Source organism: Sorghum bicolor, chromosome 1 (genome assembly GCF_000003195.3).
Source record: "Sorghum bicolor cultivar BTx623 chromosome 1, Sorghum_bicolor_NCBIv3, whole genome shotgun sequence".
Classification (NCBI taxonomy): domain Eukaryota; kingdom Viridiplantae; phylum Streptophyta; class Magnoliopsida; order Poales; family Poaceae; genus Sorghum; species Sorghum bicolor.
The window spans coordinates 10548595-10653326 of NC_012870.2; the positions used below are offsets into that span (position 1 = coordinate 10548595).

Below are 104732 nucleotides of genomic sequence, written 5' to 3' on the forward strand. Positions count from 1 at the left end.
ACCGTACCGGCTGCAATTGCAACTCAACTGCAGGATGCAGCCATGATCACACAAGTACACTGCTCCTAATTGCTACTAGCAGCAGGAGTACTCGACAGGCCAGGTTGCCGTTTGCACAAGTCATAGAGGTAGCTAGAGAGAGGACTGCATCGAAAATTTGGATTGATCGCAGCGGCCAGCTAGCCTAGCTGAAAGAAGGCCAGCACAGTAGCACAGTATAGTCAGAACGAGTCGGAAACGTGTCTGCATGCACCGGAACGACGACGCTAACGGTGCAGTCAGATTCGCAGAATAATCGATCGGCACGTAGCGCCGGCGTTTCAGCCTTTAGCTAACGTCGTTGCACATCTCGTATGTTAGGCGACGGCATCCTGCACAGGTGAGCCCAAGATTGTTTTAATTAAACTTTAAAGAGATCAGGGGCCATTGGATGCCTACGATGATCTGGAACAGATTATTCCTCACAGAAAAATGAAAACTTAAGATGGCATCTATGTTGGGAAAATGCTCTCCGCACTCCCCAGCAATACAGTGAAACGAGGACCTTCTCACTCGGCGCCGTGAGAGGGTGAACAGTAACGAACAGTGGGCTCAACAGTAGGTGAATACAATGAATGCTCTGTCTATTAATGACGGTATCACACCCCTTATATAGGGCTCGAAAACCGACCTAAGACAATTACAGATATGCCCCGTGACGGTGGGAGAATATTCCAGCATATTCTTACATCACAGTCTACTGACCCTAAGTTACTTGCGTAATTTCACACCACAGGCTCTCCACGCGCTCCTCGTCTGGGGCTTCAGACTGTCGAACGCTCGTATCCTCCGCCCGGCAGTCGATCCTTCGACACTTCCGCGTCGGAGGTTCCTTGAGCCGGCCACGTCGGAGGTTCCTCGGGTTGGCCACTTCGGAGGCTGCTCGGCTCAGATGCGCCGGAGGTTTATCTCCTCCGCCGCGTCTCCTGAACATCCTTCGTCATAGGAAGGCTCGAAGGTTCCCTCCTTCTTCGCCCGCAGATCTCCGCCGGTGTTCCAGTCCCTGCATATGCTCAACATAGCAAGAGTCATGTCAACGTTAGCCTTTCTCAGGGTCCTCCGCATGCATCTGCACGGAGGTTCCCTGGGTGGAGGATAGCCTTAGACGCTACCAAGTCGGAGGTTCCTTGGGTGAAGGACATCCTTAGACGCTACCAGGGGGAAGGATGCGGCCATTCCCCAACAGTTCCCCCTTTTTGGGCTAATGGCACTCCTGCGGTCCATGCGCTCAAAAACATGTCACGCTGCGGAGGCTGCGAGCATGGTTGCTGCCTTCCCCCCTGGTGCGCAGGATGTGGTTGTTAGCGGTGTTGGAAAATTGTTTATTGTATTTGGTGAAAATTTTCTTTCTCAGCATCTTCCGTTCACTGTTGTTCTGATATCCTTCGCGTGTTAGATTGCGGAGGATATAAGAGCCGTTTGAGTTGGGGAATTGCAACGGTTAGGCCGATTCCTCCGCTTATAGCCGTTGGTCGTGGGGAATCGCAACGGTCATGTTGCCGCAGGCCCCCCTCTATAAAAGGGGGTGGGGGAGGGGCTCTTGGCTCTCACCTCTGGTGCCTGCTGTTTGCATACATTCCTTCGCCACATCTCACTCTCTCAGCTGTTCGCGTGCGTTTTTGCTGATTTTAGTTCCTAAGTGTGGTCGGAGGATCTAAGGTGGCTCATCTTCCTCCGCCGCATCCTTCGAGGTCAGATTTTTCTGGTCCTTTGCGCAATTTACTTAGTGTGAGGTCCGGAGGTTGGCTGCGGAGGTTTGAGGAGTGGATGCTTGAGGCGGCTGCGGCTCAGGATTTGGAGGAGACGCTATCTGACGTCGAAGCTTCTGTTGGGGATTTAATCAGTGTGAAGGAGTTTGAGGAAATGGCGGCGATTACCTTTGAGTTTGGGGAGTCAACTGTGAGGACGGAGGATATTGCTGATATGGTTGAGGCTAGGTTTTTTAAGGATGGTCGTGCGAAGGCTCCACCTGCGGGTCAGACAGTGCCTGCGCCTGAAGAGGGATATGCAGTGGTTTTTAGGGATTTTTTTACCTGCGGGCTTCGGATGCCTCCGTATCACTTCCTCCGCGAGGTGATGGAGTCTTTCAATGTGGAGCTACAGCACTTTAGCCCCAATGGGATTCTGACCCTGAGCAAGTTCGCGTGGGCGTGCGAGTCCTACGGAGCGATGCCCCACATCGATACGTTCTGCTCCTATTTCGAGCTCCAGCGCCAGCCTAAAAAGGTAAAGGATGGCGAAGGAGTTGAACGCATTGCGCAGTTTGGAAGTTGCGCGTTCATGCCGCGCCGCACAATGCCTGGGCCAAGGTGCGAGATATCCTACTGCCAAAAGGGGAAGTGGGAGAAGGATTGGATGAGGGCCTGGTTCTACGTGAGGACCCCCGCTGCGTCAAGGACTCTGGAGGACGGTAGCGTTGATAAGGTGTATCCTTACGCGTCGCTGATGAAGGAGTTGAAGCCTATCTCCAAGGTTGATCCTTCGAAGCCAATGTCGGAGGAACGTCTGGCTTGCGACAAGGCCTTTGCGCTGGCTTGCTGACATTTCGGAGGTCGGGATTTGGTTGAGGAGATGGTCGCTGCCGACTATTGGCCCCTTGGCCGCAGGACCGATGAGTTCACCATTGAAATGGTGCAAGTGCCAGTCTTTGGACCTCCGGAGGGGCTGCCATTTCCCTGATTTCGCGCGGGTTTACCTGAGGATGAGACAGAGGAGTCTTTCCTCGACCGAGTGGAGGTTTCTGCCCGGAGGATAGTCGGAAAGATCTCGGAGAAGGAATATCTCCAGCGGAAGTCTGCACTTGGGACTATGCCGCGTTTCAATCGCGTTTTCGAGGAGCTGGGCGTTAAGTATGATGATTACGTCGTTCCTCCGGATGTTCTGCTTAGCTTGGAGAAGAAGGATTCCTCCAAGGCCGTTTCTGCGGCGGAGGCTAAGAAGAGGAAGGGTGGTGGTCCTGTCAAGTAGCTGGCGAAGAAGCGCAAGGCGGAGGTTGTGTTGGAGACTCCTGTGGAGTCTTCCTCCGCTCGCTCTTCTGCTGCCGAGTCTAACTCTGTGGCTTCTGCTCCTGCGGAGGCTGTTCCTGCTGGTGGAGGTCCTGAGGTTCAAGCCTCCCGCGCGGTCTCGTCTGTGCGGGCTCCTTTCGCGTCGCTTCTTGGGGAGGATTCTTCCGACGCGGAGGCCCCTGGGGCGAATCCTGCACGGGATGTGAGTCCTGCGCGGGTGACTAGTCCTGCGCGGGAGGCTTCTGCTGGTGGAGAATCTCCGCCAAAGGATGTGCAGGAGGAGTCCAGTGATGATGCAGAGTCTGTCTCTGCTCGGAGGATAAAGAGGGCGGAAGATCCTCCGTGGCCTGCTGTGGGTGGTATCAACTCGTTGTATATAGGTTCGTTTTTTTTTTGTTTTTGTTTTTGATCTTTCTGCATTCTTCGATTATCGCGGTCTTATATTATTTTTATGTTTCTTAGAGGATGTGATCGCAGGGTTGGCCAGTGCGGAGGAACTGGCTAAGGGTCCTAGCATAGCACAGGAAGGTCTTGCAGTTCCTCCGCCGCGGGATCCTGCGCCTTCTGCGCTGGCTAGTAGGCCTTCGCCTGCTAATGTTATAGGTCCTGGTAAGTTGTTGACGCTTTTTGGTTTTTTGTTGTTTTAATGACTTGGTTTCTTTTGTTTTGTGTTGATTTTACTTTTGTTTTGTGCAGGTGCTTCTGATCCTTCGATCACAGGTTGGACCGACGCACTGCGCGAGGTTCATTCTTTGGTCGGAGGTTCGTTTCTGGCCTCCGTTGTTGATAATTTTTTTAATTTTCTTATGTTTTTTCTTACCTCTTTTGCTCTCCAGATCGTCTCCGTCAGAGGCTTCGTCATATGGACTTCGATACTTTTCTTCGCGTGCAGTTTGAGCACCATAGCCTTGTAAGCTTTCAAATTGTTTATTTTTCCTTCGTGTTTTGTTGTCGGAGGTTTGACTATTTTTTTTGCATTTTGTAGAGTCACCACATGGCTGCGGCCTTAGAGGAGCGATGCTCCCGAGAGGTTATCTGTCGTGATGAGGCTATTGGTGCTTTGAAGAAGGAGAACGAGATCTTGGAGGCAGAGAAGGTCCGTCTGTCGGAGGAGGTCCGGGGATTTTCTTTGGTCCGACAAGAGCTTGAGGTGCTAAGGAAGGAGAGGGACGAGCTCAAGGCTGGATCGGAGGTTCTTAAGAAGGGGAAGGAGGAAGCTGAAGCTTCGGCCGCTGCCCTCCGCGAGAGCGTCTCACAGCTTGACAAGGCGAAGGGGTTGGCTGTGGAGCGTGCCGAGAAGGCTGAGGGCATTGCCGACCGCCTCCGCGAGGAGCTTGATGCCGAGCGGACGTCTGTTGCTGTGGTGCAAACGCGCATGCGGAAGGCGGAGGAAGAGGCTGCGGCTGTGATCGGGCTCTACTCCGGCTCGCTGGCGCAGTTCGGCGGTAGCACGTCTGCTCCTCCGCCCGGAGGTGATATCGGGGCTAGCCTTGCATGGCTCAAGTCCCATATCGGCATGCTCTCTGACTTTGTCGGTGGAGCTATTGATTTTGGTGCTTTGGCTGCGGTTAGCTCCTTCGCCAGGCTTTTGCGTCGCGGAGGTTGCTCTCACGCGGAGGGAGTTGCCAAGGAGGAATTTGCGGCGGCGGAGGACGTTGGCGAAGGCACCTCCGGCCTGCGCAAATCTGTCTGGAACTTTATCAGTTCGTTCTGGATTAGGTTTGGGCGGGCTGAGGCGAAGAAGATGGCGGAGGCTCGTCGCGCTGAGGTACGTGTGACTTAGTTATTCTTTTGAATTCTGTTTTGCTAGTTTTCAATGTTTCTTAAGATAGTTGTTTTGCAGGAGATTGCTAAGAAGAAGGCTAAGGTTGACAAAGCCGGTCCCTCGCGTCTCCCTGGCGAAGTGCGTCCTTCGACTCAGGCTGAGGCGAAGGTTCGCGATGAAGGTGCTAAAGCCCCAGAGGAATCTGGCGCAAAGGCTTCGGAGCAGCCCGAGACTTCTGCTCCACCTTCGCCTCAGGTGTGAGGTTTTTTAGTTTGTAGGTTTTCTTAGTTTTTTGCGTCTGCTGCGCATGCGACGCTTTTTTGTAAGGGCCGGAGGTTATGACTTGATTTGTAAATACTTTGTTGGAAATGTAATATATATGGGGTTGTCTTTGGTTGAGCCTTTGCTTTACTCTTTTATCCTGCGCAGGTCTCTGGCCGAGGACCTACGCAGGATCTTTGCGAGACTCCGCTTTCAATTTTCTATAAAGGAATTTATGTTTCTGGCGAGTTGTGAGAATACTGGCGAATTGCCTTCCCTAACATGAGAGTAGTGGACATGTTTGAGTTTGTTGGATATGACCTTGATGACGAACGATCTGAATTCGTCCGATCGCTTGCGCACCGAGGTTCATGGCCTCCGGCTTAGGTGGTTGTTTTTGTTTTGTTTTTCCTTTGTCGTAGGCTATTTGTAAATTTCCTTTTGTATGACTTGGTTTGATGTGTTTATGCAGTTGTCGTATCCTATCCTTCGCATCTTTGGCGAGGAGGTGGAAGAATCTTTTTGGCTGGAGGATTCTGATGACATGTATGAGCGTTTTTTGCCTGAGCGCGCGGAGGTTCGGGATTTTAGCTTTTCAGCCTGTTTGGATCCTTCGTTCGATTCATTGGTTTTTTGAGCTGGTTTATCTGCGCAGGTTGTTCGATCCTCTCCTACTCGCGACGTTATTCCTTCGGGTTTTGTCGAAGGAAGCTATGTGACTCCAGTGACGTTCAAGCGGGGTGACTTGTACGCGAGTGGTTGGTTAATAGATTGGTGGAGAGGTGCGCGACCTTCGCTCGATGTGGCTGATTTGGTCGATTATCTTGCGCGAGACTATTGTAGCGACCTTAGGATTTTTGGTGACTCGTGTGTGAGATTTGTACGTGACTCTTAGATCCTTCGGTAGTTAAGTTGTCGGAGGATTCATATGTAAAGATTGTAAGAGGCTCTTAGAACCTTCAACATTTTAGTGGTCGAAGGATGTTTTTGTAAGCTGTTGATTTGTAATGATTTTTTCATCGTTAATAAAGATTTGAAGCTTGTGAAGATTATTGTTACAACCTTCGTACTCGTTCTTATTACAACCTTCGTGCTATTCTTGTTACAACACATTGCGCCGTCACGGCGGTGTTCATCTCGAGGAACTTTGTGTTGCTGTGGCGTGCTTGCGCTTGATAATCGATGTTGCGAAGGCGTTGGTGAGTGTGTAGATTGCGTAGGCTGGCTGCTCCTTGACCTTAGGGCCTTCGCTTGCCCTTGTGCGAAGGAGCCTCTACTGAATTGCGCTCTTCTTTGTCTTTGTTCAACTCCCGTGGAGTGTTGTCGAAGGTAACCTTCGGGTAGGTAAGTCGGAGGTTCTGAAGGGATGTTACGAGACTTCGTGCGATACCCTTCAGAGACCTCTGATACTGGCTTGCGGTGCTTTTATTGTGGCTGTACACGACTCTGTGGTCGATGTTCATCACAACGCCGCGGTTCTAGCATTACGAAGCTTCGTGCAGTACCAACTTTTGTTGCTGCTATGAGGCTAACTCCTGCCTCCATGGTGGCCAAGGATTTTTCCTTTGTGATTGCTAGGCTTGCACTTGCTGGTTGAGTCTGTGTATACTGATCCTGACTGAGGGAGGAAGGGTCTGGTGTGCCTTGTTTTATAGGGTTTCATGCATTTATCGCGTGTACTTTGTTAGGTTAGAAGTTATTGCCGAGTTATTGATGGTTGTTGTGATTGTTGTAGTAGTTGGTTCTACTTTACCTGACTGGGGATTATCATAGGGTTTGTTTTATTTTCACATTTTGTGCGCTAGAGGTCTGCTTGGAGTAGCAGGATACCTTCGATCTTATCTTGGTGAAGGTTATGTAACTTTTGTTGAGGTCTTTCTTCTGAATGTGAAACCTTCACTGCCTTTTGGCAGAAGTAGTATAGTCCCTGATGCCTAATTGTCTTCAGGTCTTTGTCAGGTTTGAGGGTTTTGTCCCTTCTGGCCAAGTTGTGATGCCTGAGGAGGACAGGTCTTTTTCACTTTTGGCCAAGTTGTCCTTGCTGCCCGGCTCTTGGCTAGGTCTTTTGCTAAGGATTTGGTGTTTTTTCACCTTTGAGGACGTTCCGAGCTTTCTTAGCTTTTGGCTGAAAGCTGCGGAGGGTCCTTGTGATCACGTGATGTTTTATCGAATGCTACAGCCTCGCTGCTGGCTGTTTTTTGACTTTTGAGTTTTGGTTCTAGGGTGGATTCCTCTTTATATCTCAGAGGTTTTTACATAGGTTCTGCCTCGTTAAAAACCTCACCTCATAGTAGGAGTACCCCTGTGAGGAAAAGAGTGCAGACCTTGGATTGCAAAAAGGTAGAGAGAAAGAGAAAACAAGTGTGACTAAAGACATGGATGCCGCCGCTTATTTCGCGGGGGTCATTCTTACACTCAAATGTAAAATCTTCGTAGATTGTTGATGTTCCACGTGTGGGTGGAGGTTCTACCTTCGAAGTCTTTCAGGTAGAAGGATCTCGACCTTTCCGCTTGTATTGCTGTGTAAGGTCCTTCCCACTTGGGTTGCAATTTACCAGCGTTTGGGTGATCTCCTTTTTTCCTGAGTACTAGGTCCCCGTCTTGTATGTCTTTCCGTACTACCTTACGGTCTCTCCATTTTTTGGTTTCTTGTTGATATCTGGTAATGTTCTCCGCTGCTTCAAGTCTTATTGATTCTAAGGTTTCCTTGCAGTACTCTTCATCTTCAGCCAACTGCTGCTTCATGGAACGCAGGCTTTGGTGTTTGATTTCTTCGGGCAACATTGCCTCTTCCCCATACAAGAGCTTGAATGGAGTGAACCCAGTTGTTCTTGAGACTGTAGTGTTATGAGACCACACAACTCTGGGTAGCTCGTCGACCCATTTCCCTTTCGTAGGTTGAGTAGAGTTTTGGAGATTGCGGAGAATATTATTCTATTTGCTCTCTCTACTGCCCTGTTTGACTCTGGGTGGTAGATGGATGCGAAGGCAATCATGGTTCCTATGTGATGGCAGAATTCCTTGAAACTGTCTGAATCAAACTGCTTCCCGTTGTCAACTGTGAGCAAGCTTGGAACTCCGAATCTGCAGACTATGTTCTGCCAGAAAAATTTCCTGATTGTTTCAGAGGTTATGGTTGCCAGTGGCTTAGCTTCGATCCATCTTGTGAAGTATTCGATGGCCACGACGGCGAACTTGTTTCCCCCCTAGGCAGTTGGCATTGGTCCTACCAGGTCCATTCCCCATCTCTGCAACGGCCATGATGCTGGTATAAGCTGAGTTGGTGCTGAAGGTCCTGACTGAATTGGTGAGAAGGTTTGGCAGGCTTTGCATGTCTTCACTATCTCTTCAGCATCTTTGATGTGAGTTGGCCAGTAGAAGCCTTGTCTTAATGCTTTAGTAGATAATGCGCGAGGTCCAATGTGAGACCCGCATATTCCAGAGTGTATCTCTTGCAGGAGTTCTCTGCCCTCGGTTTGTGATATGCATTTCAGCAAAGGTTGGACTACACCTTTCTTGTACAGGACCCTGTCAATGATGGTGTAATTCCTTGCTCTTGCCTCCATCCTCTTGGTTAATGCTTCATCATCTGCAGCTGTTTTGCCTTTGAGGGAATCAATTACTGCGTGCCTCCAATCCTCGCCTTCTGTCAGCAGGACTGAGCGAAAAGCTTTCGGCAACGATTCAGTTGCGGGTGCCACGACGATTTGGAAGAAGGTTCCTTCTGCCAAGGGGGTGTTGTTGGCTGCTGCTTTTGCTAGCTCGTCTGCCTCGTAGTTCTCGACTCTTAGAATGTATTGCAGAGTGAACCCCTTGAACCTTCTCTCTAGGCCCCTTACGACGGCCAGATATCTTGCCAGCTCCGGGTTGTGTGCTAGGTATTCCTTCTCCACTTGTCCTGCCACTACCTGGGAGTCTGTTTTGATGAGCAGGGTTTTTGCTCCCGAAGCCTTAGCTTTGTTCAGTCCGAGGATGAGACCTTCGTACTCAGCTATGTTGTTTGTTGCTTTGAATTCGAGTCTCGCAGCATATTTTAGCTTGAGCCCGGATGGTGCGATTAGAACGGCTGCTGCTCCTGCTCCTGATTGCCCCCAGGCGCCATCTGTATAAAGTGTCCACGGTTGGTCGACTACCTTTTCCTCTTCTTTGTTCGAAGGTGTCCAATCTGCCATGAAGTCAGCCAGGGCTTGAGATTTGATGGAGGTTCTGGTGACATAGATGATGTCAAACTGTGATAGTTTAGCCGCCCATTTTCCTATACGTCCGGAGGCCTCCTTGTTCCTAAGGATATCACCCAAGGGCTGTGAAGTGGGTACTTTGATCTCATGGCTTTGGAAGTAATGCTTGAACTTCCTTGATGCGCACAAGACTGCGTACGCGATTTTCTCTATCTCCGTGTAGTTCAATTTTGCTCCTGACAGAGCTTCGGACATGCAGTAGACTGGTCTTTGCACTGTTCCCTTACTATCGATTGTCTCGTGCACCAGAACAGCACTAACGGCGTGCTCGGAGGCAGCCACGTACAGCAGTAGTGGGGTGTCCGCCTCGGGCACAGTTACCACCAGATTGGTCGCAACGTAGTTCTTGAGCTGCCTGAAGGCCTCTGATTGTTCCGGACCCCATTCTGTTTTGCCTCCTCCTCTCAGCACTTTGAAGAATGAAAGGCTTCGTTCTGCAGATCTTGAAATGAATCTGTTGAGGGCTGCTATTCGGCCAGTCAACCTTTGCACTGCTTTCTTGTTTGAAGGTTCTGCCATTGACATGATTGCTTTTGTCTTGTCTGGGTTAGCTCTGATTCCTTCGGAGCTGATGATATATCCTAGCATTTTTCCCTTGCTGACCCCGAACACACATTTCTCCGGGTTTAGTTTCAGCCCGACAGATCTAAGGTTGACGAAGGTTTCCTGCAGGTACTTGATATGATCTTCCTTGCGCTTGCTCATGACGACGAAATCGTCGACGTAGGCTATAATGTTTCTCTACAACTGACTTCCCAGAACCTTCCCCATCATTCTGGAGAAGGTTGCCCCAGCGTTTTTGAGACCTTCCGGCATTCTTGTATAGCAATACGTGCCGAACGGGGTTGTGAAGCTTGCCTTTCCCTCGTCTTCCTTTTTGAGCCAAATTTGGTGGTATCCGGAGAAACAATCCAGCAGTGAAAATCTCTGGCAACCAGCGGCTTTGTCAACAGAGGTATCTATCCTTGGCAAGGGGAAGGAGTCTTTGACACAAGCCTTGTTGAGATCTGTGAAATCTATGCACATTCTCATTTTGCCATTCTTCTTGGGGACCAGGACCACATTCGCCAACTATTCTGGGTACACTACTTCTCTGATGACCTTTGCGTCCAGGAGTCTTTGTACCTCTGCCTTCGCGGCTAAGGTTCTTTCTTCAGACATTTTCCTCTGTCTCTGTTTCTTCGGCCTCATTCTCGGATCGATGTCCAGCGAATGCTCTATGATGTCTCTGCTGACTCCCTGCAGGTCAGTGGCACTCCAGGCGAAGATATCTTGGTTCTTTTGCAACACGTCCAGTAACTCGAGTTCCTCCTCTCCGCTGAGGGAGGCGGAGATGGTGACCTTCCTATCTAGAACGGCCTCTTGCAGAGGGACACATTTCGTTTCCTCCTGATCGGCCAGGTCTGTCTTTCCCCTTAGCATGTCTGGTGGCTGGGAAGCTTCTTGTTGCGTGGAGTCCATGAAATTTATGTTCCGGAAAGACTTGTAGATTGCTTTCTCTATGTTTCTTGCCTCCTTTTGACTTCCGTGAACAGTGATCACTCCGTGCAGAGCCGAGATTTTCATACACAGGTATCCCATATGAGTGGCCGCATTAAACATGTTCAAGAACCCCCGCCCGAATATGGCGTTGTATGGGTAGTGCAGGTCTACCACGTCGAAGGTTACATACTCTGTCCTCGCATTTTCAGATGTGCCAAAGGATACGGGCAGGGCGACCTTTCCCAGAGCATGTATCTGCTTCCCTCCGAATCCGATCAAATGTGATTCCGAAGGTTGAAGTTGGCTTCTGCTGAGCTTCATTTGGTCGAAGGTTCCAGCAAATATTATGTCTGCGGAACTCCCTGAATCTATCAAGATCCTGCTCACTTCCCAACCCGCAACATTCGTTGTTATGACCATGGCATCCGTATGTGGGTAGCTTTCTAACCTTAGATCTTCCTCGGTGAAGGTTATTGGGGTTCTGGACCAATCAGTGCATTTGACCGGCCCTTAAACTGCGACGTTGTTGACAAGTCGAAGGTGATCCTTCTTCTGCTTCTTGGTCTGGAACTCCATTGAGGACCCTCCAGCTATCGGTAAGATCATCCCAATCGTGGGCAGGGGTGTATGAGGGCCGATCTGATTATCGGGGTGGGGTTCGGTTTTTGGAGGAGGTGGAGCTTGGATTAACTGCAGCTGGTTTGGGGGAGGGGGTAGTGACTGCTGGTGGGGTTGCGGGGTTTCGATGTATGTAATCTGTGGAGGAACATAGGTTGGTGGAAGGTTGTGGTCTGCGGGCTGCTGGGCTGGGCGCCAAGCTGGCAGAAAGCTGGGATAGTATGCGGAGGCTAGTGCGCTGGGCTGAATTGGAGCTGGGTGCTGCTGGCTTGAACCTCCGACATATGATTGGTAGAAGGTTTGTGGGAATGTGTGATTCACCTCCCGGGGTTGAGCGACTGATGGCGGAGGTTGTGGAGCTGACCTGCCCTTGATCCTCTCCTGAGTTTCCTTTGCATCCGGGAAATCCCTGGTGGAGTGACCCTTCTCCTCTCCATGGAAGAAACAATATTGCTTCCGTGGCCGCTGATTTTGATTTTTTCGCCATCCTGTGTTTCGACCTCCTCCTCCGGCTTGATTGGGCCTGCGATTCGGGTTTCGCATTTCCGCCGGTGGATGGTTATATTCCGGCCTGTCATTCCTTGGTTGTTCAATATTCATCATCTGCCCACCAGCCTCTCGCTGTGGCCGTCGTTCATCCTGACTAAGGTTCTTCTTCTGAGAGTTTCTATCATTGCCCTGCTTTTTCTGAGAGTTCTGGTCTTCCAGCAGCTTGCGATAGTCGTTGTCTGACCTGCAATACTTCTCGAACTCATGGTACAGTTCGTGCATGGATGCTGGCTTCTCTCTGGCCAAGTGAGCCGCAAAGGGCCCTATGCGAAGACCTTTGATAGCTGCCTCAATGGCAACCTCCTCCGGCACGCCGGGTGCTCTCGCCTTAGTCTGCACGAACCTTTGGAAATATTCCCGCAGTGCTTCTCCTTGACTCTGACGACACTGGAACAGGTCCGTGGAGGTTAGTGACTCAACAGCGAATCCTTGGAAATTTGCCAAAATCTTGTCTCGAAGGTTCTCCCATGAATAGATCGACCCGGGCCTGAGCATCGAGTACCATGCCAAGGCGTCCCCTTCGGCCGCGATCACGAAGGATTTAGCCATCACAGTTTCATTCCCCCCAGCTGAAGCCACAGCTGCCTCGAAACTCATCAGGAATTGGCGGGGGTCAGCTTTTCCGTTGAACTTGGGGAGCGTGATCGGTTTGTAGGTTGCCGGCCAAGGTGAGGTTTGCAATCCCTCGGACAAGGGGGAACGAAGGTCCAATGTGCTCCTCAGTGCGCCACCGTAGCTTGTCAGCTGCGCACTTACTGTCGGACCGGCGCTAGGTTGAACAGTGGGTTGGATCATCGGCTGTGGAGGTTGCATGCTAAGGATCTCCGCCTGTAGGATTGAAAGCTGCTGCCTGATCTCAGCGGCCTGCGCTGCAGCCACTGCTGCCTCTTGGCTGGCTGCGTAGGCGGCAGCGATTCGGTCTCGCTCCTGCTGAAGGTTCTGCAGCTGCGTCTGCAGTAGCTGGAGCTCTTGCGTGACCGTGGGTTGTGCCGGTCCTGCGGCGGGAGGAGGTTCCTGGTCGGGCTCCGGCTGCTCGTTCTCCGGCTGCTCGCCCTCAGAGCCTTCCCCCTCTACGGTCGCATACTCACTCCGCACGGCCCTTCTCGGCCTTCCTCTCCTGGAGGGCTCTGCCCGAGGTCTTGTGGTGCTTGTTCTCTTTCCAGCCATCGCAGGTGATCCTTCGTGGCCCCACGGTGGGCGCCAATGTTGGGAAAATGCTCTCCGCACTCCCCAGCAATACAGTGAAACGAGGACCTTCTCACTCGGCGCCGTGAGAGGGTGAACAGTGACGAACAGTGGGCTCAATAGTAGGTGAATACAATGAATGCTCTGTCTATTAATGACGGTATCACACCCCTTATATAGGGCTCGGAAACCGACCTAAGACAATTACAGATATGCCCCGTGACGGTGGGAGAATATTCCAGCATATTCTTACATCACAGTCTACTGACCCTAAGTTACTTGCGTAATTTCACACCACAGGCTCTCCACGCGCTCCTCGTCTGGGGCTTCAGACTGTCGAACGCTCGTATCCTCCGCCCGGCAGTCGATCCTTCGACACTTCCGCGTCGGAGGTTCCTTGAGCCGGCCACGTCGGAGGTTCCTTGGGTTGGCCACTTCGGAGGCTGCTCGGCTCAGATGCGCCGGAGGTTTATCTCCTCCGCCTCGTCTCCTGAACATCCTTCGTCATAGGAAGGCTCGAAGGTTCCCTCCTTCTTCGCCCGCAGATCTCCGCCGATGTTCCAGTCCCTGCATATGCTCAACATAGCAAGAGTCATGTCAACGTTAGCCTTTCTCAGGGTCCTCCGCATGCATCTGCACGGAGGTTCCCTGGGTGGAGGATAGCCTTAGACGCTACCAGATCGGAGGTTTCTTGGGTGAAGGACATCCTTAGACGCTACTAGGGAAAAGGATGCGGCCATTCCCCAACAATCTACGTAGTATGAATCTTTATTTGCATCGCTCCTGATATGTATCAGATCAGATGATCAAGATGGATAAGACTAATTCAAGTACTAGCCAGCTGCCTCTGCCAGTCACAGGCTCACTTGTCGAGACCAAACTAAAATGTGGTTTCCTCATCAGTAAACTCTTGAGTTAATCGATATCCGGTTCTGTACTGTCCTATCCCGTTTCAGTAAACTGCACTGGCTAATTAACCTAGCTAGAACTAGAATCTCTTAATCAACCAGGCTCCTAGCTAGTCCCTAACCCTATATCCAACAAAGTCCATGCCAGCCAGGCGGTTTAAGAAGAAGATAAACAAAAATGTCCTCCCTGTCCGAAACTATTAGCTTCTTAATTCTTCCACTGCACTGTTCCTCATGCACTGCCGTTGAATATAGTACGAGTGCATTCATGTGTCTCTGTAAAACGAATCTTCAAACTCCTCCCCTTAACCCTGCCTGATTGGTCCATATCCAGTTACTACAGTAGGTCCCCATCAAGAGATACTCCTCCTACTCCTATTTACAAAGTCAGGGCTTGTTTAGTTCCGAAAATTTTGGGAAATGGACACCGTAGCACTTTCATTTGTATTTGACAAATATTGTCTAATCATGAACTAACTAGACTCAAAAGATTCGTCTCGTCAATTTCGACCAAACCGTGCAATTAGTTTTTATTTTCGTCTATATTTAATACTCCATGCATGCGTCTAAAGATTCGATGTGACAAGAAATGTGAAAATTTTTGCAAAATTTCCTGGGAAGTAAACAAGGCCTCAGAGCATAGGCATCGCCACTCGCCACAAATCGTCCTGTCAATGCTTCTTCTCTCGTGCACTGTTCTCCAGGCACTGTGCGTGCATGAATGCATGGCATATACTAGTACTGCTACTGCTACTGACGTGATAAGATTTTCCATCTACCGGCAGGTCAACGTGATGTTGCTTCGCTCATCAGGCCCGTCCACACCCTATAGCTAGCTAGATCCAGAAGCGTAGCACACTAGCTATAATACGTCTCCACTAGTCCTACAACTAATTAATCTCCTTCATCATAACATATACTATATACTACTACTAATAATAAGAAAATAAGCCACACGTTGTTGTCAGGTTAGGTCGATCCGTAACGACTAAAGCGTCGATGAATAAACAAACAAAGTCGCGGGCAGCATGGATCAACGACGCCACCCCCACACCTAAAATGAAGGCCCCTGGATGATCCATCATGTGAAGGAGCCTTTGTGAATTATTATAGTCAGTGACCAACCATGTGGCCGATCGATCAATGCAAACTGACAATGAAGTTTGAACAATTTGCTTAATTTTTACTAGCTAACTAGCTCGGAGGAATCATGAAGAACTTTTGGCCACGCGATGGAGCGAGCAAACAAACAGTCGCCCGTGCACCTCTCTCGTTCTCTGTCCATTAGAACACACGCCAGAAGGTGGTAACGTCTCTGTTACCAGGTAATTTGTATTTTAAACTCTCTCCTACTTAATGAAATACATGCTTATTAAGCGTGCTCTTAAAAAAAAGAGAGGTTTGGTGCTTGGTGGTGCTGGTGGTGGATGCAAAAGGATTCAATCGAGCGTCGATCAGCTGAACCGGCATGATTACGGCGAGATGCATGGTGGACAGTGCATGCCACAATGGCGCCAAATCGGCAATAATCGATCGATCTCCGTTCAGCTCGAGTGAATTATGGAAGCAAATTAAACAACCCGTGCGTGGATGATTTGTGTAAGTTAACCCGCTTAATTACTGCCTGCTTCATTCTGCTGCACACCTTTGTTACAGCGAAAAAGCAGAATGTCTGCATGAACTTTGAGAAGGGTGGTCGATCGGAGTTAGGCAAGAGGTATTGTTCGACGCATAACTTTTGGAGAGAGACAGAGACAGTGAAGGAGGGAGGCTAGGGAGAGGGTGCCAAAAGATATGGTGGCATCACTTTGCGTGTCTCCATGTGCCAAGGAACCTACTATTAGCTCGAGCACTCGGCTCAATAATGCCTGGCTCTCTCTCTCTCACGCACGCTCACTGGTCACTGGACAGTGGACACAGCCATGCTAACAACTTCTCGTTTGCTCTGTCTGTCTCCCCGGACAAACAGTCTGCAACAACTCCCAATAGCCCAATAAGCACCCACGATGAACAACGCACACCTAACCTAACACGCTCTGGTCCAATGATCCTCTCCCAAGTCCCAACTAGCTTGTCACGTCCGCTCGGGTGTTTGGCTGGAAAGGTCAATGCCGCTGCTCACTCTCACTGTCTTTTTTTTCTTCTTCTTCCAAATGTACACTCTTTCAGGATTTCAGGACAGTCGGATCAAGAATTTCAGGATTATTTGGTCCCAGCTCTACCCCGAAACCATCCCCTTCCTCGTGCCTGCCAGAGAAGTGCCTTTCACAACATCAAGTAGGCAACGGCAGCTAGCGGTGATTATATTGGAAGAAAGAAAAAAAAACACGGTAGGGATCGGATGCATCGTCGTTTCAGAAGTTGAAACCAGCGAACAGTTCCAAAAAAAACCCCAAGACCTCCTCGCGACCAGCGATGACGACGGCGACTGAGGACCACTTGCCAGTTGCCACTCACTTGCTCACCAGGAAATTCGCCTTGCGTTGGACTCAAAGGCACACCCCCCTCTCCTACCTTGCCAACTTAACAGCGACAGGTGACCACCAGACTCCGTCCATACGCGCAAGTGCAGCACTGCAGGTCTGCAGCAGCTAATATGGTGGATTCAGATCGCCCCAACCTGGCTGACCCGCCCCAGCTAGGTCGCTTTCAAAAGTTGGGGGACGAAATTGAAGACGAAGACACTCAGCAGGGCATGGATGTAATAAAACATAAGTCAGGGTGGTGGTGGAGTAGTGGATGGGGATTGTTTTTTATTTAAAAAAAATCAGCAGCTGCTGGAGCTGGACCCCGTGACTGACTGCAACGCCACTGCTGCTACTGTGGTGTTGTGCTGCTGGGTGCTGGGTGGTGGGATTGGGGAGGCCTTTTTATAAACCGGTAGGCATGATGCTCTTCTCATTACTGACAGGCGCCAGAGAGAGGCCACAAGGGGAAGGGGAAGGGGAGCTCGTTGAGGAGGGGAAAGAATGCGCGTGGGCGGCGGGCGGGACGACGAGGAGGTGTCCCGGAAGCTCAAGAGCATGGACGTCGACAAGCTGGAGAACGGCGGCGGCGGCGGCGAGGAGAGCCCGCACCCGCCGCGGCCCGCCGTCAAGTACCATGGCTGGAAGGCCATGCCCTTCATCATCGGTGCGTGCGCCGCTGGCAATTTCCTCTCTCTCTCTCGCTCGTGTCGTGTGTGGCTGGCAATGGAGGTGGTGGTGGTGGCGAGTGAAACTGAATTGCGCGCGGCTGCTTGCCCACGCATCCATCCTACGCGCAGGGAACGAGACGTTCGAGAAGCTGGGGACGCTGGGCACGTCGGCGAACCTGCTGGTGTACCTGACGCAGGTGTTCCACATGCGGAGCGTGGACGCGGCCACGCTGCTCAACGGGCTCAACGGCACCACCAGCCTCGCCCCCATCATCGGCGCCTTCCTCTCCGACGCCTACCTCGGCCGCTACCTCGCGCTCGCCATCGCCTCCGTCGCCTCCCTCATCGTAAGCACCACCGCAATCTCCTCCACCGGCCCCTCGCTCCTATATATATATATATATATATATTTTTTACCTTATTATTACTTCATTTGCGACGTCCGTCGTCCTTGCCGCCGGCCCGAGCCAGGCAGGCCGGCCGGCGGCGAGTCGGATTTCGGGAGAGGGGTGGGCGGGTGGTTGGAATTCTGCGGGCGCGCGGGTGGTTGACGGGTTCATCAGATTCAGCTTTTGCGATGACACGGTGGGGGTTGGTGGTGGCTGTCTGTCCTCCCAGCTCGCCACGAGTTGGACTCGCTCTCGAGCTGTTCTTCCTTTGTTTCTCCCTCCCTCTCTCTCCATCCGCTGGATTTGGACAAGATGATGGGCGGCACATGGGACGAGCGCGCACGTGCACGCTCGCTCACTGGCTAGTGATCGCTTCTCGAGAGAATTTCTTCCTCTCTCTCTCTCTCTCCACTCCAGCACGAATGCGCCATGTAGTACGTGCTGTACTACGTCGGAGATCTGGAAGCTGAGCTTGGGTGCGGTGGTGGAGATGATGATGGAGTGCCGTAGTTAAGTAAACAGCACGACGTGCGCCACACTAATCAGCTAGTGTCAGCGGCGTCGTCATCGCTCTCAGCTGAGTTTCCGGGCCATTTATTGATCACAAGACTTGGATACCACCACCACCACCAAAGCTGGTTGCGCGCAGAGATGCAGGCGGTTCGAATGTGATTTTGGTTTCCTTTCTGAAGTGCGGTTTGAGCCCAATTTCAGGCGATTCTTTTTAATTAACGGTGCTTTGTTTAGAAGATGGAGGGAGTTCAGTCGTCTTCAGTTTTGATGAAGTTGTGTTTGACGTGTAGAGAGTGTGGACGGAGCACAGCTACCAACCATGCGTCTTATAACGGGGCAAATTGGTGGTTGGATATTGGTGGTGTTGGAGAGACGAGATACCCCGTCCGGTTTTCTCGACCGATTAGTCTTCACGGATTCAGCTCGCATTGTGCACATATTTAGATATGGCGAAAAGACCCTGTGTCTTATCTTCCAAATATGTATGCATATATGGTTGTTAGGAATTAGGATTCCGTATGCACATCCTGCAGAAGCTTCCTTTCCATGCTGCATCTTTGAAAAAAAAAAGAAGTGCGCTTATTGACTTGTCTGTCATTCAACACGGTGGCAGAGCTCATTACAAATGCCATCAGTGTTTGTTGGCCTCGGTAGCTAGCCTCGCGTGCGTGTCCCTGCATTATCACGCACTTTGCACTTTTAATTCCACAAAGTAGCATGGCAAAGTGCCCTTAATTATACTCCAGCTAGCGGCAGCGCTCATGATGAGCGCCGCGCTAAGCCGTATTGTAGTGCCCTAACCCATCTGCTTTTTTATCCTGTCGATCATCAGCTGACATTACGGGTTTATTCAGTAGGTACAAGCTACTCTATAAGTACGTATCCATGCGCATGGCCACTTGCCCAGACCCAATCAGTAGCCTGCTGCAGGGCATCCTAATCCACCCATGCCGCACACTTGGGCCCGTTCTAAACATGCAAGGTCGCAAGGAGCATGCATGCATGCTCAGACGACAGTCAGACCTCAGAGCTAGATGCCCATCGTATTAAAGAAAAAAAAAACAGTCTCAGCTGTGTTTCGAAATTAAGTTTGGGTGGTGGTGGATCAGGATCACCTTTGCCTCGGCGTGCCTGCCGCGAAGTGGACTTGCATTGTGCCCCGTACACACGTCTCACCACCAGCTACCCAGACTTCCACGCTTCAACCCAACGCAACGCTGGTTTCTCTCATCGATCGATCGGCATCACTCACGTACCCATCGAACATACACTGTACAGCTGCACTGCGCCGCACACCGTGACGTGCGGCACAGTTTGGTGTGGGGGCGGCGGTGCCGCGGCACGTTTGGAAGGGTCTGGGCGCCTGCACAGCGGTCAGCGGCACAAGTTCCTTGCGCTTGTCACGCCCGGCACGCGCGGCCAAATGACGATTCCATCCCATTCGTCGCCAGCAGGCAGCAGCAGCAGCAGCCCCTTATCCGGGCAGGCAGGCGGATACGTCTCGACGCGACCGCCAACTAACCGCACCATCTCTCACAGTCACTTGTGCGGAGTACACGGGCCTTGTTTAGCTGTTTCGAGCATTTTTGTTTGTATTTAATAATTATTATATAATTATAAATTAAATAAGTTGAAATTTTTTGTCTTACAAATTAACTTTTATTTTTATATATATTTAATGCTTTATACATTTATCTAAAGTTTCGTGTAATGAGAAATCTCAAAATTTTTTGAAAAACTAAACAATCCCTCACACGCGAGTCATGAGGTGGAGCCATCGGAGATCGTTGACCGGTGAAACTAAGCTAGCTCAGCCAGAATTTTTAGGTTAACTAGTAGTAATATTTTTTCTTATATAATAAATTAGTATTAACATCAGCCCTTTTTACAATCACCCGAAGCTCTTGCTTCCTCCGAAGTGGTTGTCTGCCATGCTGACAGTGCGGGGGGTACGTCGGATAGGCCGAAAACGATGGATCTGGTACCCAGTACGTGTACTCCTACATGGGGCAGATCAATCATGCCGGTTCCGGACCGGAGCCGGTGCAATGCCGGCATCCACGTACTGTAGGTGCTAGTGTCGGTCACGGACACGTTGGTGTCGATCATGGGCTCATCCACCTTCATGGTGGGTGCGCGACGGAATTCCGCCACTTGGGAAGTGCACGGCACGGGTGTGGGTGCGCTCCTGCTTCCTGGCCAGGTCGTGGCCCAGGTGCATGCCCACACGGACGGGAGCCGCGCGTTTAGTTACCTCGCCGGCCGCCGGTGCGGTGGGGGCCGGAGATCCGGTGCCCTGCCCCCACTGCCCACACGGCCGCGCGCGTGGGGGGCGTCCTCAGCTCGCGCCGCCGGTTTTGTTCGCTTGCGAGACAGACGCCCCTTGTGGGGGGGGAACGCGGCACCGGGAAGACACGCACACGCGTGGTGCCGGGCGAGCGGAGCGGTGGCGTCGGAGCCGGGGTGGGTGGGCGCTGGGCTGGGCTGGGCAGGATGTGTCGGTGGGGGCTCGGGCAGCGGCGGCTCCGTGGGAACGCGTGACGGGGGAATGCTTGTGTGGGTCTGGCCTCTGGGTTCTGGAAGTCTGGACCGGGCGGCGGCTAGGAGCAGCGCGGCGCGGCCAGAGCACGTGATGCGGGCCACCAAAATGATAGTGTCCGGATCCCATCTCGTAAAAAAAATACACAGTGTCGAGGTCCAGACTGCGGACTTCGGCTGCGAGGGAAATATACGGATTTCCAACTCCACTGAGGACACCTATGCTATGGCGGCTATGCTACGAGAACGAAGCTGCTGTGCGTGTTCTCATGTGGGTTGTGGCCGCCATGTGCGCCCAAATGATTCGGCCAGGCCACCTTATCCGGAGTCGGGACATATCTCTGTCTAGTCGAAGTGACCGCCAACAACTAGCTGTAGCTGCACAATGACAGCCCGCAGCCACAAGCGGAGAGGCGAGGAGACGGAGCCGGTCCGGTTTGCCCGTTCCATTCGTGGACCGTGACACAGCAGAGAGCAGACCATGGCAAGCGTGCAGGGCTCCCCCTTCACTATGACAACAGCAGCCCTCGACGTCGCGTTCAGATCTCCACCATGACATGACATGAGCGAATTAGATCCCATAATAACGCGAATCTTCTGGTTTGCTTGGCCGGTGACACTTTGTCCTGGTGCCGGCGGCGTTGGGTTGGGTCATTGCAGTGGCCACGGCGGAGCATGAGGTTTTTGTCGTTTCAGCATGTGGTAATGCTACGAGGCCAGAGTTGGGCCCGTTGGGGATTAGCGTGTACGGCAGAAAGGAGGAGAGATCCATAGTGGACATGCCCGGGCCTGGGCTTTACATGTAGGGAGCATGAGTGGGCCATGAGCCCATGACCAAAGACTCGTGACTCTCTCTCTAATAATAACTTTTGCTAAAAAAAATTCGGATATAACGTAATAACTGCTTCTTCGATTCGATGCGTACGGAAATGATTCATCGTGTTCAAACTTGCGCTCCCTCCAACTCCAATGTACGTACATACTACTCTACAATGTAAATGTTGGCATGCATGCTCACTCGTTGGCTCCATGCATCCACCACCAGGGCATGTTCCTGCTGACGCTGACGGCCGGCGCGGACAGCCTGCACCCGCCGGAGTGCAACGTGGGCGAGACCTGCGAGAAGGCGACGTCGTACCAGTTCGCGGTGCTCTTCATCGCCTTCGCGTTCCTGGTGCTGGGGTCGGCGGGGATCCGCCCCTGCAGCATGCCCTTCGGCGCCGACCAGTTCGACCCCACCACGGAGTCCGGCAAGCGCGGCATCAACAGCTTCTTCAACTGGTACTACTTCACCTTCACGGCGGCCATGATGGTCTCCGCCACCGTCATCATCTACGTGCAGAGCAACGTGAGCTGGCCCATCGGGCTGGGCATCCCGACGGCGCTCATGTTCCTGGCCTGCGTGCTCTTCTTCATGGGCACGCGCCTCTACGTGCGTGTGACGCCCGAGGGGAGCCCCTTCACCAGCGTCGTCCAGGTGCTGTCGGCCGCGCTCAAGAAGCGGTCGCTGAAGCAGCCCAAGGACCCGAAGCAGGACCTCTTCGACCCGCCGCACACCAGCGCCATCGTCACCAAGCTCGCGCACACGGACCAGTTCCGATGCCTCGACAAGGCGGCCATCGTGGCGTCCCAGGACGAGGTGCGCCCCGGCGGCGCCGCGCCTGCCGACCCATGGAGGCTCTGCAGCGTACAGCAGGTGGAGGAGGTCAAGTGCCTCATCCGCATCGTGCCCGTCTGGTCCACGGGGATCATCTACTACGTCGCCGTGGTGCAGCAGTCCACGTACGTGGTGCTCTCGGCGCTGCAGTCCGACCGCCACCTCGGCCGCGGCGGCTTCCAGATCCCCGCCGCGTCGTTCACCGTCTTCGCCATGCTCGCGCAGACGCTGTGGATCCCATTCTACGACCGTCTCCTGCTGCCCAAGCTCCGCAAGATAACGGGCAAGGAGGAGGGGTTCACGCTGCTCCAGCGCCAGGGCATCGGCATCGCGCTCTCCACCGTGGCCATGGTCATCTCGGCAATCGTCGAGGACCGGCGCCGTGCCATCGCACTGAGCCAGCCGACGCTGGGAACCACCATCACCGGCGGGGCGATCTCGGCCATGTCCAGCCTGTGGATGGTGCCGCAGCTCATGATCCTGGGGCTGTCGGAGGCATTCAACCTCATCAGCCAGATCGAGTTCTACTACAAGGAGATCCCGGAGCACATGCGCAGCGTGGCAGGGGCGCTCGCCTTCTGCAACCTGGCGCTCGGCAACTACCTCAGCGGCTTCCTGGTGACCATCGTGCACCGGACCACGGGGTCCGGGCAGAACTGGCTGGCGCAAGACCTCAACAAGGGCCGCCTCGACCTCTTCTACTGGACCATCGCCGGCATCGGCGTCTTTAACCTCATCTACTTCGTCATCTGCGCCAGGTGGTACAGGTTCAAGGGGGCCAGCAACTAAATCCGCCGAGGTGACCGTCGTCTCACGATCACGACTTCACGGGTGCAGACATGAATTAGCTCTGAGCTCTATGTGGTCCTGATGGCAATTTGGTTGGTGGCTTGGGTAATTATGCTATGGCCTTGGGAGAGCAGGAGAAAAAGGGACCTTAGAATAAGGTCATGATAATTATTTTGTGTTTACCGTAGTAGTTGTTTGATATCGGCGCCTCTCTTTTTTTTGTTTATTATTACTTTATATTTTTGTTACTGGTCCTTTCATTTGAATCTATAGGATGATCAAGTGGCTGATGAAAGAGGAGAAAGAAACAAAAGAGTTGGTTTCTTGTAACTTGTAAGTTGTTAAACTGAAATACAAATGGATGTAAGATTGAATGAGTTTTAGTTCAGTTACCAGCTTATGATTGCAAGCATTTGCTCCTACGACATGTCTTCACACTTCTGTGACGCTGACCTGGATAAACGAATGCCTTCAAAGTTCACTTCCGGATGGTCTTCATGCCGTACCTGGTCATCGTTCAGCAATTCAGCTACAATATACAGTACTAGCTTCGTACGCAGAGGCAACAAAGATAAAATTGACCCTAGGATGTTTTTACCTTGGCTGGAAGAAATATTATTCCCACCGCAAATAAAACCTCTCCGGCGACTCCTAGCTGGTAGTTGCATCCTATTTGGGGTTAGATGCAGATAAACATCGCACGTCGACAATGTAACTCCTGCAAACAACTTTTGAATATTTTCGATAATAGACCACCTTCACAGCATATGTACATTACAACATTGTTAAAGGAGAACGATGTGAGACAAGAATACACAGCTACTTCTCCTATCTCAACAGGGTGACGCATTTCAATGACACCCCACTGTTTATGTTGTACACACGCACACCTATCTAGAAAAGAAAGAAAAAACTGAAGGGAAAGCTGATTAGTTACATGGAGGGACCGATCTAATCAGTTGGCATCAACCATACCAAGAAGGAGCTAGGCAAATGATCTACAAAAATGCTACTGGGGTGCATACTTCAAGTCAAGTGACAAGCAGAAGGTTGTTTTCATGCCCATTGTTGTGCACAGTGGGTCGCAGCGGATCATTCTTCCAAACACCATCAACGATAAACTTAATCTGGAGCACATTTGAAAACTATCAGAGGATGTAAGCATATAGATGATTCGGTGTAAAAGGGCAGATGATTACCTCATATCTACCAGGGTACAGTCTCAGATTTAAGGAAAACATGCCGTTTTCTGATCTTTCCATCTTTCTCTGCAGTGATGTTTAGAATTAGATTATTATCCTTAGAAATGAGATGGCAATGAGGAATAAGCACATATGAGGATTATCTTTCAAACATATGAATACCATCATGCAGCAGTAAAGTGTAAATATGACTTGCAAATATCGACTTTGTATTTGTTGCTTGGAAACAGAATCAAAGTATGAATTTTGGTTCAAAATCTGCTTTAGTCCCGAGTTACAAGGACAGCAAACATGGATTGGTGAACCTCATTGAACTCAGCACTATACCTACTGACCATTAAGAGGAAGTCTGAAAAATCCAGCACAACAATACAAAGATCTGTGGTCCTACAGATAAGTGTTCTTGCCCACAAGCAATACAGCTGCTAATCAGCAGTAATAAACAACAAAATATATTTCTTATTCTAGAGTGTGACCAAGGCATCATGCTATGCGCTATCATGAAGCTAACAATGTGTGGACAAACACGATTCAAAGCAGAAATATAAATTATGCACCCCATATAGTTAGAATCTTTCTCCCTCCAATTATAAATATAAGTTGTTCTTAGACATTGACAATCTATGAAATGGAACTTTGAGTAGCAGTTTCTATGAAAATATGTTATTGAAAAAACATATTATGAAGTGATTTTCAAGATGAATCTACCAACATAGACCTTATGCTGTCAATCTACCTAACTCATCACGTAATGGTCAATGTTAAAAACGTTTGACCTGTATGAATCATAAAATGATCTGTATATAGGAACAGTAGTAGTAGTAATATGAAAAAACTAAATCGAAGCTGAAACTATGATATGTGTCTAAAGCAAATAGTTCCATGATAATTCGTGGAGCAGGCTGTATCTACCATCATTGTTATTTCTTCATCCAATGTGAGACAGAAATGCGCTTACAAAGGGCATCCAGCTAGTTACTATTGACAGTGTGACAATACAAGGACTGATGATTAGTACATTGGTCAAATATAAATAAAGGTGATAAAGCCTAGACCTAGGGTGAAGCCATGTGCAATATTCTGCCATCCAAACCAAGTGGTCCAAGACTAGGTACTAGAAAGGTGGACACATTATCAGTTTCATTGGCACATAAGAGAAATTGTGGATTCCTTAATGTCACAGTGCATGATGACTAAACTGAACATATCAAGTATTGTTATTTTTCCACAACATGCTGTCCTTGGACAGAAGCACATGGAATAGCCTTTCAATCTCTTACTTCTATAAGTTTTTTCTCCTTTTTGTAGGCTGACCCACTGATGTGGTTTCATGGTGGCTCCTTGGGATTAGAAGGCCATGTTGCTTAGGGTACAAGTGCATCTATGCAACATAAGTGTAGCTGAAACGAGGTTTTTGTATCCAGTTATCCACATCCAAGTCACTGTTACTGCCTTTATGGTATAATGCATTTGAGATGTGTGGACACACCAGCCATAGAAGTTTTCATTTAGCAGTCTTTTACAACGACTGATCTTGTCTGTCCTGTTGGCGCCTGCCATTCTTTGCCGCAAGGAATACCGCGGTATGGTGGTTGAAGAAGGTAACTGTTGGATTGCCATGGGAAATAGTGGCTTGGCTGCCCTGCTCATTCTGTTCAACGCTTGAGAGACCTTCAATGTCGTGGTTCTCACGTTTTCTATGTAATATCATGTAGATGGTTGTGCGTTCTAGAGGTCTAGGATTGCCTCTCGCCATCCTCGACAGTAGCAAGGCGCTTTTGTAACAAACACCATCATTTCCTCTTAATGAAACATGTACGAGACATGTTCACGAAAAAAACTACCAGAGGCTATAAGCATCATCTCTTTAACAGCACCTATATTTGTTAGAATAATAGAATACTAAGGATGACCACAACAACAAAAAGAGTATCTATGAATGGGCACATATCTTGTAATTCCTTGGTAATTTTTCAGTTTTTACGACATAGATTGGAGTAGGCACTTACTTGACTTGTCCAGCCATCAAAGGACCCAACCACTAAAACATCTGAAGCAGGGTTGGCCCACATAATACAAACAGTACGGAGCTCACTCAGTGCCTTCTCAACTTCATCAAGCCTCCTTTGTTTATCTTCAATTATTTTGTTCCTTTCACTGATGATGTGATAGCAGATTTATAATAGAGTAAGTAGGAGAGAATGAGATGAATACGAAGCATAGATGATCAATGTGAGGGCATACATTATCTCAAGTGCTATCTTCCCTTCTAACACAGCTATTTTAGCCCGGATTGATCTTAGCTCCTCCTGAGCTTGCATTACCTTTGTCTCCTCAAATTCCCAATCATCAGAGATGTCATCCAGCACAGTTGCTCCATTACTATTTGACTGAAAAAATAAACAACAAATTAAGAAAGCCTGCTTGTTTAGAGAGACAAATATAACCTCCATTAATAAGATCAAGATGAGAAACATCTCAGAGATATAACTTAGACAGCTGCTCTATCACCATTTGAGTGGAAAAGTAAACAAGATATTTAGAATACAGCTGGCAAGTACGTTGCCTCTAGAAACATTAACAATTTCTTGAGGTTATTACTGACGAGCTGTTGGCATATTGTGCCATATTGCGCTTCTGAAAACCGTGAAAAATCAACTGATTTGCAGCTAACTACAGAGAAAACATTCAACACTGCAAGGGAGCATCCTCTACTGTCAACTGCAATCATTTGTACATTTGCTTGCACTATCTTCTAATGACAGTTAGGTTTTCATGAAGATATCATTAATCACAGTGTACACGATTTGATCAGAAGCTTCCCCTGATGGCACTCTATGTGTGGGTGGACAGTTAGGTTTGTTGGTGTACAGCAAATAGTCAATTAAAGGCCTAGCAACTGTAGAACAAGTAAAGATAAGTGAACGCAATAAAACTTTTTAAACAGGAATTTGATAATTTGAAGAGATACACACCACATCTGATAAAATTTTATCAAATTTTGATCTTAATGTCTTGAGAGCAGCAGAAAGGTCCAATTCCAGAGTTTGAAGACGTGAATGTATCTCATCTCTTTCAGTGCCAACACCATCACTAGGATAATCACTTACAGCCACACCATTCGATGACCTTTGAACGTCATTTTGCACAGACGCAATGTCACCATGTTGGGATAATTTTCTTCTTTCAGTAGGTAGGACCTCAGCAGCTGCATAAATTAAATATGTCAACAATTATGTAACAAATATGATGCACTATAGAATAAAGATGAGAAGCAGACATATATAACCTTCAAAATGAGATAAACCACCCTTGCCAAGGGTCCATGTTTTCCATGCATCATCGCTCGAACTCTGTAAGGTGTTGTTGCCCTCTATTGTTCCATTTTGAGAATGAGATCCATGGACACTTCCATTCTCAGGTACCCTTGGAATATGCCTGCCACCAGCTGCTGTATGACTAGGTGCGCCACTGTTGCCAGCTAAAGTTGTACATACGCAACATAGTTGCGTCATTTTAGTTAAATATGCAAAAATGAAATGCAGTAGCTAAGCTAAATCAGTTGTTTGTAGTTCATAGTCCACTTGAGGGCAGGCTGAAACTAACTGCTGTGAACCTTGTGTTGATGCAAAGAAAAAAGAACAAAACAAAATAACTCAGTGGTGCTTTTGCAATTAGTCAAAATTTCAATAGTAATGTGAACGGTGCAAACTGTGAACATCAACATGAACATCCGTGATACGATGGATCACAGAATAACCATAAATTGCTGTCAATATTCAATTTTCACTTGGCTCATTGGCTGACAAAAAGGTTATGTTTGCTCTGTAGCCTTAAATGGACAACCGACAAATCATCACGACATAGAGTTTGGCAAAGGAAGTACTACTAAAACTGCACAATTAGAAACAAGTTATGTTCCTGCATAGTCTCTGAGAATTTAAACCCACATACCATCATCGTCACTTTGGCCCTGTGTGTCGTGGGTACTACTCCGTGGAGGTGGCCGCGCTCGCTCCCTATCCTTCTGCAGCCTGGTGAGCATCCCCTCGATTCCTGCTTTGAACCTGATCTCGCTGCAACAGCCGTGAATAACATGATTAACCAGCAGAACACCACGTGATTGGATCAGTTTTGAGCCTCAGCAGGCACCCACCTGTTCTCCTCTGTTTCCGCCTCCCGCCCAGATGATGACGCCTCCTCCTCTTCGTCGTCGTCGTCGTCCTCCTCCTCCTCCCTGCAACGCAGACAGCGAAATTCAGCGAGGCATCGCGCGAGGGCATAGAAGAGCACAGCGGAGCAGAGAGCAATCCCAGTCACCCACCACTCGGAGTCCTCCACCGAGCCCGGCACTAGGTCCCCACGGTAATACACGCCCGTCTCGGGCGGGTAATCAGGGTGGGCCCCGCCCGATGAGCGCGGCGCGGCCATCGTGTCGGGTCCCTCCGCGGCGGTGGAGGACGACCAGCCGAGGGAGAGCCATCCCCCGCTGGACGAGACGGCGGCCGCGAGGTCGGAGCGGCCCGCCGCGACGAGCTCCTCGCGGGTGGGGAACGCTCCCGGCTTGGCGGAGCGGCACATGAAGTCGTAGATCGCCGCCTCCAGCTCCTCCTGGCCCCGAGCGCGGGGCGCGGCGGCATTTGCGTCGCGCGGCCGCGGCTGCGGCTGGGAGGACGGGCGTGGCGCAGGCGTCGGTGTCTGGCTCGAGGCGTCGTGGAGACGGCGGCCGCGGCGGCGGTAGTATGGCTGCCTGGAGTGCGGGGACGTAGAGGAGGAGGAGGAGGAGGACGCGGCGAGCGGAGCGGGCGCGAAGCAGCGGCGGCGGGGGTGGCAGCAGCGAGGTGGCGCGGGTAGGATCAGGGCTGGGGCTGGGAGGAGCAGCGAGGGCACGAGTGCGGCCATCGCGGTCGCATCTCTCTCGGCGCTCCCGCTCGCCGAGGATGAGAATTGAAGTGAAGCGCAGGTGCAGGCGGAGGAGGGAGCGCGACGGGAGGGAGAGGAAGATGAGGAGGAGAGGGGCGTAGAGGAGCAGGTGGCGAGCCAATGCCAATCCCCCCCGCGCTCTGCGCCTCGTGCGAATCGAATCGAATGGCGACGCCAACGCGCGCTCGCCCAAGCACAAGCAGGCGCAGCCGTCAGGGTCAGGCGCGCTGTGCCGACTCGCCCGTACCGACCGCGCTGCCTGCGCTGGCTACAGCTCCAGCCTGCAGGCTGCACGCAGCCTCCTGCGGCCCGGAGCCCCACGCCGAACGGTCGAGTGGCTCTCGCCGTCTCGCGCACGGCGCACCCGCAATCGTCGCGTATGCGCAAGTTCCGCGGTTTGCCCTCGTGCGCGCTGCGTGAGGAGCTGGAGTTCCATCAGTTTTCGGCCGCGGAACTTTTGCGCCCCCCCCCCCCCCCCCCCCCGCGGGCTGGAGAGTTTTCGTGGCTACCAGCACAGGAGAGTACAGTGCCAGGGATGGATCACCCGGGGCCCTCGATCCGGAAACGATGTGATCGGTTTTGGCACACCCGCCGCGGCGACGGGGGACGGCGACATCTGTGACAGAGAGCAAATCTCGTGATGCTTTTGGTTTGGGCCTTGTTCAGTTCGGAAAAAATTTCGAATTTCGCTACTGTAGCATTTCGTTTTTATTTGATAGATATTGTTCAATTATAAAATAACTAGGATCAAAAGATTCGTCTTGCGATTTACAGACAAACTGTGTAATTATTTTTTATTTTCGTATATATTTAATGCTTCATGCATGTGCCGTAAGATTCGATGTGACGGAGAATCTTGAAAACTTTTTGGATTTCGGGGCGAATCTCGTCGCCGGACGTGGACTTCTCACGTGTCGGTTCGATCCGGCCCGCAAGGTCAGGCACCTTCGATTTGGCACGCCTGATTTAATAATGCCCTGTAGGGATAGAGTGGTGATATAAGGTGATGATAATGACCCCCCCTGGTCCACATGTTATTTGCAATTTCACTCTGGTTCGCCTCAACTTACTCGTGACCACAATGCAAACACATGTGGTGTAAAGGGTTAAAGCTAACAAGATATGTTTCCATATTACACTCATCTATTTATCTTTAGCAAGTTATCTATCGATAGATTTTATATGGTTAAATCTTTCAGATTTTTTTCCCAATAAACAGTTGTAGCACAAATCCTAAAGCACAATGAAATGCATTAAAATGACAGATTTAATAAACAACATTTATCGACATAAATATAGCATAAGTTTTTTTTATTTCGTTGTTCGTAAGCCGTGGTAGAAAGTATTGTTGGCTGATTTGTTGTAAGAGGAAAAACACTGCTGAATTGCTGATAAGCTCAAGCGAACAAGACAATCACTACGTTCATAGCTTGTCTTTTTGTAGTTCTGTCTTGGAGCTTGTGGAGGCAATACAAGTTTTCATATAGTAGTACAAACGGAAAATTTACGCCGAGAGATAGTTTTATTTTTCTGTATTTTTTTTTACCTATGATGAGATACAACAGAATAACGAAATCTAGTGCCATGTATATCCAAATGCCAGCGCACAGGTCATAGGATAATTGCGAAGCTATTGGCGGTGAAGACTCGAGAGTCGAGAGTGAGACTTCGCTCAGATACACACCACCCCACCCCTGGAGCTCTGTACGGACTCGGTTGGCGTTGGCGGCCGATGGGCCGCCGAGGGAGAGGGAGGACCTCAGTGCAAACCAAGTGGTGCTGGTGTGCTTGAAACCGACAAACACACTCGTGGCAGGGCTACTGGCTCTCATGGAGATGGGGGGTCAACAATGCGCTGCGCCCGCGCTCGCTCCTATTGGAGAGTCGCGAATACAAAAAACCAAGTCCCAAGCTCTTCCAAATGGCACTCGACCTTTTCCATTGGGTGATTGTGTTCGATAGTAAACTGGAAGAGTGATACAGTGATAACGATCACGCATGTTTGTCCTGCATTCCCGTGGCCAAACCGATCACTGTGGTGTGCGAGACGCTGGAAGCCGATGCACTGCTGCCAAAAGCCAAAAAAATAGAAGCCCAAACGATAACTGTCCAGTGCTCCAATGATTTCTGAGACATAAGCCACGCAGAAACATGGACCACCAGCCGGACGATCCATGACTCAGCTGCCTCAGGAAGTCAGGAGTCACCTGGTCATTGGCCTGGCCCTTTGCAAAAACCCAAGGTCCAACAAAAACAAAAACTGAAATCTGCAACCATGGGGCTGGTTTCCAAAATAGTCTAGGCAAATGGGTACTACTACTCAGTAAAGGTCACTGAAGCATTTCATAATACAGACAGCAAACCGGGCACAGAACAACCTCTGGATCCACGACCACGGTCATACGCCAAACTGCTGATGAGAGTGGGGTGGTTTGGTGGAAATAATTGAGATACAAGACAATGTAAATGCAGCCAGTTAGATTATAAACTACGAGTAGCAAGTGATACCAATGCAGCCAGTTAGATTAGAAACTACGAGTACCAAGTGATACCATACCATGATACAGCTCTTTGGCCTGCATGCCCCCGATGCCCGTAACCAAATGACCATTGTGGTGCGAGATGCTTGTAACTGATGACTGACCACTAACAAGTGGTGAATTCAGCGCAGAAAAACCTGGACCACGGTCTGATTGAATCTGGTCTCTACTCTCTAGGCTTGCCTCAATCAATGAAATGCAGGCTTGTAGAATCAATATAGAAAATTATCTGCCCCTGACAAACCATCCAAAATATATAAGATCTGGCGCCTGTAATCACTAGGAGAATTTCCCGAATGGTAAAGGCAAATGAGTGCTCCGAATGATTATTGGAACATTTCATAATACAAAGACAACAACTTGAGAATAAAAGTACACAACTTCTGCTTCCATGCCAAACTGAAACAGAAAGTAGAGTAGTTTGGTGACAACATTTTTCGAACAGAAGAGAATGGAATCACAATCAGTTTGAGAGGGGCGAGTTTCTTATTGGTGCCGAGGTAGACCTGCTGAGAAAAAAATGGAGGAAAATAAAGAAACCATCAGACCATCTGAAAACTCAAAATAAAGAAATTTGAGGAGCACACATGTACGTCAGGTTCTCGATAAAAACATATAGTTTGCATGTTCACGCTGACTTACAAGTTAATAAAAAAGATTGTAAACAGCTTCCAGTCCGCTAGGCATGATAAAGAGATACCATGAATGGCTGAACAGGACACTCCATAAATAGCCTAGAAACAACAAGGAAAAGGTCCATTTTACTACCTCGAACAATTCATTTTGTTTGTTTGACCCCCTATACAAAATATAGGCCCCATTCAACCCCCCCCCCCCCTCCCCAACCCTAAAATAACTTTTCAAACCAGATCAAATATGAAATCTGTCTCTTTTTTCCCTCCTACTACAATTTGAGTTTTAGGTTCACACTTTGTGGGGTGGCAGCTGATGCTGTACCATATGTAACAAAACACATTTCATGATCTTTTTGGAGTTAGTTTCATGACTTTGGACCTAACACTTGGGATATGAAAAAAGAAACAGACATAAAAAATATCAAATTATTTTCTCATAGGACATGATGCAATGTATCATCCCAAAATAAAAATAGAAACACAACTTGTAAGGGAAGGAATTAAGAAAAAGAGACAAAATTCATTAGAAGATGAATAGGACTAATTTGAATAGTTTGAGGAACTAAATCGAGTTGATATTTTGTATAGGGTGTCAAATGGGGAAATAGATTTGTTGAGGGTAGTAAAATGGAGTTTTTTCCAAATAACAGTGACTCGAATTGCTCCGCGGGGGGGGGGGGGGGGGGGGGGGTAATTTCATGAAGTCGCTGCAAGTATTTTTTGGCACACCACACATGTGCTGATGTGCACATGGTGCAACCATATATGGTCATGCCGACATTACACTTCAAAAAGAAAACTACAATCAAAACAACACACATTAGACTCAAAACCTCCATCCAGCATGGGTATAGTGCGACCGACCGACCGACAGTCAACTTTAAGCCATTAACAAATACTCCCTCCATCCCAAATTATAAGTCATTTCAAGAACCTTGGAGAGTCAAACCATCTCAAGTTTGACCAAATTTATATGGTAAAATAATAATATTTATGGTGTCAACTTAGTATCATTACATTCTTCATTAATTATATTTCATAGTAATACCTATTTGATGTTATAAATCTTTGTAATTCTCTCTATAATTTTGGTCAATGTTGACATGCTTTGACTCTCCAACATTTTTGGAATTACTTATAATTTGGGATAGAGGGAGTATATTACAAGAATACTGCATAAGAAACAAGAAAAAAAAATAGTGGACAGAAACTGCCTCCAGCCCTCCATACCAGTACACACAAAGTGCGCAAAATTAACACATGCCCTAGATAACCCATATGCCACATAACTTAAAATTTCCCTGTAACGTCTACTCTTTTGTTTGTTTTTGTCTTTACATCGATCTGTGGTGTAGTCTTCTATTTAGGACAGACATAATCATGCCTTTAAACAAAGAAGTTTATCAGTCACATATTGAGGACTGGTTATGAGAACATGACTAATTCCAGTTTGTTTGGAAGTGTCCCAACTGATACAATGTACACCTGGAGTATACATCACAAAACTGAAGAGATCATTTACTTCCGACATTGATTACAATTTAATGGCCCATTGTCATGTATAAACTCAGCCTCTGAAAATTCAAAAGCAACAATCTGATTTTCCGGACAGCATACCGAAAAAACACCAATTCACCAAAGATCCTTATTTGTCAGGAATTACTAAAGCTAAACTTGTAAACATAATGTTCATCTAGTGATATTTAAGTGTCTATACAGAGCAGTCAAATTCAAAGCAGCCATTTCTATTCTATGTCAACTAAAGGTCCAAGGTATACAAATGATTAGTCCATCGTGTAGTACAGGTCTACGAATGTATTTGGATCTAGAATTTAGTTTGTGAAGTGTATCAACACGAGGAAATACATCACTCAGGCACCTGGGTTAATGGACAAACTTCATCCCAATAATACAAGGTCAGCCTACTGACAAATGCAAACTATCGACAATAAACATAACTTCAGGTTCAAAAGAAAGACACAGAAAAGCAACTGAAAAAATAACAAATGTGCACGGCTTAACACAATGCATATTACTGATGAAACAAACTCGCTCTCTAAGTCTCAACACCAAAGAGACAGTATAAGGGGTAAGATAACTAGGAAGCAACCAGTTCATTATAGTCTCACAAAAATTCACTAACCATAAGTCATAGACTGCTCGCGCTTCAGTGCATTAGAGCAACCACAAATCTATACGCTTAGCTAACCTATATGAAACTCGCCAATCAGTGAAGTAGATTTGATTCGTCCCGAATTTTCATCGGCCGAATCAAAATCAGCAGAGCTCTCGACAACAAGATAAATAAACCCTAGAACCAGCCCACAATTCGTCTAAACACAACTCCCAGCAAAAGGATTCAACCTACAGGAATCCATCCGACCATCCCAACAATAGAGAGACTCTATCCTCATTCCTCAATCAATTCGACCAAATTCCTACGGCAACGGGGCAGCAACGAGATCTATCCAGCAGAAGCAGGAGCGTACCGGCGCGGGTGTTTAGGAAGACGGCGGGGAGCCGGAGTGGCGGGTGATGAGGTCGTCGTAGGGGTCCCGGCGGCCGGCGGCCTGGCTGATCTGCGGGTCCCAGGAGAGCTGCGAGTTGAAGCGCTCGAAGGTCCAGAAGCCGTAGGGGCGCAGCGGGAGGTTCCACGCCGCCTTGGTGCGCTCGCACCGCTCCTTCATCTTGTAGACATGCTCCCGCCGAACCTGGTCGCGCTTGTCCGGGTCCTCCATCAGACGGAGGATCAGGTTCTCCGCGAACTCCATGATGAAACCCATCGCCGCCGCCGCCGGTCGCCCTCTCCCCTCCTCCTCCCCGGTGAGCTTGGGATCTGCTGGTGCGCGTAGGCCTCTCTCGGTCGCTCCTGTGGTTTCGACTCTGGGGGTGCGGTGCGGTCTGCCTTCGGTGGGGGATGGTCTGTTGTTGTGCTGTGCCTGCACCCTGCAGCCTGCGTGGCTGATGCGGTGAGCCGCTGACGATTCGGGACGGAGATAAAGCCCAGCCCGGCCCAACACGGGATCATTACACGTGGGCCAGGCCTTATTCATGTTTTACTCTTTTATTACTAGCTTTTTCTCTGTTTCTAAGAAAACAAAACTAGCTTTTTCTCTGAGTCCTCTAAAAAAGCTTCTTCTGTGAGAGAAAGCGGAAACGTTTTATTTTTCACAGTCGTCTGAATTGTGCCCAAAGTTCAGGCAACGTGTGGTTTGATGTTTAAGATAGAAGGATTAATTCCCCGCACGTTATCGTGGTTACGAAGGAGAAATATAAATATGGTCTCGTTGTAGTTTATTGAGTCATCAATGTAGCTTGATTATTAGTAATTATAGAAAGAAAGGAAGTCACGTGAGAGAATGCTATCAGTATGCGTGTATGGTCATGTGTAGGTAACTGTATCCGATCCACTGCTGAAATCATTTGTGAGTGGTTACATAATAATTGCACGCGGCAGCAGGAGAAGTGGATGATGACATGGCGCAAGGAGGTGTAAAATAATTATCTTAGTAGGGTTTATCTTTATAGGATATATAGATACAGATGTGTGCCAACTAAGGCTATTTGATGGCTATCGGTTGTTGCCTGAATGCAATGTAAATTTCAGACACCTGAAATATAGCAAGTTCCTTTATTTTATTTTATTTTATTTTTGCGACGAAAAAAAAGCAGAAACGTTACTCCATCACAGTAGTACTCTGGTATTTTATACTAGCTACTGAGATTACTGTCAAGCATAACTAGCTATTTGATCTAACATATACAAGTGTTCAATAATCAAATGTACTATATGAACATGTATTTCATGTAAAATGTAATGAAACTAATTTGATAGTGTAAATTGTTCTCTCCCTGGGTCAACGGCGGTTCGGTTTCGTTGAACGTTGGGCACCCTCATCCATAGTGAACTGCTGCAATCTATCATCCATGGCGGCGGTTCCAACATTGGGCTGAGCTCATCCATCGTGGTGAACAACTGGAAGAGTGAATGATCATCCACGGCGGCGGTTTGTTGAACGTTGGGCACCCATTGAGCTCATCCATCATGAGCTGGAATCTATCATCTACGGCGGTGGTTGTTCGTCCAACATTGGGCACCCACTGAAATCTATCATCCACGTCGGTGGTTCATCCAATGTTGACGGCACCCATTGGAAATCTATATCATCCACATCGGCGGTTCGTCCAGCATTGGCGTTGGGCATGCACCCAAGTGGAATCTATCATCCAACAGCCCAAAATCATGATGTATTCATCTTTGAAATGATTTCTAATTTGAAATGGAGGGAGTACATAAATTGGTCCGTACGTGTAAAGAGCATTTTACCAATTATGTACATGCATGGTACGTAAAGGGGCATTGAAGCATCATTGTATTGTGTTCTGAATGTCTAATAATTTATTTTTGCCGTTAATGTTGTCTGTTGGTTTCACTTGGCTGCTTTCTGTTCTTGCTCAAATAGTCATCCTCTAATTTCAGATGAAAAGGGAAGAAGTTTGATGAGCTTGTCGAAGAGGAAGGGGTTAAAGTACTAATTGACCCCCAAAGGCTTTGATGCATGTTATTGGCACCAAGATGGACTCTGTTGATGATCCACTGAAGTATGCATGGCTCCTACTATACGTGATCTTCTGAGTTTTTGTTCATAAACCCAAATTCCAAAGGGGCGTGTGGCGTGAATCATTCATGACTGAAGGCAGCAAAAGGTCGACTGCGATTTTCAGTGTAAATACAAAGCAAATTGTCTGCAAGCTCCCTCCAGCTACTGATTTTCTTGCATCTGTTGCGTCGTAATTTTAGGCCTTGTTTAGTTCCCCCAAAATCCAAAAAGTTTTCAAGATTTCCTGTCATATCAAATCTTGCGGCGCATGCATATAGCATTAAATGTAGATGAAAAAATAATTAATTGCACAGTTTACCTATAAATCCTGAGATAAATCTTTTGAACCTAGTTAGTACATAATTGAACAATATTTGTCAAATACAAACGAAAAATGATACAGTAGCAAAATCCAAAAAGTTTTCACAACTAAACAAGGCCTTATATAACACAACGGTGGGTTTGTACTGGATTCGTAACTAACTCACATGCATGTAGGGTTGACAACTGTCAGAAATTCTCTCAGCCGTTTTCTACTTCTACATCTGAATACAAAAATAAAAATAAAAGCGGTAAAGCCGCACGAACTTAAGAAATATTGAGAATTTTGAAAACGAACTAATTTGAGCAGAATTAGTGCGTGATATTGCATATCAACTAGTGGTACAACTTTCATATAACAAGTATCTCCATTTATAACAAGTATCTCCATTTGACACCATATAAGAAAAGGTATGATTTTTCTAAGGTGACAAGCACTTGTACATGATTAATATATCGCCGAAATTTTATTTAATTTATTGAGCATCTTAACAACCTTAAATGAAAAAACCTCAAAAGTAGAAAGTTGTAGATCTCAGTTGAGAGCATATAAAAACCATCTTCATCCGAGATCGTATGAAAAAGGTACAATTTTTTAAAGGATGGACTTCTAGTGGGATAAAACAGTAATATTTCAAAACTGGTATTCCAAATAAAAAGCAGAAAAGTAGAAAACAGTCCAAAAACACCCTGTTTTTCGCTCTGTTTGTGTAATATGATATTCCATATTTCATACTGAATTTGAATTTGTCCAAAAATACAAATTTGAGTGGCTCTAATGTAGAAAACGATGCATACTTCTAAACTCACCTCAAATAATTATTATGGCATGGTCTGATTATTCACTTTGAGACACGTTGATTGAGATGAATATAACTATAAATAAGCAAACGGATGAAAAAAGAAAAAAAAAGTCTGACAAAGAAATAAAAAATAGAAAAAGGTGACATCCAAGAATTAACAACCAAAATAGGGGAATAAGAAAAAAAATGTCAGTAATATTTCAAAACGGATATTCCAAATAAAAAAAGGAGAAGTAGAAAACAGTCGAAAACATCTAAACTGTTGTCGTTCCGTTTTTTGAATTTGATATTCCGTATTTCAAACCGAATTTGAATTTATCCAAAAATACAAATTTGAGTGGGTCTAATGTAGAAAACGATGGATACTTCTAAACTCACCTCAAATAATTATTATGGCATGATCTGATTATTCACTTTGAGACACGTCGATTGAGATGAATACAGCTAAATAAGCACACGGATGAAAAAAGAAAAAAAGTCTGACAAAGAAAAAAATAGAAAAAGGTGACAGCCAAGAATTAAACAACCAAAATAGGGGAATAAGAAAAAAAATAAAAAATAGAAAAAGGTGACAGCCAAGAATTAAACAACCAAAATAGGGGAATAAGAAAAAAAATGTCCGACCTGCCGGATTCGAACCAGCGACCTAAGGATTTCACCTGCAACACACTACAGTCCTCCGCTCTACCAACTGAGCTAAGGTCGGCTTGTCAAATTCTTTCAATGTTATGATATTTAAAATTAATCTAAAGGATCATGGTTAAAGCTACTTTGAGCACGGTTTCCGGTCAAAAATACAAAGGAATCAAAGCTACGATAACAAACATATCAAATGTCTCCGTGTCCCAGATGAAGTGTGTTAGGGTCATATATTGGCATGAGAGACACACACATATGTGAGCGATCCTATATGATAGTGTTAGACATCCTTAGTGGTTGTAGTTATCACGATTCGATGTACTTGAGGTCTATGTGACCTTCCAGCAAAGGCGGTGGCCTTTAGGCATTGACCCTCTTTATGTGGTAGGGAGCGCCACCGTGTCGGTGTGCAAAAGACAAGGAGACCCTCTTCCTCAGTGGAGAAGCTTCGTAGTGTAGAGGGCGCCATGGTGATCGAATAAGGTAGATGTCGTGAGATTTAGTGACTCACAACTACTCTGATTTGTGATCCAATATCATGACCGATCGTGTGACAACGGTGCCAATGGTGAGACGTTGTGACCCACAACACTGTTTTTGGTTGGGTGTAGTCCAACACCTACTAGATTGGAAGAGTCAGGTGGCTTGGAGACTTTCCATTTGTCTTTGGTCAGTTGGGCAAACATATATTGTGGTTGGAAGATACTTGGTGTCTAGGAGAGCACCTTGTTGCAGCTCCAATATGGACTAGGGTTTGTATTTTGGCAACAGAGATCGCATGATAAATCCGGTTGCCCTTTTGTTGTCCTTATGTCTTTGCTTGCTTACTTGCCCTTACTTAGGGGTAAGTGTGCGTGTGTGTGTAAACTACTAAGCTAGGACTGCATGCTATAATGTGCTTTGCTATAGGGATTAACTTTGCAACTAAGAATAATCCCTTAATATGCCCTTTTCTAAGCACATATTTAGTGTGATGGTCGTGAGGACTTTGATGTTAGTGTAAATCTTTTTAGTCCTTAGGAAAGAATCACAAGTGGGGTGTGATAGATTTACATAGGTTAAAGTTTGTCACTAGTTATTTTTTTACAGCCCCTTCCCTTCTTGGGACCATTTGGACCTTACATTACCTGCAGTGAAGCGCGGAAATCAATGTCTAGTATAGTACAATGGCAGGGACATATAGTCCAGCAATAACGTGCCTTCAATAACTAATCACACAAGTTGAGTAAAGCCACGATGTGCCAGGCAATTAGTGCTAAAAGAAGCAACTTGAGTAACTTCATCACATGGGTTGTATAAAATAATATATAACCAACAGTACAAAAAACAGCCTGCAAGGCAAACACCACCCCCACGGTGTTGTTTGGGAGAAGAAACCTCAGCGTTCAACTGACTGAGAAACCCCTCGAAATTTAACAGTGCAAACTGCAAACCCTATGGTATCAAAATTATAACCAAGTCGGGTAGCCATAGCTACCTGGTTCAATGCCTCATCACTCATCACTACCCTATGTGTCACTATCCCTAGTAGGATCGCGCCGCTCACACAAATCAACTGCCACCATTACAATTTACGAAGAGTTGAACCAGACGTTAGAGATGCTACCCGGGAGTCACAACCACTCAGACTCAGCTACGAATCCTTTCAGAACATATATAGTTAACTATAGTCATACATGAAAAGGTCTTCACGTCTCGAGAATATTTTGGTTACAGATAACTAGTGATTGTACTTAGCCAGTAATTGTCCCTTGTCACATGAACGAAAGTTTGGTGGACTCCAGGTCTAAACACTCTCCTACGCGACTCTAGCACAGCTACAGAACGCGTGGCGAATGAAGAAATCACACGACTGAGGTGATGCGGAAAGGAGCTGATATGCTCTTGGTAGCTTACGATATTCCGAATGGTGATGGTGTTCGTGTGGGCTCCTGCATCACCTTATCGTTCAAACATGCGCCACGCATCCTGCCTGCATCTATGCAGGGTCGCGCTGGACAACAAATTTTCAGGGCTCCCTTGCAGTTTACTTGAGTACATAATATCTGGTGCTTGCTAATCCACGAGCTAAGACTGAATCTGAAACTCTTCCTCTGCTACTGTATTTGTTAGGCCCAAATGAGGGGAAGTTCAGTCTATGTTAGGAAATAGTCCACATATTTTTAGTACAACCACAAAATCAGGATTAGCATTTGCCATTTGTAACACCTTAGGTATCGCTCAACCTTCACAGCTCTATAATCTGCAAATACACTTAGGAAACACTAACTATTAAAAGATGGCCGTGGCAGCTATTTGCACACGGAGTCACGTACGGAGAGCTAAGATCTGAGAATCGTCAGGAGGGATCATATGCATCCATACGATGTAGCATAGCATATACATATGCTGTCAAATCAAGCTCTGCCTCGTTACTTCCTCTCCCCGCCGTCCTTAGCAGTTTCCATTGCCCTTGATGAACCACTGCGAGTGAGCTGAGATGCTGCAGTGGTGGCTTTCTGGGCCTCAATGGCACTTTGCGAGGCGTTAGCACCACCCACTTCTTGTTGTGCAGGAGCACAAGCTGAAGCTAGATCAGAAGGGTTTTGTGCTGCTTCAGCGGGTTCAACTTGGGAGCTCTTTTCTTTAGATACAACTGTAAGGAAACAAAAAACAAAGATATCAAGGTAAACCCTAAGGGTAGCTATGTTAAGCAGACCTAGATGTCAGGGCATTTCTGAAAAACCTTGGGAAGAAACAGTACTGTGTGACACTGGCTGCACAACTTGTGATGAAGCAGACGCAGCTGAGGTTCCTCTTTTACTTCTTAACTGCAACCAGAAAAATCAGGGAAAATCTGACTATATGGAGAAAACTTCACATGGAGCAAACCTCTCATCACAGCAAATGCACATCATACCTTCATCTCGTCACAATACTTTACAACGGAGGATATATTGGAGTAACGACCATGAACCAGGGTATATACCCACAGAAGGAGCTTTCTTGGAATACTTAAGTCAAGAGTCTCAACTACAGTGTCGGTTTGCAGTAGCCCTTCAATAGACGCCTGCGATGGTATTACAATGTAGAGATTGATACCCGAGGGAAATGTTCCACAAGAGCTCTCCCGATAAAAGTTATAAGTGCTCTTCATTAACGTAACAGCAGTCTCTAAGTTATCTTCGGATGTTTGCTTCACCGGGATGTTTTTAATTCTGTTAAGTGTCTCAAACCAGTTCATGTCAAGGCCTTTGAATTGAGCAGGCCCATCAGGGGATGAGATAAGAAGCTCATCAGGTTGCAAGTCAACATAGAGTAGAAGCCCGTTGGATAATGGAGCAGGCTGAATGGTTGCATCTGTGGATTCAGGCAGTGGAGTGATTGAGGCCAGTTTGATGAGAATACACCGGCACCATGCAAGAGAAGCATGCTTGCATATCTTAGCAAAGTTGCTATTTGATAATTTCGGTGTCTTGAACCTCTTTCTTATCTTCTCGTTCAGTCCTTCTAGAACATCTAGTCGTACATCACTCTCGAGCAAATGTATGTACTGGTGGATATAACTGCCACAAAGAAGTGCTATTTGAAAACTATGAAGCTTATGAACGATTTATGGCACTATGGTTGAGTAATTTACCTGTAAAGATTGGTTTCTGATAATTCTGGACTGTTCACCTCTGGTATAGTGCTTATATCAGCCCACATGTTTGCATGATCTATGAATACAGTGAACATTTTCTCAAGTAGTTGCTCAACGGAAGCATCACCAGAAGCTCGACGAATCTCAGGATCATGAATTGCAGCCGTTAGAACTTGAAGGTACTTCCCAAGACCAACAGGAACAATATCACCCAAACACAATGCAAACTACAGAAGAGAAAGGGAAAAAAAAGGTTGTTTAATGTGCAGATAAAATATATAGCCTGGCATAGTTATTCTTAGTTGGGAGGTACCCTCTTATCTGTTCGCAGATAGGTATAAGCCTTCTCAAGAGTCCACAGGTCCCTATTCTTCTCCAGCAGGTTTAAATAGAGTATCATATACTTCCTGATGCATGTGATGAATTTTCGTGAACTTTCTGACAAACTGACCTCCAGATTCTTTCTGGATCCACCCACATTTGGATTTTTCCTCCTAGATGCAACAAAATTTCCAGGTAAGTTATTATTCTTATACTATCTCCAGGCTGAAATGAATAATCTCACAGAATTTATACATATAGTAAAACTGCTTGAACTTTAACCCCACCGTTGGTTATTGTACATCAAAGAATTTCGATTTTTTTTTCTATGAGAACAACAGAAACATCAAATGTGCTTTTATATATCAATAAAAAAAATATTACATAAGACAGAGAAATTGAACTTTACCTTCCTTTTCTAACAGTGCCATCAATCTCCCACATGTTTATTGTAAAGGAAGACCGAGAAGATTTGAAACAGAACGAGAGCTCTTCCTTAGCCCGCTCCAGGTCCCCTGCTTCACCTCTCCTATACAATCCTTGTGCAAGCTTGTATCTTGCCTTGTGGAAATGCTTGAGTTCCCCTTCGACACAAGTACCAAGAGCATACAGACAATCATCATAAAGGATGTGCCACACTTTATCCAGTATATCAGGCTCAACAAACTTAGTTTCCTCTTTAGTATCTAATAAAGCAGATGTTTTATCAGAAGAAGACTGCAAAACATTAGTCGTTGACCCCAACATGCTCAAGACATTTTCTTTTGTTGACTGGTTATATGTGTAGTCAGCAACAACCTATAAAGCAAACACTCAACAAAGTTAACATAAAATTGTCTACTAAAGAACTACTCCCTCCGATTCCAAATTATAAGTCATTTTGACTTTTTGGTACATCCATTTTGTTATGTATCTATATATAATAATAGATCTAGATGCATAGCAAAATGGATGAACCAAAAAAGTCGAAGCGACTTATAATTTGGAACGGAGGGAATATATCATAATGATAAAATCATACAAGACAGAAACAGTATAATTTTTTTTTCTCAAACATGCAGGAGGGCTGGGTATCATTGCTAAAATAATATCAAACAGATGGGTGGATATGATTAGGGAAAACCTCAAAGCAATAGTCATAATCTATAAAGAAGATGAAAAAGAGTAGCACTGGAGTTACCACCAAGGGCAGAACTTCACGTAGGCTGACATGAGCCATGACCCCCATTTACGATTCACAATTACTTTCATTTTTAATGGGTTGAAACAAACAGATATCTCCTTTGCGATCTGATATGTTTTGATGTGGTCATCAGTCATCACCATAATTAAATGATGCACTGTGGCTCTCTGAGTAGGCTAAAAAAAGGTATTGCAACACAAATATCCTAAAAAAGTTTAACCAAAGCTGAGTTATATTTTTACAATGACACAACACATACCCATACTGACAGCTATCGTTAAACTCAAGGCATTTTTTTGAAAAAAAAATCTCACACTGCATCTTTGACTGTCAAGGAAGAAGAGAAGGCAAGTGATTGACATATTTTCCTTCTTCTCTGCCATAATATAACATGCCAAGTTCACAAAAAGCCAGGCCAGGTCAGTTGTGGAGTAGGCCACAGCTACAACCTGATTCCTATGGAATCACAAATCATGGCTAGAACATTGTACATAGTTTGGCCCAGCCTGCCTCAGGCTACCTGTTTCCTTCTTTGTTGCTGTTTTTTATTCTGTTTGTGTTGTACAGTTGGTTCCTTTTGCTTTAATAAAATCCTAACAGTGGGGCCTTCCCCTGCTGTTTTTTCGGGTAAAAAAAAACAAATCATGGCTAGGAGCTAGGATATGGATGTTACTCAGGTCACCTCACCCAATGCTGACTTTTTTAGTGAGAATCAATCACAAGAACCAAATAAAGTTTCTAGATTGGCATAGACAATTTAGCCCATTTGGTTGTAAGTCCTCAAGGCTTTGGTAGTGAAACAATTCATTAAACAAGAGTAGACTGAAAACCACTCAAAGCTCGCTTCAATATTAATTTTTCAAGGAAAAATAACTCTCAAAAAACTGGTCAGATACATCTACACAAACCTGTATAGCTTCAAGATTCTGTTTCCCTTGTGTGTAAAGTAACTTCAAGCGTGATGCATGAATCCTGTAAACAGGGTCGACTGCAGTTGGATTCAGCATCATGGCTTTGTTGTAGTATGAAAATGCCTTAGAAAAGGAATGCCCCAGTTTCTCACACAGTTTCCCAAGGTAAAACGCATGAAGCCACTGCTCCCTGCAAGTAAAGAAATATGATATCATCCCATGTCTGAAAAACAACAAACAACATGAAAACATATTAGGAGTGTATGATTACTTGATTTCAAAAGCCTTCTCAAAGTGCTTCATAGAATTTTTACAAAATGTCTCCCATGATGAATCCTTCACTGGCAAAGTAGCTCTTTGATCATAAAAAGGTACCACATTTTGGAGGCTATCATAGTACACTAGAGCCAACAGTTCATGTGCTTCACTCTGGATGAGAATGAGTTTAGATGCCGTCCAATCCATAAGCAAGTTCAAGAATAATGAAAGGTAACTAATTCATTGGCAGGAAAAGGCAGCATGAATGCATGATACATAGAAGACGTCCAATCCATACATAGAATTCACCTTGTCAGGAGCAGTTTTGGCCAGTAGTGAACTCATCAATAAGCAGCGTCGACTATGTCGACGACCCATCTCAACCCTTCTGATTAAATCTGTGTTTGTTCGCCAATCCAAGATGCTTATATGTTTACTACCATCATTCAGCAACAGATCAACTTCCTGTCAACAAAACACTGGTTATGCCAAAGAATTGATTGATATAAGAAAACAGATCCAATTAATTGGTAGAGGTAAAAAGATAGCACCTCGTCATAAAGATTGGAAAGCTTCTGCCAGCTTTCAAACCGCAACGGATTGTACAACAAATCATACTTGAAAATATTGGCACTCTGTTCAACAAATTCTTCTCCTTCCTTTTTCAAAACAAAACCTGCATGCTTGTCGGTGGCACTAATATCTTCAGCTTGAGCTATGTAATAATATAAGTTTTCATAAACATCTGAGTAAGGCTCAGAGCTGCACCAAACAATGGAACATGTAGTTAGGTATACATACCAATAGTTTTGTGAGAAATCATAGAGAAGGGATTCTAGGTGTAACACACAAGCCAACCTGACAGTGGAGAGCTTTTTGAATGTTTCATAGCCCCTTTCACCTGGGAACAGTACATTCAGGAAAGCTTCCCTAGATCCATTGCTTTCACAAATTTCAGAGAGTATTTTTTCACATGAGTCAGGTCCATCCAAGAAATTATCAATAGGGTTGTTGACAAATAAGTCACAGGGTGGCTGCGGAAAGTGTTTACGTATAGCCCGCAGCACTCTCCGTAATTTAACCAAGCCAGTTTTCTAAAACACAAATGAAGAATGGACAAGGCATTAGACACTACTGAAAGTAGGAAACACAAAGGTAGTTATCAGAAATTACTCACAGATAGAGCTTTCGCATATGGCAGGACATATTGAAACACATCAGCACACTGTTCTTTGGTTTGATAATCACCGCGGCTTGTATTTTTATGTACTGCAAGATCATCTTCACTGCAAGAATCCGGGTTGATCTTCAAACCATACAGGCAGAAAAAAGCCTGGTCCAAGGCACTATCAAGACATGACTGTATCTCATCCAATTCTGCATGAACAGGAAATTTATCAGAGAGTAGATACAAATTAAATGCTATAGAGTTCATTGCTCTACTTTCACTGCAAAACCAAGAATTAACAATATGATAATTCATACGAGATATAGCAAGACAGTATTATCTCAAGTTATACATTATTTTCACCACAAGATAAATACAAAACCGCTGTATATTATTAAAATGGTCTGTGCAAATCCAGTTTTACCCGATTCTTCCTCATCATCAGAGTTCTGCTTACTGTCACTAACTGATGGTTCATCGGCCATACTATCTTCTTCTCTGCCGTCTTTTGGAACTACATCTTCTTCCATCCCATTCGAATCTAAACAAGACAGAAAAAAAAAACCCAACAAATGCTATTAATTGGCAAGGAAACCTAAAACATGTCTATCATGACACATTTTGGTAAGAAAAAATTCTCAAACAAGAGTTTGGTAAGAAAAACATACTAAGTTGAGATTTTAGTTTCACATCTAGAGCCATGAGATGTTTGATTGCGAACTTGAGGAATGTCCCTTCCTCCCCTTCACCGTCCCTTCCAGCACAACAGAGCCCATACTCAGCAAGCAAATCATGGACTGCGACGATTAAGTCAACCTGCATTGGTGAATGGATGATTGAATGTTCAATAGGAAAAGCAATACTCCTTCCATTTCTTTATATGAAATTTTAAGATTCAAACCATGTAATCTTCAACCCGTAATTAGCCTCATGATACAAAATTTGTTGTACGAGAGTGATATCACTGGATTATTATTTGAGAGTGCTATCTTAAGGTTATGGTTTTGTTGCAACAAATATTGCAGTACAAAGTCTAATTTTGCGACTGTTTTACTAAGGTCGGGACGTTATTTACATGTATATTAGGTAATTAATTTTTGTGCTTTGCTGCAACCTTCTCTTATCTCCTAGGTGAGGTAAAGGTTGCTTTGTATGGGATTGTTTTCCCTTTTTTCTCTATAATATAAAGATGCATAGCTCTCCTGCTCCTGCATGTTTGAGAAAAAAAGGAAAAAAAAAAAGAGCTCTGTAACTTTGCCCAATATGAAGGTGGCATGGAACATACCTGAGTTTTGATGGATATTGTAGGATCAAGGTGCTGGAGCTTGCAAAATGCAATTGCTGCATCTATGAGACAGGAACTTTCCAACTGGTCAACCTGATAGGAGGTTCCAGAGCATGAGAGTTTTCTCGATAGGATTATCTTGACAGCAGCACACATGATTGTCAGGAGCAATGATTGAATATCACCAACGATAGAAACTAGTGAGCTCCAGCCATCTTGCCCATCCTGAAGATGTGTAATTGTGTAAATCAATCTATGACTCTGATAACAGTGTTAGAGAAACTGATACAGTGAAGAAAACTGATACAGGTGGCACAGCAATATATGGAATTTCAGGTAATGCCTTTAATTAGAACATGGCAATGTCATGGAGCAATTCTCACAAGATGAAAGTACAAGCAGAGACATGGAGAATAGATATTACTCAAAGAACATAAAAAAAGATTTCCTGGATACTGGTTGTGTTGGTTCGATCTTTTCTACAAGACAATGCAGTTTAACCAATTACATGGAATAAGCAAGTGTATAGATCTTTCTGTTTTTACCCCATCAGCAATCTACTCCATCCAGTAAAAAAACGTAAGACAGTTTCCTTTTGCTTAATTTGCACGGTCTCCAAGATACAGGTTTGTGGAGGATGCTTTTGTGGGGAAGGCATATACAATTATACACACAAGGAGGAGCAGGTGCACATGGCACCAGACATGACAGCAGAAGCCACAGCCTGATCCAATCCAAGTTATCCATTGCCTTACTTAGTTTGTTAGTCATTTGGTTTGCTCTTGATTCTGTATACAGTTTGTTCAGCGCATTATAAAGAGCACGGAGTTTTCAATGAAGGCAAGGAAAGAATTATCGTAAGCCACTTAATCGGCAGTTCAGAGCCTCCTCGAGAAGGCGAATTCGCCTCACCTCTTTGTTATCGTTCAGTTAGCTAGCCAATCCATATCACAGGTCCGTTCGACTACTAGTATTTACCATAATATGTTTACAAATACTAAAGATTATAAAGTAATAACAGATTCTAAAAGAACTCTTTTTTACCAAGGCCAATCTAGATGTTCATAAATATATGAGTGGTCAAAGATACAAAAGTTGCTAAATGTGCCAAAGTTTTAAAGTCTGACTTTGTCACATCCACAGAAAATACTAATCAACCACAAAAAAGAAGTTTCAATCTCATTCTATACTCATATATAATATATTTTTGCATGGGGCACACTGACACTGATATACTTATGAAGTTACGAATTAACACAATAGTGATACTTGATACCTATTGTGCCAAGAATAAAAAGAGTTGAGTTAAGAGGGCGATGAAGGAGGATCTGAGAAAAAAAGGAATATCCAACTCACAGAATTATCACATTGATCAATTATGTCTTTTGCTTTACTGGCATTTCGAGACACATCTTTGACTGCTTCCACAACATTTTCTAGCCGGTTCCTGTTCATTGCTTCCACAAAGTCCACGTCGCTTGAACCTTTCGCTTTCAGGGGTGTACCCGATCCAACCATGCCAGCTGCCACAGTTAGAACTTGAATTTTTCTTCGATGGGAGTCAAGATATACCTTGATGTTCATTGGTTTTGCTTTTTCACATGCAGATATTAAGACATCCAAGGCAGACAACTCAAGTGAAATAACATTCTCGCTTTCTCTTTGTGGACCATATGCATATCCAACATAGGCATCTTTGGTGGAAAGCAAAAGTGGAGGTAGCAATTGCATGAACTCTGTATGAGTTATTTTGTTGATATTCTCGTCATTATTCCAAAGGAGTGATTCAAGCCTGATCAAGTTAATTTCACGAAGAATCCTATCAGTTGTCAGTGATTTTATAAGCTTGGTGTGAGGTAGAAGAATGACCTCTCCATAGCTTTTGGTTTTGTTGCTATTTTTTAGTATTGACAGGGCAATATTGAACTCCTTATAAGCTTTCTCTTTGCAGTCTGATGAAAGGGACAGACAACCACTCAGCCAGAAGAAGCGAATCCAGAATGCACAATTCATGTTTGAAGAAGAATCATGTTTGGACTTTTGATCACTAAGCATATCAACGTGACCAGATTTGTCAGAATTTTCATGACTTCTCCCATTTACATCACTTGAAGATTCACCTGCCCTACTACTTCCCATATCCAAGTTGGCAGAATGCATTTCTCCAACAGATGTGTTGAATGGCAGTTCCAGAGCTACTGATTCAATGATCTTACAAAGATGGTAAGATGACTCAGACAGCTCAGAAGATGTTGATGGGCTTCCAGAACACAAAGCCCGATCATAGTACAGTTCAGCTAGAAATAAATTGCACAGTGCAGATTTGTCTTCAGCCCAGCCTCTAGTAAGTTTGTCCAGTTCAATGAACTTGACAAAATAATCTTGGAATGGCACTTTGAGATAAGACATCTCCTCAAGTAACATACAACCAATGTGTTGAGGGCCAAAATTTTTGGATATCTTGCATAGAAATTGCTTAAAATCATTTGCCTCCTCATCGGATGTATAGTTGAGAGTGTCAGGATTTGAAGCATCAGCATTTCCAGAAAAATCAACCTTTTCTACAGGACTTGGTCCTTTTAGAATAAATGATTCAAGAAACTGGGTCATAGCATGTGATATATCTTTACCATCAGATCCATTTTCATCTTTTCCAGATTTGCGACTTCGCAGTCTCTCAAGGCGCGTGCTCCGTCTTTCATGAGGATGTTCCCTATCAGAATTAGCATCTTTCTCTTTAAGTGGAGTTTTGCAATCATGAAATGGCAGAATCTGACCATCATGGTGTGAATCATTTCCATTTCCACCAGCAGATTCCACATTTTTTATTGTATCTGTAGATATGACAACATCAATCATGTTATAAGCAAGCCCCTTGTCACTACTCTCGCTGACTGAACACCTATCAACAGTATTTGTGCAATTATATTCACCAGCCTTCTCGTTGTTTGCACTTATGAAGCTTAGGATACCATCTAAAAGGGCCAACCATTTTGCTTCATTCAATTGCAATGTAGCACTCTGTTTACTCTTCTTTGTCCCTATTTCTTGACAGATTTCATCATCTACAGATTTTCTTTTATTGGAAAAGATGAGTTTTGCATGCTTGGGTTCAAGTATGTCAATACCCCGAGGTGCAAAAGGTACCGGTTCAGCACATTCAATGGTCTTCTTCACATGTAAAGCACGATGATGTGATGGCCAACTCTTAAGTATTAAATTTGCTACAGAAAGGCATGCGACTTCATCACTTATTGCTATAAGCACCTCCAACAATTTCTCCATGCAGTTCCCTATAGAAGGCATAAATAATAATTGCATAAGAAACCAAAATAGGTATCTCGAGTGCGATAGATGAACTGAATTTCAACTATAAATCTATAATAATGAGTAAAAAAGAGTATCATACAGTTGTTTGGGCTGCATACAAGCCCTTGCTCAAATGCCCATCTTGATACGCTCAGCAAACCCATTGAACAAGAAAGCGTTCCCAGATGATTCCAGACAACTGAATCATTTGAATCAAGCTCTACAGCTTGTAGGTAACAATGAAGAGCATTATCATAGAACTCCAGACCTTGTTGAAGGAAAACAGATGCAAGGTTTTTCAATGTCAAAAACCTGTGCAGTTGAAAAAAGTGTGTCAGCATTTTATCAGTAGAAGTTAATGTTACTTATGCTATATATCTTACTCAATAGCTGACACCAGCCAAGTGAGTAATTATACGTATTTGGACAATAGAATTAAAGCATATTATTACAGGCACAGTAAGCTTATGATGATGTTATCACATATATAGAACCATAGGTCAATAACTACAAGGAAAAGGGATATCTTTTCAAACAAAAAAGAGGAAAAATACCCTAAAAATACCATACCAAAATCATCATAAATTCATGAGGAAATAGGCACAAAATGAGCAGTTTCTTTCTTGTATAATACTACAACATTACCATATTTTGCATTTGTACTAGTGCAGTTTGTGCACCTAGGACATAGATATTCAAATTATGATCACTTACAGGGCAAAATTGATCTTCTGAAGTCACTTATAGCAAGAAGGCTAGAATATCCCGTACCATAAAATTTAGAGGCACCAGAGTTTTATGCAATTAAATTGTTTCATGGATGGTCTTCCATTTTGTATGTTACTTCAGTACTATGCCCAGCATTTAAGCCAACAACCAACTAGATACATCTTTACCATGAATAAAAAAGGTATGAGAGAAGAACACCTTAGCTGCAGCAAATGCTGATCACTGCCAATGTTATCAACCTGTAGAGTAAACTAATCGCTGTTATGGATTTGATAATAAAACGACATATAAAAAAAAGGTGACATTGCCTGAACGTTTGATATTAGTGGGTCCTTCAAAACATCCTCGAGAAGTTCACGAGCTTTTGCATAGTCTTTTTGTTGCAACTTGAGGAGTCCCTCATGGTACTTCTGAGAGAGCGCAAATTCCTGACACATCAAAAGGAAATCTCAGTAACACAATAACATTGAGACAAGTATTTATAGTGTTTGACACTGAATTCACTCTTGCCACAAGAGAAGAAATATCAGAATATACAAGTCAGATGCTACTTGCTATTCAGCATTTTCTTGTATCAACCTATACTTATCAAGAAATAACCATTAATAACTTGCACCCACAGATCAATACATCATCCAACAAATTCATGAAAAAAGAACTGATATGTCAAAAAATTCACTCAACAAAAACAATACATACATGATTCTCTTCTCATGTGATAGGTACTCCCAATAATTGATATAGACAAAAGCTACAGAAAGGTGCTCAGCATTATTGCTGCTGTGGTTAGGTGCTGCTATGGGTATACCCCTACCCAACCCAGCCCACATTCAAAGAAAATTGAAGTGCTCCATTCTTCGAAAGCACTAACAGAATCAAGGGCAGAGTGCATATCATGTTTTGGAAATCAAAGACCACAAGTTCAGATTCCAATCCCCAGAAAGCACCAGAAAAAGTAAAATTTTGTTAATCAGACAACTGCTCACCTAATTAAACTATGATTTCCTATTTTCCACCAATAATCCCCCCTAAAATATCAATAGTCACATGAGATCAATTGATATTAAGATTTATGAACATAGAAATTAGGAGTACATTTGTTCATAAGAGATCTGATGTTCCCAACAAGAGTTTTTTGTTCACTACAAGCACAATTTTAGTCAGATCTGAGCACATTTGTTCCCAAGAGATCTGAGTTTCCCAACAGAACTGTTTTGTCCACTGCAAGCACAATTTTAGTCAGATCGGAAATTCGGAATACATTTGTTCCGAAGAGATCTGAGATTCCCAACAAGAACTGTTTTGTGCACTGTGAACACAATTTTAGTCAGATCGGAATACATGTTCCTAAGATATCTGAGGTTCCCAATCAGAACTGTTTTGTTCAATGCAAGCACATGATATATCCTTCAGATAACCCTCTCATCTGTGATAGTCTGTGCGACACTCAAGAGTTTCACAAAACAGTCTTTCCACCCATGTATCTCCTTCCACATTGATAAAAGTAGCACTTGGTATAAACGTCTAAATCACAAGGCTCCTGCATTCATAGTTGGCTCATTCAAAATCTATATATATTAAAATACCAATTTTAAGGATACACAGCAGGGCAGGGATATAAGCAGGGGGGTCCAGTGTGGGTACTCAAGCCCCCCCTGCCCCACTGGACTCCATGGAATGAAGAGAGAGGGTAGTGAAAAGACTAAGGGAAGAAGAGGGAGAGAAAAAAGAAGAGGGGGCTGGAGGAAGAAGAAGAGAGATGAGCATCCCCCCACCCCCTTTAACTTAGGCCTTGTTTAGTTTCACCCAAAATCCAAAAACTTTTCAAGATTCCTCGTCACATCGAATCTTGCGGCATATGCATGGAGCATTAAATATAGATAAAAAAATAACTAATTGCACAGTTTACCTGTAATTTGCGAGACGAATCGTTTGAGCTTAGTTAGTCTGTGATTGGATAATAATTGCCAAATAAAAACGAAAAGGGCTACAGTACTAAAAAACTTTTCATGTAACGAATAAACAATAGAAATCATCATAAAGAATAGCACTTAAATCTTAAGAGCATCTCCAAGAGATTGGCCAAAAAGACTAGTCAAATTTACTGATTTAGCTACTCTCTAAAATAGATTTGACAAAAAGATATTAGAGTACTCCAACAGACTCTATAAAAGAATGGCTAGTGAGATAGACTATCCAAAAGTAGAGAGCGAATAAGGTGGAATGGAGAGCTGCTAAATATGAAGAGTCATTTACAGAGTTTGTTGGAGACGTTTTTCCTTCAACAATAGCCAAATTTACCTTTAGAAAATGATTTGGCTAATCTCTTGGAGATGCTCTAAAGACCTAACTACCTCTCCGTCCACCAATGTGACTACGTCTACCAGCCGGTAGAGTGGCAAACAATGCACATGGAACTGCCATGCCAGCTTAAATGTGGATCTTAGTGCTGAGATTTTCTGGATTTTACTCTATCCAGCAGTACACCAAATAACAGGACAATTGTACTGCACAGCTCATGATCTCTAAACGGTGGCTTGACAGGGAAATTACGAAACAGTTTCGTTAGATGAAACATGATTGACCCAACACATTTGCTCTCCACAAATCAGAAGCCCTAACTCATCCCCACCCAGAAGCTGAAGAAGCAAACCACTAAAATTTTCGGGCGATGACAGGTTCGGAGCGACAAGAGACCAGGGAGGAGGAGGATACCTACCTGAGCTTCCTTGGTGGGCGCGAGCGGCTCCCATTGGCCGCCGGAGTCGCTCTCGTTGATGGCCGCGATGGAGAACTGCGAGCGAGCGAGCGCGCGAGAGAGAAAGGGGTAAGACGAAAAGCAGCGACAAATTCCAACAGGGAGCAGGAGGTGTGCGGGAACGGAGTGTGAAAGTGTGGCTCACCATGGTCGGCGGCGCAGCGGACAGAGCCGCGGGAGGATCGCCGGCGACGAGGGCTCCAGCGGCGGGGAGTGCTCGCCGCCGAGAAGGTGTTTCTCCCGAATAATTACGGAGTCACCACAATTGCTGGGGGGTTTTGTGTTCGTTTTGTTGTTGTGTGGAGTCTAGTCCGGTTGTCGGGTCGCATGCTCCAACCCGCGGCCAAATTGGGCCCGATTTAGAAGCACCTGCCGGGCCCTAACCCGGTAAGAGACGACTGGATAAGGCTTTGGGCGTCCCAACAGTTCCAAATAGCTAGTTTAAAAAGAATTTTATTGGCTATCACATAAAGGGATTAAATAGTTAGCGATTCCCAAATACTCCCTCTGTTCCAAAAAAATGTCGTTTTGGATTTTCATGCTACAACTTTGACTCAATTTATAGAAAATATGTGCAATATTTATATCTCTAAATAAATTTGTTAAAAAACTAGACTTAAAGATCTTTCTAATGATACTAATTATGTACTATAAATATTAATATTTTTTACTATATATTTAGTTAAAGTTATTTTTCGAGAAGCGCAAACGACATTTATTTTGGGACGGAGAGAGTAACTAGTAGTTTAGGATACTCTTTCATAACCCACATAATTCTCCACTATAGTGTTTTTGTTTATTATTTTTAAGACTCATCTAGTTAGCTATTTGTAATTTACCATTGAGGACACGCTTAGAGCGTGTTTGTCGCGGCCGCACGAACGCGACCGCCTGCTGCCGCGGCTGTTGTGTGTGTCCTGCCACAGTTACTTGCATGAGGCGCTCATTGTTGCCCGCCACCCAGAGCAGACTAGCAGAGACGTCGTTGTTCAAACTCGATTCCTCAATGTCGCGGCTCAGCCTAGATAATGTGAAAAGCAATTTCCCCTCCCTCTAGCCGCCAAAACAACCTTGTGTGTCCCGTTTTTAATAATGCCCCTAAGGCCCTAATTAGATAAGGCCACACTAAGTGTACAACCGGTTCAATGGAGGTTTAATTGCACAAACAATCTCTTAAGTGAATCGAAGTAGTTTAGACTTTGATTTGATCTGTTAGCAGTCCCACACCAATCAGGTCTAATCTTGATAACTCTTTGTTATATATAAACCTTACATCTACATCTTTGAGAATAATTTTTTTCAACCTCGCGAAAGCAATAGATATTTTATATATAACAAAGATCTATTAAGATCAAACCAAATCGTCGGACTGCTAAAGGATCAAATCAGAGTCTAAACTAATCTAGTTCACTTAAAAGATTGTTTGTGCAATTGACCCCCCGTTGGATCGGCTGTGCACTTCAGGGTGGGGAAAGTATGAAGTCAAAGCGAACATTCGAATAACGCAGATTCATGTAGTATATACGTTTGCGTATTCCCTATTTTTTTTGTTTGGCCGTGTCAACAACTTCCTCTTTTTCAAATTTCAATCATAAATTTGACGATGCTTTGAACGTTGCAAAACATATCACCATACAACTCAACTCAACTATATTTTTTTAAAAAAAATTCTTATCTTACGTTTTAAAAATATATCACCATTGGAAGTCTCCACTTTCTTTGATGCCTTGTTTAGTTCCGAAAATATTTCGAATTTCAGTACTGTAGTATTTTCGTTTTTATTTGACAAACATTATCCAATCATAGACTAACTAGGTTTAAAAGATTCATCTCGTAATTTACAGACAAACTGTGTAATTAGTTTTTGTTTTCGTCTATATATAATGTTTTATGCATGTACCATTCGATGTAATAGAAAATCTTGAACCAATTTTGGTTTTTCGGGTGAAGCGTCAGTTCTGCGAGAAAGACGACCCGGTAGTCTGATCTGGCGGTATCGGGATTGTTCGAAGCATGTACTCCCTCCGTCCCTGAAAGCTGCAATTTCTAGAGTTGTCTTAAGTCAATTTTTTAAAACTTTGACCAAATTTATAGAAAAAAACACTAAGATTTATAGTACCAAATTAATACCATTAGATTTATCATTGAATATATTTTCATAAGATACTCATTTTATGTTATACATATTGGTGCTCTTTTCTATAAAGTTGGTCAAAGTTAAACAAGTTTGACTGGCACGGATTCACGGACCCATATTCTGTGTCCCACGTGAATCGCGCGAGCCCACACGTCAGATCTTCTTGTCTCGCAAGACAGCCCCCAGCGCGTCGAGTCGAGACCTCGAGTGCCCTCTCCGCCTATAAAACCGAACCCTAGCCCGGTGTCCGTGTTCAATCTCCTTGCCCGTTCGTGTCTGTCTCTGTTCATTCGTTCCCCACCTCGCCCTCGAGCCGTCTCGCTAGGGTTTCGCCGCCGCCGCCGCCGCCGCCGCCATGCCTCGCCGCAGCTCAGGTAACCGTCCCCTCTGGCGCCTCCTAGGGTTTCATTTCGACATTGGGTTGTTCCTTGCGGTGACGGGTCGGGCTGGCTCCTCCCGGATTTGGGGTTCGGGCGCGTAGGTTTGGGCGTTTCTAGATTTGATTCAGTCGGTATGATTTTGTTGCTCGTTTGTGTTAGTATGTGCAAATTATACTTGGTTTGTGGGTATAGGATTGCGATTTGCGCATGATTGCCATGTTTAGTTGCAGAAATAGCTGGATCTGTTTTTTGCGTTCAATGGTCTGGGTCTCCGCCTGTTTAGATAACCCGGATCTGTTTCTTGCGTTCAATGAGCTGGGTCTCCGCCTGTTTATATAATAATTATATAATTGTAAGGAATAGGCGGGTGTTACTAACCGGTAGAGACCCGATTGCTTCTTGAATAACCGATTGCAGATATCATCTCTTCGCAGGCGGTTCAGACAGGGGCATAGAGCAAATCTGAATCCCTACGAGGGAAGGGTTATTTACATTGATCCTTTCTCGTTCGGATTCGTATAGATTTACAAATGTAATACTATGTGTTTTCTTCTGAGGTGTTCTTGAAAACTATTCACTCAGGTTCTAGAAAGTGGATTGAATCTTGTGAATGTTGTATGTATGTAGCTGTATCCTCAGTTGAGAAGTGCCTCTTTGAGTAGCCATTACAGTCCCACGGTACTGTCTTGGTTTAGTTAGGGGGCGCAAAGCAATGGGCATCTGATGTCCACTCAGGCCTTTTGAGGGGGCACCTCATCTGTCTTACCAAGAAGTGCCCCCCAAGCAGCCCTAGACATTTATCTACATAATCACTGTTTGACCCATCCTTCTCGATGCAATGTTGTTTCTGTTGTTTGTTGGGACTAACTACCCTATGCCTTTTTGAGTAGCCATCATGGTTGTATGTACTATCTTGGTTTAGTTATGAGGCACATAGAGATACGTGGCAAAGTCACCTTGGCTAATCAGAGCAACACATCAAGCATTTGTTGGATGTGTTATTTGAAAAACCTTACATTGTAGTGTCATCATCTTACCTTTCTTATTGGTCGTTCTCTGCTTATGAGGTTTATTGAATGGTAGACATGTAATGCAAATCACTCGCAAGATTGTTTGTGTAGTTGATTAGTATCAAGGTTTCATGGAGCAAAGGCTTTCTGAATGTATTTGTTGGACTGTGATGATCTCATTTATCTAACTGGACTACTTTGGTAACATATGATGTGCCTCTCGAATAACCAGTTGCTTTGATTAGTATGTTTGCATTTGGTTCAGACAGGGGCACATAACAAATGGGATCATTTGAGGGAAGGGATCTTGTCTTTGTTCATCCCTTCTTAGATTGATTCCTACAATTACTGCTATTTTTTCATGATCATTATTATTTTGCTAGTGGAAGTGGAGGTTGTGGTTGTGCGAGCTTTATAGTATCATGGTTTTGTTGGTTTATTTTGTACTCCGTATCTATCTGTCTGCCATTATTATGTGCCAACTTTTCAGATAAATTGTGTTTACATGCAGCTTTGTTTTTGTATTCTTTATATGCTTATTTTTTTCCCATTGTGTTGGTAGGAAGGTCTGCCCCACGCCCGGCTCCACGTGCTGCTCCAGTGAGGAACCCACCACAGCCAGGTACTCAATTAATTATCATAGACGATAAATATCTTTAGAACGGACATTCCCATGGTCTGTATGTGTCTTTTGACTCAATTGATTATCATAGACGATAAATATCTTTAGAACGGACATTCCCATGGTCTGTATGTGTCTTTTGACTCTGCAGTGTTATGTTGTGAATTTGTGGTACAAGTATGTAGCTTCAGTTATGTTTTTGTATAGCTGTTTTTGTTCAATTGTTGAAAGTTCAGTTTGTTACTATAACAATGGTTATGACATAAGTCTGCCATAAGTTTATATTAAAAATTGTTGATTGCATTTGAAGCAGAGTTGATTGCTTTTCAGTTTATATAGGAATTACAGTTTGTTGTGTTTTATTGGAACTAGGATTTGTTTCATTTCTGTTCCTAATGCTGACACATCAACTTTTGTGGTACAAGCATAATTGTTGATTTCTTTGGAATTAGAATTAATTATGTTTCAGTTTATATTAGGATTACTGTTCACTGTGTTCGTGTTGGAATTGTAATTTGTTTTATATCTGTCCATAATGTGTTGATTTTTTTTCTTTTTGGCAGCACGCCAGGCTCCTCCTCCAGCTCCTGTTCGGGATGGTGGTGGCTCCATTCTTGGAGGAATTGGGTCCACCATTGCTCAAGGTAGGTATTCAAAGCTTGTTCTTTTCAGAATAGCATCAGATATAAACATTATTGTAGTCCTTGAATTAATTTGAACAAGCACTTTGTTTTAGGTATGGCATTTGGTACTGGTAGTGCCATGGCGCACAGGGCTGTTGATGCTGTAATGGGTCCCCGGACCATTCAGCATGAGACTGTTGTCTCAGAGGCGGCTGCTGCTGCCCCCGCTGCTCCAGCGATGAACACTGATGCTTGTGGCATCCATTCTAAGGCCTTCCAAGATGTATGTTTGCTTGCCACCTTATGCTGCCTAGTTTTTTCTTAGTTTGGTGCATCAAACATTTGGTTACTCACTTTTCTGATGTAGTATAGGTTATGGTGAGTTCTTTATTAGTTGTTCAAGAACTGCATGTTGTTGTTAACATTTTGTTTGATATTCCTTCTACCATCGTGAAAACCTCCACTTTAAATAAAGGGTCTAAATTGGGTAAAGTGTGGTCCTTGTATTAGTGACTGTCAATTTCCTCCTAGACACTGAAGCTTTCAGTATCGAGTTGTGCCTCCTAGACATTTTGTTTGATAAGCTTTCAGTATCAAGATTAAATAGCAAGCGTATCATTGTTCTATACTGTTGGCTCTGTTGAAATCTTGTTATGCATTTTATATACTGATTTAATGATGTGTCCTCACTGGATCTTTTTGGTTGATGCAGTGTCTCAACAACTATGGCAGCGACATCAGCAAGTGCCAGTTCTACCTTGACATGCTGAACGAGTGCCGCCGTGGTGGTGTGTCTGCCTAAGCACCTCTATTGGGACTACTCATGGGTTTTCTTTTAACTCTCATGGTATCTCATTAATAAGACACCGTGAAACTTGAACCATCTGCTTGAAACGTATGTACCGTGACATCACTGGTCCATCTTGTTGAAGCTATGGTTATACCGTCTTTCCTGGGAGTGGTACATTCTGTTATCCCGTATTGTTGGAACAGACATCTGTATCTGTGTCTCTGGTGATCATAAATATTTGAATGAACCAGTTATGTTGGAATATGTTGTCTCAAGCGAACAAGGCGTTAGTCTATATAGGCGCGACGCTGCCCTTGCTATTCGAGGGGGCTGTTGACCGACGCACACGCGGCATTTCCAATGGCAACTCCTGGAACATCTGTTCTTCCTCTCCAAGGACCTTGTTCTTTCGCTAACTGCCACGCTCGCCTTCCCGCCACAGCACAAAAAAACATGTTTATTTTTTATCGCGTTCCAAATAAGGCCCTTTATGATCTTGCCTACCGTTTGCTCCTTGGCAGCTAGCGTTTCCTCGCCACATGCGTTGGCTGATGGCGTTGATGTTACCTCGCCGCCCACAAACTGCCTTTGCCGTCAGGCTGGCCGCCGCCATCCCGATCCTTCAAGACATTGGAGACGGAACAAACCCTAGCAGTCATACCGTTGCCATCATCTTCTTCCATTCGATGATGACGCAGCTGTCCCACCGCCTCATCGTGCCACTCATTTGTCCATCTATGGTAAATTGGTAACCAACCAAGGCGGTTTGAGCCGAACCCAAGGATGATTATATTGCTTGGAGGTTTACAACATCAAGATCTTAGACAAAACAAAATCAGTATATGAGTTGCAAGGAATCGGGACACACCCGGACGGATTTGAGGTGGAACAGAATCCGGAAGAGCAAGGTCCAACAAAAATGCATATTCTTTCTGTGGCTACTCCTACAATGGAAAGTACCATCTTCAGATAGGATAATCAAGCAAGGCAGACAAACGGACCACACCTGCAAATTGTGTTTCGCTAGGCCAGAATCTCACTTGCATCTAGTAAAATCGTTCAGGGCAAACAGACCTACTGATTTCAGGGGATCACAACAAACATTAAGCACCGGTGTAACAAACTACTGGATACTTCTCAGCGAGACCGAATCATCACTTACACAGGAATATTTGGAAAGAACGATATGACAGGATTTTTTGATACAAGTCAAAATCATCGCAACAGATTATGCATGCGACTATGTAGGATGTCTCTATGGTGTCCCAAACGTCGTTGGCAGATGAAGTAGTTCGCTCTCTTCTAATCAGCTAGAGGGATTCTGTTGGTCTTACATCTCGTTTCTGTTTGTAATAATTATAACAGTTCTACGTTCTACTATTGTACGGCTTTCTTCTATATAGGGCTTGTTTAGTTCCAAAAAAATTAGCAAAATCGACACTGTAGCATTTTCGTTTGTATTTGACAAAAATTGTCCAATTATGGACTAACTAGGCTCAAAAGATTCGTCTCGTCAATTTCGACCAAACTGTGCAATTAGTTTTTATTTTCATCTATATTTAATACTCCATGCATGCATCTAAAGATTCGATGTGACGGAGAATCTGAAAAATTTTGCAAAAGTTTTTGGGAACTAAACAAGGCCATAATGATTTGGCAGGCACCTGCCTAGTAGTTTGCGTTTGCCACAGCATCTGTTTAACAGCCAGCACCAATGTAGGGGTCACTGCATTGTGGGTTCATTTATGCCGCACCGAATGGTTCATGTGATGTTGATACAGCATTGTGTGTCTGTTGTCCGGCCAATGTAGCCATGCAAATGCAGGGGATGATGCACTCAAGCGGCAAGCTGCAATGACTTTGGTTTCCCTCGTAAATTGATAGGAGCTCCAACAGCTTTTGAGCATACCGTTTGTTTGTCCTCGTGGTTGAAGAAAAAAAGGGCTTATGTGGCATTTACATGTGTTAGCATCCCGCGACGCATTGTGAAAATCATTCTTTTAAAATGTTGTCGATTCTTGTGAGATGCAGGGAAAGGTTGGCATGCCGGGCTCCGAATTGGGGATTTGGGACCAGCCCTGTAACCATAAAAAGGCTTTCCATTGCCCCCCAAAAAATTTTAAAAAATATTTAGTATATATACTCTTTAATAACATGTACATATATATAATATATCGCTATATACAATTGCTAGTATACTCAGCCCATACAACAACCTCAACACTCCACGTTCACAACTATTTTATCATCGTTTGGTGGTTATATGCATGTTGATGAACTTTATCATTTTTATCCGTACCTTATGATTAAAATTCTAAATTCGCCACTATGTTGTACTATTAGTAACTTGCAAGTCACACATCGTGAAGGCCGAGTTCGCCGTGCCGAATTGTCGCTGTGAGCCAGATGCGGTTGCGGCGACTACTCGTCGTACTATAAACTACGACCACCAGCTCCACGGCCGCTGGGACGGAGATAAGTTCATCTATCCACGTCATGAGCGGTCTGGCTCGACGAGGTTCAATGCACCTGGACACCCGCCTTATCTCGGATCCCTGTCGTGCGTCGTGGTTGGCGATCGTCGCAGTCGCGCAGCACAGCTTGGCAGCCAAAGCTGCTTTCATAATTCATTCATATGCAAAATGTGGGCGATCGATCCTTGGTCGCGGCAGTACCGCTGGAGTCGTGACAATCACTTCAAACAGCTGGAGGCCCAATAGAAGTTTTTCCTTTTTCTCCTTTGGATTTGGAAAGTAGGAGTTGGAGTCATGGAGCCTTTTTTTTTTTGTCACGAAAAGATGAGATGACATCTTGATCCGCGGCACACGAAACACCAACCGATTCCGGCGACCGGGGACGTCGCCGGAGAGAAAAAGCCAGGCGATGCAGCATGGCACGGCAGTCCCCCAGTCCCAAGAACTGGACAAGGACGTGCGGACGCCGTGCAGCCGGTGCGGATCGATGGCAGATGCAGATGAGGATGACGCGGAGTACGTACTGTACGTGTCTGGGAAGGCCAGGCCACCACGGCCCACGGGGTCTTCCGCGAGCCCGGGAACGGACAACCTCGACTGGATCCTGTAGGCCACCAGGATCTCTACGCGTCCCGGCAGGGCCAGCGGCCAGTTTGGTATACATCCAGTCCGGTGTCCGGTCACGGTCAGCTCACCTTACTCGTCTCCCCTTCACCAATACTCGTCTCCCCTTCACCAACCTACCCGACTCGACGCCAATATTGTCACTTCACTTGTCTGGTTGGTGCACGGCTGCACGCTGGGATTGCTTGTTGGAGTACAAGTAGCAGTAGAATAGACTCCTAGAGTGCTGTCTTAGTGTCTTTTATCCTCGGTGAAAATCAGTTCCCAACGACAACGACATCTGTTTTCGGTTCTTCAGATACACCAATGACAAGCGGACAGCGCTGTACATGCCTTCTTTTTTAAAGAAAAAATAAGCAGGAAGTCCAGTGGCGTACGTAATCGTTTAATCTGAGTCCACAAATAAGATAAACTAAAAGCAGCCTATGCAACGTGCGATTGATTAAGAAAAAAAAAAGTGGACGCAAAGAGAAACACCAGGCACCACTCACTAGTCACTAGTACATCTCACGAGAGATGAGCACTACACTACGAGAATGAACTGTGGACCAGAGAAATGATAAAAACCAACGAACAATTTTTTTCCCCTTGTCCTCTTTATTAATGCTTCGTTCAATAGTAGTTTCTGTACAACTCTTGAGCTCTGATGAAGCACAAAACAAGGATGAAAAAAACCTAGGCATCCAATGGAATGCTCCCAATTTCCTCCTGCTCCTGTGGTAACTTGCTCCTCCTCCTCCCTCGTCAGCTTAAGCCTGCCTTGCCTTTTAATTAGTGGAAATGCATGCATGCTATAGCGCCACAGCTTGCTGCTGCTGCTGCTGCTGCGACGGGAGCCTCCCCTTGAGGAAGGCCCTGCACACCTTCTTCCACAGCTCCTTGTCCGGCTGCCGCACGTCGAAGCTCGCCTTCGCCACGTCCACCTGGCAGTCCTGCAAATTACCAACACCCAACAAGTTATACATTTTTTTTTGTTAAGACCAGTAAAAAACACCTGCACACTGTCACTGTCATCGATCACACGAGTGGTGTCTGAGGTGATTAATTACCAGGATTTGGTTATGGCGGAGGAGGCGGTCGGCGATGCTCATGAGGATGTCCTTGCTGTACTCCGGGTGGCCCTGGACGCCCATGACGCGGTCGCCGAGGCGGAACATCTCGACGCGGGTCTTGTCGGAGCGCGCCAGCACCTCGGCGTTGGCCGGAAGATCCCACACCTCGTCCTGGTGGAACTCGATCACCGGCATGTGAACGGGCAGCTTCAGCGGCGCGAACAGCCGCGCCGCCGCCGCCGTCGGGTGGATGCAGCTCACGCCGATGTCCCAGCCCTTGGTCGACCGCCCCGTGCGGCCGCCCAGCGCGCGGCACAGGATCTGCATTGCAGCAAAAACGTACAGCTTCGTAAGATCGATGCCAATTAAGTTTCATTACTAATCTGCAGCCAACAAATATATATATATATATATATATATATATATATATATATATATATATATATATATATATATATATATATATATATATATATATATATATATATATATATATATATATATATATATATATATATATATATATATATATATATATATATATATATATATATATATATATATATATATATATATATATATATATATATATATATATATATATATATATATATATATATATATATATATATATATATATATATATATATATATATATATATATAACACAGTAGGCACAAGCATGAAATGAAACCGTGTTAATTAAAGAAAAACACCCCACATGCTTTGAGTTTAGATCGTCAGAGATTGTGCGTGCCTAACAACATGCAAGTTGTCATGGGAGTCAGAGGGCATCCAACGGACGATGGACCCGGTCGCCCTGATGATGGCTCTGGCGAAGCTCTAAACGCGTCGTCTCCATCGGTGGTTCGCTGACGCTGGCTAGGGGGACCTTAAGAAGGCCGGGGCCGGCGACTAATGACGTCCCACAGACAGCTGGAACGAGGGACGTACTACGCCGGCAAGTCTGGCATCGGCGCCACCTTTCAGACAGGAAGGCCTCGCAGCGTTTTCGTCAGGAACACGCGAATCATTCATCACTGTTCCATTCTGACCCCGCCGGCACCAGTTGCTGTCGTGTACGGTCACGGAGGAGTCTGACTTTCCGCATGGCACGACACGACTGCGGCCTAGGACTTGTTTAGTTCACCCCAAAAAGCAAAAAGTTTTCAAGATTCTCCGTCACATCGAATCTTGTGGCACATGCATGAACCATTAAACATAGACGAAAGCAAAAACTAATTACACAGTTTAGCTGGAAATCGCGAGATGAATCTTTTGATCCTAGTTAGTCTATAATTGGATAATATTTGTCACAAACAAACGAAAGTGCTACAGTACCGAAATCCGAAATCTTTTCGGAACTAAACAAGGCCCTAGTAATAAACTCCATGATATTCAATCAGCTTAGGATTCAATTAGTAAACAATTGGTCTCCAGTGTATGACGAGTTGACGACGAAAGAGTTGCAATCCAAATCGAGGTTTTCCAGCGAAAGAATAGGCAAGATCCCGGCTCTTGGATCAAACTAGGGACAAAGGACAGTGTTGTAGCTACAGTGGCTGGCCACACAGCACAGGCACAGCACAGCACAGCAACTTTGGAGTGGAAGTTGCGATTTCCGAAAGACCTCTCGTCTTGCCTGACCGACCGTAGGAATAGGATACTACGGCGAGACCGTTGTCTAACAAAAAAGTGTGGAGAGAGGATTGCGTGCGCTTTGGAACTCGGACGGCACGACCTTTGGATGATCTCCCGAGCTGGTACGCTACTAGTAGTAGTAGCATCGTCATCTCAAAAGCAACCGCAAGGAGAGACGCGTCACGCCATTTGCGTTCTTCAAATTTGATTTTTTAAAATTGCGGGCGCCGTTTACGCGCCAAATCCCAATCGGATTCTTTTTTTTTTTTGAGCAACAAATCCCAATCGGATTCGTGCAAACTGCGAAGTGCTTAACGCCTAACGCGCTACGCACCTCTGTCCTCTCTTGTGCTCTGGGAGCCACACGGCCGCCCGCACCAGCAGCCGGCCGTACGAGATCCTAAAAAAACAAAGACACACACACACAGTTGTTCTTTTTTTTTTTTTGACAAAACACACACACTTGTTCAGTTGTTTGTGTGCCTCCAACGACAACCGAAGCTAGCTACCACGGCCACGTCACACCACGTGAATCAGCGAGCCAGCCTGGAGCCCTAACCCTTTTGTGGTTTTGTTTTGTTTTGTTTCGTCTTGTTTTTTTGGTTTGATGAGAGATGCTGCCGTCTTAAACTAGATTAGCGTGGAGTTTACAGCCACTCTAATCAGTCCCGTGTCCGTCTGTTTGCTTCTTCATTCAGACCAGAATAAAACAGGGGGGCCTCCTCTGCTTCGATGAAATGGAACGGGATAGAAAACAACGTGGTGGCAGAAGCAAGAGCGGTGGGAGTGGGACGGGGTTCTGGTGTCTACGTCTACGTCCATCTACGTCACAGACAGGTAGGGGCCACCACGCAGGAGGTTTCTAGCCACAATCACAGGAGCTCCGTTCCAGTGGTGGGGCCCGCGGACTCCCGCGCGGACCATACATCAAACTCCCATCCCCTGAGAGTAGCACAATATACACTCTTTTTTTTAAGAAAAAGATATTTTTTTAAAAAAAAGATAGCGCATTGTATTAACGCTATGGCTTTTTTTTTAAAAAAAATGATAGTAGCATTGGACGTTGGCACGTTGCTCAAACCAAATATTAAAAAGGGGTTTTGTTAGCATAGCTTGATGTTTACTGTTTCGGGAAAAATTAAAAAAGGTTCACATTTGTTGAAAAAATTAGGCATCATTCCGTCCCATTGCTGAAGCTCAGACAGTACCGACCGTTTACTTGTCAAAACGCATCAAGAATGGCCACATTCCGCTTTTACGTACTCCGTATAAAAGTCATAACCCACCGTAAAAAAAAAAAGAAAAGGTCCAATTTTTCACCGAGCGCCGGGTGGAGGAGAAGACGCTAGACCCCCAGAAGAGCGGCAGCCCCAGCAGGCAGCAGCTGGTGGTGCTGCGTCCTGCGGTCCAGCCCCGTGAACACCGACGACGGAGACCGCAGCTACGCGCGGAAGGAACTAGACGACCGGCCCAAACAAGGCAAAAACCAAGCCGCAAGACCGCAGGCATGGGAGACGCGCGCGCGAATGGAGGGATGGGGATGACTGGCACCTGGTGTCCGAAGCAGACGCCGAGGAAGCGCTTGCCGGCGGCGTGGAGGCGGCGGATGAGGCCGACGAGGTCGAGGATCCATGGGTCGTCCGCGTGCGCGTCGGCGCAGCTCCCGGAGATGACGAAGCCGTCGAAGGCCGCCGCCTCGGCGTCGGTGGGGAGCTCCCCGCGGACGGCGCGGTACACCCGCCAGCTCTCGCCGTCCTCCTCCAGCAGCGCGCGGAAGACGGTGAAGTAGCCGCTGTACTTCTGGCGCACGTACTCCGAGTCCTCGCCGCACTGAAGCACCGCGTACGAGCCGCCCCCCGCCGAGGGTACCACCTCAGCGGCCACGGCCGAGACGACGGCGGCACCGGCGGCGGCGCCGGCAGCAGCGGCGGCGGCGGCGGCGGCGGACTCGACGGCCGACACGGCGTCATTGAACGGCCCCATTCCCATGGCTGGCGGCGGCGCGGGCAGGCGGGGTCTCCGGCCCGGGAATGGAGGCGGGGATCGGGGGTGGCCTTCGCTTGCGGGTCTGAGGGGGCGGAGAGGAATGGGGGAGAAGCTGGAAGCCGAGGCCGCTATTTAAAGCAAGCCCGAGCGGTTTTCCCTCGGAAAATTAATTGTTTTTCTTTTTCGCCCCTGATTTTTTTTTTTTTGCGATTCTGTTTTTTTTTTTTTCACCGTGGCTAGCCGCTAGGTGCTAGTGCTACTAGCATATGGTATGGCAACGGGCACGGCGGCGGGCGGCGGGGCAACCGGCGATTGCGCGGGCTGATTTGGACTGCGCCTGCGCGTGTCACCTTCACTTCCTTGCCGGGTCTTTCTCAGGGTGCCGCTTTCCGATCCTCCGACTCCGATACCTTTCCACTTGTGTGTTTCTTCTCTGTTTGGCTACAAATTTCTTTCCACCAAATTTGATGCAAAAATATATGTATATTGGTATATTTTAGGATTTCTTTTTTTTGGAAAAAAAATATTTTAGGATTTGTTGTAACGCATTGGTGGTTTGTGCGTGTGCAAATGCCGTTAGCCTAACGCCCTAACTGTGACCAGCAGGACCAAAGACCGGCGACGGCGGTCGGAAATCTCGGTTACAACTTTGAGTGAATCGTCAGCAGTTACATCGGAGAAAACAGAGCATGGCTTCGTAGTGTCTTCCACCCAACATCCAAAAACTTTTCAAAATTTCCTATCACATCGAATGTTTAGATGCATGCATAGAGTATTAAATATAAACGAAAATAAAAACTAATTACACAGTTTGGTCAAAATTTACGAAACGAATCTTTTAAACCTAGTTAGTCCATGATTGGACAATAATTACCACTGACAAACGAAAATGCTACATTGTCACGAAAACATTTCGGCAAGGAACTAAACAAGGCCTTGCTCTCAGAAATGAGCATGGAAAAATGTGTGTGAGTGTGACCAGACTAGACCAGATCAACAACATTGTGGTTCGTCTTCACTCCAAATAAAAAAATTAAGATTTTTTATCGTATCGAATATTATGACACATTCATGAAGCATTAAACATATACAAAAATAAAAAGTAATTATACAGTTTGACTATAAATCGCGAGATAAATCTTTTAAACCTAGTTAGTTAATAATTGAATAATATTTGACAAATAAAAACAAAAATACTACCGTCACAGGTACAAGCCATGCAAATTGCACTCCATGGAATCCGCTGGTTGTCACGAAACCAGGGTCTTGTTTAGTTCTGAAAAGTGAAAAGTGAAAAGTTTTCGGTACTGTAGCACTTTCGTTTGTTTATGACAAATATTATCCCATCATAGACTAATTAGGATCAAAAGCTTCATCTCGTGATTTACAGCTAAACTGTGTAATTAGTTTTTGTTTGTGTCTATATTTAATGTTTCATGCATGTGCCACAAGATTTGATGTGACGAGAAATCTTAAAAACTTTTTAGTTTTCAGGTTGAACTAAACAAGCCCCAGCTGCGTAGACTGCCGCTTTCACTCCTGTCCTCTGCTGGCCATGCCAGTGGACGGCGAGACAAATGGCGTCGTGGCGGCGACGTACGCGCCAATAGGAAAACCACGGCATCCGCACGAGCTCCGAGGTGTCCGAGGCGCCCAACTATCGCAAGCTACCAGAGGTTCGCTTGGGGGCCGGAAAAACCTCACCTCACGCCGCGCGCGTCCGTGCAAAGGCATTTTACCGGCCTTTTGGACCTGGACACGGTTTTGGGGAGGAAAATAAAGCGTCCAGGTTCAATGAACCACCACGTTGGTTGAAGGTGAAGCAAGAAACCTCACTGACGGAGTTTGGATACGGTACCGACTTCGCTTTCGGTGGCGTTCGCCGAATTTCGCCATTGGCGAAAAATTGGCCGAATGTTGACTTTGTTCGTGATCGTGAAAATGGATGGATTGTTTAACAAATGTTTTTTTTGCGGCGCAAGGCAAACGAGTCATGCATTTCTCGTTATGGTAAAATGAAAGGGATCTATTTGTTCTGTTTGTGTCATCTCCATGCACAAGCAATAATTTAGTTATTTGCTATGTTGTCTAGTCTACATACCGCCTCATCAGTCATATCATCGTCTATATATTGTGGGACTTTATTTGTACTTAACTCAAATACAATATATTCAAAATCGTACTCGATAGAATATATAGAATATAAAATATAGGAGGAGGATCTATATATATCAGCCACTCGTTTGAAATCTTAGATTTTAGTCACTCGCTCATGCATGCGACATATGGATAAAGTGGATAACAAAGAAGGCAACAAATGTGGGCCCCTTAATCTCACCTTTGGAACATACCATATCTTGACAAAAGTTTTTTTTCTAGACCATCTTTGTCAAATATTTACTGCCTAATAAGACTGTAACAGGAACACAAAAACTCCAAGTATATAATTCAATATATGTTGCGTTTGCCGTTTGGAAATACTGCATTCACTTTGAGGTTCCCCCAAATTAAATTTCACATAAATAAAACCGTATCACACTAGGCAATTACTCTAGTATACTCTCTCCGAACAGAAAAAAACGTAATTATAGAAAATATGACGGTCAAACTAACTCAAATTTGATTAAATTTATAAAAAATAATATTAGTGTTTACATCTCTAAATAAATAGATTCTAAAAATATATTGTACAACTAATATAATAATATTTATTTTGTTTTGTGAGTGTTAATATTTTTTTATATAACTACAGTTAAAGTTTAAATTGTTTTGACTTTTACAGATATGATAATTATAATTTTTTTTTATAGACGGGAGCCCGTAGTATATGTTTGACGAGCAAAAGCGTATACCAAATCGATTGACAAGAGAGTTCAGTTCTGTGCTCAGAGTGGGGTAGGTTCGGTCCGTTCCCTACAATTTTGCAAAAAAAAGAGAGAGAACATATAGTATCTGACGTCATTTATACAGTACAGCAATACTAGGCCTTGTTTAGTTCACTCTGGAAACCAAAAAGTTTTCAAGATTTCCCGTCACATCGAATCTTGTGGCACATGCATGAAACATTAAATATAGATGAAAATAAAAAATAATTACACAGTTTAACTGGAAATCACGAGACGAATCTTTTGATCCTAGTTAGTCTATGATTAGATAATATTTGTCATAAACAAACGAAAATGTTACAGTTCCGAAAAGTTTTCACTTTTCGGAACTAAACAAGGCCCTAGTACTGTTATTGAACCCGAAACTATAGGAAATGGTACTCGATCTTACACGTACGTTAGGAATGTAAAATTATTATTATTTTTAATTTCAAATATTTCCAGAGTACGTACAGTAGTAGTAGTAATAGTATTTTGTTATTACCAAGGGGGTACGTACGTACACGTGCGACCGTGCAGCGACATGCACATGCAAACACCGCGTGAGGGAATACCGAGGCGAGGCCCACATGCGCTGGGCCGCCTGCATGTGAGTGACACCACCGATTCGGATCTTTTTTGTCAGTCCCCGCGTATCTATGGCCTTGTTTCACAAAAAAATTTACTGTGTTCGTACCGCCGCAAAGTGCTGTACTACATTTCTTTTCTTCCTTTAACGTTTGTATAGACTAGTATAGTTCAAAGCTTTTGTTTTTGACAAGTAGTAGTTTAAAGCTTTGTGATCGACGAATTTTAAGACGCTTTGAGTTTATCAGTTAAATCTATTAGTAATTAATAGTATTTTTTAAAACAAACCAGTCAACAATAATTTCTACCATGACTTATCAGCTAATAGAACAAGACGAAGTCATTTCCCACATCTCTCTATAGCTCCTTTTTTTTTTCTGTCGCCTGCGTACATGTTCAAGATTCATGAATCAGGCACTGTTATTAATTTTGTCTTTCACTGCCATACCAAAGCTAACACTAAATATATGTGCGGTAATCAAATTAAACCTGATAGTATTAAATCAGCCGGCGCAGAACATTCGGATCAATAGAATCTGTTACATATGTACATTTAACCATTTTAGAATATGTTACTAATTTGGTAGCAAAATGCAATGAATAAGATGCGGTGCGTAAATGAATCAAGCAATAATTATTCAAGTGGGTCAGAATTAAATAAGAGACGATGCAAATAAAACCGGATGCGATTCGAATAATCGGCGTGTAAATGTACGTAGTAAACTATTGACGGGATACTCCTATATGCACAATAATAAAACAATGCAATAAATATGGATGATCATAACACTCTGAGAGAATATTCGGGGTCTCCTGTTAAAATGAATTGAACGTTTCCAGTTTTGGCAGTAATAAAGACCGATTAATTGTGCGTAACTTACTTGCACCGTCTCAAATGGAATGGATTCCGCATGGGAATCGGGATATATATATATATATGTGTTGCCATTAGGGCACTCACAATACAATACTCTATCACAGAGTCTAAGACAATTAATTACATATGATTTATGGTATTTTGCTGATGTGGCAGTATATTTATTAAAGAAAGAGGTAGAAAAAATAAGACTCCAAGTCTTATTTAGACTCTAAGTCCACATTGTTCGAGGTAATAAATAACTTTAGACTCTATGATAGAGTCTGTATTGTGAGTGCCCTTAGAGGCTTATTGTGGTTTCTATAGACATTAATTGTAGTGCCACCTAAGCATTTTGCTGATGTGACAATATAGTTATTGAAGAGAGAGTAAAAATCATAGAAACTGGGTCTAAGTTAGAAACCATGTCTACACAAAAATCCAAGACATGAAGTGATATGATTGGCTAAGAATGGAGAGAGAATGAATGTGATTGGATATATTTCTAGCATTGGGAGTGCCCTTACTATTGCGCACCTGCCGTCTAGCTAAGATTCCTAAACGTAATAACTGAAAATTTCTTTCTTCCCCGCCCCTAGCTTGCAGTCTACTACCATGCATCTCACTCATTAATTTTTGCTAGTATACTAATCATTGATTTCTGTAATTGATTTATTTCCTTTCACTTGGAGTATCACCAAAATGAGCTGATTTTGACAGAAGCCATGCTCTTTTTTTCTTTGACAGAAGAAGCCATGCTTTATTAGGCCCTGTTTAGATTGGAGATGAAAATTTTTTGGGTGTCACATCGGATGCGTCGGAAGGATGTCGTGAGGGATTCTTAGAAACTAATGAAAAAACAAATTACATAGCTCATCAGGAAACTACAAGACAAATCTATTAAGCATAATTAATCTATCATTAGCACATGTGAGTTACTGTAGCACTTAAGGCTAATCATGGAGTAACTAGGCTTAAAAGATTCGTCTCACGTTTTTCAATCAAACTGTGTAATTGGTTTATTTTTTTATGTACATTTAATGTTCCATATATGTGTCCAAAGATTCGATGGGATGGACGAAAAAATTTTGGGTGGAAAACTAAACAGGGCCTTAGCCTACTACACCTACACTAGGCCATTACCCCCCTAGCTGAAAGCTGGGATCACGGGAGGGACACTATCGTCGTGGTGGTGGTGATCGTCGTGGCACAGCGCTGAAAATTCAGCCGCTGTATATAAAAGGAACCACAGGGTGACGCACGCACGCACGCATCAGTCGGCGTGCCGCTGACTCATTAGCCATCATCGACGACAGACTCATGGCAGATCGATGGGCTCTTCTTGTACACACGCATCACCTTTGCTTGCTATAGAGCAACCACTCTGGCTCATCATCACCGTCATCCTGCAACGCGCCGAAATCGACCCTGCCGCCGGCCGTCTAAGGCCGTCTTTAGTTCCTGAAGCGAAAATTTTCGTAATATTGTAGCACTTTCGTTTGTTTATGGTAATTATTATCCAACTATAGACTAACTAGATTCAAAAGATTTGTCTCGTAAATTCTGACCAAGCTAGCTATACAATTAGTTTTTATTTTCTTACTTCATGCAAGCGTCTAAAGATTTAATGTAACTGGAAATCTTGAAAAATTTTGGGTTCTAGGATCAAAGTAAACGAGGCCTAATTCAGCTAAGCCGGCCGGCCCCGCTTTGTTAATTTCCGTCAACAATCCACGTACTACGCATGCGTTCCAGCTCACAGGCACTAAACAAACCCTGCTGCAGTGCTGCTTGCATGCATTTGCGTCTCGGTTACACCAACACAGCTGCGTTGGCTGCCAAACTAGCTTGCTCGATCGTCACTGCAAGGTGCAAGCTAATTAAGCTGCCATGGGGGATAGCGGTGTCGTAGTGCGTGGCCACACGGGGTCTTTCAACCATCTATGTGATGATGAACCGAGACGCTTAATCCGTCCTCGTTTACCTGCCGGTTCATCGAACCTGCCCGCGGTTTGGGCCGGCACCGTACCGTTGCGTAACGTCGTCGTCGGGATCGATCGATCGGAGGCGGAGCGTCGTCGCGCGCGCGGCACTAGGACACTAGGGCCTTGTTTACTTCCTAAAAAATTTTACAAAATTTTTCAGATTCTCCGTCACATCAAATCTTTAGACACATGCATAAAGTATTAAATATAGATAAAAATAAAAACTAATTACACAGTTTGGTCGGAATTGACGAGACGAATCTTTTGAGTCTAGTTGGTACATGATTGGATAATATTTGTCAAATACAAACGAAAGTAGTACTATTCTTATTTTGCAAAATTTTTTGGAACTACACAAGGCCTAGGTGCGTGTGCGTGCGTGTCTACTTTGGTGGCAGTGGCACGCAGTGTGTGTCACTGCACTTTGGTGTGTCTGGAGCAAGCTAGGTTACCGCCAATTTTACCGTCCGTCACATTGAATATTTAGATATAAACATTAAATATAGACTGTTTACGAAACTAAAAATATGGTTAAAGAGAGTAATTTATGAGATAAATCTTTTAAACCTAATAAGTTTATAATTAAATATTAATTATCAAATAAAATGAAAATACTATGGTACCGAGCCATTAAACTTTAACAACCTCAACCAAACACATCTTAAGTCAGGGTTAGCTGGGAAAGCGGATATGACAACGGCTTTAGGCCTTGTTTACTTCCACCCAAAAATCCAAAATTTTTCAAGATTGTCCGTCACATCGAATCTTTAGACACATGCATGGAGTATTAAATATAGACGGAAATAAAAACTAATTGTACAGTTTGGTCGAAATTTACAAGATGAATCTTTTGAGCCTAGTTAGTCTATGTTTGGACAATATCTGTCACATACAAACAAAAAGTTACTGTAGCAATTTCAGAAGCGTACTGCTGCAATGTCCTGGCCGGTGTGTGTTGCTTGGAAGAAAGATGCTACGTATATGGTCGGGTCGGCGAAACAGCCAGGACGATGATGGCCATGCGGTTTTGATGCTGATGCATGCAATGCTTAACAGCTTAAGAGTTTGTTGATATTCTGTTGAGGAGCATGTGATGAGTTTGCATACATGCGCACACCAACACGATAGATGAAACAAACAGGGTGCTGGCAAAGTGATGTGATGTCAGGTACGCCATATTTGCATATGCATGAATTTGATATGATCATTTGATTTGATTCTTTTCTTCTAGATAATTGTTTTTTTGTTTCTATGATCTGTCTCGCCTTTTTTGTGTGTGTTTTTACGTTTAAGTGTGTACCTGTGTTTAATTTGTTTCCTTTAACTAATAAATTTTAGTGTTGGTTTTTTTTTTTGGGGGGGGGGGGGGAGCCCCTCAAGAATTCTTAAAAAAAAAAAACCACCACCATCATGTGGTTTATGTTTGTATTGGTAAAGAAAGTTAATCTAAGTATCAAATTTTAGGATCCAGTACACGTCGTTGTGGAAACTAGGTGTGGGAGAGGGAATGTTCTTGTAGAGGATGTCAACGTATGTTTTGTTTATTAGAGCATCTCCAACAGTTGGCCATTTGTACTTTGCCATTTGTTGAAAAATGCCAAGTCTAAGAACCATTTGCCAAAGGGAAAAAGAGGAGATCTCCAACAGTTGGCCATTTTTTGAGTTGCCATTCTCCTAAATTGTGGACCGACCGGGATATTCCTTTTTTTCGCGCTCTTGCCGCGATTCCTATCCTTCGCGCGCGCAGGAAATTCTGCCACCAATTCCATCGAGGATTTCATCGGAGATTGCCATCGATCGCCGGTGTACATCGCGGCGGCGCTCCGTCGTCTCGCCCCGTCGTCTCGTCGTACATATGGCCTTGTATCTATCAATCGGCAAGTACATGTATCTATCAAGTGGCAAATCAATTAGAAGAAGTACCTCAACCGTAGCTTCGTCGAAGATGGAACCCTAGCCTCGCGTCGCTGCAAGACAAGGAGGAGGCGATCGTTGTTGACGTCGAAGGAGGAGGCGACTCAATCTTCTTTCACACGCGCGCGCAATGGGGGGAGGCGGCGATGGGAGGCGCGACGGGAGGCGGCGCGATGAAAAGGACGCGAAGAAAAGGAAATAGTCGCGCGCGGGCGGGGGAAAAAAAGAGTCGCGGCAGGGAGGGGGAAGGAGGCGACCGAGCGTGGACAAGAAGTCCTGGATTCTCGGGATTCTAAATTTGCCAAACTAAAGAGCCTATGCAAAAATGCCTAGTTTGGTCTATCAAATGCCAAGTTTGGCAAAATGCATAAATCAAATGGCCAACTGTTGGAGAGCAATTTTTATGGTTTTTGACAAATTCCTAGAATGTATAACCCAAATGGCCAACTGTTGGAGATGCTCTTAACCACCTCTATTAAAAGATCACATTTAACCCGTTAATAACGGAGGCAATTGCTTTGACCATCTCGGTTAATTGATTAACCAAAGGCGGGCTATTTACAATACCCACCTCGGTTAATCAATAACAAACAAACAAAAATCCCGAGCATGTAGACTCGGTACGGGCTCGGTACCGTCTCCATTGAAAGATGGTTATGTTATGAGGCTCACCTCCATAAATCAATTTATAACAGTCGCCTCATAACGTAACCACATTTGAAAATAGATTTATAAGGACGACGGTTATAAAATGACCTTCTCGTAAGCTAGTTTTGAAGAAGGTTGTCTTAATACAACCGTCTTAATAGATTTTGTGAGACGAATATTTATGACTGTCATTATTAATAAAAATGATTGCCTCAGTTAATTGTAAGCATTAACCAAGGCGGTCAATGTCTCGCAAAAGTTCAGAGACAGCTTATTTGTGCAGCCCGGGCCTGCTGCATGCTTCCGATCAAATGTATCGCAAACTGTCAAGGCGAGAGAACGAAGCTGCGAAGCACCCGGCGCCGGCGGGCCGGCCGATCGATCGACGCGGCTGGCCTGTAGCGCGCGAGTGACTTGGCGGCGGCCGCCCGTCGTCAAAGCGGGCGGCGCGCGGGCGCACGGATTCGAAACAGAAGGACTACAGCGATAAAACGCACGGTCCCAGTTGACCTTGTGCGACGAATACACTTCTACTCCCTCCGTCCCAAATTATAAGTCATTCCAAAAATTTTGGAGAGTCAAAGTTTTTCAAGTTTGACCAAATTTATATAGCAAAATAATAACATTTTTAGTACCAACCAAGTATCATTAGATTCTTTGTTAGTTATATTTTCATAGTGTACCTATTTTATGACATAAATCTTTATATTTCTCTCTATATTTTTGGTCAAACTTGAAAATGCTTTGACTCTCTAAGATTCTTGGAATGACTTATAATTTGGAACGGAGGGAGTAGTATGGAGTATGTTGACTCACACATCAGCAGCACACTGTTGTTTTTCCACCCTTTCAAAGTCATTTCTTTTGCAAAGTGGAACTTTTGCTCCAGTTCAATTTGTGGTCAAACAAGGAAGTACAGGCTTGATTAGTCTTTTAGACCGCCCGCCGGTTGTACCCAATGTAAACAAGTCTAAAACGCAAGGTTTTTGGGTGGAACTAAACAAGGTCATAGTATATGATTAGTTTGAAAATGACCAGTTTGTGTGCGTGTCTGTATGCAATTTTATGTTCTGTTTAGTTTATAAAAATTGTCTTTTTTTCTAATCACATCGAATCTTTGACGTATACATAGAGCATTTAATATAGATAAAAAATAATTAATTGTATAATTTGTATGTAATTTGCGAGACGAATCTTTTAAATCTAATTAGTTTATAATTAGACATTAATTATCAAATAAAATAAAAATACTAAATAGTCAAATAAAAAAATTCATAAAACCTTAGTTCCAGGGATTTAGGACAGAATACCTTGCGTACCAAGCATAAGCAGATCGGTCTCACCGGTTGACCGGCCACCGACATGGCGGTCTTCCACCACCAGCGCGGATCCTACGCATGCATGCACACGTCCATATCAGCAGGGTCGGTCAAGTGGTCAACGACGCGTGGGCCTCTCGTGTCAGCGACTCAAGCTCGAGACCGATGTGTGCCTCATGCCTGACGTATGGTCAACTCGAGACTCCACGCGGCACCGACGTTTCAAACGACCGGCATCGGTTCATGTCAGCACTCCAGGCCGAACCTTCGGCCCATCCTAGCACACTTCCTCAAGAGCAATATGGAATTCCATTTGAAGCACGAAAAATCAAAAGGGAGACAAACACAAACACAAACACTAATTCTCTTGCTAGGAATTCTTGGGAATTGGTTGATAGAATTACTCCATCTATAAGTTGTAAACACATATTTCATAATGTACAATACATGCCTTGTACTTTGTGCCATTGCAAAGCTTTTCCTGGGGTGCATTCCACCCATGTAAAATCACTTAGGCCTTGTTTAGTTCACCCCGAAAACCAAAAAGTTTTCAAAATTTCCCGTCACATCGAATCTTGTGGCACATGCATGAAGCATTAAACATAAACAAAAACAAAAACTAACTACGCAGTTTGCCTGTAAATCGCGAGATGAATCTTTTGACCCTAGTTAGTTTATAATTGGACAATATTTACCACAAACAAACGAAAATGCTACGCATCTAAACAAGGCCTTATGTTTGGATAGAATTCAGCTGTTTATTAAAAAAGTGGGCGGGGCAAGGGAGGTAGAATATACACGGTTTAGATAGGCCAATTTAATGTTTCAATATCAAAGTTTACTAATGTACTATAGCATCCTTTATAGAATTGTAAAAATGAGGTGGGGCTATAGCGGATATTGCGAATTACTGTACTAATAATACTAGGATACATCGCTTCAGGAAGCTTGCCAAGACCGCGATCAAAAGCTTGACGAAGAACCTCCTCAAATGAAAAAACTCACATATCCTCCTTGAAGACTATTTGGACATGAAAGAGGGAACCATGATAGATTTTAGATGTTTATTATGAGCCATGCACAACCAAAAGATCAGGCTACACTACACGTAACACATAAACCACTCTGCATCATCGCCCAATGCAAAAGGATATCGCTGTTGGTGGAACCATTACCATTCTTGTATACAGCATAGCGTTCATGTTTACTCCTGTCATGCCTAGTGTCTTTTCCTGCCCTTAAGAACACATGCTCTCACTATCTCACCTAACCACATTAAAAAGTGTACAAACACACATCTTAATGCACTTTCGTATTGAGATGTATGTTTGCATAGTTCTTAAAGCGAATTTAATGGACAAGAGGGTAAGAGCATATGCCCTTAATGGCAGAAAAAACTTCGCCACCCAGTGTGTAGTAGGAATAGGAATATACTATCCACCACAACGTGATGCGGACAACTCGCAAGAGAAGGATTAAGGAATACACGCACGATAACACGACAAGCCATTAGATGCTGTGGCCGATGGCACAGAAGAGGGAAAAAAAAAAGCCAAAAACAGCCGTGCCTTTAGCTTTAGTGAGCAGTGAGTAGGATCGTACTGCAGTACTTGCACTAGAAAGGATTTTGGCATCACAGGGCTGGTCCCTGGCTTCCTGCCTCTTCCATCACAAACAGCGCCATGGTTGGCAACTTGCCGTGGCGTCGAGCATCTTCCCAAATTCTTGGGTGTTCTGTCCAGGTACAATTCTAAGCATAAGGCTTTAACTATTCCCTAAGCTAGTGCATGTTGCTATTCCCAAATTCTACTAGCAATATCTGTACAAATATATTTATAGTCAAAAGAAGTAGCTTGTAGAAATACTACAGATCATATTAGCACATGACAGTCAGTGAGTCACCAGTGAAAAAAAAATAAGCCATCATTATAACATGCAGGCTTACGGTTCAACGTGCTACAAGACGGCATACGACATGGTTGCAGGATCCATTGGTTTCAATGGACTGAGCCACCGACATGAGTTTCCTTTGCACTTGAGCCCCGCTTTAATTTGGAATGATGCACAAAGCTTCCAGATTCCTGCTGCATAATTCGAACTATTTAAGTTTTAACCTCCTCCCTATGAAACATAATTCCTTATCGAATAATCAGAGCCCCTTGTCGATAATCAGAGTCTGCAAAGCTAGTGGATTCCAGGAGCTTCTGCAAATGATAAGGCCCGACATCCATACATGGGCAACTCTCTGAAGCCTGAAATCCCTTCCCAACAAATAAAGCGAAATATTCCCTCAAATTCTCTGAACCAAGAAAAGGCCACCAGCATACAACTCATTATATGCATTGCACTTGCACGTATGAAGCTCCGACACAGGCCGCGATAACTCAGCTTTCTTTACGTGATCTGATTGCTAGAGTACTTCCCAAAGAGAAGCCGAGAGAGTATCATTCACCAACCTGGCAGTGCTTAATTCAGCTAAGTGATGGACCAATCAGTAGCCTCCCAATGCTATTTTAGACGATCACAGATCTATCAACACCACCAAACCCAAGCCAGCACACTGCAAGACACCAAAAGGATTGAAAGCAAGCTGCCAAATGGCATGATGTGCAGGAACACCAACCCTGCGTGATTCAGAGTCAGAAAGGCAATTATATGAGTCCATGGGCATTGTCATTGACAAGGCAAAGATAACCACAGTTTCACGAGAAAATATGCACCGTGGCACGCTGGCCACTGGAGACAACAACTTGCCTATATTGGCATAGACAGGATGATAATGTTGGTTAAGACAACGAGTGCTGTGCTATACACATGAAAACTTCCTTTCATAAATAAAGGACTTTATATAAAGACATAAATAATGAGAAGCAGCACGATCTGAAGCATCTAGGTCCCCCACTTTTTTTTAATATAAGAATGAACTGTAGCTGTGAGGACATGCCAAAGCCTAGTAGATATTTTATGTTCGTACCTGAATATGATTGGTCCATCACTGATCTCTGTTTGTACTTGTGAACATGTGAGATCCAAGTTGAAAGCAGCACATGATCGTTTCAATAGTGGTTCGCGGAAAACTACATTGCTCGAGTAGGACTGTAGGAGGCAGGGAACTGTACAAGTTCAGTTCTGAAACAAGTAGCTGATGTTCCAGATGGCAACTACTCACCAAACAAACATAATAAGGGCTGTCACTATCGCTGGAAAATAACGAGGGATTTATGCACAATGACATCAGAATCACTAACAAAAGATTAGGAGAAATGGAAGTTGACAAATGTTGTCTTAGCACCACGTATAGAGAATTAATAACTATTACAGATTACACATGCAACTACAACCACCACATAATTTCTTTCAAGAAGTCAAAGTTTTGAAACATCCTATAGAATTCAGCCCACAATGAGTAAATAGTTGAGGCAAATATAAACTTTTTCCTCTGCTTCTTAAATTTAATTGAAGACAAAAAAAAGATAAAGATCAGGAATAAAAAGAAATACAAACAACATGTTTGGTTTGGCAGAACTCATCTGGCATCAGCTGAACCTGGCGACATAGAATGGGTTGGTCCGGCACTTTTTACAGAGTGGCTTTGTATTTCAAGTCCGCTTACAATCAACTCTCCTTGGAAGCACTTGATGACAGATGGTGCAGTTCCACGCTGCAAACCAAACAGCTTTGTCAGCTTCGGCTCTAGGATCGGGATGACCTCATGCCACAAACCAAACATGTTGAAACTCTTACCACCTTTCCTTGTCTCTCTTTTCTCATATTTCATCAATAAAGCTGGAAATACTCCCTTCTAAATTATAGGTTGTTTTGGCTTTTCAACTATATATTTATGTGCATAACAAAAGCTAGGTACCTAAAAGAACTAAAATGAACTATAGTTTGGGACAGATGGAGTAACATACAAATGTCTTCTTAGGTAATAGTCTTGTTTAGGATAAGCAAATCTTAAAAGTTCCAGACATTCTTTTATATTATGTAAGTCAGAAACAGTACTCAAATATATAAGCTAAACTTGTAAAGGGGAACAGTGGAAGTTTTGCAATGAAAGTAGGATGTTACTAACTAGTGCTTGAATCACCTAAGACAGAACCTGAACAGTTCAATACTACTAGACAAAAAGCAAACTGACACAGCAGTAAAGCAGTAGAGAGCCATGTTCCCAGAATGGTTTGTTTTTTTTTAACAACCACAAGTAGTGTTTTGTTGCTTTATCCAACATTTGATGTTCTGCAGTGCCAGCCAGCGCAGGGATCAACCTTTGCTTTATCTTTGCTTACATTAGGATGCCCTTTTCAGGTGTCATCACAGATCCCATTAGTACTTTGGAGGCAAAGTCATGGGAATGCTGTGATGTAGCTCAGTGGCTGACTCTATAATCTTTCGGCACAGCATATGTTATGTAAAAATATGCATTTGATTACTTGTACCTAGACAGCCTAGTGGTTGGTAGCTCAGCATACAAAACATAGGGCATGTCCTCTATACAAGTAAGAGAAAGTGTGTTTGTTTCCAGTTGCAGCAGACAAGACAAGCAATGCACTAACAGTTCTCATTGCCATTCGAATAGTTCCTGAGACAACGAAGTCATTTTAAAACCTTAATTATCAATATTATGACGAGCCAATAACACTTCTTCAAAAATGAAAGAAGTGTAAGACGAGCAGTTACCACCACCATAAACAAATCTGTTATAAGAGGAATCAACTTATTGTGTATAAACAGCAAGCGTTGAAGCAATCAGACGAATACTGAAAAGGAAAAACACAGATGCATTCTCGAACACGCAAGAGAACTGTGTATCATTGTATTAATTAAAGATGAAAAAAAAGATATATATACCAACCCAATAGGACATGTCCTCGATCCCAAACACCTAAGCATCTATGACAGAGCTAGTTAGGAAGGAAAGCCCCTTAGCCCCTGCCAAACTCCAATATTTCATCTCCTCAGTGGCCAGCAAAAGAGCGCAATGTAGATAGGGTGATCCTCCATCAAACACACACATATTTTGGTGATTCCATAGCATCCATGCTCCTAGGATGACAATGGAATTCAGTCCTTGCAGCATTTGGCCACTGACCATGTCATTTGTCCATGCCCACCCGCCATCAAAGGATGTTTCTTCAGATTGTGCAGATAAACTCCAAAAGAAAGATAATTTAAAAAGACCAAGCAGAAGTTGAAAGTGAGTGGTCATATTGTTTATCATGAAAATATCTAAAAAAAATAACTATTCAACTATAAACAAAGGCATAATAGCAATTGTATATGCATAAAAAATTCTATCAATTGGCAAAACAAGACCACTTGAAAGATATTGATCTACCAAAAGAATACATGAATGGAAAGGAACACTACCATTTTCAGTGAGCGACAGACATGTAGACGCACACATCTATTACCATAGCAAAACCAGATTGCTTATGAGTCAGGATGCACTTACCTGTTAACAAAACAAGCTTTCATCTAAAAGCATTCCTTGTGAGCACTAACTAAGTAAGGCTGAAGTAAGTTGAAATGACAGCAATAGAAGTTGATAGTGCATTTTATTTTAGGGCAGCACCATATCAGGTTAGCAGTGGTGGATCATGCAAGGTCTTGTAATAAGTCATGTGAAAGACATCATTGTGGTGCAGGCATAATACCAGGAGTTTTGCAGATCGTAATTCTCATCAAGTAGATATATTTGACATTAACAAGAACCAAACCCAACCGAGAAGCCACATATCTACGATACCATGTCAGCCTTTCAGCTATGTGAACCCAACATAACTTATTTGTTCTTGCAATGGGTGGAAAGCAATTTCTGATTTTGCTGTTTCTTTTATATAGTATATTCAGATTGTATTGAAAGATCAAGGAAAACCCCTTCATCATTATTCAGTATTAATTGCTCAACTCTGTTGCAACAAATTGCTGTAATAACTTTTTTCATGCGCATGATTTTCCTTTATACTCATAAATTTATGCATTATGTATTGAAGGATCAAGGAAAATCCCATGGCGTGATCATGCAGTGTCAATTTGTCAACTTTGTGCAACAGATTGTTGTACAATAACCTTTTTTTCATACATTGGACAACAACCACCAAAATGAAGAGGAAGGAGCAGAATGCCCAAATCTTTCATTCTAGAAGAAAATAGAAAATCCCTGCTGTCGACAGTAATCCATACTCTCTACTTCTAACATTACCACACAAAAGAACAGAGCATCAAGAAGATAGCAGTCAATCTGAATTTTCTGCTATACTAACAGATTCATTTAAAGCAGAATAGTGTAGTACAACTCTGCTCCATATTAATAATGGAGAGTTTATTCCCATGTATCGAGGCCTGCACAGAAACCAATGAAGGTTCAATGGTTCATCTCTACTAGCCTACTAGGAATGCCAAAGAGATATAGTAGAAGGTCTAGCTTAATACGAGTTTATTCTGAAATTTCAAGCATCCGAGAACAGCTTAGTTTGCAAATTAATTCAACTAGTGACTGAAGTGCTGTTCTTTAAGAGAAATAATTCTTGGAAGGGACAAATGTGGACTTGGGGCGGGCCTGCTAGTACCAAAAGGCTTATAGCAAGCATTAGCCAGAATATCTAGTCGGTATCCTGAACCTCGACTAGGGGCTACAACTCGATTAGACCAACTAGTTTTCTGGCCATCTCATTAGTTGTCGACTAATCATGATCAGTTGGAGGACCAGAAACAGAATGGAACTGGGCAGCTAAGGTCTAAGGACATGGGCTGCATCTGGGATGGCTTAGGCCACTTGGGCTCATGTTTTTCAGCCCAATTTGTAACCCTACATGCAGCCACCACCCTAGAGTTATCTTCCTGCTTGATTTGTACTCTAGATCTAGAACTCTGAGTATATATTACGAATAGGACCGACCAGGGTCGAGTTGCCCTGGTTGACAACTAACTGCAACTAATCACCTTGTTGTTCCATGTTGAGTAGGATTGACTAGACGACTTGATAACACTGGTCATTATTTTTAAAAGGATTGCAACCTTAACTACAGCGCTAACCGCGTTATACAAGGATCAAACACTATATCAAAACTGTGAAGATTTACTGTTGAGTTATCATGGTGCATCATGGTGTCCCTTAACTTCTATGGAGATACATGACATAATTACAAGATTACCCTGGAATGTTTCAGCTGTCCATAAACCGAAGAAAAACAGTTCACTCCAAACATTCCAGGTACTAGCTTGTGTGCACCATGGCGTGCAGAGGCTGGAATTGATTTTTCTTTTATCTAAAAAAGAAATAGCTCTAAGCCTCTTACCATTTCTGCATTCTATGCAGTGTCAAACGGTCTCATCAGAGTGTTAATATGTTAATAATTAATCAAGCCTCCCACAATTCTTCATTATTAAAGAGCCAGTGAAACTACATGATGCCATCATAGTAAGAAGTTCCATGAGTAACAGGTCAGCAGATTCATTTTTCTGTATGTTATGTTTCTCATCCCTCAAAAGGTAAACTAGATTAAACAAAATATTCCTTTACTATGAATCAGCATAAATGGTGAAGATAGAAACTAACAACCAGAGAAATGAAAACAAAGAAAAGTTAACAAGTAGATAACAGCAACAGAAACAGACACAAAGTTAAGGGGTTGAAGTCCTGTCAATTTGACCTTTGGGTTGTAACATGAACAAAAATATGCCACCTGCAACTGAAACATTCAGTGATTCAAAAGTACCTTCCATTGGAATGTTTACAAGCTCACATGCCTGGAGGGTCTCTGCAGAGAGGCCATTGCCCTCACTTCCTAACACTAAGCACAGAGACTCATTCAACAGTGAATCAGCTAGTTCTTTGGACAGCGAGTAGATTCCTTTGGATGCATCACTGCTACTTTCTGGATGGCCTGCCATCATCTTCATACCATACTTTGTCATCAATGCATGCAGGTCATGCCAGGTACCAGAGACAATAGGAAGCTGCAAAGAGGCTCCACGGGCTGCACGAATAGCCTTTTCATTGAAAGGATCACAACAAGCCGGAAGAAGGAATACTCCATCCTGATGGCATTTGGGTTTAGAGGTTGTTAGAAGTGCAGAGTTGGAACAGCAAATACTAGAGTGTTTGGTTGTCTACCGAAGATAGCTAATACATATAAATCATGTGTTGTGTACTCCATAAAAAAACATTGTTACAATGGAATCAGATAAGGACATCCCATCCTATATTACATAAGAGCAGAATCAATTTCTTTTTAGCAAAGGAGTACTGGAGCAGAATGAAATTTAGTGGCATTCCTCAAACTCTCTGGTAAGGTGGGCTAGTGGCAAGAGATTATTTAACACCATGCAATGCAGCAGTAGTACAGTCTGGCATACAGTACTTCAATAAGTAACCTTAAGGAAAGAATATGGCATACCCATTTGAAAGCACAAGCTGATCTTATCAGTGTTCCAAGGTTACCAGGATCCTACAAGGTAAGGACGCCATGGTTAGCATGAGACGCACTGAATGCATATATGTGCATAACTACATTTGCTTCAAACAAAAACAGCATGCACGGATTGAACCATGCTTTTCATTCTACTGCATAAAGAGACAGTAATCATCTCTGCACAGTGGTGTTGGTGGCCTTGGTGGGCACTGCATATCCACACCTGAATCCCATCAAGGACTAGAATCCTCTTTGGATAACTGAGCAACCCATCAAGGGCATCCCCGTCCTCATGGCTCCCGAGGTCGCGGAAATGGTTAGGCATGTGCATGACAGCAATCGCCTCGGTGGAATCAACCGACTGCATCCCGGACACCTTCTTCATCACCGCGGCGCTGACATGCACGACGTCACCGGAGAACTCGCGCAGCGCCTCCGGGACCTCTACGCCGTCCATGAGAAGCAAGTAATCGATGGCGTCGAGCTCAAACCTACACACCTCCCTGTAGCAAGGGGCAGAAGCACAGGTTTATTAGGAAGAGAAGCCTCGCAGTTGCAAGTAAAGTGACAAGGGCCTGGAGTTGCAGAAGAGTACAGGATGGGCGCGAGGCCGACGAGGAGGAGGCGGCGGCAGGAGCGGCGGTACGCTGCGGAGAGCCGGAGCTTGACGCAGTGCTTCACCAGCGGGTTCGCCACGCTCGCCACCTGCTTGCGCTTTTGCCCGCCCAGGGAGGAAGCCGCCGGCTTCGCCGCGGCAGCGGCCGTAGCAACGCCGGCATGGGAAGAGGACACGCCGCGAAGGCGAAGGGGGCGCTCCAGGTTCGCCGGGAAGTTGGTCGCCGCCGAGAGCGGCGGCGGAGACGGCGGGGCGCGCACCAGTAACATCGGAGTGGCCACTGGCGAGCGCGGCCGTGGCGAGTGCGTTTGTTAACATCTGGAAATTATTCCTTCGCCAATTCCATTCGTTAATCGTGATCCGTCAAAAGCATTTGCCATTCGCTATCACGGCCTGCCTGAAACAAGATTTGAACTTGGGCACATTTTTTATGTCCATTTAAAATTCTCGCGCATTTCATACTGATTATTGAAGCTTGGTCACTGACCATTTTGCACATCACAAGCATCCCCATTCCCCGGCTTAAATTTCACGTTTGCTACTTGCGAGGATAGTGATTCATCCAGAGCCAGACCGCTCGGTACACAGTGAGCGCCAAAATTTCGTTGGCATTCAGCCGAAGTTCAGCAACCTGGAAGCAACCGCTGTTATGTAACAATCTAACGACACAACAGCTCGGCACTTGTTCAACTAGTTCAAGTTAGCCACTAGCTTCGCGCTGAAGATTGAATGCTGGGTACTCCGTAGTTTACAACTTTACACACTTCATAATGTGTCATCTGTCAAGAGTCAAAATGAGAAGTGGCCATCTTTACAAGAGCATATTGCACGGCCCAGGCTGCTAGGGGGCAACAGGACATGAAAATTTGGGAGCAGAGAAAAAAAACTTTTTTCCTCCTTTCACGAAGCGAATTGTGACTCTAAGCGCTACCAACTGCAGAAACATAAGGTTACAACCATGCTCCTGAAAGGAAAGAAAGCTGAGAGTGAGATTTGGAGGCACAAAAATATAACCGGCATATTCAGAACTACAGGGATTGAAATTTTGAGATGGTGCGACCTCTTAGGCACAGCTCATTCGTCTCCCATTGCAAGTTCTAGCGCGTAATCATCTCTTTCCTGAAAAACAAGGGAGTCCATTTTGTCTTAGGGAAGTGTTTGAGAACTCATGAATCACAGTTTTGTAGATCAGAAAGTATTATTACTCACCACAGGCCCTCGTGCAAAATATCTCCCAAACTGGAGCCAATATACCTGCAAAATGACAAACAATTTGATTTGTAGAGTGAATTTCCTTTGCATATCGAGCTAAATATTAATTAATTTCAAAAGGTGTTTAGACTATGTGCTTGCCTCATCTTCATCTTGAGTCTCGACTTCGACATCACCAGATGGGAAACCAACACACAACAAAGCATAACCCTTAAAAGAAAATCAAACAACAGAACTCAGTAATCCTAAAGTACCATAGTTGATAGGCAACATCCCTCTATCCCAAACTAGTTGACACTTTAGCTATAAATCTAGACGCTAAAGTGTGAACAATTTTGGGATGAAAGGAGTATTTTATAACTGGTAACTGATTTGCATTGGTGAATCTTTCTATGTTGCTTGGCCAAGAATAGCTACTCGATAAAAAATATATGGCCATATCTGTAACACAAAAGATACAAATAAAATTGTGGGTCACATTGTAATCATAATCCTTCCTCAAAAGGCGATGCGGTAGTTATGCATCAAGCTTCTAGCAATTGCCCAGGAACATTCAGGAACTTGTAGAAACTGCCTAAATTGGACAGTGAAATGCAATCTCGCATTTCCAGATCATGTACACAGGGAACATATAATATGGCATGGGCACAATAGTCCAATCATGTTCCAACTAGTGGAAGAAAACAACGGATGTACCTGATCTTTTAGTTCTGCAGATATTCCAAGTGCTTCTGGCTGCCTTATTTGTCCTGATTTTATTCGGACTGCACAGCTTGTACAGCAACCTGATTACCAAAATGAGTTTTCAATTGTTATCTAGACCACAGGGAATAATTAAAGAAGAGATGCTGCCCAAACAAAAGGTATTCATAGTTATACAGTTCTTCCTTATTTTGCAGTGACAAATAGGATTCCCAAATAATTCCAGCATGTTCTGCCTACATGTTCTAAAGTGAAACCATAACTTGTATTGGCTAAGTTGGTGGTGTTAGTCTCTGAATCATGGCCATTCGCCTACATATGCAACCTGATGAAAAATGTAGTGGGATGCTCTCAACTAGAGAACAACTACCTATACATTAGAAGTGGATATTCTTAAATTGTCTGTTACTAGATGCTTGATCTCATCACTCTCGACTTTACCAAATGTCATAGGTCCTCTACATGGTCATTGGTGTTATGGACAAGTAACATTGTAACACTTTTCATTTAGAAGATGAAGTCAAAGCTATATATTATTGGTACCTCATTTGTCTATCAGTGTAGTACTGTAGTAGCACCCAATTCTGCTAAAGCAGACAATAGGATAGCTAATGATTGTCCTTTTGTATTTTACAGATAGAGTAGTGTCTTCGTTTAGTTTCAAAGTCGACAATGAGGGAACTTCAATGTCTTGATTACTCTAGCCTTTAAGGGATTGCTAGGTTACAAGTGGGTGGATCTTGGAAAAATCTAGTTGATCTAGATTTAAACAAGGTATGCACATAGGGATTCTATTTTGGACGTAGATTGTGTCCTATCAAACTATCAACCCAAGAAAAGCTTGTGTGATCGAGTTGGGGTCACACTCGCATGCGCCACTATCTATATCGGAATAAAAGAGGATGAGGAATGGCCACCGTTCAGTTTGCACCACCATCTTATACAAGAGTATAAGTAGGATGGGAATGGACAGAAAGAGGATAGTTTCAAGATTTCTGCTAACGGCCATCATGAAGACAACGCCTAATCATGCTCTGTTTGGAACAAATGAAGATGCTTCAAGCTGAAGGGAGACATGTGAACTTATTGGTGTAGCTGCTACTAACTAGCCATGCATGATGAGTCGCCCAACAGCTTACTTTAACATGTACGTTCATGGTTACTAGTTTACTACATGAATATCAGAACATATCATGCACTCTAGCTTGCTCAAATCTAGCGCTCCTATGGTCATTCTGATTCAGCTCAAGCTTTTCAGTGTATCTGTGTAGTGGGCACTACATGCAGTATGTAAGTCGCTAAAGAGATACCGCATGATCAAAGTCAGAGAAGTTTGACTTAGGACAATACTAAAGGGAACTATAATTTGAAATAGAGGGAATATCTCTTAACTGCATCATATGAGTTACAGTATACTTGAAGGCACATAGTCCGGTTCTACTGGTAGGGATTGGACTAGGGAGTAGATGGCTTGGCCCAGCCAATCAGCCATTGAGCCAGGCCATCAGGCCTGCTGGTGAAAATAAAGGCTCATGTGCATGGACAGTTAAACAACATACTAGCATAATCAAATGGCATTTCAAATTCATAAAGAGTCAAGATAATAAGCTGCCAAAGTCAGCATCTTTCTGAAATGCTAACTGAAAACCCAAAATCGTTCCATTGTCATGAGACCACCATGAATAGTAACTTAGTCAATTAGCCATATACAGCAATCTGATCAGCAGAAAGGTTAATGTCATCTCGTCTGTAGTTGTGCCAACTCATCAAAACCAATATCATGTTTAGGCTTTGCTTAATTCAGTTGCTGTCCAACAGTAGTACTGAGAGTGGCAAATGAGGGCAAAGAGTGGATGGATACGAGGACTGAGGAGCCAAACCAAACCTACCGTGGCGGCACGCGAACGGCAATCTGATGTCCTGCGCCTCCGCGGTGTGTAGAATGTACTGGTCCTGTCACGACCATGACTCCATGAGCCCATGTCAGTGGAGGTTCCCGGCCGGGATCGACAAACACGAGTAGAATGGGATGCGTTGGGGGCGGGCGAGGCTGTGTACCTCCGGCACGACGAATTCGTGGACGACCCCGCGCTGGCGGTCGTGGACGGTGACCTTGTGCGTGGGGACGGTAGCGGAGGCCGGGCGGGGCGCTTGCTGCAGCTCCGAGGCGCGCGCCCTCGTGTCCCGGGCCGCGCGGTCCGGGAGCAGGGACGCGGAACCGACGAGGACGCTGATGCTCCTCTCGCTCCTCCACAGGCACGGCCCTCTCCGCGCCCCGATGCGAGCCCTGCAGGCAGCAACGCACCAAGGATTTTGCCGAATTCAGCGTGTACCCAGTCAATTTGGGAAGGAGTCGCGAGTGGTGATCGTTTGGGGCTGGGGAACTAGGCCTGAGTCCGCCAATGGGGAAGAAGACTGCTGGTATCACGGGAGAGGAGAGATCGACATGGGAGTGTACGTACGTGGTGGCGGCGGGGCAGGCCATCGTGCGGCCGTCGGCCTCAGACTTGGTTGAGAGTGAGGGGCGGGTCCGGCCGGCGGCGGGAGATGTGCTCTGGCGGACGGACGGACGGACGGGTTGGGCGCCGACTGCCGCGGCCGGCGCGAGGGGAGGGGAGAGAGCGTGCGTGGCGAGTGCCGACTGCCGACTGCGAGCAAGACGAGAATTCTAGCGCGACGCCGCGACTGGCTTGGAGCGGATAAGGGGCCTTCAGCCCTTCACTGCCGTTGGGTGTCCGCCGCTCGTGTGTAATGCGGCCGAGTGGGTTGGGCTAGGCCAAGGTTTCGTTGACGGTTGATCGCTCGGCACCGGCCCAGTAGGAGGGGAGGAGGGAGTCGTGTCGTGCCGTGCCCGTGCGCGACGGCGGCGGCGAGCGGCTCAAGCGTTGGGCTTGGCGGCGCCGTTGAGTAGCCGAGCAGGACGAGGTTCAGCTCATTCTAGGGCTGGTTTAGTCCACATATTTTTTTAAGGGGTCTGTTGCATCGAATTTTTAAATGTATATATAAAATCAACATTATATATATATATGAAAATAAAAAATAATTATACAATTTACTTATAATTTAGAAGATAAATTTTTTTAAGTCTAGTTAGTTTATAATTAAATAATAATTAACAAATACAAATAAAAGTACTACAGTAGTTAAAATCTTAAAAATTTCGTGAATTAAACAAGACCTCACACTTGGAGACTCTACAGTTTTTTTTTGAAAAGCCAACATTACCTTTCAACTTTCGTGAAAGTCCACTTAGGCCTTGTTTAGTTCGCAAAATTTTTCGTTTTTGGATACTGTAGCATTTCGTTTTTATTTGACAAACATTGTCCAATCACGAAGTAACTAGGCTCAAAAGATTCATCTCACAAATTACAGATAAACTGTGCAATTAGTTTTTATTTTCGTCTATATTTAATGCTCCATACATACGACCAAAGATTCGATGTGACGGGGAATCTTGAAAATTTTTGCGAACTAAACAAGGCCTTACTCTAAAACCAGACAAAACACTCCCCTTAACGTTTAAAACCGTTCATGTTACCTCCCAGCCCTGTTATAACTTTAAGAAGTGTTGAAGGAAGTTTTATCTTTTCTTTTTTTATTTATTTCGATTGAATATTTGAAAAATTATAGTAAATCATAAACAAATATAAAATAGAATTTTTGTTGGACTACACATGAGTAGATATAATAGTGAATATAGAATATAATATACTTAGTACAAAATTTTTACTGTGGCTTTAAATCTATGTTTTTTAAACTAATTAGAATAATTTATAGCTCCAGTTTTTATGATCTAATTATGATAAAATTATTGGATGATTGAACTGTAATAAAAATTTTGTACTCATTAAATCGTACATAACTTAATTATATATTTTATTTAGATTTATGCTTGTTAAATATAAATACTTTATATAACAGTTTATATAATCTCGTTCCGTATTTAGGAACGACTCTCGAGTTCGGGATCCTGCATGGAACAAGAGCACGTATCCCGTGTCCCTGCTGGAATTTTTTTATATAAATAAACCATACTAATAATTTAATAAAGATTTTTAAAAAAAAACAAGAATCGCAACAATCGATAGCAAATATATAGTCGCAAAATACTAAATGCAAACTACATCTTCGATGTAATTTCGAAAATTCTTTGCAAAACTATACTTAAGAAATTTAAAAATTAAAATTAGTATACACATAATATATCTATAAATATATACTATCACAAAATTTAAAACTTAAACTCATTTATATAAAAAATAAAAATAATAAATTTAATTTGCATATGCACCGGTCCATGCCGCTTTACTTTCGGACTTCGGACAGCCGGCGCTGACGGTAACGAACCGAACGTAACGCCCCTCCGTGAGGGCGATCGGTCGGGGGGCGGTTCTTTCTGGCGCCGCCGGTGGCCACTCAGGTGTGACCCAACGCAAGTACTCCTACCGACAAGTTGCCGTGCTTTGACCCATGAGGCGAGTACATGACCCATCCGCCTAGCATTGGGTGCTTTGCGTTCGGTCGTAGTACTCAATCTATCCCGAATTATAAAATATATAATTTTTTGATATTAAATTTAATCACTCATTTTATTTAAAAAATCATATAAAATATCACTTATTTTATCTTGGCTCGGTTTATTAATAAAAGGTTTTTTAAAAATAATTTAAATTTGACTATGTTGCATAAGTTTTATGAATAAGACATGTAGTCAAAATTGATGTCAAAAAAATCAAAAATCTCATAATTTGAAATAGAGGGAGTATTAGATAATGCTGGTTTGTACAAGTCGGGGAAACACGTAAAAAATAAATATTTTCACCTCCATACCTATACTAGAAGATTGTAAATTATGTTGGACTAAAGCTATTTGGAGACCATCACTGTGTTTGTAAATCCCAAAGTTTTTCAAAAGCAATAATTATAGTATAAAAGTGATGTTTCATAGCACGTTTTTGCTTTCTAGAATATCATTTTATTTTCTGGATACAAAGTAACTAGCATTTTTTTCTCAAAAGTGTACTTTTATTTGATGGATACAAAAAAATACTAGCTTTGGTGAATGGAAACATCAGCGCCATTTGCCTCACGGAAATCTAATGACAATCTGCAAATTAATGTTATAACAAAATATCCAAATTATTCAATCTGCATAAAGATTAACTTTGATTCGGTTTACTCCAGTCATCTTTTAATTTGCTCAAATTTGTCCCTTAACAAGATTTATTATTTTGCCCCACCATGTTTCAAGTTGATTTTTAATTTCAAATTTAATGGGTTGATAGCTGACACCACAAAATAAATAAATCCATGAATTGGCTGAATTTATCACCTCACAAAATAAAATACACTTTTGAATTTACAATCAACTTGTATTTGAAGAAACAAAATAAAATAAATAAATCTTGTTAAGCGGCAAATTGGACCGACTAAAATAAAAGGAGAGTAAACCAAACTAATGTTTGTTTAGGAGTTATCCGAAGCTTGAAGAGAGTACTTTAGATTTTTCCCTAAAATATAAAAGAATCAGACTGAACTTTGGAAACTTGGGTGCTTATATGTATATATTCAGTTAAATTGTCGAACTTGATATTAGGAGCAATAAACATCAATTTTGTTTGCAGCAGTCAATGTTGAACTTCCCGGATATATTAGCTTCAAGTGACCTAACAAAACTACTTATTGATCTCCTAGGGCACCACTATAGCGTGTTGTATTAAACATTTTCTCTATCTTAATACAAAGATACCTAAATCTTTTTGCAGGATCGAGAAAAACAAATTTATTTATACACAGTGTACTGCATCTTTTTCTCCTTTAAATACTGGAACACCCAATCGTCACCTGAATTTCCTTTCTTTTCTTCAGTTTCTGGAATGTTCTCTGAACTCAAATTACGATTTATCCAGGACCAGCTTGTTCTCTTGCACGAAATATCCTCAGGCCCAGGGAGTACAAGGCTTCACCTTCACTTATTAAGCTTTGGATTCACGCATGCTGCATGCACCGGCGGCGATGTGTTGCGCGTGGAGTTTTGTCCGTCAGCGGTGGCCACATGGACGACATGGGATAGCTGTCACCCATGGCCCATGGGGCTTGGGGAAGAATGGGGACCCAAATCAGAAGAAGAAAACGAGGAGGCGCGCATGAAAAGTATCCCACTGCCTGTTTGGTTTTTTTTGTTTGTCTACAATATCATCATCTCAGTCTGAAGTCTGAATAAAACAAAAAACATAACAGAACAGAACAGAACAGCGGCGACTCTCCACGGCAATGAAGAGGTCACCTCCCCTCATCGCAGCGGCTCCTCCCACCCACCCAAGAGCTGCTCACCTCCTCCGTCCTCTCGCACCTTATCTTACTTCGTTTAATTTAAATACCCGCGTTTCTTCTCGGAAACAGCAGAGGTAGATTAGATACCACACAGAGTCAGAGAGAGGGAGGGCGGGAGCGCGACTCGGTGGGGATGGCTTTGCTGCAGAGCCAGAGCCGCCTGCCCGGCATTGGCTGCAGCAGCAGCATCGTCTTGGCAAGAGCGAGGGTGCAGCAGTGTCTGGCAGCGGCGTCGCACTCACGCGCGCCCCTCCTGCGAGCTAATGGCGGCAGGAGGAGCACGACGGGCCTCCCCACCTCCTCCTCCTCCTCCTTTAAGGCTGGCAATGCGATCAGCCTCAGCCGGCGGAGAATAAGGGACCTGCGCGTCGTCGCGGAGGCGGCCACCGCGGGGGCGGCCAAGGTGGTCACGCCGGCGTCGTCTGGCGGCGTCAGCGTCAGCGACGTGCTCTGGCCTTCCGCCGGTGAGTCCCAGACTTCGATTTTTTTTTTTTTTTTTGGCCATGGGCCATAGTTTATTCTCTTTGATCCGATCTGCTGACTGGGTTAGTCACAAACTATTCCTTGCACATTTATTTCAGAAAAAACAAGTAGTTCTTGCGTAGTATTGGCAAAGCAGCGAAGAGTTTTGGGCTTTAAGAACAAGTTTATTATTACGGGGCAGCTAAGCTAGGTCGTCTATTGCATTAGTAGTCGCCATGTACTTCTTCTCGCTAGGAGGGGATGAGCCTATTGTAAAATCCTAACCCCCTTAGTGCGCCCGATTTGAGCCACGTCGTTGTAAAAACTTTATTTTCTCGATCAGGCACATATAGACCCGTGTTTGATCTTAATACAATAATGTACAAACCTTTTGCGAGAAAAAAAAGAACAAGTTTAAAGAGAAAGGACTCCCGTTTGATCTGTTGCCCTCTGCAATTAATGTTGATACCATGCAGGAGCGTTCTTGGCCATGGCGGTACTGGGAAAAATGGACCAGATGGTGGCGTTCAAGGGAGTATCCTTGACGATTGCGCCCCTTGGAGCAGTCTGCTGCGTGCTTTTTAGCGCTCCAGGCTCCCCTGCAGCCAAGGTGCATGGTCAACACACATTTTAAAATATATATATATATATTTTGAAGAAAATAACATCTTAATATAGTTCCACAATGTTTAAGTTATGACGGTAATAACGTGGGACGAAATGGCCGCTTTGGGCACCGGAGATGAAAAATGGGTCATAGGTCACCCTTTTCTTTTGAGAAAAATGTATTTTCATTTTTTCTAGTGTTTGGTATGATGATTGATATAGACAAATTAGCCTCAGACACTTTCTCACATACTCCCTCAATACCTATAAAGGAAGTCGTTTTGGACAAGGTTTATGTCAAACATTAGGAATATAAATCATAAATAACTTTTAAGTTATTGAGTTTAAAAATGTAAAAAACATATGAATAGATTTGCCTTAAAAAATACTTTCATAAAAATATACATATACCACTTTTTGACAAATATTTTTAATAAAAATAAGAAGTCAAAGTTAGACTTTAAAGACCATGTCCTAAACAATTTTCTTTATAGGTATGGAGCGAGTATTCCTTATTGAAATGTTCCATTGAGTCATTTAAATTTACTGAAAAAAATATTAGAATGGTCCACAAGCAGCCACTTAGGTGTGCATCTGATTAACCATGGTCGATTTAAGGGTAAGTGAAATTAAACGAGAAAAAGCAAAGATATCATTAACCGAAGAGTGGCAGTGGCAGACACAATGAGGTGGAAAAGCAAAGCATTGAGACCTCCATAGTTGCAGAAACAAAATATCCAGTTAAAAAGTACTAGTATGTAGCTACTATTGTTAGCGTAACACTAGGAACTTAGCAACAAGGGTCAAGGGCTTCATCATTTGTCGAACTCAGCTCCAAGCCATTCCAATGTAACCACAAATTTAAATGTTTACGGAGTTATCTGGGCTTTGTTTAGTTCCAAAATTTTTGGTAAAATTAGTTTTTATTTTCGTCTATATTTAATACTTCATACATACCTCTAAAGATTCGATGTGACGGAGAATCTGAAAAATTTTACAAAATTTTTTGGAAAGTAAACAAGGCCCACCAAAACAGTAAAACACCATTGTGGCAGGCTTTTTTTTCGCGATCGGGTTTGTGCCTGTTTTTCATTAAGAGGAAGAGCAACAAGGTACACAAGCCTGACACGACCATTGTGGCAGGCTTTCAGTTACCTTCTTCCATTTTGAGACGATTCAAGATTGTAGAAACCTGTAGCTACTTGCTTACAGCGAATCAAAATCTCTTGAAATCTACCTATGATAATCAATACTAACACAGTAACAATTTGTAACCGTACAAACTTGTAGCTACTCTAATGGCGAATCAATGACCATACAAACCTGTAGCTACTCCAATGGTGAATCAAAAGTTCTCGTGCTTCATCTATTATAATTATAATCAATACTAACACGGGTGGTAACAACTTGCAGAAATATAATATGTTCGTCGCCCAGATTGGTTGTGCGGCTTTTGGCGTATTAGCCCTCTCGTTGTTTGGGCCTGGCTGGTTAGCAAGAGGCGCAGCTCTTTCAGCCAGCATAGCATTCATGACCATCACGGGTGCCTCACATCCACCAGGTAAAATTCCCAAGACAAGAAAGTATGGTTGTATTGCCCCAGCTATCGCTCCTTATCATTTCTCATTTCTGAATTCTTGCAGCTGCAAGCTTGCCCCTCTTGTTTATCGATGGCCCGAAGTTTCACAATCTGCAACTTTGGTACGCGCTTTTCCCTGGAGCTGCAGGCTGCATCGTCCTTTGCTTGATTGTAAGTAAACCGGACCTCAGAAACGGCTTTCTGAAAGAACATAAAGCTTAGTGCATAGAAAATAGAACATTAACCCTTATGCCACAATATTTTTGCAGCAAGAGGTGGTGCTTTACCTGAAGAAGAACTTCAAGTTTTGACTCAAGCAGCTTGACTCTATGAATTCTTGTGGCAGCAATTAGATTAATTATTCAATCATGCACCATAAATTACATTGCCTGCATTTACGAGAAAGTTGCGAAAATGAAGGTTTACTGTCTCCTGTCTTGGTTAAAGAAGAAAGAAGACTTTCCTAGTTTCCTTGATACCTTGTGCTTATCAAAATGCAGAGGATACAGATGTGTACATACCATTGTCTCATCAAATGGAGTCTGACAAATTGTACACAGCGGATTCTTGACAATTGTTTTTTCAACTGGTAGGATCAACCCTGTAATGTAATTGTGCAAACTGAAAAAGCCAGGAATACTTTAGGATAACCTCTGGCTATCTGAAGGGAGATAAACCATTTGTTCTAGAACAGAGTTGCAGTTGCATGGACAGAGCCCATAGTTACAGATTGCTGACACAGACTCAGTACAACTCCGACTAACAAAAAGGTTAAAATTCAGAAGAGTTTAGTAATGGAATGTAAGTGCAAGGACATGACACACAAAAAGAGTCTTTGAAAAACTTACAGATAGTGGATATGTGCTAAACTTATACGGAAAACTGATGACAGTTAATAGTTACATGAATGACACTGCACTAATCCAAGACTCACCTGACTACCTTATAAACTAAGCAGACATTTTAAGAATCAAGAAAAAGGCTACCCAGTTATCTACGTCACTATACATCCCAGCCATCACCCCTGCTGTTAAAAGACCTCTTGGAAGTCAAATTCCCAAAGATTCCTGAAAACATAGCAAGGCATTTGCTCCTAACATGGTAATGTGCCTGCGTGTTTCGACTAATGGCTACTCCTGAGAATTTAGACATATCAATTGCCCAAGCTGGTTTTACATACTCCACTGTGCTTGCCGAGCTTGCATTCGCAAATAAGAAATTTAGGAGAACATCCTCACAATTAAAGAAACTATCAACAATCTGCCTTCCTATCTCAGCCTCTTTGCTCCAGTACCTCTTAAAGGCTAGCTCATGATCCATAAATGCTGCTCCTGTTAGTATGATGTTATAACCTCCTTGTTGCCGAGCATACCTCTCATTGCGGTATTCTAGAGGCGAGCCCTCAGCAAGGCGTGGATAGTATCCAACAATCCTATCAGGGTGCTCCCTCCATACCTTGAACCCACGCTCTAAGTCATCACATGTCATCATGATATCATCATCAAGCTCCATAACAGCTCCCGTTTTAATTTCTTTGTCTATTTTGAATCTGTTGTTCAGAGTATTCTTATTTTCAACTCTGATCCTAACAGGCACCATAGAGTTCAATTCACCTTGCACTGGGGCTCGACCTTTGTTCCAGACCACTACAATCTCCCTCACCGATGCACATTTAGAGTAATGCTCCACAAACATCTTCAGATTCCAAAATCGGGCATCATAGGTCATGGTCAACAATGTGAACTGTGAGTACCTACCCCTAATAGGATATGGTTCTTCTGCACCATTGCCACCAAAGATGTAGTTAGTCCCCAAAAAAGTTAGGACTACTAATATCAATATTATAACAGCTATATAAACTCGGTCTTTCCAAGCTCTGTAATTAATTTTCCCACCAATAAGAGATCCCAACCTGTTCACATTGCAGATAAGCCAACTAAACTTATGGCACAGCAATACCTGCTTCTCTATATCAAAGGTGTCACTCCGCTTCTCAGTATGTGGTAAATACCATTTAAGTGGTAAGGTGCACTTGATTGCACCAATAAGCCCACCAAGTAGAAGAACCAAAATGCAAGCAGCACCATAAAACATACAGCCTACCGTCAGACGGTGAATTGAGTCACCTGAGAGCACTCTGTCACCATCCATTACCCCAATCCAATGTTGACTTAATGGAAGCTGCTGAACATCAAGGTGATGGGACCTTGCACCATTCCATGCATTTCGGTTTTTGAGGGGTTTGTCAAGGACAAATGGGACCGCAACTTCCTTGTATTGATCTGCTGTCAGGAATTGAACTTTGAATATTTGGATGGTATAGCCAGATCCACCACCACGGATTTTTCCTATGCGATAAAGATTGTCATTGTAAATGAATGGCCTGCCTCCATTTCTGGCACTCGGCCTGTTGCCTGTATTAAGAATTGGGTTCTGCTTGTGTCGATTCCAAGGACCAAGAGGAGAGCTGCTGTACCAAATAAAGAGATCACCTGTCTGTTTTGCGCCATAAGAACTTAAATCTGATCCAAGGAGCCAATAGGAACCCTTGAAATATATGATGACCGAATCTACAAGCGGCCTCTCCAGAAGGACCTTTTCTAATTCCCACTTAAGGGGAAAGTCCACGGCACGGTATAACTTAAGGATTCCTTTCTTGCTGCTTTCAGGCATCATGTAAGTCTGTCAAGTAAGGCAAAGGAGAGAAAAACAGATATAGATAGGAAAATATGATCAATAATGCACAATTTTCCCCAATACATGAATAAAATATTTACCTCGTTTCCATAACTGAACACATATGGATAAGAAAGGTGCCACTCCTCATCCAACACTACACCCAGCTGCTGCCATGTTGTGCCGGCATCCTTGCTCACGGCAGCAGCAATGTCGCCTTGTGATGAAATGGGGTTCTTGGTCTCGAAAAACATATAAATGGAGTCCCCCTAAAGACATCGTAGTATTTCATTATGCATTCACCAAGAGTGGAGAAACTGCAAAGTGGCAAACTAGTACTAGTTTCAAACCACACAACAGAACATCAAAATCGTGGCACTGTCATGAGATCATTATGGTTACTATATCAACTCTATGTAATAACTGAGATAAAATGTGACACAGGTGATGCCATCTGTCGGCACCGGTAGACAATTCGTCCTTTATAAATACCTATATAAACTTCTAATAAGAAGGCTAGGAAAGCAAAACAAGAGGCTCCAAACCTGGATGAAGAGAAAGGGATTAGCGACGAAGCTGCTAGGGAATCCAACCTTCGCCACGTCGGCGCACGTCACGACCGGGTTCGCCACTGGCCATGCCGCTCCAGGGCCACTAGAGATCCCCCACTGCGTCCACAAAACCAAGCTAATTAAACAGCACCACCACGAGGAGAGAGATAGAGAGAAGCCGAGAAGGGGATGAGCTCGGGGAGTCGGTTACGTGCTCGATGGGCTTGAGGGAGAAGGGGGAGTCCCCGCGGAAGACGCCGGCGGACCAGGACCCCTCGGCGTCGGGGCGGCACCCGCGTGTGGCCAGCGGGTGCGGGAAGCTGGGGAAGGCGACGCGGGAGTAGGCGACCGCGGCGAGGGTGAGGAAGGCGAGCGTTGCGGCGAGGTAGGCGGGCGCGGAGGGCGCTGGAGGCTGCTGGCGGCGGCGATGCTCCATCGCCGGCCGCGGGGGTGACGACGGCATGGATCGGTAGCGGTTAGAGATTCGTTGTTGATGATGATGATCGTGGGGCACTGCCGCACTGCACCTCCGCCGCGAAAAGAGCAGGCAGCAGCAGGGGCACGAGGCGCGCCGCGCGCAAAAGATGGCGTCAGCGACTCAGCGTTGCTGCGTGCGTGTGCGTGGCATGGGTGGCTTTCTTCGATGGGCCAGGCCCGTGACGACAGAAAATCAGAAAGGCTGACCCGTCGCCGCGCGACACGGAAGAAGGCCAGCAAGGCCTTGTGATGATCCATGAACAATACTAGGACTAGGAGCAAGCGGGCCGAAGGGAAACATGGGCTCCGCTGTTCCTGTCGTGTCGAGACGGAACAAGATTGATTGATTCTCGGAAGAAGTCGTCACTCAATTTTTACGAAAGTCTATTTTTCATCTTTAAACTTCAAAACCGGCTAAAATATATCACTCAACTTTCAAAACCATGCATGTTACGTCCCCGACATGGTTACGAGTGGTTTTAAAGGTTGTTTTGTCTTTTTTATTTTTATTTATTTCGGCTGAATATTTGTAAAATTATAGTAAATCACATAAAATTCATAAAATAGTAAATCTGATTTTGTTGGACTCCAAATAAGTAGATCTACACAATGAACATATAATATGGTATACTTTAGTAGAAAGTTTTTGTTGTAGCTTTAGATCTGTGTTTTTCTATAATTAATTAGAATAGTTCATAGCTATAGTTTATATAGTCCAATTATGATGAATTTTTTATGTTGGGCTAATTATTATATGTTTAAATTATGGTAAAAATTTATAACTCATTAGATCATGTATAACTTAGTTATAGATTTATTAAGATTTAACAAGCATAAACCTAAATAAATCTATAACTAAGTAATACATGATCCAATGAGTATGAAATTTTTACTACAGCTCAATCATAGAATAATTAGCCCACCATATAAATTTCATCACAATTGGACCATATAAACTGTATCTATAATTAGTCTAATTAATTACAGAAAAGCATAGATCTAAAGCTGTATCAAAAAATTTATACTAAAATATACTATATTATATATTTAATGTGTAGATCTACTCATCTGAAGTTCAACAAAATTGAGTTTTCTATTTTATAATTTTTATGTGATTTACTGTGATTTTTCAAAAAAATCAGCCAAATTAAATAAAAAAAAAGATAAAACCGCTTTCAAAACCAGGTCAAAGATGTAATGTACACGATTTTAAAAGTTGAGAGATGCACATCTGGTTTTAGAGTTCAGGGATGAAAACTTTCGTAAAAGTTAAGGGATGGACTTTTTCATTGATTCTTAGGTCTCCGTGTCCTTCCATGGATAAGGACCCCCGGCCGCCAGAGAGACCAGCTGAGCACGAAGGCGAAGGGTGTAACGCGCCTCCCATATCGATCTCTCAGCGGCGCGGCGAGGCGACCGTGCCCGGTGCCCTACTTCCCGACGATTGAGGGAACCTCTCGATCGGCGCGGGAAATAGATAGATGGACCAGGTGCCTCGAGACGTGCTAGCGGACGTGTTAGCCCTGCTGCCGCCGCGCACCCTCGCCGTGTCGCGCTGCGTCTGCAGGGAGTGGCGCGACGTCGTGGACGCGGACGCGCGCTGCCAGCTGCGCACGGACCTCCTCCCGCTCTCGGTGGCCGGCATCTTCGTGGAGACGAACGAGCCTGAGCCTCCGGACTTCTTCGGCCGGCCCTCGATGGCGCGTAAGATCGCCAGCGATCTCCAAAGCTACCTGAAGATGGACAAAGACCATCAAGGCCTTTCTCTCGCGTCCATCTCGGATTGCTGCAATGGCCTCGTCCTCCTTGATGATGATCTCGTGGTTAACCCGGCGACGAGGCAATGGATGCGCTTGCCGCCTTATTCGACCTTGCCTGGGGACGAAAAGAACTATTACGATTAATGGTACCTTGTGTTCGATCCCACGTTATCGCCACATTTTGAGGTGTTTTCGATGAAAAGTCCACTTGATTACAAGGACAAGTCGCCGCAGTTAGAATACATGTTGTTACGTATTTACTCATCTAGCACACAGAGGTGGGAGGAAAGGCCTTTTCTCCGTGACGAGGAAGAACACACAACAACTGCTGCTGCCAACGTATGGTCAAAATTGGATTGCGGATCTTGGCATGCTGTCTACGGGAATGGAGCACTCTATGTGTATTGGAAGTTAACTTTCATTACAAGGTAGCCACTTGCCCCATAATAATAAACCTATATGTTTAGTTTATTTTGGTTTCTTCCATTGACGTTTTGAAGTGTGCATTATAGTAGTAATTTTTTTGCCAATGGTTTTATATATATTGCAGGATAAACGTGTCCAGTAATAAGTACCAAGTAATTAACCTACCGCCTGATATTAACTTGACAAGGTATCATCAAGTCCGTCTTGGAAAGTCAGTGAATGGGATACATTTTGCGGTGGCTAGTTATCAGGAGGGACTCCAAATTTGGTTCCTGGATGAGTCTGGTAGCAACACGAAGTGGGTATTGAAGCATGTCAGCAGGTACCCATTCAATAATGATCAAACTGATAGGCCATGGAGTTTACAACGTCCCTATGCCTACGATGATGATGATCAAGAAGAAAACAACAAAGAACCAACAACAGCTGAAAAGGATTCTGATTGGGACTCTGATGCTGATAATGCCGGTGACATTGATTTTGAACGGGATGAAAAATACTCCTGCCCATATTTTGAAGTACTTGGATTCCATCCTTACAGAGATATTGTCTTCTTCAAATTGTTGAGAGAAGTCGTAGCGTATTATTTTAATAGCTCAAAGATGCAATCTTTGGGTCAGTTGCTCATCAGATATCAGTATCAAGTCATAGTGGAAAGTTTCATATATCCACCTACTTGGATTGGAGAATTGCCTGGAGCCAATTATCTAGTAAGATCAAGAAACTCGTATAGTATAGAGGAAGAGGACTTGCTGCATAGTATAGAGGATTAGTGCATCAGAGTTTGTGAGCCAATGCAGTAGATCGTCATGTGTAAAATGGTGGAGTATGTTCTGAACTTCTGATGATCTACCAGAAGCAGAGAGCGCGAGTCTTCCTTGCGCGACCAATGTTTTTTTTATTAAGAGAGAATAAAGTTTAGTGCCGAGAAATACACAGTAATCAAGATTACCGAGTCACGGTGAGATGGAGTGCTCTGGCAACGGGCCATCAGAAAGCTGAATAGGATTGACTTTTTAAATCCACTTATTTATAGTAATATAATACATATGAGAATCAAACTATTTTTTTTGTAACATCAATTTCAGATTCAGAATTAATTTTAAGAGAACAGTTAGTTTC

General features: G+C 44.1%; 12 protein-coding genes and 1 non-coding gene across 22 annotated transcripts; 4 read left to right on the top strand and 9 right to left on the bottom strand.

Annotated features, from left to right (window-relative positions):
* Positions 10380-11210, bottom strand: LOC110436391. Its single transcript, XM_021463445.1, has one exon. It carries the CDS (start codon positions 11208-11210, stop codon positions 10380-10382), a length of 831 nt encoding a protein of 276 aa, XP_021319120.1.
* On the top strand, positions 16941-23460 carry LOC8054157 (protein NRT1/ PTR FAMILY 2.11). The gene is made up of 3 exons (XM_002464023.2): positions 16941-17182; positions 17316-17533; positions 21672-23460. Exons 1-3 carry the CDS (start codon positions 17020-17022, stop codon positions 23070-23072), a joined length of 1782 nt encoding a protein of 593 aa, XP_002464068.1. The 5' UTR covers positions 16941-17019; the 3' UTR covers positions 23073-23460.
* LOC8067264 lies at positions 23789-29422 on the bottom strand. 2 transcript variants are annotated; one of them, XM_021451775.1, is made up of 9 exons: positions 28599-29422; positions 28431-28511; positions 28229-28350; positions 27564-27755; positions 27385-27482; positions 26519-26664; positions 26284-26431; positions 24272-24340; positions 23789-24199 (listed from the first exon to the last, which is right to left on the bottom strand). In XM_021451775.1, exons 1-9 carry the CDS (start codon positions 29174-29176, stop codon positions 24104-24106), a joined length of 1530 nt encoding a protein of 509 aa, XP_021307450.1. In that variant the 5' UTR covers positions 29177-29422; the 3' UTR covers positions 23789-24103. The 2 variants fall into 2 exon arrangements, with proteins under 2 accessions (XP_021307450.1, XP_021307449.1); XM_021451774.1 differs by having other exon boundaries at positions 27250-27482.
* Positions 31945-35302, bottom strand: LOC8054158. 3 transcript variants are annotated; one of them, XR_002449432.1, is made up of 3 exons: positions 34862-35300; positions 32380-32471; positions 31945-32246 (listed from the first exon to the last, which is right to left on the bottom strand). XR_002449432.1 is itself a non-coding variant. In XM_002466611.2 (2 exons), exon 1 carries the CDS (start codon positions 35153-35155, stop codon positions 34874-34876), a length of 282 nt encoding a protein of 93 aa, XP_002466656.1. In that variant the 5' UTR covers positions 35156-35302; the 3' UTR covers positions 31945-32246; positions 34862-34873. The 3 variants fall into 3 exon arrangements, 2 of the variants coding, with proteins under 2 accessions (XP_002466656.1, XP_021307527.1); XM_002466611.2 differs by lacking the exon at positions 32380-32471 and having other exon boundaries at positions 34862-35302; XM_021451852.1 differs by lacking the exon at positions 32380-32471 and having other exon boundaries at positions 31945-32243; positions 34862-35299.
* TRNAY-GUA lies at positions 38716-38803 on the bottom strand. Its single transcript is given in 2 exon segments — positions 38716-38751; positions 38767-38803. It is a non-coding gene; the product is annotated as a tRNA-Tyr (tRNA).
* On the bottom strand, positions 40807-54578 carry LOC8054159. Of its 2 annotated transcripts, none has more exons than XM_021462817.1 (21): positions 54426-54578; positions 54242-54316; positions 51831-51950; positions 51721-51761; positions 50894-51105; positions 48841-50777; positions 47485-47709; positions 46868-47015; positions 46624-46740; positions 46209-46408; positions 45890-46125; positions 45583-45793; positions 45341-45496; positions 45045-45202; positions 44771-44963; positions 43089-43477; positions 42672-42852; positions 42356-42585; positions 41636-42281; positions 41462-41546; positions 40807-41371 (listed from the first exon to the last, which is right to left on the bottom strand). In XM_021462817.1, the coding sequence occupies exons 1-21, from the start codon at positions 54426-54428 to the stop codon at positions 41148-41150; spliced, it is 5787 nt and encodes a 1928-aa protein (XP_021318492.1). In that variant the 5' UTR covers positions 54429-54578; the 3' UTR covers positions 40807-41147. The 2 variants fall into 2 exon arrangements, with proteins under 2 accessions (XP_021318492.1, XP_002466657.2); XM_002466612.2 differs by having other exon boundaries at positions 40856-41371; positions 41480-41546.
* On the top strand, positions 56589-60104 carry LOC8054160 (uncharacterized protein C6C3.02c). The gene is made up of 5 exons (XM_002464024.2): positions 56589-56791; positions 58370-58429; positions 58993-59073; positions 59166-59335; positions 59765-60104. The coding sequence occupies exons 1-5, from the start codon at positions 56773-56775 to the stop codon at positions 59852-59854; spliced, it is 420 nt and encodes a 139-aa protein (XP_002464069.1). The 5' UTR covers positions 56589-56772; the 3' UTR covers positions 59855-60104.
* On the bottom strand, positions 63498-67736 carry LOC8067265 (gamma-glutamyl peptidase 5). The gene is made up of 3 exons (XM_002466613.2): positions 67185-67736; positions 63990-64313; positions 63498-63872 (listed from the first exon to the last, which is right to left on the bottom strand). Exons 1-3 carry the CDS (start codon positions 67620-67622, stop codon positions 63732-63734), a joined length of 903 nt encoding a protein of 300 aa, XP_002466658.1. The 5' UTR covers positions 67623-67736; the 3' UTR covers positions 63498-63731.
* LOC8054161 (uncharacterized tRNA/rRNA methyltransferase YsgA) lies at positions 79601-87325 on the bottom strand. Of its 5 annotated transcripts, XR_002449190.1 has the most exons (6): positions 86806-87325; positions 86434-86713; positions 86196-86246; positions 85515-85836; positions 80768-81454; positions 79601-80417 (listed from the first exon to the last, which is right to left on the bottom strand). XR_002449190.1 is itself a non-coding variant. In XM_021451243.1 (5 exons), exons 1-5 carry the CDS (start codon positions 87093-87095, stop codon positions 81393-81395), a joined length of 1005 nt encoding a protein of 334 aa, XP_021306918.1. In that variant the 5' UTR covers positions 87096-87325; the 3' UTR covers positions 79601-81392. The 5 variants fall into 5 exon arrangements, 4 of the variants coding, with proteins under 4 accessions (XP_021306918.1, XP_021306917.1, XP_021306919.1 ...); XM_021451243.1 differs by having other exon boundaries at positions 79601-81454; XM_021451242.1 differs by lacking the exons at positions 79601-80417; positions 80768-81454 and adding an exon at positions 81476-83248.
* LOC8054162 (ferredoxin-1) lies at positions 87512-91459 on the bottom strand. Of its 2 annotated transcripts, XM_021451246.1 has the most exons (8): positions 91203-91459; positions 90799-91027; positions 90630-90693; positions 88735-88823; positions 88180-88248; positions 88036-88080; positions 87887-87945; positions 87512-87790 (listed from the first exon to the last, which is right to left on the bottom strand). In XM_021451246.1, the coding sequence occupies exons 1-7, from the start codon at positions 91223-91225 to the stop codon at positions 87901-87903; spliced, it is 564 nt and encodes a 187-aa protein (XP_021306921.1). In that variant the 5' UTR covers positions 91226-91459; the 3' UTR covers positions 87512-87790; positions 87887-87900. The 2 variants fall into 2 exon arrangements, with proteins under 2 accessions (XP_021306921.1, XP_021306920.1); XM_021451245.1 differs by having other exon boundaries at positions 87512-87945.
* On the top strand, positions 94989-98408 carry LOC8054163. Its single transcript, XM_002464025.2, has 5 exons — positions 94989-95537; positions 96012-96145; positions 97555-97702; positions 97785-97891; positions 97990-98408. The coding sequence occupies exons 1-5, from the start codon at positions 95207-95209 to the stop codon at positions 98029-98031; spliced, it is 762 nt and encodes a 253-aa protein (XP_002464070.1). The 5' UTR covers positions 94989-95206; the 3' UTR covers positions 98032-98408.
* Positions 98490-101512, bottom strand: LOC8067266 (glycosyltransferase family protein 64 protein C5). The gene is made up of 4 exons (XM_021451025.1): positions 101159-101512; positions 100942-101064; positions 100498-100665; positions 98490-100402 (listed from the first exon to the last, which is right to left on the bottom strand). Exons 1-4 carry the CDS (start codon positions 101408-101410, stop codon positions 98723-98725), a joined length of 2223 nt encoding a protein of 740 aa, XP_021306700.1. The 5' UTR covers positions 101411-101512; the 3' UTR covers positions 98490-98722.
* LOC8054164 lies at positions 102906-103328 on the top strand. Its single transcript, XM_021463503.1, has one exon. The coding sequence runs from the start codon at positions 102906-102908 to the stop codon at positions 103326-103328; it is 423 nt and encodes a 140-aa protein (XP_021319178.1).

What these genes read in the sequence shown, in the direction of transcription:
- LOC110436391 (XM_021463445.1), bottom strand. Translation starts at nt 11,210, where the DNA reads ATGGTCATAACAACGAATGTTGCGGGTTGGGAAGTGAGCAGGATCTTG.
- LOC8054157 (XM_002464023.2), top strand. Translation starts at nt 17,020, where the DNA reads ATGCGCGTGGGCGGCGGGCGGGACGACGAGGAGGTGTCCCGGAAGCTC. An exon ending in GGCCATGCCCTTCATCATCG is followed by an intron (nt 17,183 to 17,315) that starts GTGCGTGCGCCG and finishes TCCTACGCGCAG; the next exon opens with GGAACGAGACGTTCGAGAAG. An exon ending in CCTCCGTCGCCTCCCTCATC is followed by an intron (nt 17,534 to 21,671) that starts GTAAGCACCACC and finishes ATCCACCACCAG; the next exon opens with GGCATGTTCCTGCTGACGCT.
- LOC8054163 (XM_002464025.2), top strand. Translation starts at nt 95,207, where the DNA reads ATGGCTTTGCTGCAGAGCCAGAGCCGCCTGCCCGGCATTGGCTGCAGC. An exon ending in CAGGCTCCCCTGCAGCCAAG is followed by an intron (nt 96,146 to 97,554) that starts GTGCATGGTCAA and finishes AACAACTTGCAG; the next exon opens with AAATATAATATGTTCGTCGC. An exon ending in GCATCGTCCTTTGCTTGATT is followed by an intron (nt 97,892 to 97,989) that starts GTAAGTAAACCG and finishes ATATTTTTGCAG; the next exon opens with CAAGAGGTGGTGCTTTACCT.
- LOC8054158 (XM_002466611.2), bottom strand. Translation starts at nt 35,155, where the DNA reads ATGGGTTTCATCATGGAGTTCGCGGAGAACCTGATCCTCCGTCTGATG.
- LOC8054162 (XM_021451246.1), bottom strand. Translation starts at nt 91,225, where the DNA reads ATGGCCTGCCCCGCCGCCACCAC. An exon ending in ACGAATTCGTCGTGCCGGAG is followed by an intron (nt 90,694 to 90,798) that starts GTACACAGCCTC and finishes TGGTCGTGACAG; the next exon opens with GACCAGTACATTCTACACAC. An exon ending in GCCGTTCGCGTGCCGCCACG is followed by an intron (nt 88,824 to 90,629) that starts GTAGGTTTGGTT and finishes TTTGGTAATCAG; the next exon opens with GTTGCTGTACAAGCTGTGCA.
- LOC8054159 (XM_021462817.1), bottom strand. An exon ending in TGTATGCAGCCCAAACAACT is followed by an intron (nt 50,778 to 50,893) that starts GTATGATACTCT and finishes TGCCTTCTATAG; the next exon opens with GGAACTGCATGGAGAAATTG. An exon ending in AAAAAGCTCTCCACTGTCAG is followed by an intron (nt 45,794 to 45,889) that starts GTTGGCTTGTGT and finishes TGTTTGGTGCAG; the next exon opens with CTCTGAGCCTTACTCAGATG.
- LOC8067264 (XM_021451774.1), bottom strand. Translation starts at nt 29,176, where the DNA reads ATGGCCGCACTCGTGCCCTCGCTGCTCCTCCCAGCCCCAGCCCTGATC. An exon ending in GCGGAAACAGAGGAGAACAG is followed by an intron (nt 28,351 to 28,430) that starts GTGGGTGCCTGC and finishes CGGCTGTTGCAG; the next exon opens with CGAGATCAGGTTCAAAGCAG. An exon ending in ATAAAATTTTATCAGATGTG is followed by an intron (nt 26,665 to 27,249) that starts GTGTGTATCTCT and finishes TTATTTTTTCAG; the next exon opens with TCAAATAGTAATGGAGCAAC.
- LOC8067266 (XM_021451025.1), bottom strand. Translation starts at nt 101,410, where the DNA reads ATGCCGTCGTCACCCCCGCGGCCGGCGATGGAGCATCGCCGCCGCCAG. An exon ending in CCCTCAAGCCCATCGAGCAC is followed by an intron (nt 101,065 to 101,158) that starts GTAACCGACTCC and finishes TTGTGGACGCAG; the next exon opens with TGGGGGATCTCTAGTGGCCC. An exon ending in TGTTCAGTTATGGAAACGAG is followed by an intron (nt 100,403 to 100,497) that starts GTAAATATTTTA and finishes CTTACTTGACAG; the next exon opens with ACTTACATGATGCCTGAAAG.
- LOC8067265 (XM_002466613.2), bottom strand. Translation starts at nt 67,622, where the DNA reads ATGGGAATGGGGCCGTTCAATGACGCCGTGTCGGCCGTCGAGTCCGCC. An exon ending in GCGTCTGCTTCGGACACCAG is followed by an intron (nt 64,314 to 67,184) that starts GTGCCAGTCATC and finishes GCTGCAATGCAG; the next exon opens with ATCCTGTGCCGCGCGCTGGG. An exon ending in TCCGCCATAACCAAATCCTG is followed by an intron (nt 63,873 to 63,989) that starts GTAATTAATCAC and finishes GGTAATTTGCAG; the next exon opens with GACTGCCAGGTGGACGTGGC.
- LOC8054160 (XM_002464024.2), top strand. An exon ending in GAGGAACCCACCACAGCCAG is followed by an intron (nt 58,430 to 58,992) that starts GTACTCAATTAA and finishes TCTTTTTGGCAG; the next exon opens with CACGCCAGGCTCCTCCTCCA. An exon ending in ATTCTAAGGCCTTCCAAGAT is followed by an intron (nt 59,336 to 59,764) that starts GTATGTTTGCTT and finishes TGGTTGATGCAG; the next exon opens with TGTCTCAACAACTATGGCAG.
- LOC8054161 (XM_002466614.2), bottom strand. Translation starts at nt 87,095, where the DNA reads ATGTTACTGGTGCGCGCCCCGCCGTCTCCGCCGCCGCTCTCGGCGGCG. An exon ending in TAGTCCTTGATGGGATTCAG is followed by an intron (nt 86,247 to 86,433) that starts GTGTGGATATGC and finishes CTTACCTTGTAG; the next exon opens with GATCCTGGTAACCTTGGAAC. An exon ending in CAGCTTGTGCTTTCAAATGG is followed by an intron (nt 85,837 to 86,195) that starts GTATGCCATATT and finishes AAATGCCATCAG; the next exon opens with GATGGAGTATTCCTTCTTCC.
- LOC8054164 (XM_021463503.1), top strand. Translation starts at nt 102,906, where the DNA reads ATGGACCAGGTGCCTCGAGACGTGCTAGCGGACGTGTTAGCCCTGCTG.